This window comes from Anabrus simplex, chromosome 5 (assembly GCF_040414725.1).
Source record: "Anabrus simplex isolate iqAnaSimp1 chromosome 5, ASM4041472v1, whole genome shotgun sequence".
Taxonomy (NCBI): Eukaryota; Metazoa; Arthropoda; class Insecta; order Orthoptera; family Tettigoniidae; genus Anabrus; species Anabrus simplex.
In genome coordinates this window covers 449643710-449776127 of record NC_090269.1, presented here as the reverse complement: position 1 = coordinate 449776127, position 132418 = coordinate 449643710, and the positions used below count along the sequence as shown (strand labels likewise).

Sequence of the window (132418 nt, the reverse complement as noted above, 5' to 3'; positions counted from 1 at the left end):
ATATAGTAATATTTATGATGTGATTAACCCAAAGAAGATCTTTCCTTATATTAACTCCTAAGTACTTACAATGATCCCCGATAGGAACTTTCACACCATCAATGCAGGAATTAAAACTGAGAGGATTTTCCTAATCGTGAAATTGACAACCTGACTTTTAACCTTGTTTATCGTCATACCATTGCCTACCGTCCACCTCACAACTTTATCGAGGTCACAGTTGCTCACAATCACCAAACTTACTTATTACTCTGTACACAATAACAACACCTGCAAAAAGCCTTATCTCAAATTCCACTTCTTTGCTCGTATCATATATTTATACCAGGTGGCTCAAGAACGCCGTACTTTCTACTTACAAACCACTATCTCCCGGGTACAAGCTCACATTTGCGCGCCCCTAACCACACGGCCAGCTCGCCTGGTGCAATTAAATAGAAGTACGGCATGATTGTGCAATTAAAATAATTTAGTGTTTGAATACACACTAAGAAACTAACAGACACTAAACGAGACTGCCAGACCGAGGGATGCGCGAGGCAAGCGGGTGAATTATACCGGTAACTCAGTGTCTACGACCTTGTCAAAAAAATATGTACCTCTACTACGGTACCCTTCCTGACAGCACATGCAAAGTCTCCACTACTTGCCGTAGTGCTATACAAATCGGTTAGCCGCGACGAACGGCATTTTGTGCGTATTTCAACCAATAATTATGTTAATAATTAAAAAATAAAGGAAATAATTAGCAGATAAGACAACAAGGCTTGTACAAATAGCTTTTTTAAAATTCCCAGTTCCAGCTGGCTGGCTCAATTATTATTAATATTATTATTAAATATAAATTTGTAATTTTACAGCATTATCAGAGGTCATACATATCGTTCACTGGTTTATTAGCTTCCTCGGGAGATCAGTGGTGGTGTCCGACTCATGATCACGGGTTCGAATCAACCAACAAAAGAGAACACTACACCTGAAAAATTGCATTTCAATTTATCAGATTTTTTTTTTCTAGGGGCTTTACGTCGCACCGACACAGATAGGTCTTATGGCGACGATTTTATCAGATCTACCTATAAAAATCAAACTATATTACTGTTATAAGAGCAGCCGTGTAATGTAGGATGTAGAAGTAACGCAAGTGAAATGTCAGCACTCTATGAGCCCTGTACTGTATTTATCCTCCCCCTTTATAAAACTTGCTATGTGTATTTTAATGGGTTTCCAAATCATTCTTACGTACTCTTGTGTTATTTCGCCCCCTTGAGGTGTGTCTTGTGAGGAACGAATGGCTGTTATTTAGCAGTGGCGGTTTGATACACGGAAGCCTAGTATACTTATTTCCTCCGGTCCCCGCACCAATCGAGCATACATTAGCAAGCCGTGAGAGGTGGGTCGAGGGGAGAAGTACGCAGGGCCTGGGCTGCGATATCTTTCTCCGATGCTTTGCTCCCAGAAATACGTGTGACGTTTTTTCGCATTGCATTGAAGTTTTGTAAATGGTACAACGTGTCAGATGCTTACATTATAATGTGCTTTAGATTTTCATTGTCTCATTTCATGTTTGGGCTTCACCGATAGCCTTGGTAGCCCTCACTATACGCCACTGATAAGAAAACAAAGATCCAATAATAGGGTACTGCCTTCAGGAATTCCCCTCTTAATTATTACAGGGTCAGATGAAGTTTCACCTACTCGAATTCTCTGAGTTCTGCTTTCTAGAAATACAGCCACCCATTCAGTCACTCTTTTGTCTAGTCCAATTGCACTCATTTTTGCCAGTAGTCTCCCATGATCCACCCTATCAAATGCCTTAGATAGGTAAATGTGGATACAGACCATTTGACCTCCTGAATCAAGTATATCTGCTATATATTCCTAGAAACATACAAGATGAGCTTCAGTGGAATTACTTTTCCTAAAACCGAACTGCCTTCTATCGAACAGCTAGTAATTTTCCTAACATGTCTAATGTAATTAGAAAGAATGCCTTCCCAAAGCTTACATACAATGCATGTCAAACGTACTGGCCCGTAATTTTCAGCTTTATGTCTATCACACTTTCCTTTGTACATTGGGGCTACTATAGCAATTCTCTACTCATTTGGCATAGCTCCTTCAAGCAAACAATAATCAAATCAGTACCGGTACAGTATTTCAGTTATGGTAATGTTTCGCAACACGTTTTCTTTAGTTTATCCCACGAAACTTTATCAGTTCCAGCTGCTTTTCTTTATCTTACTGTGAATATCATTGCTTTAATACTACTTTAGTGTTAGTCACCTCAATCTATGTAACCAACGATCTTTACATACTGCTGACTGAATACTTCTGCCTTTTCAAGATCTTCGCATACACACTCCCCTTCTTGACTATTGATTCCTGGAATGCCCCTCTTGAAATCTGTTTCTGCCTTAAAATACCTATATATTCCGTACCCTTCCATTTAACACTAAAATTTGTATGACCGCCAGTTATGCTTACCATCATTTTTCATTGCTTCATTGCTAGATTCGCTTTCCCATTAAGTTCCTTCAATTTCTCCTTACTTCTACAGCCATTTCTAACTCTATTTCTTTCCATTCTGCACCTCTTTCTTAATCTCTTCATTTCTCTGTTACAATATGGTGGGTCTTTACCATTCCTTATCAACTTTTAAGGTACAAATCTGTTTTCACATTCCTCAACAATTGCCTTAAACAAGTCCCAGAATCTGTTTATATTTTTATTTACCGTTTTCCACCGATCATAGTTAATTTCAAAAGTTCATCATTGCCCTTTTATAACCCATATGGTACTGCATAATAGACCGAGTTTTAATACCGTTTTTTCTATCACATTTATTTTTAACTACAACAAAAACAGCTTCGTGATCACTAATACCATCTCTTACTTCGGTTTCTCTATAGAGCTCATCTGGTTTTACCAGGACCACATCCGGATTATTCTTCCCTCTAGATGGTTCCATCACTTTCTGATTCAGGTGCACTTAGCATATTAAATTCTTTGCCATTTGTTGATCATGCTTCCTGTCGTTTGCATTTCCTTCCCAATTGACGTTTGGTAAATTGAGATCACCCGTTAGTATCACGTTCCTGTATATATCGTTTCATAGATAGCCGATTATCTTATCAAGTAATTCTGAATCAGCATCAGCGCTACCCTTTCCCTGTCAGTACACTCCAAAGACACCATGTTGCCTACTATCTTTAGAGATGAGTCTTATACCTAGAATTTCATGTTTGTCATCTTTAACTTTTTCGTAGTTTACAAATTATTCTTTCACCAGAATGAATACTCCCCTCCTACCATTCCTATCCTATCTCCACGATACACATTCCAGTTCCGTGAGAATATTTCTGACTGGGTGACTGCCCTAAATGCAGATCAGTATTGATTGATGGATTGATGCCATGTTCAGGTAAGGGGGATCAGTCACAGTTTTCTTACAGAAGAAACGCAGCCCATACAGTTTTGTCTGTGCCAGTGCACAGAGAATCTCGTTAAGGCACCACAATTGCATGAGAGTTTCCAGAGAATTACACCGTCATATTGTGATAATTATTTCGTCCCAATGAATGGAAAGTTGCTTTTCACCAAAGATGACATTCCTGGAAAATTTTTCATCCTCCAATGCTTCTTGCATTCCGGCTGTGGAAGTAATGAAAAATTAAAGGAACTTACTAGGAAATTGAATTTATCAAAAAAGGCAGATAAGGATAACGTGATGGCAAGCTTAATTGACAGTCATGCAAATTTTAGTGAAAAATGGAAGGGTATGTATAGGTATTTTAAGGCAGAAACAGGTTCCAAGAAGGACATTCCAGGAATAACTACAGTAATGAACTAGGAGAGTGTGTATGTGAGGATCTTCAAAAGGCAGAAGTATTCAGTCAGCAGTATGTATAGATTGTCGGTTACAAGGAAAATGTCCAGATAGAGGAGGTGACTAGTGCTAAAGAAGTATTACAATTTACGTATGATAACAATGATATTTACAATAAGATACAAAAGTTGAAAACTAGAAAAGTGGATGGAATTGATAAGATTTCTGGGGATATACTAAAAATAATGGCCTGGGATATGGTACCATATCTGAAGTACTTATTTGATTATTGTTTGCTTGAAGGAGCTATACCAAATGAATGGAGAGTTGCTATAGTAGCCCCTGTATATAAAGGAAAGGGTGATAGACATAAAGCTCAAAATTACAGGCCAAAATTTGACATGCGTTGCATGTATGGGAAAGCATTCGTTCTGATTACATTAGACATGTTTGCGAACTTCATAACTGGTTCGATAGAAGGCAATTCGGTTTTAGGAAGGGCTATTCCAGTGAAGCTCAACTTGTAGTATTCCAGCAAGATATAGCAGATATTTTGGACTCTGGAGGTCAAATGGACTGTATCGCGATTGACCTGTCTAAAGCATTTGATAGGGTGGATCATGGGAGACTACGAGAAAAACATTTGTGCAATTGGACTAGACAAAAGGGTGACTGAATGGGTTGCTATATTTCTAGAAAACATATCTCAGAGATTTAGAGTGGGCGAAGCTTTATCTGACCCTGTAATAATTAAGAGGGGAATTCCTCAAGGAAGCATTATTGGACCTCTATTTTTTATATATAAATGATATGAGTAAAGATGTGGAATCAGCGGTAAGTTTTTTTGAGAGTAATAAACAAGTTACAAGATGGTGAGCAACTGCAAAGTGCCCTCGATAATGTTGTGAGATGGACAGCAGGCAATGGTATGATGATAAACGGGGTTAAAAGTCGGGTTGTGAGATTGACAAAGAGGAAAAGTCCTCTGAGTTTTCATTCTTGCGTTGTTAGGGTGAAAGTTCCTTTTGGGAATCATTATAAGTATCTGGGTGTAAATATAAGGAAAGATCTTCACCGGGGTAATCATATAAATGGGATTGTAAATAAAGGATACAGATCTCTGCACATTGTTATGAGAGTGTTTAGGGGTTGTAGTAAGGATGTAAAGGAGACCTTCCACGCACCGAGCGCGCTGTTGTACATCACGTCACTCGCCCGAATACCACGTGACGAATACGGCAGCTCCTATTGGTAGAAACATCTCCCAATTGCTATTGGGCGATTTGAGTTCGAGAAACTACCGTCTTGATTTTGCTTTGTATGCATTTATCAGTTATCTTCGTTTTCGTGTTTGAAGAGGAAAGCAACCTTATTGTCCTTGCCGCACCCCTTTACATGTCAAATGTATTTAAACTTCATATTTCCTGTACAAGTCACTTAGGGGCAGCAAAGGTAATTTCTATACAAAACTAGTAATTTTAACTTTCAAGAGTTGGCTAACCTGCATCTTTCTCGACATCAGTAATAAATAAACAACAGCGCTGTTCCCTCCCAGCAGTGGATAATCACTGTGACGAGGACGTCCTTGACGTGTGTAAGACGTAGGCTATGGCAGCGAACAGTGGGGGTGACCCCTCGAGCAAGATAGGTGTGCGGATAAAGAACTTGGTGATCAGGTTCCGAAGGCTGAGCCACAAGAATTGTACCCTAGTACACATTATGGCCCATTTATTATTTTTGTGGAGTCAACAACATCCCAAAATATTGGTCATATGCATCCCATGACATTGGTTAGAACTTTTTATGAACATAACATCCCGGGGATCAAATCTGTAGTACGAAAGGGTAGAAACACAGTGTAAATTGAATTTGTATATGCCGTACAAGCGTATTCATTCCTTAAACATCCTTTATTAGCTGAACTTAAACTCAGGGCATATATACCCAGCTCCAATGTATTGCGCGTGGGTATCATAAGGGGTGTAAAAAACTCTAACTGATGCTACTATACTAAAACATTTAAAGTCTACGGCAACTATAAAATCAGTTCAACGTCTGAATCGTAGGATTGTTAGCCAAGAGGGTAACCAGTATGTCTCAACGGGATCTACTAAAGTTGTCTTTAGGCCACAGAAACTTCCTCAGTATGTTTCACTGTATCAGGTACATTTACAAGTTGAACCCTATGTTTTTGCCCCTATCATTTGCAAAAAATGCCAAACATATGGACACGTGGATAAACATTGTAGAGCGACAAGTCCAAGGTATGGATGTTGCGCTCTACACCACATCACGACGAACTGTACAGAAACATTTCTTCAATGCGATAATTGTCAGGGAACCCATTTAACCGGGGCACCTGAATGCCCAGCACATCAGCAGCCAGTTCCTATTAAAAAGATCATGAGTACTGATAACGTACCGTTCAAGGACGCTGTGAAGAAAGTCCAGCCTGTTGAATACAATACTGATGCCAATTCCCAACATTTTCCCCCATTAACTAGGGAGGTGCCGACTCCTACACCGGAGATTCCATGAAAGAGAAAATTTACGCAAGTAATTTTGCAGTCACCTCGACCTGTACCCGCCCCGGGACATGATCGGGATGGTTACTATAATTTGGTTCGAGCTACACCTAGCATGGAGATAGGTACTTCACAAGTATCAACTTTTTCTAATAGTCCTAGCCAGGGGATCGAGAATGCAATAGACGTGGCTGCCTCCACTAGTAGCGCCTCCATGACGCAACCGATTTCTTCTTTTCAAAGGCAAAGAGACCATCTGCAAAGTGGCATTTACCAATCCACCAAACAACTGGTGCAATTATTGGGTGATAACCCAGCAATAGCTCATAATATTTATCAGTTAAGCGATAAGGTTTACAATTTTATACAGTTCTATGATCAGAATCACACAATGGAACTCTAGGAGTCTCATGAACAAACGTCATGAGCTCTTTGAACTGATTCAGGAAAGCATACCGCATTTTTAGCAATACAAGAAACCTGGTTTGACCCTTCGCATCGCATCGCGTATCCTAATTATAATGTTGTTCGTAACGACGGACCAGGATATGGAGGAGTTCACTCTTCCCTGACATATAGACTTCAGGCAATACCCTCTACGTATGTTATAGGAATATATTATAAGCACATTCTGCTTGTGAATATTTATTGTCCACCAGACGTTTCCATTACTGAAAGGCAATGTGATCAATTTTTCAGCAATTTGCCACAGAGACATATCTTTTTATTTTTTGGTGACTATAATATTCACCATACGGTGTGGGGAGGAAGTACGGACACACCTCAAGGTAAATATTTCCTCAATGCAGTTAACAAGCATTCTCTTGCAATTTTGAACGACGGTTCCCCTACACGTCTTACTGCGCCCTCCGCTCCTCCCAGCGCAGTGGATCTAACTCTATGTAAGCGAAGTATGTTGTTTATCACCACATGGCACACTTTAGTTGACACCTACTCAATTGATCATTTTCCTATTGTTATTTCATATGGAGTAGGACGACCTATTTGCTCACCTTCGCATTTACTTGCCGATAACGATGTCCGTTCGTTACGGAGATTTAAACCGCAGTTATATACCGCATACTTTGAGGATAATTTACAACGAATACCTGACAACCGTTTCACGTATCAATCGTTACTTCAGATTATACAAGAGTATATTAATTTTCATCATACCATAATAGCAACCCCCCTCCAATTTATAGGCGCCCTCCGAAAGTTAAATGGTGGGACGAGGAATGCCATTTACTGATACAAACTCGTAAGCGTTTGTTCCACCAATATAGGCAACACTCCACACCTAACAATTATTTCCGGCTCAAACATCATATAGCACACACTCGAAAAGTTTTGCACAAAAACTTCGTTTAGCTTGGTGAGAGTTTATATCTTCCCTTACTCGTCAAGTTTCTATCACAACTTTGTGGAATGCTATCTGGGCGATTACAAGAGTTACGCAACATTCCCCTTCCATGACAATACCACGCCAGGTGTTAACAGATTTTCTTGCCCGTGAGACTCCAGATTATGTAGTACCTCAGTATATCCACTCACAAGACACGCACGATACACGTTTTTCCGTGTTATTACAGCCGTGCGACCACCAGGAATTAGAACCGGTTTTCTAATCTTGTTCGACTTCCTCTTCCGGTCCTGATAATGTATCGTACCAGATCCTTAAATTATTACCACTTAGAGCTAAGAAAGTATTATTAGGAATGTATAATGACATCTTTCAAAATTTTATTACGCCACCTACGCGGAATTAATTTGTCTTATTCCTATTCTTAAAAATAGGCAATTACCCTCTGAACTGAACAATTACCGCGGTATAGTGTTAGATTTGTGTATTCGCAAAGTCTTTTTAAAGATTTTACTTAGGAGGGTTATATGGGCATTGGAGTATTATAGTCTAACGCCGCAATATCAACATGCCTTTTTTAAGGGACGTAGCTCATATGATGCGTTTAATATGTTCGTTATCGACTTGTTACTAGCGCGTCATAGGAAACACAGCATGACTGCGGTGTTTCTAGATATCCAAAGGGCCTACGACTCGGTACCACTGTATATCCTATGGGATAAACTTGCATCTTTTAAAATAACTGTGGGGATTATTATCATTCTTAGACAACTACTTACATATCGAGCATTGTACCTTAAAACAGCACAATATGCAATACAACCGCGTCAGGTGAGTACAGGATTGCCTCAGGGAGATATACTGAGCGGCATTCTTTTTGCTATACTTATGAAGGATTTCGAAACAGTCATTCTCCGTTATGCTCGTATACAGGCGTTCGCAGATGATTTTTGATTCATTATACGCACGAGAATGTACAGGTTTGTAGACAGCATATCATATATACGCTTAGAGAGACCATAACATGGTTGGATGCTCATGGACTTCAGCTTTCTATCGCTAAATGTCGAGCGATAATCTTCACACACCATCGTACCTATGACCGCTCATCGATTTCTTTTGATGCTTACGAAATCCCCATAGTTAGTCAACATAAATATCTAGGATTATTTATAGATCATAAGCTTACATGGAAGCAGCATTTTCTCTACTTACGCTCGAAAAGTAATCAGTATTTACAGATAATCAATCCAAGGTACAGTACTGCAAAGTGTAACTTTAATGCCCTATTCATTACCGTATTCTTTTCTCCTTTATAGGCCACAGATAATCTGGCCTACCCGCAGTAGCTATAATGCTGTCATTCGTGCACAGGAGCCAGATCATTTGCCTGCTAAAAGGTTGAAACTTTCTGGTATCTCTCCAAGCATAGATATATATACAGATGGGGCTAAGAGTTCCACTGGAGTTGGAGCCGCTTTCTGTATACCTTCAATAAATGTTTCGATCTTTACCGCGGAATTGTTCGCTATCCAACAAGCTTTACTCTTTGTTCAGCGGCATGGCTATAAGCGAGTTACGATATATACGGATGCGCCGAGTGCTTTGCAGTCTCTGATCTCCTGTGCTCTATCTTATAACTGGTGTGTATATAACGTGAAAAGTCTTCTCTATGTGCTTGATAAATCCGGTATTTATATAATATTAGTCTGGTTGCCCGGACATATGGGGTATTTTGGGTAATGACCAAACAAGCTTCTCGCCTCCCTGTACCGACCGTTCCTTCGTCCGATTATGCAGTGTAATTAGACAATCTGCGTGTAATGAATGGCGACAGACTGCACAAGTCAAAGGTACTTTTATTATCAACTACAAACATCTATACCGGTAAAACCATGGTTTATGAGAGGATTATATACCAGAAGACATATTACTAACATCAATAGGTTGCGTTTTAATCATGCCCTTACTCCCCAATAAAAATTTCGGTTCCATTTGACGCAAGATCCAAACTGTTCGTGTGGTGCTCGTGATGGAGATAGGAATCATCTACTTCTTCAGTGTCCTCTATATGTCAATCCGCGTAGGAAGCTTATCAGTAGTCTCATGCGACTCAAGCAGGTGTTTCCAACCAGTGTTTCTTGTTTGCTATGTAATCCTTCTGCTGAGATCATTCAAGTTCTAAATACGGTTTTGGATGATGCAAATATTGCGTTATAAGTCTCTATGTGGTGCATGGTGGATCGTATTCAGATACTATTGATTCCATTGAGGTGGTTCATCATATTTTTGGAGTGCTCAGTGATAGTGATTTAGTGGAATATAGTGGTGTGCGTCCCTTCAAAATGACGACTTGTTATGGACTAAAGTGTTCGCTTGCGTTAGTGTTATTCAGCACGTAAAGGATTTTAGAATGGGTGAAATTACCACGGTAAATGCCCACAACTCATCACCAACAACAAATAAACAACAGTGTTGATCGCAATAGTTATTCTTAAAAGATAAGTAGTAAATATTTCCGTAGATATGCCGAGGACTAGGACATTTGGTGCTGGCAGGCGCAACTTCTACGGAAATGGATTTAAATCTAAGAAGCAAGAAACACAAATCAATACCAGAAATGGTTCTGGTGAGAGTGAGGTTAAGGTGCAAACAAGTGCTTCAAAAAATAAACTGAAATATTTGGAAGATTCATGCAGCAGTAACTTTAGCGAAGAAAAGATTCCAAACATTAAGTCTGTGTTGTGTTGTGTTGTGTGCAGTTTACTATATAAATGTTTAAAGTGTAAATATTGTGGTAGCGAAAGTAGTACTGAACTGCTTGAAGATGTAAGTGGTGGAAAGGGTTTAGCCTCAAAACTTATCATTATGTGCAGTGTCTGTGGTCATGAGGAATCTGTATATACCTCAGAGGTAAATAACAAGAGGTTTTATATTGTGAACACATGACTAGCCTATGGTATGCGGTGTGTAGGTACCAACGAATTAGCTGATCATGCCTTGGTGTTCACGGTTAGACGTCTCCTCAGAAAATGGAAGCAACCTGTTGCTTACTTTTTCTGCAGAGGCACTGTACCCACTGAGAAACTCAAAGATTTGATAAAGGATGTCATTCCTGCTTTGCAGCTGGGTTGGAAATTGTGGCAACTGTGTGCGACCAGGGTCCCCCAAACAGCAAGGCAATACAAGAAATGTGCAATAAGAATTGAACTGACCGCCCTGGTCCGTTCTTCGTAGTGGGAGGGAATGAGATTTTTACAATCTTTGATGCACCCCATCTGAAGACGACTAGAAATAACCTGTTTCGACATGGAGTGTTTTATGAACCTGGGAAGAAAGCGGAATGGAAACATTTAGTCACATTGTTTGAATATGACTCGCAGATGACATTCTGCCTTTTTCACAGCCTCACAGAAGACCACATTTAGCCTACAGGTTATAGGGCCATGCGAGTGAAATTGGCAGCCCAGGTATTGTGTCCTGCAGTGGCAGCTACTGTTGACTTTTGGCTGGTCAATCCAGAAACAGTGGAAAGAATGGCGGTGAACATCACACATTTCTTGAAGAAGATGCCAAATAAATTTGGAGTTTGCGGTGTCATGGACCAGCTCTTTGACAGCTTTAATGTCAACACAGAATTCCCTGAAAATGGCAAAATGTTGCGATGCTGCCTTTCTAAGGATTCGGCACATTGGAAATTGGGGGGGGGGGGGATGATTAAAAAGATATCAAGTTGGGACATTGGAACTTCAAGTAACAAAGTTAGGCAAGGTTTGGTGAATGATATTCGTACTGTTTAAATGGTGTGGAGAAAGCTTTTACGGGATAAGAGTGTTCAGAAACTTTGATTTCGGAATCTGAACCAGGATCCCCTTGAAAATCTTTTTGGCGTCATTCAACAGCATGGATGTCAGAACACCAACCTTACCTGGTGGCAATTTGTACCAGCATTAAAGGCCAGCATCGTCAACAATCTTCTCACTTCCAGTGATGATCTCCTGTGTGATTTTTCCCTGTTTCTGTCTGGGCCTAGAACGCAGTCTTCAGCAATGGGGTATTCACTGCAGGACATAGAGTGTTTTTCCGCTGAGGTAGACTCAGCGTACAAACATTGTGCTGGACCATCACAAGTTTCAAGCCAGGGGTGATTCTTAAAAGCGGGCGAGAATCAGCCGCTTATGTTGCTGGCTATCTTGCATGGAAAATTCTCCGTAAATATCAGTGCACAGCCTGTAAATCTATGTTGACCTCTTCTTCCCATCTTCCTGAACATCGTTTCATCAAGCCGAAGGAAAATGGCCCGGAAGATCCAAAGCTGGTGCTGCCTTCTCCCAACTTCACAACCCATGTTTCTGTTGCATCAGAAATGTCGTTGTTGAAGCTTGAGGGAATGGCACATGGAACTTGTCTTCTGCAGAAGGTGAAAGCATACATCTCGAGGTGGGATGTGTTGAACATTGCACCAGTGTGTTTACCACTTAGAACTTAGTTCCTCGCAGCCGCACTGATAGTGAGTCAACTCTCCACAGAGATTCCGTCCATCTTGCAAGAAGATGAGGAGGATACAGCATTTATAATGTAAGGAGGGAATGTTAAGTTATCTACAATAGAAATCATTCTAACAACTCTTTGTTATTGAAAACTCTGGTACCGGGCGAGTCGGCGGTATGATTAGGGGCATGCAGCTGTGAGCTTGCATCCGGGAGATAGTGGGTTCAAATCCCACTGTCGGCAGTCCTGAAGATGGCTTTCTGTTGTTTCCGTTTTTCACACCAGGCAAATGCTGGGGCTGTACCTTAATTAAGACCACGGCCGCTTCCTTCCAATTCCTAAGTGTTTCCTGTCCCATCATCACCATACGACCTATCTATGTCAGCGCGACGTAAAGAGAATAGCAGAGAAGAAAAAGAAAACTGTACATAAATCATGTCATTGTTTTCCGTGCTTGTAGGTTGTGGTCCGGGAGAATGTATCGGGAGCAACACATTCTCCACAACCACAGCCTACAAGCCTGGAAAACACTGACAAGATTTGTAACGCTGACCATGAATTCTCAGTTGCTAAGTGGTAAATAAAGTTAAGAAGTTATAGCACAGAAAGTTGATTTACAGTAATTTTCTTTTGCTGGGTGGTTGAAGAAACCATACTCTTATGTCCATTCTGCCCTTATGGAACTTTTCACAGTCTCATCATTGTGTTGGAAAATGAAATTCATTAGTGAAATGGATTGAACTTTTAATGAGTCATCGTTCTTCTGTGCTGACAGTGATCTATGACCCTTAGAAAGAAATCTTTCATTCCTAAGTGGATGTTGTTCTTTGTAAAGATTTGTTATTATGAAGAACTATTGAGGTAATTTCTTATTCTCTTCAGCGTGTGGACTGTAATTGTTGTTTCGTTAATTGGTATAACGTGCTCAGAGTTCTCCCTAGGACCTTTCTAATGGGTGCACCGCACTGCCGTTTTTAGAGACCGCCTGACTAATATAACCTAGATTTAAGCTAATTATATAATGTTATTAATAGCTACACATTTGAGTCATTGGGTGCTCCACATTTTCCTATAAATACTGTAAAATTGTCAATTTAAATGATAAATCATTACCATAATTGCATCAGTTACATCGGAGATCAAATGTTTAGCTTGACCACTATGTAGTCGCGAGCAGGGGTCTGGATTAGCGTGGAATCGCATGCGAGCCCTCTATTCCGCATGACATCACAAACCTGTATGGCAGTCCACATGTCCACAGCAACCGAGTGTTAGGCCTAAGTCCACTGTTACATGATTTGGAAGGAGCAATAGTACACTAGAAGTTCAAAGTACTCTGTTATATCTTGTTTGTGATAATAACATTCAAATAGTTCAATTGTGTAGTTAATGTTTATCTGTCTTATTGTTTTGTTAACGCCCTGAGGGGAACGAATTGAAATTTATTTTCATATTGAAATTTTACGTAGCATTCCCCGCCTGGGTACTCATTCTGGCCACCCGGCTGACAAACATTGCTGGGGAGAACACTGGTGCTAATGTTATTAATGTTCATTTTGCATTCAAATTAAACAATTTCAATTTGTGAATGCTTATGATTGTTTATCAATATATTTAATTTTGTATTACAAAAGACCCAGCAAGTAGGCTGTGCAGTGGGGTCATGTATCTATGAAACTGCACTTTGGCAGTGGTGGGTTCGAACCCCACTGTCCGCTATCTTGAAGATGGTTTCCCTTTTTCACAACATGCAGACAGATACTAAGGCCATACCTTAAGGCCACAGTTACTTCCTTCTGAGGCCCATTCCAGCGTTGCATTGAATCGGTGCTATATGAGTCTCATAGGCAAAAAGTGAGACATCATTATGAAGCCCAGAACATCATTATAATTGTTCATAAAGGTGGAAAACAAGTATGTTCAGTTCATGTTCAGTGTTGTAATTCAAAATATGCCATACATCTGCATGTTTCAGACTCCCATTTGTCTTAATTGCATTCCTAATGACTTTTATAAATTCCTGCTGTACAGTTGTTGTATAATCAAACACTTTATTTAAACTTTATGGGACATGTGTTATTATCATTAATATTAGTATTACTATTAATATTATTATAGGGAGTTGAGTACAGCATGAAGCATATCTGCTCAATAGGAAGTAAAAAACTGTAATGTGGAGTTATTTTTAAAAGCAATGAATCTTTCAAACATGTGGTTTACTGTACTCATAGACTGTTCCTTTACATGAATTCATCATTTCTGTATAATTATATGATAATAATAAAATACTGAAGTGGAAGTGTCATGTGATATTGCGTGGATGATTTTTGTAAAGAAGTCATTGTTTTGGTTAAGCATCCATTTCTACCAAGGGAGGTTTCACTGAAAATGTTGTATTTTGGACAAAATTTCTCATCAGAACACAGGAAGTATGTTACGCTCTCTCCTATTTGCAATTTGTATGCACATCCTCCTCTACAGAAGTATGTACTGATATGTATTCAATGTCCAAGTAACTAAATTAATATTTCTGAATTTTGTGATGTTGGTAACCCATTCATTGGATGTGATGGTAACAGTTGTATAACCTTTCCTTATCATAGTTGTCCCCCTGTGGGTAGGGTCAGTAGAATAACAGCCACGGTATTCTCTGCCTGCTCTGAGAGGTGACTAAAAGGGGTCCAATGGGGGTGCAGATCAATGAATACAAGGGATGCATACAATTTTGTAGCTTGACATTGTTTATCATGTAAATGCAGATGATTGATTGAATGATATGTTGTGTTTTGGTGCAGCATGTAGGAACAGAGTACGTGTTATCGTATCTTGGTTTCTTCAAACACTACTCTGCCAGCGATCTGCCATTCTCTACTAAATGCAAAAGAAGTACAAATCTCAATATTCCTCAGTGTGTGGCCCTAGGTGCCTCATTTGACAGACGGAAAGATGTATCATATAGTAAGTTCCTTGAGAAAATACAAATGGTGTTACCGTAAACTTTTGACATGTCAGTGCAACGTTAGGCTGCAATAAGAGAGAAAAATATTATGTTGTAACTTGTCAGTTCCAGTCTTTCTTTCATAAATGAATGATTTTGTATTTGTGTTGTATTGAATTGTTTTCTGGCTGATGAATATTAATTGATGATTAACACTACTGAATGTAATATCACAAAATTATGATATTCTATGATCACTAAAACATGTGCAAATATCTACTCAATTTTTATACCTGTAACAGTGTGGATAGTAGGTACAATATAGCTCCATAAATCAAAAGATCATGTTTAATTTCGATTTGAGTTTCTTTTAATCATTTTGGATCCTGTGTGTGGCTATCTTTCTTACATTTTATATACTGTATTGAAACATATCATATCGCCCTAGGGACTTTTATTTGCATATTGCGCAACACTGTGGAGGCGTTATATTTGAAAGACTTTGTTTGCGAGATGGCAAGCTAACGGTTTACTGCAGTTAAGAAATGTGTAATTCTTGTGTATTATTCAGCTTCCAGTAATTAAAAGCAATTTTCATCGTGTTAGCGTGTTGTAGGAATAAAAATAGTATAATCATGTAGTATTGTAGTGTGGTAGTAGCCTATATTAAATAACTTACTGTCGTATGATCTTTGTGAACTAACCTAGACAATAGTTCTTTCCCTTCATTTTTATTTTGCACAGAATAAGTTATCTTATTTTTCGTTTTCCTTTCATTATTTAGTAAAAAATGACTAAGCAGTGCTAGTTTAGGAACTGTGGGTGTGGCCAGGCATTTAGGAGTATGAAGGAGAAGTTGGAGAGCTTGAGGGAGATAATTAGGATTCTCTCAGAGGACAGGAAGGAAATTAGGCCTCCAAACAATGTACAGGATACAGTAGGTGTAATAGAGGTATTGGAAGGAAAGGGGGGAATTGTAGAAGACAGATGGTCTAATGTTTTAAGGGAAAGGAGATTGCAGGCTAAGGGCTCCATTCAGAATCAAAATTCAGGACAGGTGTCGGTGAGAAATCGGTACGAGTCACTGCAAGTAGAACAACCGAGGGAAAATGAGGAACAGGGAACTGTTGCCGAGAAGTTTGGAAGCAGGAGAAAGGGAAGAGGTAGGAAAGGGAAATGCGGAGTAGTGGATAGGAAAATACAGGTGGAACAGGGTCATGGGATGGAGGAAAGGGAGGAGGAAGTAGCTTCTGCAACTGTTAGAAAAGATAGGACTGACCAGGAGGGGAGGGCATCAAATGAGGTGGGTAGGGTTGAGGCTCTGGTCATGGGGGACTCTATCGTTAGAAATGTCGGGAAAGTGTGTGGAGGAAAGTGTACCAGAGTAGAGTGTTATCCAGGAATTAGGTTAAGGCAGATGTTGAGGAAAGTAGAAGAGAGGGAAGAGGGACAGGAGAAGGTGGTAGTGTTTCACGTTGGTACTAACAACGTAAGGTAAGCTGATATAAGTACCAACATAGTTGGAGATGTGTGGGATCTGGTAAATGCAGCACGGATGAAATTTAAGAAAGCGGAGATTGTTATCAGTGGAATTCTGTGCAGGAGGGATACTGACTGGAGGGCGATTGGGGATTTAAATGAGACTATGGAGTGGGTATGTGGGAAACTGGGAGTGAAATTTCTAGATCCTAATGGGTGGGTAGGAGATAGGGATCTACGCTCAGATGGTCTTCACTTAAACCGCAGTGGTACATATAAGTTAGGAAATTTGTTTAGAAGGGTTATAGGGAGGTACGTTCAGGGAAACACGGTGGCCTAGGGAGCGGTGTTAAAGGAACAGGGAACTGGAAATCAAGTAGGGATGACATAAAACTGTTAGTGCTCAACTGTAGAAGTATTGTAAAGAAAGGAATAGAATTAAGTAATTTAATAGATATATACTTACCAGATATTGTAATAGGAGTTGAATCATGGCTGAGAAATGATATAATGGGTGCAGAAATTTTCTCACGGCACTGGAGTGTGTATCGTAGAGATAGAATAGGAATGGCAGGAGGGGGAGTATCCATTCTCGTGAAAGAAGAATTTGCAAGCTACGAAAAAGTTAAAGACAAGACACATGTAATTCTAGGTGTAAGGCTCATTTCTGAAGATAATAGGCAACTTGATGTCTTTGGAGTGTACAGACCAGGTAAGGGTAGCGCAGATGCTGATTCAGAATTATTTAATAAGATAATTAGCTATGTGGGAAACGATAAGGAAAGGAACGTGATTGTAGCGAGTGATCTCAATTTACCAAATGTCAATTGGGAAGGTAATGCGAACGATAGGAAGCATGACCAACAAATGGCAAATAAGTTAATATGGGAAGGGCACCTGATTCAGAAAGTGATGGAACCAACCAGGGGGAAAAATATCCTGGATGTGGTGCTGGTAAAACCAGATGAGCTCTATAGAGAAACCGAAGTAATAGATGGTATTAGTGATCACGAAGCGGTTTTTGTCGTAGTTAAAAATAAATGTGAAAGAAAGGAAGAGATTAAAATTAGGACTGTTAGGCAGTACCACATGGCTGATAAAACAGGCATGAGGGAGGTTTTAATAAGTAACTATGATCGGTGGAAAATGGTAAATAAAAATGTAAACAGACTCTGGGATGGGTTTAAAGCAATTGTTGAGGAATGTGAAAAAAGGTTTGTACCTTTGAAGGTGTTAAGGAATGGTAAATACCAACTATATTATAACAGGGAAGTAAAGAGACTAAGAAGGAGGTGCAGGTTGGAAAGGAACAGAGTTAGAAATGGCTGTGAATGTAAGGAGAAATTGAAGGAACTTACTAGGAATTGAATCTAGCAAAGAAGTCAGCTAAGGATAACATGATGGCAAGCATAATTGGTGGCAATACTAATTTTAATGAAAAATGGAAGAGTATGTATAGGTACTTTAAGGCAGAAACAGGTTCCAAGAAGGACATTCCAGGAATCATAAATGAGCAAGGGGAGTGTGTATGCGAGGATCTTCAAAACGCAGAAGTATTCAGTCAGCAGTATGTAAAGATTGTTGGTTACAAGGATAATGTCGAGATAGAGGAAGAGACTAAGGATAAAGAAGTATTAAAATGTACCTATGACAGCAGTGACATTTACAGTAAGATACAAAAGTTGAAAACTAGAATAGCAGCTGGAATTGAAAAGGTTTCAGGGGATATACTAAAGACAATGGCTTGGGATATAGTACCATATCTGAAGTACTTGTTTGATTATTGTTTGCATGAAGGAACTTTAGCAAATGAATGGAGAGTTGCTACAGTAGCCCCTGTATATAAAGGAAAGGGTGATAGACATAAAGCTGAAAATTACAGGCCAGTCAGTTTGACATGCATTGTATGTAAGCTTTGGGAAAGCAATCTTTCTGATTATATTAGACATGTTTGCAAAATTAAAAACTGGTTTGATAGAAGGTAGTTTGAGTTTAGGAAAGGTTATTCCACTGAAGCCCAACTTGTAGGATTCCAGCAAGATATAGCAGATATCCTGGATTCAGGAGGTTAATTGGACTGTATCGCGATTGATCTGTCTAAGGCATTTGATAGGGTACATCATGGGAGACTAATGGCAAAAATGAGTGCAATTGGACTTGACAAAAGAGTGACTGAATGGGTGGCTCTGTTTCTAGAAAACAGAACTCAGAGAATTAGAGTAGGTGAAGCTTTATCTGTCCCTGTAAATATTAAGAGAGGAATTCCTCAAGGCAGTATTATTGGACCTTTATGTTTTCTTATATATATCAATGATATGTGTAAAGAAGTGGAATCAGAGATAAGGCTTTTCGCAGATGATGTTATTCTCTACAGAGTGATAAATAAGTTGCAAGGTAGTGAGCAACTGCAAAATGACCTCGATAATGTTGTGAGATGGACGGTAGGCAATGGTATGATGATGAACGGGGATAAATGTCAGGCTGTGAGTTTCGTAAATAGGAAAAGTCCTCTTTTTAATTACTGCGTTGATGGGGTGAAAGGTCACTTTGGGGATCATTGTAAATACCTAGGTATTAATATAAGAAAAGATCTTCATTGGAGTAATCACATAAATATGATTGTAAATAAAGGGTACAGATCTCTGCACATGGTTATGAGAGTATTTAGGGGTTGTAGTAAGGATGTAAAGGAGAGAACTTATTTGTCTCTGGTGAGACCCCAACTAGAGTATGGTTCCAGTGTATGGGACCCTTACTAGGATTACTTGATTCAGGAACTTGAAAAAATCAAAAGAAAAGCAGCTCGATTTGTTCTGGGCGATTTCCGACAAAAGAGTAGCATTACAAAAATGTTGCAAAGTTTGGGCTGGGAAGACTTGGGAGAAAGGAGACGAGCTGCTCGACTAAGTGGTATGTTCCGAGCTGTCAGTGGAGAGATGGTGTGGGAGAACATCAGTAGACGAATAAGTTTGGATGGTGTCTTTAAAAGTAGGAAAGATCACAATATGAAGATAAAGTTGGAATTCAAGAGGTCAAATTGGGACAAATATTCGTTTATGGGAAGGGTAGTTAGGGAATGGAATAACTTACCAAGGGAGATGTTCAATAAATTTCCAATTTCTTTGAAATCATTTAGGAAAAGGCTAGGAGAACAACAGTTGGAAATCTGCCTCCTGGGTGACTGCCCTAAATGCAGATCAGGATTGATTGATTGATTGATTGATTGATTGATTGATTGATTGATTGATTGATTGATTGATTGATTGATTGATTGATTGATTGATTGATTGATTGATTGATTGATTGATTGATTGATTGATTGATTGATTGATTGATTGATTGATTGATTGATTGATTGATTGATTGATTGATTGATTGATTGATTGATTGATTGATTGATTGATTGATTGATTGATTGATTGATTGATTGATTGATTGATTGATTGATTGATTGATTGATTGATTGATTGATTGATTGATTGATTGATTGATTGATTGATTGATTGATTGATTGATTGATTGATTGATTGATTGATTGATTGATTGATTGATTGATTGATTGATTGATTGATTGATTGATTGATTGATTGATTGATTGATTGATTGATTGATTGATTGATTGATTGATTGATTGATTGATTGATTGATTGATTGATTGATTGATTGATTGATTGATTGATTGATTGATTGATTGATTGAAGAACAACAACTCGTGCAATAGCTGCTTGTGCTGTGCTTCACAATATTGGCATAACTTATGAAAATGATGTGTGCAATAATTTTGACATTCCAGACAAGTTGTACCTGTTATGGCCTCAGAAGACAGACCCAGAGGGCAAGCAATCAAGAGCTGCATTTATACAACGCCATTTTAATTAAATGATTATATTACATGCATAACATTTTCTGGTAAAATAAAAGAAAAATTGAATTACAGTTATACATAGCAGTAGCAGAAAGTAAAGTAAAAGTAAAAAATAGAGAAAGCTGGGAAAATGTTGTATCCATATTGGAAACAGACTTAACAGGATCGCAACCACTAACATGAAAGGAAGATGAAGATGGTGATGATTAACATTTTATTCAGACAATTTCTTTTTTCAAAATTGCTACTCCTAGTTAATGTTTTTCTTTCATTTGCTCCATTTCAAGAGCCGTCTTTTGGCAAGCCATGTCAGCTGCCTTCATTTTTAAAGCATGCAGTTCTTTTTCTTTGTCTTTATCATTAGGTCACATCTTGCGAGTCCCTTTTCTGACTTCCTTGCAACAGCAGATTTTCTTTCATCTCTGTTGGCTTTAGATGTTGCCTTATCATGATCTCCTACAAAGAAGGAAATGTGATCATTGTCATAAATATTTAAATTATTGACATAAAATCAGTAGTGGAATTTAAAATCATCTTACTAAAAGGTGCAGAATTCTCAATTTCCTCCTCTACGTGCTCCTTTAATTCTTCACCATTCCTTCCCATACTGCCATTGCTCAGCAGAGCGTAAGGTTCATTATTGCCTTTATTAGCAACCAATGACAGTGTGTCACTGTCAATGGTATCTATAATTTGAACGTCTACTGAGTCGATGGCATCCATTATTGGATCATCATTTGAGCTGGATCCTGGAAATGGGCCCTCACCAGTAGACATCCTCTACCTCTTTTCCTGGACCAGTTCTTGTTTTCATTTTATTTTCATGTTTTCCCAGCATTTTATAACTTGCTCTGCTGTCCTCTGGAAGAAAGGCAATTCAAGATTTATGAAGCATTCATTAAACCTCTCACCTCAAACTGGTACTTGAGTTCACATAATATGAGTACCAGTATTTAATTCAGTACATACATAAGTCAATTGAAAATTACTAGTTGAGAGATTTTGTAAATTTAGTTTGTTGTTCTACCTACAAGGCACAGTTTTACTGGATTGTTGCTCTGACACCAGCTTAATTTCCTCTGAGTAGGGCCTACATGCAAATATTGAGACTAATATCATTGTTGTTCATTCTCAGTTAAAGGCATTTTTCACTTTCATTTTGCAGTCTGTGAACAAGAAATGAAATTGTCTTTCTGCTAAATTCTCTGACAACAGATTAAAATAGAAAATTTTACTACACGTAGTAATGTATGGTCACACGACACTTGGCATCAGAACAGTTAAGATGAAACACCACTCAGGGTGACTTAAATACTTTACTAGGTACTGTTTTGAATTATAATGTAACATCTTGTCTGATTCTTTGTATAACTTTGTAAGTGTATACAATGTAGCAGGCCTATATTTAAGTTTATTAGTGGAATTAGAATATTATTTATTTTTATATTAGAATAAAGTTGCCATGCAGCATGTTGATTATGCAGTTTCTTTAATGACTTACAGTCTAATTCATTGTTTAAATACTGGTGGGCCCAATTATATCAGTTCTCTACATTAGGAACCTTTTACTGATAATTTCTGAAAATAAGCATGATAATTTGTAGTAGTATTTTAATTGTTTTCTGATGTATTCATTTCTACTACAATATTTGACTAGCCTCGTTTTGAATGTGTAGGCCTAAACTAGAAAGAGCTCACAACTCTAAACCTTCTCATGCAATTCTGTAATTACTCTTAACATTCCAATAAATTTACAATTTGCTTGGTGTAAACCTATGGAAATAGGTGATTGAGAGGATAACACAGTGAATATTTCAGGCTGTGTCATTGTGGAACTTTCTGCCTTGGTTAATCTTATAGATAAAAGCATGTTGTGCAAATATTAATGGAAGTAGGCCTATGCCAAAGGAAGGAAGGCTGTGGCATCAATTTTTGTGATATTTGTGAAATCAATATGACCGGGAGTACTTAAAACTTGACGAATACTAGGCTTTATAACACTAATATCAGGTTAGCTTATGCTATGAGGTGTATCGGTGCGCTTATCAACTTGCTGCTGCCACCTAGGTTCGATATGTACCAGTACAATGTTTGATTACAGAGTTTGATGAAATGACTAAAAAATTGCTGTTTAGGAAACAGTCTAGTTAAATTAAGGAAATACATGTGCACTAAATAGTGTTCTGACTGCCATATCATTAGAAAATGGGACGCTATACATGTTGAGTGCCTGACAATGTACTGCCATTATTACATCTCTGTTAATGATTACAGGTATACCCGAAATTTTCCAAGTATCAATGGAGTGGATGGTGAGAATATTTCACAGGTCATAAAAAAGTGCAAGTAAAGTACAATGAGTCCGGGCAAGAACGACCTAAGGCCTAATAGCTCATCGCCTAATCGTCCCTTCGATGTAACAATATTGCTGTAGAAGGGATTTCTAGAGATTATGACACTGAACAGACTTCTCTGATGACCTTTTTAGAACTGTGACCTGATTTATTATCCCCAGTCTTGAGTTCATCATTCACGACTGGAGTGTGTGCTTATCGCGAGTTTCACAACATTTTATTATCGTACGCATCTGTAATACAGGCACAATTCATGATTTCCGTCCAAACTGCTGAGACCAGGGTTCCATTCGATCTTTTTCTTACATTTTTTCTGCTAAAATATCTATAACGAATTACCGGCCCCCCACTGTTAGAGGAAGACGATTTACGGGTCATGATAAACAACATGTTGGAATTTAGTGCGGAGAATTGTGATATTATGAAGTAAGTTCTGCCGAAGGGGAATTCGTAAGTGACAGGAATTTACATGGAAAAAGTACTGCAAGCTCGAATATACAGGGTTTGGGCGTAGCTGATGCGAATGTTCAGCAGTCGCAAAAGAGACAACACGTGTTCGATTCCAGTTCAAGTAGCGATCATGACAGTGACAGTTGTGACGATAATACTGATTACAATCCAACCAGTGCAAGTTCTTCGTCAACTTATACTGTAAACGGACAAAGAAACTCCCGCTTTGATCCAAATTTCCATCGTGATGTAAGGAGAGTGTTTTTAGGGAAAACAAAACAGAGCGAAATATTTCAATAACTTTTTTATGACGAGACATGCCAGAACATAGCTGAACAGACAAAAGATGCCGAGCAGGAAGTCGCACATAAATCCCAGTTTAGTAAGACAAAAGGAAGGAATCGAGATCAAGACCGTGTCAGAACAAATAAGGACGAAATAAAGCTTCTTATGGCCGCAGGAGATTGTACAGAAACCTAAATTAGGACACTATTTCTCTCAATCGCTTGTTCACTACGGCTATTTTCTATAAGCTGATGACACAGAAGATATTTTTTCCTCGCCAGATTGAGTGGCCTGGCCGGCCTCCTGACCCCAACTTAGCAGGTTCGATTCTGGCTCAGACCGGTGGTATTTGAAGGTGCTCAAATACGTCGGCCTCTTGTCAGTAGATTTCCTGGCATGCAAAAGAACTGCGGGACTAAATTCTGGCACCTCAATGTCTCCGAAAATTGTAAAAGTAGTTTGTGGGACGTGAAGCCATTATTATTATTATTATTATTATTATTATTATTATTATTATTATTATTATTATTATTATTATTATTATTATTATTATTATTATATAATTCGCTGGGGCCATCAAGGACCACGTTAAGTCTTGTTGCATTTGACACTGAACTTGGCCTTCTTTAGAGCCCAAATTTCCCTCATTCTTTGTGAATGGGCCTGCTTACGCTCCTCTGTCCAAGGAGCACCGTGTCTTCTCTTCGGTTGCTCGTCTCGGTTTAGTCCGTTCGTCAATATTTTCTTGCGGAAGAGATCTCTGTTAAGGGCGTCTTCAGCTGAGATATGTAGCATTTGCAGGTCTTCTTTGGTATTTCTAAACCAGGGAATTGTTGTTTTGGGGTTTGAATCAAAAAAGTGAAAGATTTCTTTAGTTAACTTTCTTCCGTCCATTCTTTTCAGATGACCGTAAAATCGTTCCCGTCTTTTTCTGATTGTGTCGGTAATTTTCTCTGTTTTGCTGTAGACTTCCTTGTTGGATCTCTTTTGATGGACTCCATTTCTGTTCTTTGATCCCAAGATTCCTCTCACAATTTTGCGTTCTCTTTTCTCCAGTTCTTCAAGGAGTCCTTTGTTTGCATTTAAAGACAGGGTTTCGGCTGCATATAGAACTACTGGCTTCGGAACTGTTTCATAGTGACGTATCTTGGTGTTTTGGGAAAGGCATTTTTTGTTGTAGATTGTGCGGGATGTTTGGTAGGCTATTTCCAGTTTGCGTACTCGCTCCTGAAGTGCTTCTTTGTCCAGTCCATTTCTCATGATGATCTCACCCAGGTATTTGAATTTGTCTACTCGGGTGATGTCCCCGTATTTGGTATGGAGTTTCGGTGGAGCCTCTTTGATGTTAGTCATTACTTCTGTTTTCTCAAACGATATCTGCAAACCAGTTTGTTCGACAATTTCCTTTAAAATTTCAACTTGAGCTCTAGCAGTTTCTATGTCCTTCGAGAGAACAGCAATATCATCGGCAAATGCTAAGCAGTCTGTTGCGATCCCCTTAGATTTGGTTCCTATTCTCAATGGACTGTAGTTGGTTTCCTGTAATCTCACCCGCCAGGTTCTGATGATCTTTTCAAGAACACAGTTGAAGAGTATCGGGGATAGCCCATCACCTTGTCGGACTCCTGTTTTGATGTCAAAGGAATGCGAGAGACATCCGTGGAACTTCACCTTGGATTTTGTATCGGTCAGGGTGGCTCTAATTAATGCCAGCAGTTTCAAATCAACTCCAAATTCATTTAAGATGTTTAGAAGGACTTCCCGGTCAATGGAGTCGTACGCTTTCTTAAAGTCCACAAAGACAGACACGGTACTGCTTGGACCTTAGTGTAAAATATCTGATGATCGTTTTGAGATTTTATATCTGTTCAGCTGTTGAGCGACCTTTTCTGAACCCTCCTTGGTATTCACCTATTTGATGTTCGACTTGTGCTTCCAAACGCTCCAGGATGGCAAGTGATAGAATTTTGTAAGTCACGGGTAGCAAAGATATTCCTCTGTAGTTGTTGATGTCCTTCATGCTGCCTTTTTTGTGTAATGGATGGATCAAAGCTATTTTCCAATCTTCGGGTAGGGTCTCATTGTTCCAAATTTCTTCTATTTGCTTTTGCAAGATATCAAGTGATTCCTCTGGGGCATATTTCCATAGTTCTCCTACTACTGAGTCTTCCCCCGGCGCTTTGTTATTTTTGAGACGGGCAATGTGGCGCTTTATTTCAACTCTGTCGGGTGGTCTGGAATCTGGGTACCTGAGTAAGGGTTCCTTGGTTTCAATGGGGCTTTGCAGTTTAGAGCAATTAAGTAAATTCTTGAAGTAGTCTGCCAGAATGCTGCAATTTTCTTCATTTGATGTCGCCAGTGTGCCGTCTTTTCGCTCAAAGCATAGAGATGGTGGTTTATAGCCAGTGAGTTTGCGTTTGAAGGTTCTGTAGTACTCTCTGCTTTCATTCTTCCTAAAGTTTTGTTCTATCTTTTCAATGAGAGGTTTTTCGTATTTACGTTTCTCAGTTCTGAACACCCTAGCTGCTTGGGCACGTTGGGTTTTGTAGGTTTCCCAATCATTTTCTGATTTCGTAGAGTAGTACTGTTTCCACGCATTGAGTCTTTCTTGGAGGACTGATTCGCAGGTACCATTCCACCAGGCATGCTTTTTGCTTCTCTTGATTTCTGCAACGTCTTTGGCGGCCTCAACAAGGAGACTTTTGGCCCTGTTAAAGTCACAGTCACAGTCATTTGGTCTAGCCTTCTCCTGCAACTCCTCGACCCTTTGCCGAAGTTTATCATTGTCGAAGCGTGTGATCTGTTTGGTTGTCTTCCTTGTGTTTGCGGGAATTGGTTTGAATTTGATAAGAGACATATAATGAGCTGAGGCCACATTGATGCCTTTCTTTACCTTGACATTCATAATCTCAGGGCTGTTTCTCCTGGAGATTGCAACATGATCAATTTGGAACTCTCCGAGAGCTTGGACGGGAGAACGCCAAGCCATTAGCTTTCTGGGTAGATGGCGAAAGTGGGTCGACATGACCTGCAGGTTGTGATTTTCGCAAATGGACACCAGTCTTTTGCCGTTAGGATTGGTTCTTTTGTGAGCAGGGTAATTTCCTATAACTTTCTTGTACTTCTGTTCACGACCTTGTTGGGCATTGAAGTCACCCAAAAGAAGCTTGACATGGTGTTTGGGGATTTTGTTTAATTTTTCATTCAGTAGGTCCCAGAAATTATTAACTTCGTCTGGATCAGACTTGTTCTTATCGTTTGTAGGAGCATGTGCGTTAACTAGGGCGTAGGTTTTGTTCGCGCATTCAATCGTGAGTATAGAAAATCTGTCATTCACAGGTTCGAAATTTGCAACGGATTTAAGGATCTTGGTTCTAACAGCAAACGCTGTTCCAAGCATCACAGCTCCATTAAGGATTCCTCTTTGCGCTTTGCTCTTGAAAAATCGGTAGCCTTCGGATTCAAAAATCTCTTCATCTGGGTACCTTGTTTCCTGTAGGGCCATTATGGATATCTGATTTTCGTGAAGAGCTTTGGTGAGGGTTTTCAGCTTGCCAGTTTGTGTAAGTGAATTTATGTTGAAAGTTGCTAGAAAGGTTTTAGATTTTGGCCTGAGTTTTTGACTCTTCGGGGTACACCGAGACGCTCCGACTCGTCTCTTGCATGATGTCGAGTCTCCCCCATAATCCGAACGAGACTCGTACGCCGTGGCGTTCACGACGAGGGATTTATCCGAAGATTTACCCCCTGGGGTGTGTTTCTTGAAATGTTGTGCCATCATGCTTTTTGACTTATTTTTGCTTTGGAGGGGTACCCATCCTTTTACAACTAGGGTTGTTATCTCTAGAGGTTGCCTCAAGATGTTTTCTGGCTTCTGGTCATTTACCAGTCTTCGCCGTAACCCTGGCAAGGGACCAGCTTTTTTCACGGTGGTATTTTATTTCCCTACTACCCTCTGACTCATCTGGCGGCAGAGCCAGCGAGCTTCCCCAATTCCAATGGGACGCGCCCGATGGAGGTAACCGGTAAATCCCCACACAGGTATTATTATTATTATTATTAGATTTTCCTCCACAGCTTTTTACATATCTCTGACCACGAGGTAAATAATGCACAACTTCCTCCCAAAATATACGAGATTAATCCAATGTTTGACCACCTATTAACAACATTTTCGGAAGCTTATACCCCTGATGGCAAAATGTCAATTGATGAGAACCTCGTGCTATGGAAAGGGTGGCTGGGGTGGAAAGTTTACATACCAAGAAAACGACCGCGTTTCGGAATGGAATTATATAAATTATGCGAAGGCGAGACAGGTTATACGGCATGACCTGCTTCCCGTGTGTATCATAATGAACAGCTGTGAAATAGATAACACTGTGAAGACTGTAAATATTACCTTATTATAGTGTAAAATAGTCGGTGTGTGTCACTTACGAGTTCTAGGAGGCTATATAAACTTGATCCCCCAAAAGCGCTACCAACATAACAGAAAATTTCGTGAGTATTGTAATTTATTCCATTGTAAATCTTTTAAGTACATGTAAACTTTGTAAATCTACAATTTACATATACAGAAACATTTATTTAGAGGCAGAGATTGATAGTAAACTGCCTAAAATATTCACGTAAAAATTACTGTATAAACAAAAACCAGAGCTTTGCTGTTAGGAAGAAGCAATCTCGATATCACAGTGTGAAAGCACTTAGTATGTTTTAGCACAAAGTATTGAAAAATTAAAATAATCGAATTTTTCAACAATTAAATACATTATATTCAAGTAAATATTTCTCTTTTGGCCCTTCAATAGTTCATTTTAGTCTAAGATTGTTTTAATCAAGTAATTAAATATTTTCCTCAGTCAGGGAAATCGCTCCCCACCTGAGAGTGAGCTAGTGTGAACCGAGCTCCCCGCTTAAGGGGTTATGTCCTCTCAAAACTGTAATCACCACCACCACCACCTTCAATATGCTTCGTGTTTTTAAGATTCATTTTCAGTTAAGTTGATGCCAAATGCAGACGAATATTAGAGTTTGTAATGAGGAGATTATTATTATTATTATTATTATTATTATTATTATTATTATTATTATTATTATTATTATTATTATTATTATTATTATTATTATTATTTCAGCGCAGAGTCCTTATCATTTTATTTCAAACTGCGATTAGCGAACATTTAAATTTGTCATTAGCGTACGGGAATTCGTAGAGCGAGTGATCCGAAGAGCAGTGCGAAATGAACGGTGCACGCGAGGAAATAGTGAAGGAAGGCGGACTACACAGCCCGGCCAGTGCGGTGGGCCCAGAGCCAGTAAGCGTCCGCAACGCTGCACGGGCTGAGTTGCCGGAGTCCGTGGGTTTGCGAGTGCTGCGCGGGGGGCCTCACTGCAGGACTGTGGTTTACACTAACACTAGTCACTTACCACTAATACTAATAGCAACAAACAAGAAAATTTAAGCCTAACGCAACTTTATAAACAAATCTGCGAGTTTTGTTGAAATAGAATTTTGGGTTATTTTCTTCATTTAGGGTACTTATGAAGAGCTACACATTTAGTATCCTGGCCTTTATCACACTTACAGTTCGCGACCTCTTCCTCTGTTGTGGGAGAGCTACATGCAACGCACCTTTTTCCTAATTTACCTGATAAAATTTTTGCGCCACACACAGGAATATTGGTGATATTTTTTGTCTATTCTCAAACCATTCAGCTCTCAGAGATTCAATTATACTGGAGTAGAACTGGAGCCCAGTCATTTTCTTTCTGTTACGATTTTCTATATGCAACAAATAAGCATTTAGGAACATTCTCGAGCTGATAGTGAATACAACTTTTTCCCAAAATTTCAAAGTTCTACGTCCATCTAAATAAAAATACACCATCGTGTCGTTTGTATCAATACCCACCCCCAAATAACGATCATAGTCTAAGATCACATTAGGTTTCCTATGTATCTAAATCTTGGAAACCATGAAACTGACATGCATCATTTGGATGCATATCTTTTAGAATACAATTCAAGTCTCAAATTTTTTTTGCACTTCCGAATTCCAAAATCCCCTTACGAATGCTGTTTTAAAATCGCCATATTCATGGAAACTTGAAACCACAAATTAGGGTTTGAATCCAAATGTTTTTCTATTACTCACTGCTTTTTACCTTCGGGGATTTTATTCTCCTTGAAATAATATTCCATCTCTCTTAAAATCACTTCGGAAATATACTTGTTGAATTATGTAAGTGTTTTGGGCTGTCGTCATAGGTCTTAATAATAGTGATTATGGCTGAGCTTCCATTACTATTCCTCATCGTCTCTTCACCACTAGTCTGGTCAATTTGGGCTGTCATCGTAGGTGTTGTCTCCCTTTCATTTATGTGCAATTCCATTGCCCTTTGCCCTCATTATAACTAGACATCACAGACTTAGGTATTTGTGTTTCGTTTCGTATCTCCTGCATCTCTTTCTGGATTTGCCTAATTCCTTCCTCTGTTCTATTTATCCTCTCGTTTGCCTCTTCCTTATTCCGTTCAATATTATCCTTCATAATACCTAACTTGTCTCCGATATGAACTCGGGCTACTATAAAATTCCTTTCCATTCCTTGATTCGCCATCTCAATGCCCTCATTCATCTTATTTACTCTTTGTTGACACATTCCCCATTTTTCTTGTGAATCAATGTTCAAAGTCTCTATATTTTCAGCTAACTTCTTAATTTCATCTGCTTTTAAATGTTGGATAAAGCATCCATTCTCTGAATTATTCGCTAAGCCTATTCACTTCATGTAATTATCTATTTTTACTTTCCATAATTTCGAACCTTTCTACTCTCAAATTTAGTATATCATTCTTGATTATAAATATGTTTGATAAAAAGGTTCCAAATTCTGTTTTCATGACTTAATTCTGTCTCTCTTCCATATTTCTAATCTCTTCCATTTGTTCTTGCTGTCCTTCTATATTTCTGATCAATTTTTCCATGTCTTCATGCTCGATTTCACCCTGTCTTCCACTCATTTCTTCCATCTGATTTTGTTGTTCTTCTCTCATGTCCTTGATAATTTCTTGTTGTTTTTCTTCCTGTTTTCTGTTTGTTTCTTCCTGTTTCCAGCTCATCTCTTGTATCATTTCTTGTTGTTTCCCCATCATTTCTCTCAAAATTTCCAACATTCTATTTCTTTCTTCCTTCGCTTTCCCTATTTCTTCTTGGTTATTTCTTATCGCTTCCTCAGTTTTCTGTAATTTCTCCTCCTGTTCCTTCTGATAATATTCAAATTTTACTTCTTTTTGGCTCAAAGTAGACATCTTGATACACGTTGTGGTTGTCTATTGTTTAAAAAATTCTCTAATATTCCCATACTTACTTTTATACCCTTATTTTTCAACTTACTAAGTACAAGCCGTTTATCTTTCAATAGCTGTTTCGGTTGTCCGGAATCACCTCACTTATTATTATAATACTCATCTGAAGTATTTCATATTGTGCGATTTCATTTCTAAATGATCATTAAAATTTCACATCATTATTTTTCACAAACTTTATCCTATAATTTCTTAATATCTAAATTTCATATATACATATTTCTGGCAAACACATTCTTCAAAGGTTATAGCTATTATTATAGCAACAAAAAAATTTCTCAGCCCCTCTTTCTTTATTGCTACATGTCAAGTTTATTTCTTATACCTGTCTCTTTCTCTTACTTCTTTTACGCCGGGTTTCACAATTTATCTATTTTTATATATACTGGTTCTATCTTTCTCTTCTTTACCAAACTTTAACGTTTATCTCCAATTCTTCTTTTATCTTCCTCTTGCTTACATGTTAATCATAAATTCTTCTTTGGTTTGCATTGCCGCCATTCTCTTTTGCCTTCTATTTCTTGTCTTCACGTTGGGCATATATTCTTCCTTAATTTCTCTTGCTTGCCATCTCTCTTGCTGTCTCTATCTTGCATTCTCTTTCTTTCCCTTTCTTGCCTTTACATTGGGTATCAATTTTTCTTTTTCCCTTTGCATCTTATTTTCAAGTATCACGTTGAGGCATCGATTTTTTGTACACTTCTCGGCCCTTGCTGTCTTCCATTCGAGCTTCGCGTTGGAGCACCAATTTTTATTTACGCCTGTCCTGATTCCTGGGCTAGTCGCCAAGAAATCCAGACTAGCAGACTCAGGGTTGATTGCCTTTCGAAGATTCCATTTTTAACGTGGATTCATGAAAGATACTATAGATTTCTATCTTACGGATAAGTCATCCACCGCAGGCACTAATGGACGTCTCCATCATACCAATTATCAATTATATCGAGAGATAATTCATAATCTGTTTTGAATTAAGAAATAAGTATCTGTACATATAATGCTTAAACTAGAGTATGAATATAAATACCTACCAATATATCGTTATCACAACTATTTATTGAAATTCTGAGATAATTGAGGAAAAGGAAATATAGCTAAAAGAAAATTATCATCTCATTTAGAAATTAATTAACTAAGTTCCATTGTAGTGCTTAGGTTCCTTGATTGAATTGTCATGATAGCTACGTACATCAAGAAAAAATAAAATAAGTAGGTAAAACTCAAATTATTGAAATTAAATCACACAACATCTTCACATCATTAATTATCTATACAAGAGAAAACGTTCGTAAACTTCACTCAAAGTTTCTTAAATTATTTACAAATCGTCTCGGGAAATATTATATCTCAGCATCGTTTTTACTCTTCTTACAATCTTTTATCTATTTATTTATTTAGTTATCTAGGGTGAGCTTTAGATCTTATTTATTCTGGGATTATACTTTAGGATGCATCAGGAAAAAGGATAAGTACCAAGTCAATCATAATATGCGCTAATATTTGCAATAATATCTAACATCACTTGTTAGCTCAAATATCTCACTCATCTTACATATTCATTTAATGACGTAAATGTGTCTGAGGAAACATACTGTTAGATAACTAATTGAATTCCAACACATAATCTAATGTCATTTACTAAACTGGATGTAGAATATTATTCATGAAGACTCTATCATTTATTTTCCCTACTAGAATCATATATGAAGGAACTATACTGTTTGTGCGTGGAATTCGGAGTATGCTATATACTTCTTCAAGGAGTACTCAACATTACGGTAGAGGTGTAAGTTAATTTTTAATCAATATCCTATTCAACTTTCCCTACGATGAATTATTCCAATGATTTACTAGTGTCATAATTTATTATAGGCTTCACCATTTGTCTTCATTCATGTGGGATATGGAATACCTGTCAACGATTACACATCGTGTTATCAAGTATATCACTGATCCTGGATTGCGTCTATACTTTCCCCTTTACCTTCACAATGAATCATTCCCTTCTTTACCGATGAAACGATACATATCACATTTATTTATCCTTCCTCATATTCATTTAATATTCCAACATCACTTTCTTCATATATTATTATTATCATATCGATTCTTTCTCTGCCAAATAATTTTTAACTATACGATAATTTGACGTTTGCAATCTTCTAACCATCATTCATACACTTGATTAATCCATTTTTTCTCAATTGATGTCATAGCCATTTTATATTATTCCCATATCTCTATATAATTCTGTTCTGATATTATGTGGCACTGTTTGATATTCATACTACAAGTTATTAACCATCACTCACTGGTAATCTCAATTATTCTATGACGTTACCATATACGAGAATCCGTATACGTGAATTACATGACTGTATTGCACAAATAATCTTGTATGGCAAATGCATGGTGCCCGTAATGTTTCCATGTTGGCAATATGTGTGTAGAGATCGGGCCAGCTAGGAAGACATCCGGTGAGGGGAAGTGTGCGAGCGAGAACGCTGACTTCCCCTTGTCGCTCGGTGTTGTGGCGACGTACAGTTGACACGAAATATTTGTTATAACTGACATGTAACACTCCGCAAATTTTTAGTTAGTGGAATTTTCTTCCAGCTCTAAATTACAGACATACGTAGCCGAAAAAAAGAATTATTTACAAGTGTTACAGATGATAAACAGATTTAAGGAGTTAGAACATAATTTAACCTTTTATTATAGTAGCTGTGTATCAATATGCGTACTCATTATTTTGAATTATAATTTAATGTAAAATTAACTTTACGACGATATAGATGCACAGTGTAGAATATGCTTTGCTATAACAGTAGGCTTCATAACTGAGCCACATCTTGTAAAATAAGTCAATAATAATAATATTAATAATAATAACAATAATAATAATGAAGCCGGGCTGAGTGGCTCAGACGGTTAAGGCGCTGGCCTTCTAACCCCAACTTGAAAGGTTCGACCCTGGCTCAGATCGGTGGTATTTAAAGGTGCTCAAATACGACAGCCCCGTGTCGGTAGATTTACTGGCACGTAAAAGAACTCCTGCGGGACTAAATTCCGGCACCTCGGCGTCTCCGAAGACCTTAAAGAGTAGTTAGTGGGACGTAAAGCAAATAACATTATTATTATTATTATTATTATTAATAATGAAAAATGAAATGCCGTATGGCTTTTAGTGTCGGGAGTGTTCAAGGACAAGTTCGGTTCGCCAGATGCAGGTCTTTTGATTTGACTCCCGTAGGCGACCTGCGCGTCGTGATGAGGATGGAATGATGATGAAGACGACACATACACCCAGCCCCAATGCCAGCCAAATTAACCAATTAAGGTTAAAACTCCCGACCCTGGCGGGAAACGAACCCGGGACTCCATTGACCAAAGGCCAGCACGCTAACCATTTAGCCATGAAGCCGGTCAATAACAATAATAAGACAATATGCATCAAGAATGAAACACACTAGAAGAAAAATAAAAACTCTCAGATACTATGCGAAATAGGAGGATCATTTTTTTACGGTCATCTTCTCCTCAGAATGAACTCTAATAGATTACGCGAACAAATCTTTGACTTCTTCCGTTACCGCAAAACAAAACCGAACTGGTTCAAAGAAACTGAAAAAGACCTGGTAGAATTAAAAATTACAGAAAATACACTACTCGGTCGAACAGCTTAAGTAATAACTAAAGAAGAAAATATAAGGTTCCAAGACAAATCTACATTAAAAGCTAAGTCTATTATATCGGAAGATGAGCGGAAACGAAGGTCAGAAATAATGAAGAAATATTGGGCACTAAGAAAAGAACAACACACAGAGAAACATACTCCAAAGAGGGGGAAACGAAATAATGATAATATTAATAATAATAATATTAATAATAATATTAATAATATTAATAATAATAATATTAATAATATTAATAATAATAATAATTTTTGTTATAAGGCGAGAAAGAAGCAGGGTTAGACTACATGATCGTTGTCCCTAGCTCCTTAATGCCAAGATTTTCTTGCCCTGTTGTAAAATAAGAAATGTGACTTCATGATATGACATATATAACGATATAATGGTTCTCAGGTACAGAAACAAAATATAATTCATGAAAAGAAACACCGTAAAGGGTCTACATATGCTGAGTAAAAGGCAACAACGTACGTATAACTTAAATGACACTTGAAATACTAAATAAAATAATGACAATATTGACAAAATGAGCACATACTTGTTTTAAATGTCCTCTGGAGCTCTTCAGTTTCGCTGAGTTCTCCGTGGTCCTCACCGGATGACGTGTCGTCGGCTCCCAGCTGGATCACAACGGACTCGATAATGTCTTCAAGAGGTTCCTCATCCCTCACGAAATCTTTCTCCACCTTCTTTGTGTGTTCACATTTATGCTTCCAGTCTTCGGTGGATATTGACGTGAATTTCTGTCTAGCGAGTTTTTCTACGTCGTCAATAGTGAAGGTGGCGTTGTGAGAAGCTACCCAGTTCTTCACTTTTGCCCACATTATTTCAGTACTGTTTAAATCAGGGTGATATGGGGGCAGTCGAAGGACCGAGTGTCCGTACTGTTCCATGAGTTCATCTAGGACGTAGGTTTTATGTGCCGGCGTGTGCAATTTGATAAGCTCATAAAGCTCGTGTTTGTACATCGTCTCACGGCGTGGATGTTCCTATTCACTAGCCAGGAGGTCGTCACTTTACGTGAGCTGGACGTTGGAGCAAGATCTGCTTCCTTGGTGTGATATGACGCGTTGTCAATCACGAGAACACTGCGAGCTGGAACATTAGGTGTAAGCATATCTTTTACCCACTTAAAAATTGTCACTATTCCTGTCATCGTGGTAGTCGCCACTCTTGCTGCCAGACTTCCAGATTAGCAGACAGTTCTCGGTGAAACCCATTTCACCGCCAGCATGTACAACTATAAGTCTTCTTCCTTTTGACATGGGCGCTGATATACCGGATATTGAATTATCAGACCAGCCTTTGCTGGATGCATGGGACGTATGTACATACACAGGTTTCATCCGTGTAGACTATAGGCCTATCCTCCGCCCGATACTGGGCAATTTTTTTCAAATAACCAAATCTTTTGTATTTTATGTCATGCTTTTCCATTAGGATGCGCTTATTAGTGTTTTTTTTTTTCAACGATATCCTAGTGATCGAAGGATTCGCTTGACACTGGTATTGGATCCTTCTCTAACTTTGCACGAATTTTTGAAACTGTAGGAAAACATTTTTCAACTAAATAAAAATTGTTAACAATACGACGTACGGCACCTTCGGTTTTCCTAATTCTATCGCTTTTCGCTCTTAATCCGTACCACAGAACTTTCTGACAGTCCAACAGCTGCTGCTACTCTTTCCTGCACTTTCTTACAATCTATCACGAACTGTTCTCCAACTCCCTCCCTTTCCATAAAGTCTATAACGTTCGAGATTGCTGCACGAGTCTGACTCTACGATGCAGGCTACTTTTAACGCCTTCCATACTGTCACAGATAGGCCTAACGTACACCACCACTAATCATAGTTACTCCACAATGATAAATTACAAAGCAGCGCGCGTCAGCTGCGTGTACACTGAACTGTCCTTGTAGCAGCAGGGGATGCGCTACGCTGGATCGTCCAAAGAGCGCATTCCCGGCCAGACGTCTTCCTAGCTGGCCCGATCTCTAGTGTACCCTAACGCCATTTATCCATGGACAGTGGAAGTAGGCTCTGCTCTCCAGAGCGTGCTACGCTGCGCGCGGCTTGGTCTGCCATTAGAACTCAGTGTGAAAGGTCGCTGGCAGCGATGATCCTACAGTGATAGTTTAATATCCCTTTTAGGGATCAAATATGGTCTTGATTGATTGATTTATTTATTTATGAAAACCTAAAATGTAAGATTGTGCACAGTATAAATTTTGTTCTGTGACTGTGTTTGCGGGCTGATAGGTCAGTGTGGATATTATGCTATCGTTTTGGTTTTCACTTCTGTAAGTACTTTGTACCTTATTTAATTATTTGTTTGCGGGCTCATATTTATGTTCATTTCTGTGTTTGGTGAATTTTGCTGTGCACATTATTGTGAGACTGGATGTATGTTCTCGCTTATTCGTAATTTGGACGTCATGTTGGAACCGTTCAAATGATATGCGATTGCTTGTCCGGATACCTTATGGTTGCTGTGGTCCTTTCTCATTTTATTTTACCCTCTGATATATTTTACTCTGCTCATTTTACATGTGTTTTCATTGACGCCGGTGTTATTGCTAGTTATTTTATTCCTGCTCGTTACTTGTAAATCTTACCTGTGTTCGTGTTAAATTTTCTTGGTCATTTTGTTCTCATTTGCCTTCTTTCCGTAAGTTTGGTCTTATATTGAACTATGCACCTCGTAATCACTAGTGTCATAGATTGTTTACTTATTATTATTATTATTATTATTATTAATATTCATTTGTTAACCAAGTTAGTTTATCCTTAAAGCTTATAGTTAACATGAACTCATTTCAAGTTGTAATATTTTAAGGTAATTTTTCGAGAAATCATTCATTTAACACAATGTTTGGTAGAATTTTACGCAATTATTCGTGGAGAATTTTATAACGTTGGGTATCTTTGCATACATTGTCGTGTTATCTTATCTTGCCTCAAGCTAGTCCGTAACTGGGCCATTTTTGCTTATCTTATCTCTTCCTGGATCTTACGTAACAGTGTGATTATTATGACCTTATCCGGTGCGTTGAGTCTGCTCCTGTGTGCCGTCGCTAAATGAGTACTGTATATTGTTCGCTCCTACGTGAGAATGTGTGACTGTTTCGTATCGTACCGACTATGAATTTTGATCTTCGTGTTTGAATTACTGGTTGGAGTTTAATCCTGTTATGTTAACATTGTTCTTTTTGGAGTCTGCTTATGTGTTAGGTATTTCTTTCCTCGAGGTATTCTTCAATTAATTTTAATTTGGTGTGATGTGTTACGGAACGTGTTTACTGTCTGCATTCGAAGTAAAATTCCTCCACTAGGAAATGTCCTAAGAAACACATTTTTTTACATAGGTGCTAGGGTAATACAAATTTTAAGTTAGCTTAAGTAGCTCCTTACAGTACGTAGTTGTTCGGTAAAATTAATATATTTATTTCAAAGATATTATTTTTTAAACTTCTTACATTATGGTTCTGTAGAGTTAAAAATAATATTTATTTGGAAAATCTACATTTATTCAGATTTCATCGTTTTCATTTTTGTTAAAACAAAAAACGAGTTTGTTATGTAAATTAAGATTTTGTTTCTTCATATTTTAAAACATCCACTTTTACCTGATTAAATAGCAAAAGGATTTTATATTACTCAGTTGACTATTGCTAACGTTTCCAAATTTCATTTCATGTAAATTTTATTCTGATAATTATAGAGCTCTTTTTTAAAAAATAAACAAGTTGTTATAATTTTTGGAATCCCCGTAGATCCTAGTCCTTTTATTTTGGGTAATGGACCCATCAGCACAAAATTCGTACTTCCACGAGTGTGCTTGGTAAGTCATTTTCTGTAATGCTGTGTTGTATTATTTTGTAGTTTCCTTGTTGTGTTACGTCGCCTATGGCGTTTACTAGTCGAACGCCATTTCTTTTCAGGTGTAGCGTCGCGTTGCAATTCGACCGACATGGATTTCATAATTCATATATAATAACCTCTTCACACGTTCGAATGTCACTGCAATGACACTTATGTACTGTTCACTTCACATTTCCTAGTCAATGGTTGGTTATGTTATTCAGATGACTACCTATTATCCCTATAATCTGACAAAAGTATAACGTTACTTCGTAAGAACCTACATATCTGAGCTAATTTGAAGATCACAACGTTTAACCGTCTATTCATCATCCAATATTAACGATTATATTATAATTTGCAAGATTTATCTGATATAATGCGCTAAGAAATAAGACTTAACTTTTTCCGTAAGCTCCACCGGGGTTGAATTGAATGCTCCAGGACATCTATGGTTCGGGCTCGGCAATTTCATCCTCTCTCTGGTCATCGGTATGCTCTGGGATAGGTAAGGTTCCTCTGTCGTCACTTCAGCTCCGCCTCCTCCGTACATCTCGACATCGTCTTCATAGCACGTCATGAGAGCCACGTCTTTCGCAAATATAACAGAAATAAACATATATGAAGTTAGTTGCGTCATAATAAGGATTTCATAGCCTTATAACATTCTAGCTTCAATGGGATTTCTGACGTTATTAGTCTTCATATCATTTGTAGACTGCCAAAATGTCTACCCTTGTCTCATATGTCTGTATTAAAGTTGTTATATTATGGGTTAGCTATTCCTCCGTATCCTTGAGATTTTCTTTCTTATAACCGTGTCAATGGTTACCCCTTGCCGTCTTATTAATGCCATGTACGCAGTTCTTTCTAATATTCTTCTTGTGTCGCTGATTTATTTACGGTTTCTGTAATTATGCGTTCTTCAATACGTATATACATTCTGTCGATCTTCTTCCTCAAATTTATATCTTTTCTAAGTCTTGAAATATTGTATGCATTAGATATCTCCAGTTCAATACGACCTTTTCTCAAGCTTGCTCTTTCAATGTTCAATAGTAGTGTTTTAACAATTCTGAATTTTTCTTTGTCTCAGTCACTGCCACCTTGATCTTTTCCACTTCGCACTCGTAATTTATTGTATCTCATTGATATGGATGATCTTGGCAATTGCGTCCATTTTTGGTCCATTAATTTATCATTTTATAACAGTGAAACGGCACATTTACCATTATTGCGATGATGTATTCTCTGAGACTTTCAAAGAACATTTATCTCACCTAGGGGAATCTTTAAAAGCCTTCGTAAATCAGATTTGACGGTCACAAGTGTAAACCATCTCATAGTGTTTCACCTTATTGTGACGTTACCGACGTACATTTGCTCATAATCCCGTACCCACGTAGTTAGGACCTGTCATGTTGACAACTGTTCAAATTCCGCGCCCTCAACGTCGTTAAGGTGGCAACATTGAGGTTTGGGTCTGAATAGATGGCAGCAATGAGATTAGCGACGTTCTCTTGTCCAGAAAAGTGAGGTTAGGGTCCGTCAAGATGACCTTTGGCCGGGGTCAATGACCTCGGGTGCTGACTCAGCAGAAGAAATGCTGAAGCCATGGTTCAGTACCACCACTGTTCTACTACTAGTTTTAGGTGTAATAATGACCATCTGCATATTTTTGAACTTTTGTGTCTGTTTGTTTTTCTGAGCTCTTATAACTTGAAAACTACTGGATATATTTCTACCAAACTTCATATTTAGAATCCACCCGTCCTTGGGTAGGTTTCGGGACCAATATTATTTCTGAATACCTAAATTTACTGGGGGATTATTCGAAACCGAAACCATGATTTTGCATTCCCTCAAAATAGGCACATCCAAAATTAAGGGATACTTACCATCCTTAATGGAAATCTATTTCTAAAACTTTTTTCTCCTGTGTATCATTTCGATAGGATTAATAAAGGAGATATCATGAACGGTCGGTTTTTCAGGCTAGTCCAGTGGACATAGCCCGAAAGTTGTCGTACGTGGAGCTGGTTCTAATGACGGTGCAGACCCTTCGTTTCGGGGTATTTCTTGGCTAAACTATAAGTCCTATAACTAAACGGACGGTAAAATCTCAGTTGAATTTGGAGTGATCTACAAATTTGGTCCTGCGAATTTTTGTCGTACCTCTCTCCCTTATAAGTTCAATATGGCTGTATTTCTCAACTGAACGAAAATCTTGTGTTTTTGCACGTATATTTCATTCTTTGACACACTTATAAGAAAGAGTGAGTCATCAAATTTGCTACGCACATTAATACGACCAATGGCCATACGAGAACCGAATTTCATGATTCTAGCTTACATATAAGTATGCAAAATATCTTACGTCACCCTTATATTTTGCTGTGTTTCTCGATTGTAAGTGAATTTTGCACTTTTTACACGCATAATTCAAAGACTGTGCAGACCTTCGTTTCGGGATGATGGGTGGCTAAACGGTAAGTCGTATTAAAAAACAGCACAATCGCTGCTATATTTGGAGAGATCTTCAATTTTAGTCTTATAATTTATTGTCGTGGCTCGATTGTTGATACGTTAGACAGCTCTGCATTTCTCGACAATAATTAAATCTTTCGAACTCAATTGTGACTTGCATTAGAAGAAAGGACTGTCCTTATAATGAAAACTCTCCGTCTCTATTGTGAATGACGGTTGCCAAGTGAGCCTGGCACTTTATCAGAAACTCACCAACCCGATTGTGATTGGTAGTAGGAAACGTGGTCTGACATTATCCTCAACATTTCCCCAATGCCTACCTTACATCGGAGAGAACGTATGGCGTCCTCCCTGATTTGTTTCTAGGATTACACTAAGAGACTGCCTTTACAGTAATTGACGGATAAATCCGTTTACAATACAGAATACCGTAGCGAAGCAAGTATACATTTGCTAGTTTCTAATATATTTAGACCTGTGGAGTTCAGCATGGTAGCAGAGAAAGGAAGAGACACTACGAACCCTGTTTTAAGTACTTTGAAGAAAAGTATCACATACCCGCGAGTTGCTGGGAAGTGATTCGGTTATTCTTCGGTGCGCGAGGATCTGTCACAAAATGTTCAATGAATTTTTTCCTTCGTTTTGCTATTCCCGTTTCGTATCTAAAACATATTTGTTTAGATGTTTTACGAGATCCTTTGGGAATGGTAAGTCATCATTTGTACGGTATGTGTAAAGAAAAATAATGTTTTCCTGGTCGGAGATAGCTGTAGGGCTACAACAGGGGAAATTAAAAAAGCTAATTTTATTCTAAGATAAATACTGTGAAAATAGATAATAATTTGATGCTATTACCGTACGGTACCCCTTGTTCTAGGGCAGCTATCCCTTGTGGATTCTCTGTCTCAATTTCAGTTTAAAGGATCTCAGTCTTGGAATACCGAAGTTGGCCAGCCTGCGGTAGTTGTTGAGTGGTTCCCAAAGTTTAAAATACCGCCCCTTCAGCTCGAAGTCGTTGGCTTTGAAATCTAAAGTGGGGGTCTACTCAACGAAATACACAACTAACTGCCCAATTCAAACTTGAAGCCTCTCTCCAGCTACTCACTGAAATATTTAATACAATTATGCCTCAGTGTTACAACTAAAATATTTAGGCATATCGTGATATGGCTCAGTACAAATTGTCTATGTAATGATCACAGGTTTAGACAATGCAGGACCACCGGGAGTAGTGTTTGTGGCGAATAGCGCAACTCTTTGTTACATCACAGTCATCACATGTGGACAATACAAGCAGTTCATACGATACATTTAAAGAAACGCATAGCATGCCATGTGTATTATAGGAAAAAAATAAGTTGAAGGACAAGGACAACACGAGCAATCAACAATCATCCCGGATTCTTCTCGACATTGGTTTGCAATCTAATTTCGACAAAGAAGGCCTAATTAGAAAGTTAGGCTCAACTCGCCATCAGACAAGGAGTCAAATATCAGTAAAGTGTATTAACAATGTAACATCAACAGTCACGCATACCCTTCAGCTGGAATGACGCGCCATACACAAGAGTTACTAAACTAAAACGACGAGTTTTTCTAACACAAGTTATCATATGCCTACTTACACTGATATTTCTAATACCGACCTAGATAGCTTCAGTCGCTTAAATGCGTCCAGTATCCAACATTCGGGAGATAGTGGGTTTGAATCCCACTGTCGGCAGCCCTGAAGATTGTATTCGTTTTTTCCCATTTTCACACCAGGCAAATACTGTGGCTGTACCTTAATTAAGGCCACGGCCGCTTCCATTCCACTCCTAACCCTTTCCTGTGCCATCGTCGCCATAAGACCTATCTGTGTCGGTGCGAAGTAAAGCAACTTTTAAAAGAGGAAAAATATATTTCTTCATGGTGTAAGACTTGTTGATGAAGATGTTTTAACAACCATGCTGATGTCGGCCTATTAATTGAGACAGAAGAATTATTTGACATTATATTGGAAGGAAAGATGGAATGTGACAGATTGCCAGTCGTCCAGAACCCAATGTTAGGCTACATACAGTACTTGCTGGGAAAAGCCGTCAGTCATATGTCCTCGGTAGCAAACTTACAGACTGACATATTACATCAGTTTTATTAGCAAACCGGGCTGTAGAAGGTATTTCAAGTAGAATATTTACTTCAGAAGATAAAGCATATGAAACTCACTTTCTACAAAACAAGAAGTCTAGAGAAAGGACGATACGAAGGGAGACTACCACAGAAATAGAGTCGTCAATCATTAGGAACATATTTTAGTAAAGTAAAATCCAAGTTTATGAGAATGGAACGAAAATTAAATCGCAAGATCTATAATAGGGGAAGGTATCAGGAGTTTCTGCAACAATATGAAGAGTTGGGTCATATGCTGGTAGTGGACAAAATGGAAGAAGTATTTTCTTATTACACATGACCACCATTTTACATGCCACAAAGTGGAGTCATACGGAAGACAAGGTGAGCAACAAACTGTCTCTGAACGCTACAAGTTTCATTGAATGATTTCTTACTGGTTAGAAGAGAATGATTCAAATATTTCGTACGCACAGAATTGCATTTACGGCTAACAATAAGAAAATTTGAGTAAATCATGAAAAGAATAATGTCCAGAAGGGACCCAAGCAAACCCGTCCAAGAGTACTTATAGAATATCGTGAGATATGTAACAGCATCAGCGATGTTCTTAGCTACAAGGTGCCTAAGAAAATTGACTGATGATGAATTGATGAAATACACTGAAGCCACGACAGCCATAAATCAATTTATGCTGATGACATAATTTCTGGAACGAATGGCTTAAATGAAGTATAGGTCAATAAAAGATTTAATAGAAAACATGAGGAGAGTGGATTTCATCAGAGGAAGTGGAGAGCTAATCAACACACATTATTAAAAATATCCTGTCAGATGTAGGGACAAACGTCCCATTGAATTTCAACAAAAAGACAACAAAAATGCTGGGGATGATAAATTTTATTTGCTATCCAGCGTAAACTAGCCAACATTGTAACCAAGGGGAGAGAATTGAGGTTTTTTGCTTCTATATATGAACTAATAGGGCATTAGTCTCATAATTGTCACTTCTAAAAGATTTATACAATAAATTTGGTCAGGAGGAAAACACTGGGCTGTACCTCTAATACAGGTTTTAATGACTTCTTGGTCAAACCCTCATGAACATTTAACTCATATAAGCGAAATCAGAGCCGATCACTAGTAGGGAATGTAGTGACAAACTTGTGATGTACGGATCTTCAGATACCAGTTAATCGGCATTCCGTCACCTTATTCCTTCAAACGGTGGGCACTGAAGGAAATGGAAAAGTCAAACTACTAAGCTAAATAACAATAGCTGCTTCCATGGAGAAACTATCACTACCAAGGCACCTTGTGGTTCTATCTTGCTTCAAACATGCATCGGAATGTACAACGGGCACTTTCAGACATGAGATTTTGTACTAACTCAAGCGTAAGATTATCTGTGCTTGGTTCTTCAACTATGTAAGGGAAGACATTTGTATGTCCAGGGTGACAAGACATGTCTCTAATGTTGAATCTTCTGATAAAACTTCCCATCACACACACTACAATGGATATGACTTTGTAGAGAATGCTGAAGGTCGCATTGCATTGATAACAATTGTCTAGCACTTCCCCTGAGTGAACATGTATATGTTGCTACTACATCCAAGCAAATGTTTTTTGATACACATCGCAACAAAATGGTCTTTCACTACATTGATTTATTGATTTATTTTTTAATTTATTTATTAGATAGAGCCTATGGTGTGCCATTTTACACTAATAATAATAATAATAAGTTCAAACAATTATAAAAGATAACAAAGGTATAAACAACAATAAATTAACAATTTTAACAGTACCAATGTAACAACAATGACAATGGTAACTGGCAAGTTTAGGTAACAGAAATTAGGAAGAATAAAGTTCAAGGGTTGGAGGAACGGAAGAAAGTGGAAACCTGGAGAGGATTTCAAAGGAATCTTTTAATTTTTTGTCTGAAGGATGTGAAAGTTGTGAATATGTCCATATCCGGTAGTGAGTTCCCATGGGTAGGGAGACAGTGAAAGATAGAGCATTGTTGTAAGGTTAGTGAAGTATGCCAGAAGAATATTATATTTGATGTAGACGCTGATTATTTTGTGAAGTTAACATAAATCAGAGAACTGTAAACGGCTTCTCAGGTCAAGTATACCCAGATAGTTCATAATGTCAGAATCACGAGTCTTAACAATGAAAGAGAAAAATTTAAAAAACACTATTGAGATATGTTTGTGATTGCAGATGAGGACCATGTAGGGGAACAAAATTCAATAATGGGGAGAACATACGAGACAAAGTATAATTTTAAGGCGTTAATATCATAAATTTCAGTGAACCTGTAAAGAATGCCTATGGTATGCATTGCACAGGATTTTACAGAATGAATATGAGCAGAGAAGGTTAGTTTGCCGTCTTTTATAACACCTAGGTCTGATACCTGAGAAGTCGATTGCAATGTATTTCTGTGGATGGTATATGCAGTGTTCGTACCTTGCTTTAGCAATGAAAGTGAGATTGTATTGCACTTCTCAACATTGGCAGATAGATTCCATTTCTTAAACCAGTCACCACGCGAATTGAGAACTGTCTGTAATTCATCACAGTCATCAAGCATAGACACTTCTCTTAGGATTTTCAGGTCGTTGGCGTATAAGAGGAGGGAACACTGACTATTTGGGGTGCAAAGAATTATGCCATTGGTATAGAGAACAAAGAGTAGGGGTCGCAGAATACTGCCCTGAGATACACCTGATATCACAGGTAACCATGATGAGGCAGATTCAGGGAGTACCATTCTTTGTTTTCTGCTGGAGAGGAAATTAGTTATCAATGACAAGACGGGGCCATGGATATTAAATCTGGCAGCAAGCTTATTAAGAAGTCTATGATCCACTGAGTTGAATGCCTTGGCAAGATCTATATAGATTACGTCTAACTGAGATTTATTTTCTATTGTTGAAATGAGGTGGTGATTGAGAACAGTGAGGTTAATGAGGCTTGAGTTTTCGGGAGTGAATCCGTGTTGTTCTTCAGATAGGTACAGTTGTGTGAAAAAGAGGACTAATATTCTTTCAAGGACAGACGATAATATTGGAACGATAGATATTGGGCGGTATGATGAGATACCATGTTTGTTGCCAGATTTGAAAATAGGTGTGATATCAGCATGTTTCCAGCTGTTCGGGAATGTACCAGTAGCCATACACAGGTTTATATTGTAGATAACGGTGCACAAAGAGATGGGGAAGTATTCCTGAGGAATATCATTGGTCCCAGTGGAGCAGTTTGTTGAGAAACTATTGAGAACATTTTGAACTTCGTTAGGGGTCACTGTTATATGTGACAGTGAGCAACTGCAAACACCGTTGATCTGTGGTAGTTCTGTGATAGATGCAGGAGGGGTAAAGATGGAGTGAAAGTACTAACTGAATTTTTGAGACCTTAATTCAGTTGGGTCATCATCACTATGTGGTTTAAGGTTCAGTGGTATCTGGGGTGACTTTCTATGTGATGAAATGAGGGTCTAAAATTTGTAGGGTTGTTTTTAAGGTTTTCCGTTATAGAAGTTATGTGCCGGTTGTAGTCATTTTTAAAATGCGATTTTGAAATTTTCCTAAAGTGCTTAAAAGTATTATACGTGTGTGAAGTGGGGATAAACTTCCAGAGTGACTACGCACGGCGATTGCTTTTTAGCAGCAATTTAGTTTCTGCACTCAGCCAGGGGGGAAATGTGTGTGTTCTGTGTTTGGATAAAGGTTCATGCTGTTAAATAGTGGTAAATATTAAATTCTCAAACAGAAAAACCGCACTGTTGATTTCACGTTCAGTTGATAACCAGCACCAAGGGAAGGATGACAAGTCCTGGTTCACGACTAGCCAGTCCATTTTACTACACAGAGGAAATGTTTGCCTTGCAATGGATGGGAAATCTTCATGTCGATAAGCAGGTAGACTGAGGGTAGCTTCGATTGAGTCATGATAAGCGCTAAGAATTTTCTGCCAACAGATACACTAACACTGGTTACTGTAGAGAAGACGAGGTCCAACATTGCCAGATTTTCAGTGGGTTTTAAGCAGAAGTGATGCAGATGAGGAAAGTTTATGAAATTAGGCAAAATAAATGAGTCTACAGGGTCGGTTACTGTTCCAGTAGTTGTAGACTGCCAGAATATTTGTGAATTTAAATCACCGACTAGCACAATATCGTTGGATTTATTCAGAGGCAAAACCGCTGAATTAAAGCAATCTTTTAACTCTGTGATATCATCAGATGGTGGACGGTAGAAGCAGCCAAGTAACAAGTTTTTTACTTCTGGAGATCGTAATTTCAACCCAGGTTTTCTCACATTCGGTTTTTAGGTTGGGTCTGTGACGGGCTTTAAGTTTATTACTTACAGCAAACGTTACACCACCTCCATGCGTACCGGTAACTCCGTTTTAACGGAAAACTGAACAGTTATACGAGAATTTAAGTTCACTGTGCGAGACAAAATCAGGTAACCAATATTCAGTGAAACATAAGATATCAAACTCGCTAAATTCAGGTACACTGCATACACAGTAAGTTCATTTGTTTCTAAGACGCTCGGTATTCTGATCATAAACATTAAGCGGTCCTGCATTTAAAATGCACGTCGCCAGAAGAAAGTAAGGTAACGAACACAGCACGTGAGGAAGCATAGCAACCTTTCCTCCTTTCAATGGAAGAGAGAGAGGTATGGCGAAGCACGGGGAGATCAGAGACAAACAAAGCAGAGAAAATGTAATACTGCTCAGAAAAGCACCATTGTAGTATTTAATCACACGACACTTCACTTGCTTCAGGGATGGTTGTAGATACGAAAGCACAGTACAACACACTTCTATACACAAGAAAGACAAAGGAAAGAAAGTAATATTTCGGGGGTACAAAAATACGAATGTGCCCAGTTACCATCTGTGTGCTAACATATGCCCCTTGAGGTGACTTCTTGTATAGAACACACTTTCACATATATTAGAGGAAAACTGGTTTTTTTTCGGAATGTGATAATAAGTGTCTATTTAAGCTACGCTGAGTGATATATGCATTACCGCATAATGTACAACGGAACGACCGTTCTTTAGAGTGAGATAACATGTGATTTTTAAGATAATCCTTGTTGAAGAACCTCTCGTCACACATATTACAGGCAAACGGTCTGTCACCAGAATGAGACAAGGAGTGTCTATGCAAATTACCTTTTGTAGTATATGCATTATTGCAAAACCTACAGCGGAATGACCGTTCTTTAGTGTGACATAACATGTGATTTTTAAGATAATACTTGTTGAAGAACCTCTCATCACACACATTACAGGCGAAGGGTCTCTCTCCAGAGTGAGACAAGGAGTGTCTATGTAAATTACTTTTAGTACTGTATGCATTTCTGCATAATGTACATTGGAATGGGCGTTCTCCTGAATGAGACAAGAGGTGCCCCTTAAGGCTATAATTCGTGACAAACGTCTTGTCGCACATAGTACAGGAGAATGGCCGTTTTTCATTATGAATTAGTATATGGCGTTTTAAGATTCTTCTCGTTTTGAATGACTTGCAGCAACTATCACATGAATAAACGGAACCCTTTATTAATTCTGCAACATTCTTGACACTGGAAAAAAAAAAAAAACCTCATTAACGTTTCTGGGAACAAAAGATACAAACAATATAAGACAGGTTTTCAATTGACCCATGTTTTTAAGGTACATTTGTGATAATACTGCATTACTTTGAACAGAAAATGTTAAAATGGTAAGAAATAATAAATTGAGCATTTCAAGCTAGATCATCTGGAAAACTTGCAGGTTGTCGTGGAGGTAAAGAGTACGCGATGAGAGAGATACCCAATTTAGAAATAATATACGTTCACACCCTGGGTAAAATAAACAAAATGCAGGATAAGCATTGTTCCTAAACATGCGAAAAAAACATGTGAGCAGTTTTAGTAAAGGCATGTTCATAAAGTTATTGTATTTCTAAATGAAATACAGGAAGTATATAATATTTCTGGAACGGTCCCTCTGGTAACTATCATTCAGCCAATTACTGTCTTCAATTCAAGAGGTTACGTCACTAAAAAATCGACATGGCCTAGCAGATGTAATACTTGGCTGCATCTGCATCCTCGGGTTGGATATTAATTGTTCGAACCTCAGACCAGGGACAATGATTTATCCATGAGGAGAAGTTGGCTAACATGCAACAGCAATCACTTGACTGCAGTCAAGGCAAGGCAAGGAATGCAATCTTCATAGGTGCTGCATTCCTTTACCTACAAGATGTTGTCAAAGGCTATTTGTACTCTGGTTCTTTACGTGACCAAAGGGGAGTGAAAGTTAGGTGGATTAATGTTCCTTATTCATGTTACAAGAAACAAATAAGGAATTAGAAACAATTATTTGTGTTGTAAAAATCCGAGGACAGTGGCAGGAGGGTATGTGAAATCAGGTATAAAGCTATATGTAAAAACTGGCTTTGATGGTGCAGTGAAATCCAGCAAATGGAGGAGGATAATGCACATGGCCGTGAAAGGTAAGAGAAAGGCGACAATTGTTGGAGTCAGTCTTGATTAGAGGCCTGCAAATAAACAAAACAACAATGCAAACTAGCAGTATACAGATGTCTGTGAAGATGCTTTCTTAATTCACAGAGGCTGAATGCAGATAGGTACCTAGGTTTAAAAAAGAATGTAATTTTATTTTGATCTGATGAATCTGAGGTACAAGAAGATTCTGAATCAACAAATGAAGAACATTTTCTCTATTTTCGAAAATGAAAATGATCATCCAAATTTTGTCCCATTGGAGTTTCTGGACATGCCACAAGACTATCACATGGAACTGCTCAAATTCAATCCTTCCTTGAGTAAAAATTATATATCTAATCAACCTCATCTTTCAATTTTTCCAAATGACAGCTGTACTACGGCTTTCATCTGATACAGATTTGTTATAATCTGTTTTGTCATGGAATGTGCTACCCTCGGGAATAAGCACTGAAACATGCCACCGTAGATTTGTAGAAGGCAATTAAGCCCTGCCTTCCTGAAGCATTGGAGACGATCAGAAATAATGAAGGAGAATGAGACAGAAATGGTATTGAGTATAATATATTTATTGAAGGCTAAACACAGAGAATAATCGACAGTGTTATACATTACAGATGTAACATTTGGCTGTTGCAGAGGTCAGTCACCACCTAATAATGGAAGGGTTTCATAAGAGGAAGGGTAGGAAGACTACTCAAAAGGCCTCTGTAAGATCACTTTACTGGGAGCAACAAATATTGTGGGAAATACCATGACATTGTATTCATGTTATGTGAAAATGCAAGATTAGAAATTATCTACTATTATTGCTGTAACCTGTGGATTATTTTGAAACCTTCCACAGCAGAAAGCTTCAAAGTAGCGGAGTAAATATATTCTATGTGTAAATGTAGTTAAAAATCTTACATTTCAGGTCGTACTGTTCAATTATTATACTAAATGGTGTATGGCGTTTAGCGCCGGGAGTGTCTGAGGACAAGTTTGGCTCGCCAGATGCAGGTCTTTTGATCTGACTCCCGTAGGGGACTTGCGCGTCGTGATTAGGATGAAATTATGATGAAGGCGACACATACACCAAGCCCCCGTGCCAGCGAAATAAACCAATTATAGTTACAATTTTCGACCCTGTAGGATATCGAACCCGGGACCGCTGTGACCATGGAGCCGGGCATTCAATAACTGAAGCAATATTTTATTTAAGTTTCTGATTAAGGAACTTAAACTGATATGCATTTTCTGTTTATTCGTTTGAAATTAACTGCAGCAAAATAAAGAGTGAACCTACAAATATGTAAATGTAACATATTTCATATTTGCTTTTTGCACTAAAATAATATGTTCTAATTTTAGAATTCCTTATGTTTAGCTTCACCTGTGAGTGGGGGACGTAGAATAGCTCCCAGGGCATCTGCTGTCTGTCATAAGAGGCAAATAAAAGAGTCCGCAGAGGCACTTAACTTGCGAACATTGGTTGGCGACCATGGCGTACTTAGCTGAATCCTGGTATTGCTTCCACTTACTTGAGCCAGGCGAACCACTTTCATTTCTCTTGATCAATTCTTGTTCTCTTCCGACCTCGATGGTATTAGGGAGTTTCACACCCTTTTTGAGTAATTGAATTGTTGAAAGAATAAATGGTCACGTTTGTTGCTGTTCATCTTCATACACTCGGTTATTCATTAACACATGCGGTGCTGTGTAATGTTAATTTTAAAGTTCAGGAAGACGTGAAAATTATTCACACTTCCAAGTTTGGTTCACGATTCTTTGTTACTACAACAGAATAGAACACAACAACTAAGCACAAGTATAAAATTTTGTAAGTCTTTTACGCAGAGACCTAGTAAATTATGGACGCATGAAAAACGAACTAATATTCACATACATGTAAATGATTTTATGGCTTTACTTGACGAGTCAATGTATCTTAATTACATGATTCTATTGTAATAATAATACAAGTAGCTCATGTCTGTCAATAGAAGTTTAACAAATCTATGACGGACGTAACAAAAAACTTCATAACCTCAAACGCAATCATAACTGACAGACATGGCAAATATCACATGACATCGTTAAATAACATTTGTGACAACACAACACCGATAAAACGAATTGGGGAAGACTCCAGGAAACCCTGGAATAGCTTGTGAAATTAGATGACGCTGTTCGTGATATTTCATCGGACGATGAATTCAACACAGGTATTGCAACATCATGTGAGGAGAAGATTGATGATGATGATGCTTCTTGTTTTAAGGGGCCTAACAGCGAAGGCCATCGGCCCCTGAGGAGAAGATTGAGAATGCTAGAAATTCGATGCATCACACGATGTTACGAACAGACGAAGGACTAGCATCTTCAGTATCAGATGTTCACATAGAGCCACCTGCCACAATACCAATAACACTCACTCATTCTATTAAACTATCTACTATAAAAGTGGAGACATTTTCCGGTGATGGTGAAACTTGATCGCGATTTTGGGAACAGTTTTAGTCATCTGTTGACCTGAATCCTGCAGTATCAGTCAATAATAAGCACGTATTTTGGCGGGTTACTTTGAAGGTGAAGCCAAACGATTCGTTGATGTGATCGCCCTCATCGCAGACAATTATAATGAAACAGAAATCATCCTTCAGTCTAAATATGGACACAAAACCACGTCACACAAGCAGATTTAGACTTTATTGAAAATCTGCAACTATTCGGTTTGTAAATGCTGAAACTTTAAACGAAATGTACGTTGAATGCAACTGTCAAGTACGAGCTCTTCGAGCCCTAAGGGAAGATACTGACAGCTATCGTCGTATTCTTGCACCGAAAATTCTGCGGACATTCTCTGAAATCTTCTGCCGACAGAACATACTGCAGAAGGTAATATCACTAAGCTGATGGAATTCTTGAACAATAAAATCGAAGGAGCTACTACAACAAAGAAGATTTGAGGCGACTCTTTCTCCTTAATTTCCTTCCAGAAACATTGGCTGTTACTTAGATTCAAATTACTTCAGTACACTTCAGTATTTTATGTCAATCAAGCACTCCTACAGTCTTCTTTGGACCTTACAGAGAGATATCTGATTAGATTTCTTTGGTATCACATGGCAGAGGATAAATATGGCACATGCCACACCACTGAGGATATTGTCAGCTACTGTCCTACCAGTGTACACTTCGACCTTTCTTGTATACCATTCTTTTCATTTGTAACAATCTGAGAACTAGCCACAATAAACCACCATTTATTCCCTTCAGCAGCTGCACTTGTCGATAAGCATATAGGCTATACATGGATGACTTGATTTGTTAAGTTTCAGATGAAATTGAATCCTGCACAATTTACAAAGAGCTGGTGGCTATTATTATCCAACTTTGTCTTTCAAAATAAGTTATGTGTAATATATTGTATGTACATTATAAGACATGGTTTGGAAGAATAGCAGGTATTATAGCCTGGGTTATGCCACGTAAACAAAGGCATAATGATAATAATTATTATTAATCCAATTCACTGCAATGCATTTGGAAGTTGAATAACCTAAAACACAGTCTGCATGGTTGCTAGGTAACATCGTCTCACGCATTTTGTATCCCCAACTTCAGATGACCACCGCAGCCATGACATGTTTAGGTAAAAATTTCAATAAGTCCTCTGATACACAGGAAGACACTGACAACATTAACCACTTGTGCTGCAATTTATAAAAATCTCTTTTCATCTCCAGTAATTAGACTTTTAATGCATTATTTTTCTTTTGCATAATAAATGAATGGAAGTTTTTATTTCAAGTATGTTCTGATCATAAACAGCCAAATTCATTGATGAACTCAAGTAGTACATAATAATAATAATAATGTTATTTGTTTTACGTCCCACTAACTACTCTTTTACGGTTTTCGGAGACGCCGAGGTGCCGGAATTTAGTCCCGCAGGAGTTCTTTTACGTGCCAGTAAATCTACTGACACGAGGCTGACGTATTTGAGCACCTTCAAATACCACCGGACTGAGCCAGGATCGAACCTGCCAAGTTGGGGTCAGAAGGCCAGCGCCTTAACCGTCTGAGCCACTCAGCCCGGCAAGTAGTACATCAACATCAACTGCTTCTTTATTTTATTAAAGTGATAATGAATGAACAAGTATTATTACCACTCCTTCTGAAGAAGGTCACTCCAGATGAAGGATTGCTTTTTCCACTGAAACACAAAATAACCAGGAAGAAGGTACGGAAAGAAGAAAGAATGTTAACAATTTATAGAACCCAGCAGATGTTGTGGAGAGAGCCCACCATGAATTTCAGGCATCCCTCATGGAAGAGGTATGTGGAACTATTTTTCTGAAAATGGTCTATGAAGACTGGCAAGTTACTGTATTCGTGGAACCATATTCAAAGAAGTATAGAACATCTTACCATAGTGAATTCAACAGGAAAGCAGAGATCTATACACCTTGATATTTGATGCCTGGGAAAGAAAACACAAGTGATGTGGTGCTATGTAGAGGAAAATCCTGCATCTTATGCCTGTTACTTCATATGCATATCTGCATACAAATGTAAACATTTTACTGCAAATAATTAGATTTTGATAGCTGTTTTGGAAAAGACTAAAACTTAATGTTTCAAATTGATAAAAATGGAATTCATTGATTTTTATGATTATTTCAAATCATTATCATAATTTGCATTTCCTCTTGTTCAGCTCCTCCCACGTTGGGGTGTTGACAATTCTCCATCACTCCCCTTCAGTCTCCTCCTTCTTATACTGGTCCTCCCATTTTGCTGTAGGTCTCCCTCTTGCCCTCTTTCCTTCCATCTTAGCATCCATTACTTGTTTAGTATCCTTCCCTTATCCATCCTCATAATGTGTCCAAACTATCAATTTTCTCTTCTCTATCCTGACTGCAATATTTCTTATTCTATCTCTCCTTGTTTCCCTACCATACTCCTCAGGGAATTCATTTCACTTGCTTAAATTTCACTCTCACTTTCTGCTGTCAAAATCCAAGTCTCTGATGCATAACTGAATATAGGCGTATAGTACATCTTGCACACTGTCTCTTTTTCATAGGAAATTTTCTGCTCTATGCCAAGCTCCTTACATTCTGGTAGAACAAATTTCCTGCTTGTACCCTTCTATTGCCTTCTTCTCTTTCTCCTCTTGTCACCACCACTGCTTTGCTCCTCTCCACAAATCATACCTCTCTACATTGTCATTTAAAGCCTCTAGTTGGTCTTGCACTTCCATACAGTTGACTCATCTGCAAACAACAATTACTGAGCAAGTGGCCATGCAATTCTGAGCTTGTATTCAGGAGATAGTGAGTTCAAACCCCACTGTTGGCAGCCCTGAAGATGGTATTCCATGGTTTCCATTTTAACACCAGGCCAATGCTGGGGCTGCCTTAACTGAGATCACAGCCATGTTCCTCCTACTCCTAACCCTTTCCTACACCATATTCGCCACAGGACCTATCTATGTCAGTGCACATAAAGCAAACTGCAAAAAAAGCTATATTTTCATATACCCTCCATATTGTGCCTTTGATTCCTTCAGCATTTCACCCATAACCATTATAAACATAAGTGGAGACAATACACTTGCCTGTCTTAGTCCAGTTTTAATCGAGTCTTCCCACTGGACTCCGCACACAACTGAAACAATTCTTATACATTGCTTCCATTAGTTTCACATCCTATTTTTCTGAGGGCTTCCCACACCTTTTCTCTTTTAACACTATTGTATGCCTTCTCTAGATCAAGCAATACCATCACCAGATCAATTTCATCATTAATCTCATGGTAAATACAGGGTCTACCATTGACCTGCCCTGTCAAAACCCTTTTTGCTCTTCTTCTAAATTTCTTTCCACCCCTCCTCTCATCCTTCCTGCTATTATTTTCTCCAATATTTTGGCTACTTGTGACAACAGTATAATTCCTTGATAATTGTCACACACCTTCCCAAAATCTTTCTTAAATCTAGAATTGTTACACCTTTACACCAATTATCAGGAACTTTTTTTCCTCCATATACACCGTAGAAACATATATAAAAAATCTAGACCAATAAATCCTCCTGCCTTTACCATTTCCAGAGATATTTCATCCATCCCTGCTGCTTTTCCTGTTTTCATCTGTTTAACAGCTATTTCCACCTCTGCCATTGCAATATCAATCTCCATTTTAGGATCATCCTCATTTACCACTATACTTCCTTCTGCATCATTTCTCACATTCAAGAGTTCATCAAAATAGTCTTTTGACCTATTATTCAACTCCACTGGGTCTGTTATTATATTTTCAGTCTCTTTCTCCACTTGTTTTGGGTAGATTTTTCTTTTCTCTATTTTTTAATCAATACAGCATCCTTTCCCACCACACGAATCCTTTTCAAACACTCATGTGAATATCTCCCAACAATTCTTACTTTCCCCATTTACCACTTTTCACACTTACTTTTAATTTCCAGTTGTTTAATCTTACATCCTTCTTTCCTATCTCTATTCCATTCTTGCCACAGTTTCTTTCTTGTTTAACAACATTCTTGACCCTTTCATTCCACCAAGGTGTCTTCTTTTCCTTCACTCTCACTGAAGTTCTGCACAGCTTACAAACATGTTTATGACTTTGGTCCATTCATCTTCCACATTTTGTATTTCTGATACAGGGATGTAAGTCTGTGTTAATTCCTCCTGAAATTTCTCCTGAGTTCTTATATCTTTTAATTTCCATAATTTTATTTTCTTCTGTCTTATTTCTCATAATCTCATAATTTGACCTATTTTCAATTTTGCTGCCAATACTCGGTAGTCTTCATCAAATGCCTCACCTGGTAGTGCTATTACAGCCAATGACAGTTTCTGATTTATTTTCTCAACTTGAAAAATAATGGGCTTTTCTCCTATTACCCCAGCCATATCTAGTGACTGTTTCACTATTCTTCTTTCTAAATCATGTGTTAGCCACATTCAATCCATTTCTCTCACAAAAATCAATCAACTTATTCACTGTTTCATTCTCCATATCCAAATGGACCAATAACTTCTTCTTTACCAATTCTATCATTTCCAACCTGTGCATTGTGGTCTCCCATGACTATCTCTTCCATATCGGTGATTATTTACTCAAGTGTCTCTAAGAATTCCTCCATATTTTCCTCCCTGTTTCCAGTTTGGGGTGCATAAACTTGGATGAAATTGTTAACTACTTCATTCATCCTCAGTTGCACTCTGATTATTCTACAGCTATTGTAGTCTTCCCTATCCACATTTTCAACTGGAATTTTGTTAACACTCACTACCACTCCATTCCTTGCCTCACCTCCTTCACTCCAATACAGGGTGTACCCTGTACTCATCCTGTTCACCTACTTTTCCCTCCAATTGTTCTCACTCAGTCCTATCATTGCCACACCCTTCTTCTCCACAACATCAATCAGATCTTCTGATTTTCCTGTCAGCATCATAACACTTATTACTCCCACATTCATAATATTAATTCCTAGTTGCCTACTAATCACAGCTCCCCCAGCACAAGAACTGCACGTCACTTTCCTGAAGCTGATAATTACCACCACTCACTTTAGGCTATTGTTATGATGGGGTCGCCATTCCCAAGACATTTTAAAGCTACTGCCAACGATTATTCAGGCCGCCCCTTACATGGGGAACAGATGCACTTGCAGCCGCCCCTAACATGGGAAACAAAACGCCGCTGATGAATAGTGTACACATAGTATTCCCTGAGGGGAGTACTGGGCTGCTTCTTCCACAATCTGCACAGTTCTGAGGTCAATCTTCTCCACTGTAGTCACTCTCATTGGGCGGCAGTACTGCAAAAATGTGCACACAGCTGCCCTCGTAAAGCCACCAACCGAACCTCTTGCATATGTAGGTCTTCACTCGCACACTGAGCTGGGACACTTACCTGATGCTGCACACCGAGGTAGTGTGCTCTGAGACTCACGTAGGCAGGAGCAACACTCCTCGGACAGGGCAGCTTCCGATGATGGTCCCTAACTTTTCAAGTACAGTACGATTGCTTAATTTTACAGTTTTGATCCCTTGGATTAACTTCCTAACGAATGGCCCACAAAACAGAGCCTATACAATTATTTTTATTTATTTGAATAATTGCTTTCATTAGCTAATGATCTAACCACTCACCTAACTTTCCTACTTGTGAACGCTACTTTCTGAACAGCATAAATTCTAAAATTGTTTGTGTGCCTAGCCTACCATATGCATGAGGTTTGTTTGGCTGGTGGCTTTACGGGGGCAGCTGCGTACATTTTTGCAGTACTGCCACCCAATGACAGTGAAACAATTGACAATCAGCAGTTAATTGGGCTCAGTCTGGACAACAATTACTTCAGATATACATACGTACTGTGACATATCATATATGCCCCATAATTAATTTATTCAATATTGCACAACACTGTGCATTCATCAGATTGGAAAGTTTTGTATGAGCAGCGGTTTGCCAACGGACTTCAGTCCGGACCGCGCATAGATAGAGGGGAGGCAGTGGCAAGCTTCCAAACTGTGGGTATTTTAAGAATTTGAACGAGGCTGCAAGGTGTGTTGCAGCATCGCCTGTTGCTAAGTGTTTGAAATAGACCTATCACAAGTGTGTAGGCATGGCCGACTGTGACAGAAATCCCCAAGACAAGCGAGGCAGCGATACCAACTTCATACACCACAGAGCTGACCCTACCATCAACCAACGGGTGAAATCTCTCATTAAGCCTATGCTTCATGGTTTTAATATGTCCACTGAGTTGGGGATGAATTTAGAGACGCCTCTGTGTTAACATTTTTGCTACTGATCATTACAATTTTGAACTGACTTTCAACGGCTGCCTGCTTTGTTCTCAAATGGCAGTTGAGACACCAAGCCTTAGTTCCCTAGGGAACCGCCTGGTTTGAATGAGACAACCGCAAATATAAAACCATAAAACATTCTCAGTCATGAGGCCGTGTTCACGCCAGCTGTGACGGCGAAAGTCCTTGTCTCGAATACCTTCAGTGAGTATATTACCATTTAGCTGAGACAGTGCAAAATGAACAGTGACTTAATCTTGAGAACTATGTTAATAACGCACTAACATGGAGCAGTTTAATTCTGTGATTCACGGGAGTGAAAAGTACGTAATTTTGTGGCAGTTACCTCTGCCCACATTTGGAAGACGGGAATGCCAAGTGTTGTAGGCATGGCTTCGTTCGCATCAGTAAAACAGTACGCATTGTTGTAGGCATACAATTAACTTTTGCAGACCGAACGTGTATTTATGTATGCCTAAACTGTTATCGGATCATGAACCGCGGTCGTGTACGTTGCAAACAGAAAGTGATGGTATCTTTCCCGCCAAATAGTAACAGTAAACAAAGTCCTATGTCTGTATGATTTAATACAAAGTTTTATTTTAATTGTGCTTTTATTTAGGGAACGTGTGTACATAAAAACAAAGAGATACGGTATCTTCATTACAGGAGTGCTATTGAAATTAATCAAGATGGCAACGTCAAGATGTAATAAAGAGTATAGTGTCAACCTCCTATGTTCTGATATGGAGGAGTAAATCTACAGGCGCAGCAGTAATGTGCCGGGCTGAGTGGCTCAGACGGTTAAGGCGCTCGCCTTCTAACCCCAACTTGGCAGGTTCGATCCTGGCTCAGTACGGTGGTATTTGAAGGTGCTCAAATACGACAGCCTTGTGTCGGTAGATTTATTGACACGTAAAAGAACTCCTGCGGGACTAAATTCTGGCACCTCGCGGCATCACCGAAGACCATAAGAAAGTAGTTAGTGGGACGGAAAGCAAATAACATTATTTATTAGCAGTTATGTGACTGGTGTGGAAGCAGTATCGACAAGATGAGTACTATGCCTTGAATTTTACTGCATGTTCTTAGATAGAAGGAATCAGCTTAGTTCCAAGCATTGTAAAAATAATTGGAACACTAAATGTCAGCCCTGTCAAGCTGAGACTTTTTTATTTCATTTCAGTTAAAGGTAAATCCAGGGATGCATGTTGAGCCCTTTGTTTGTTGTGCTTGAGATGATTTGGGAAGAGGGATATGGATAGTTTGTCAGGAGAGTGTTTCTTTGCTTTATTTACAGAGTATTCCATAATGTAATTATGGCATTAGCTTCACCATGTTTGAGGCTATGCACCGTAAATTTCGTGGGGGAGAATGTATGCAAGTCAGAGTAAGCTGCTTTATCTACGTATGTAGCACGTTTTCAGGAGTTCTTGACCACCAATGGCTTGGAAGCCACCGTTTTAAATGAGTGTCTTTTATTTATGCAAAAAGAACCAGCGACCCGGTAGAAGAGCGGGGAATCATAAAGAGAGCCATACACCGCCTATAATGAGAGCCAGGAACAGGAGTTGAGGCCTGTAGAAATTCAAGGGGAATAAATAAGTTATAGCTGCATTTTGGGAAATGGGCTAGAATATGCCAGGCTATGCAGAGTGGAAGTTGAGAGTCAAACTCTTATCCTGCGAGTTCGTGATGGTCCAAGCGATGTCTTGTTTAATAGGGGATTGCGCCCCACCTTTCCATGAGATATAGAGGCCTAGTTTTCAGCTGTGACAGAACACATTGTGTGTGAGAAAAAGACGTAATATTTTGAATAAAGTAGCGGCAGAAAACAAAGAGTGGTACTCCCTGAATCTGCCTCATCATGGTTATCTGTGTTATCAGGAATATCTCAGGGCAGTATTCTGGGACCCCTACTCTTTGTTCTCTATATCGATGACATAATTTTTTGCACCCGAAATAGTCAGTGTTCTCTCCTCTTGTACGCCGACGACCTCAAAATCCTAAGAGAAGTGTCTACGCCTGATGACTGTGACGAATTATAGACTGTTCTCAATTCATGTGGTGACTGGTTTAAGAAATGGAATCTTTCTCCCAATTTTAAGAAGTGCAATACAATCTCCTTTTCATTGCTAAAGCAAGGAATGAACACTGCATATACAATCCACGGAAATACAATGCAATCGGCTTCTCAAGTAAGAGACCTAGGTGTTATAATAGACTGTAAACTAACCTTCTCTGCTCACATTCACTCCATAAAATCCCGTGCTATGCGTACTCTAGGCATTCTTTACAGGTTTACTGAAATTAATGATATTAACGCCTTAAAATTATACTTTGTCTCGTATGTTCTCCCCATTATTGACTTTTGTTCCCCTATTTGGTTCTCATCTGCTATCACAAACATATCTCAACTAAATAGTATTTTTAACTTTTTCACTTTCATTGTTAAGACTCGTAATCCTGTTTTTAAGAACAAAACTAAATCTGACATTATGAACTACCTGGGTATACTTGACCTGAGAAGCCGTTTACAGTTCTCTGATCTATGTTACCTGCACAAAATAATCAATGGCTGCACCAAATGTAATTCTCTTCCAGCGTACTTCCCTATACACGTTCCTCCCTGCCCTACACGCAACCGGCGCACCCATCATGTGTCCCATCCGCGCCTAACCTTACAACAACGCTCTATCTTCCACCGTCTCCCTACTCTTGGTAATTCACTACCCGATATCGATATATTCACACCTTTCACATCCTTCAAACAAAAAATTAAAAGATTCCATTGAAGTCCTCTCCAGGTTTTCACTTTCTTCCGTCCCACCAACCCTTGACCTTTCTTCTTCCTAATTTCTGAAACCGACACTTGCCAGTTACCGTTGTCATTGTTGTTACATTGTTACTGTTAAAATGGTTAATTATTGTTGCTACTTAATATTGTTGTTTATACCTTTGTTATCTTTTATACTTATTTAAACATATTATTATTATTATTATTATTATTATTATTATTATTATTATTATTATTATTAGCGCATTCTCCCAATAATGGAAGACGTTAAGCAAACAACTCAATCACGCTTTCTTTGGGTTCTTCTTGTTCTTCCAATAGGCTTTCATTCTCTCTGAGAAGGCTTGTTTACGTTCTTCCGACCATTTCGGTCTGCACTGTTTTTGCTTTGGTTGCTCTGATGTAACTTCCCACTTGTTGACTTTGTGTCTGAAGGTGTCTCTTTCTAAAATGTCTGTTGCACATATGTTTGCGTTTTTGAGGTCCTTTCGAAGTTCGTCCAGCCCAGGTGTTGAATTCTTAAGTGAGCTAACATAATTTAATATTCTTTTTGACAGTCGATTTTCTGGTAATCTTGTGAGGTGTCCAAAGAATTTCATTCGTCTTTTCTTAATGTCAATTTCAATGTTTGAAACTTTTCCTGTTGTTTTGATTGATTGTAGCCTGTAACCATCTTGGGTATATCTTGCTCCTAGGATTTTCCTGATGATCTTCCTCTCTTATTATTATTATTATTATTATTATTATTATTATTATTATTAGTGTAAAATGGCCCTCCATAGGCTGTATCTAATAATTAAAAAAAAAAAAAAAAAACATGAAAGACAGAACAGGACGCAGCTTTCTACTGTGTAGCAAGAGGTTTGCCCTTGAAGATAAGCTCTAAATGAATAGCTCCCTACTGCTCGCTGCATACTCTTTCCCGGACGTAGAGATTCTGACGTTTACAGCTGGCTGACAAAGAAGAGCACCTTAAGAGCTGATGCCAGAGGGGTGTTACCTACTGGCCTATTCCGTTAACTGGGCCATGCAACTGAGAGGCCTTATTAGGTGGAAGTGCATATTTTTGTGTTTATTTTTCAGATGCCCTGATTTTTTTCTCTTGTGTGATTTCTATATATTTGTGTAATGTGTGTTATTTGTCATACTTGTCGTTGTCCATTTTTGGTGTCAACGTTGGTTAAGCCCGATGCTAATTTTAAGGGAAGCCAGTCTCAATGCAACAGATCAGTCTGTCAGTAGCTTCAGTGTAAATATAAGATTAGGGAACCTGGATTGATTGTGATGTGTTTAAATTCTTATAATTATTTGTTTAAATTATGGATTGAAACTAGCGTGATTTTCTTTTATCGAGGAACATGATATGGACATTTTCGCTAATGCAACCCCGTTGGGGTAACCAGCATAGTATTTTATCGGCATCAATACAATGCAAGATGTAAATTTCATTCCCAGATTTCATGTAAATTTCATTTGTATCTGATTGTTCGTAAAGTTTTGATCGGTATTTGATCCGACCAGTGTATTGTCTTTTCTTTGTATTTATAAGTGCGCTGCAGATGTTCTGTAAATCTATGGACTTTGGGGTCCAATTATCTCATTTTCAGTTATATTTGCATTTTTGTTTGAATTAATATCATGCGTTTTGGATAAATAAATCCATTTTACCCCTTTATGTTTTATCTTATTCACAACAAATGCAACTGTTTCCCATTCACATATACCTCTGCTATTTACTTCTACGGGAGGTATTCTTTAGTTTTGCCGCCCTGTTTGAACGTTCCGCAAGCTCACCGAAGCTAGCCTGGCATGTTCAAATTAGATCGATGGGTATGGCTCAGTACTTCAATATATTAATGAAGAGAAAAAGAAGTGACTTGCATGCACTTTGGCAGTACTAGAATGCATTTGTAGTATTTTGACAAAAATATATGTAGGGGATGATAACTAAGAGCTATCTATACAGATATTAACAAAGCAATGAATCAAGATATTCAACATATAGAGGGCAAATTCATTATGGCAAAGCTATCGATACGGTACATGGTACGCTGGATAGTTGGTACCAATAGTAATTCAGAGAAAACTGCCTATCCTTTGGAGAAAATAGTTGCTGATGGCATTTGTGTAAAATATCATACTCAATGATGCCATGAAACTGTGGGAATTAACACTTTTTTCTTTCCTCCAGGTATTAGCAACAATTGCATTTTGGAAATGTATTAACCTACTTCAGACATTTTTGAAAACTTATCTATTTATGAAACTTTCTTCCTGCCCATACACTTATTGAATATCAAGTGGATACTTGATTTTTGCACCAGATAGGAAAAAATATTCCATTTTTTGCTTTAAATATCCGTAGTTCTATACTTCTTGAACATTCTTCATTTATATATGTATACTGTAAGTACAGTACTAGATGGGATATTTTGTACAGAACTTCCATTGCACTTATCATGATGTAAACAATTTCTTTAAATAATCAATACAATGCCAGTAACAGTCTACATTAGTTACAGAAAGAAGAAAGAAAGTGAAAAATCCAAAAATTATGATGAATGGTTACTTTATAGGCCTGGAGGACCATATTCTATATTTGGGGATTATGCTTGACAATATTTTGCTATTTGTTTTATGTAGCACTGACATAGATAAGTCTCATGGCGATGATGGGGTAGGAAAGGCCTAGGAATGGGAAGGATGCAGCCGTGGCCTTAATTAAGGTACAGCCCCAGCATTTGCCTGATGTGAAAATGGGGAAACCATGGAAAACCATCTTCAGGGCTGCTGACAGTGGAGTTCGAACCCAATGTCTCCCGGATGCAAGTTCACAGCTGTGTGTCCCTAATCGCACAACCAACTCGCCCAGTATGCTTGACAATCGTATGACTTTTAGAGTCACAAAAGTAATTTTATATAAGGAAATCCACCTTTTCCATACATACAACACTGTTGTACATAAATTATACTACAACATTTTTATTATTATGAAGGTACAGGTTTTGACATGTTTTCAATGTCATCATCAGCCTTTTGTAAAACCAAGCAAAAAAATAAATTCACATATAGCAACAAAGTACGCACACTGGTAAAATTTGTGTAATAACACACATTTAAAATAGTTTATATAAGATATATGAGGATTGCTACGCATTGGCGGCGTAATAGTCTTATATTGTCTTGATACATAAGTTGAGGCATTTTCTGCAAAGCTGAGCTTTGGTACGATAAAGCTTAATGACAGGTATCTTATTCATAGTAAAATGCAGCACTGAGGAATAATCTGAGTGCGTTGGTGGCACAGTCTTCTTACCTTAAAATGGTACTATGCACGTCAAGCGGAATGTGAAGCCTAGATAAAAAGGGAGGGCTGATTTTAATATAGTGCTCAATAAAGGGCAAGTCATATGAAGCAAAGGTACACATAGAATTACGCTGAATGGTAAATCATCCTACCAAAATATATATCTCGATAATGAGTCTCCCCATCCAACACATGAACAGCTGCAGATCAGAGCCACAAACAATAAAAATCACATAAATGGCAAAATGTACAGAAATCAAAGAACAGGCGTTCTGACAACTCCCACTCACACCTACGATGGACAACTTTGAGCAATCACTTCCTCTCCAACGTAGGTTCCTGAAATAGATTACATGACACAAAACTGATCACCTGGTGGACCTTACGTCAAGCATAGATCTGCAGGGTTTCCTGAAATAAATTAAATGGCACAAAATTCAAGAAAAAAAAGACAAAACAACAGAGTTGGTTTGACCTTCATCAGGTAACTCAATGTTGGTCTCTGGGAAAAGATTACACGACATGCATTATCCTCACAATGGTCATATCATAAAAGACAAGTGAAAACTAAATGGCGCACCATAAAAGTCTCGTCTACATCATCAACCGCAGTGACAAGGACAAATACGAAATAAAGCAACAAATTACAAAACTCTCCTCCGCCTACTGAATGACTCAAAATTGGAGATTCAGTCTGCCAAAATGCAGCAAATACAAAAATATCCAGGGTCAAACTGTAACTCATGCTGCTCACAAGTCTACCCAAGGATGTTACTCAAACGTGAAAGTGCAGGACTTAAAGAATGAAGAAATTGTCCCTCTAACCCATCAACATCAAATATATCACAAGTTGCCAGATATGATACAAATACAAACTATGTAGTCTTACTACTACGTTCATGATTCATGGCTGAAAATCTGAAAACTACTCAAATATCTTACATGTTCAACTCAACAAAATTGCAATAATAATAATAATAATAATAATAATAATAATAATAATAATAATAATAATAATAATAATAATAATAAGCTTAGAGGAATCTGATTCTAATATGTGGAACTTGAAATACAAAACTGCGACTGAAGAAATTGTGAAGCAATCCCAAATTCACAACAATAATGAAAACGAGCTACAGGCCCCTCAAAGTACACTCATGTTTACATTCAAATACCCATGAAGATGATGCTAACAAAGCTCATGAATCCAAGCTCTACCAACATGCACATTCTCATCTATACTTCATGCAATAAATCGGAAAACGTGACGGCATGTTCTTGCACACTTTGAAATCCCATTATCTAATGAATCTAATATTTCCTCACATTAATTTAAAGCCCTCTTACATTTTCATTTAAGCTTGAGATGTTCACTGCATCTCAAACCATTGAAAAGAAAATTATGAAATATGGCTAAAATCAAGGATCTGACTTATTAAAAAAAAAAACATTAACCACTCAGCTATAAAATTAAGATAAAGGAAAAAGAAATGCAAGCTGTGACCTCATATAATCCGTCCACATGTACTTTACAGTAATTCACATTTAAATATACAAGTTTCCTTACACTTTAAGGAGACAGGACATAGTCTTCGCAACCAATAACTAAACCTACCATAATTAAACAATGACTCTTAACCTATCCCCATTGCCACACAGAAACACAAGCAAAAGTACATTATGACAATGCAAATCTAATAACCATCGTTAGTCGATTTCGCCACCTGCCTTCAGTCAGCCAGCTCGCAATCCCATCTTCACTGTGATGTCTTCAAGCTGAAACTCGTGTAGTCGGTGGGTCTCAATCCTCATACTTAAATCACGTTCCCCAAGTCTTCCTGCATCCGTTGGTTTGGAACCTGACTACAACATTCTGTTCAGCCACAGTCAATGCAACCTTCCAGTTACTATTTACAACAGTCAGACGTAGTTTCCCGTGACAGTGAAAACAAGTTTTCATTCAGCCACACTCTCTGCTTATCTAACCCAATAACTGCGTCAATTTTCCTTCTCACTCCGCACTTCACTCATAGTATGTCACAGCTATACACCTTGTAACAGTACATGATCCTGGACTTGGAACAGTGTCTATCAGGCTATCATGTGTTGATCCTAAAAAAATCTACTTTACTCCACCCAGGTGTAAACTTGAAATAAGAAGGCAACTGGGCATTAAATGTTCATATCGAAATGCTCTCTCCGTTTAAATTTTGCAGACACTACAATATCAAATTTATCAAGTTCATTTCCACCCAGACATGTTAGTGCGTACAGATCAAGTTCTTGTCTCTTCGTTGTTCATACAGGCCCCCATGCCTACAAATATTCTTAGCTCGCTCCAAAATTATGAAGAACTAAATAAAGTCTGAGCATACTGAGCTAGTGTTAGCATGTCCCAATACACGATCAAGACTTATAATACCTGACTTCTCTAATGTCGCACACGTGGTAAGTAGACATTTATCGTCGACTTGACTCCTGCCAAATAGAAAAGCTAACGCATGCGCTGGGCACTTTAATTAATTTGCCTCCACTGTCATTATCCTATGCTCGTTCAGGGAACATCTCTCATTTTAACCAATGTATTGCCAATATCGGATGCTTTTCATTGGTTCAAATCATCATGTCACCTTTGCTTGCTTTAAACTCATGTCGTAAGACATTCCGGTCTTGTGCCGGGCTTTCAAAATGTGATCCATCGGTCTATCCCATTGTCTCCTGTCATTTCCTTGTTCTCAAGCAAGCACATGAAGGTCGTACATGCATCATGTACCGAACCCTTTTTCTTAAAGATCGGACCAGCTAGGAAGACATCTGGGAGCGCATGCGCACTTTGGACTGTCTCGCGTAGCGTATCCTCTCCTAACAGAGCTCCTGCTACAAGGACAGTTCAGTGCATAAGTTTACACTCAGCTGTCGCGCTCTGCTTTCTAATTTCCCGTTGAATAGTAACTGTGGTTAGTGGTGGTGCACGTTAGGCCCGTGACAGTATGGAAGGCGTTAAAAGTAGCGTGAATCGTACGGTGCTAAAGAGTCAGACTCGTGCAGCAATCTTGAACGTTATAAACCTTATGGAAAGGGAGGTAATGGAAGAAAAGTTTGTGATAGATTGTAAAAAAAAGTGCAGGAAAGAGTAGCAGCAGCTGTTGGAGTGTCAGAAAGTTCTGTGGCACGGATTAACAGCGAAAAACGAAAGAATTAGGAAAACCTATGGATAGTCTGTTTGAAACACCAAACAAAAACAGAATTGCTGAATTGGACGACTTTGACAAAGGTGCCGTACGTCGTATTGTTAGCAATTTTTATTTAGATGAAAAATGTTTACCTACAGTTCCAAAAATTCGTGCAAATTTAGGTAAAGACTTAAAGTTCAAAGGATCCAATACTAGTGTCAAGCGAATTCTTCGATCAGAAAAAACTAACACTAACAAGCGCATCCTAATGGAAAAAACATGACATAATATACAAAGGGTTTGTTTATTAAAAAAATGCCCAGTGTCGGGCGGAGGGTCGTTGTACATGCTGGCGGTGAAATGGTTTTCATCGAGAACTGTCTGCTAATCTGGAAGTCTGGCAGCAAGAGTGGCAACTACCACGATGACATGAATAGTGACTTTTTTTTTTTTTTAAAGAGAATGAAAGGTATGAAAGATAACTTCCACCTTGCAGTGTTCTCGTGATTGACTACGCGTCATATCACAACAAGGAAGTAGATCGTGCTCCAACGTCCAGCTCACGTAAAGTGACGACCTCCTGGCTAGTGAATAGGAACATCCACGCCGTGAGACGATGTACAAACACAAGCTTTATGAGCTTATCAAATTGCACAAGCCGGCACACAAAACCTACGTCCTAGATGAACAGTACGGACACTCGGTAATTCGACTGCCCCCATATCACCCTGAATTAAACAGTACTGAAATAATGTGGGCAAAAGTGAAGAACTGGGTAGCTTCTCACAACGTCACCTTCACTATTGATGACGTAGAGAAACTCACTAGACAGAAATTCGCGTCAATATCCGCCGAAGACTGGAACATAAGGGATGGCGAACATTTTGAAGACATTATGGAGTCCATTGCGATCCAGCTGGGAGCCGACGACATGTCATCCGGTGAGGACGACAGAAATGATGACGGAGGACGCTTCTAGAGCAATTTAAGTTATCTTCGTATACATACGTTGTTACTCAGCACGTGTAGACCCTTAATGGTGTTTCCTTTTATGAATTATATTTTGTTTCTGTACCTGAGAACAATTATATAATTATATATGTCATATCGTAAGTCAAGCCAATGGCTGTAGCCGTGTTGAAACACCGGATCCCGCGAGATCTCCGAATTTAAGCAACATTGGGTGTGGTCAGGAGTTGGATGGGTTGCCACGCGCTGTTGGTGGGGGGTAAGGGAATGGAGGAGCGGAAAGGAACTGGCCACCCTACCGCATGTAAACTCCGGCTCAGGAACATCTCTGCGGAGGTTCGGACCTGCCTTCGGGCAAAATAACCCTTACCCTATATCGTAAGTCAAGAAAGCAACAAAATATTGGCATTAAGGAGCTGGGGGCAAACGATCATATAGTCTAACACTGCTTTCTCACCTTAAAGCAAAAGTAATTATTATTATTATTATTATTATTATTATTATTATTATTATTATTATTATTATCCTTTCTTAATCTTCTTACCCTCCAGGGTCGTTTTTCCCTCGGACTCAGCGAGGGATCCCACCTCTACCGCCTCAAGGGTAGTGTCCTGGAGCGTGATATATTGGGTCGGGGGATACAATTGGGGAGAATGACCAGTACCTCGCCCAGGCGGCCTCACCTGCTATGCTGAACAGGGGCCTTAGTTGGGGATGGGAAAATTGGAAGGGATAGACAAGGAAGTGGGAAGGAAGCAGCCGTGCCCTTAAGTTAGGTACCATCCTGGCATTTGCCTGGAGGAGAAGTGGGAAACCACGGAAAACCACTTCCAGGATGCCTGAGGTGGAAATCGAACCCACCTCTACTCATTTGACCTCCCGAGGCTGAGTGTACCCCGTTCCAGCCCTCGTACCACTTTTCAAATTTCGTGGCAGAGCTGGGAATCGAACCCGTGCCTCCGGGGGTAGCAGCTAATCACGCTAACCACTACACCACAGAGGCGGACATTATTATTATTATTATTATTATTATTATTATTATTATTTCGTTTCACCCTCTTTGGGGTATGTTGAATCAGTTCTTTCTCTGTGTGTTGTTCTTTTCTTAGTGCCCAGTATTTCTTCATTCTTTCTGATCTTCGTTTCATCTCGTCCTCTGAGATAATAGATTTGGCTTTTAATGTAGATTTGTTTCCGAACGTTTTTTCTTCTTTAGTTATTACTTTAGCTATTCGACCGAAAAGTGAATTTTCTGTAATTTTGTATTCTACCATGTCTTTTTCAGTTTCTTTAAACCAGTTCAGTTTTGTTTTGGGTTACGGGAGAAGTCAAGATTTGTTCGGTTAATCATAGAGTTCATTCTGAGGAGAAGATGACCGTAAAAGTTTATCCTCCTTCTTCGCATAGTTTCTGAGAGTTTTTCAATTATCTTGTAGATTATTATTATTATTATTATTATTATTATTATTATTATTATTATTATCGAGTTATATTACATGACGTGGCTCAGATTATCAAGCCTGGTGTTAGAGCAAACCATATTCTACACTGTACATCTACAGCGTCGTAAAGTTAATTTTACATCAGATTATAATTTAAAAATAAGGGCTTTCGCAAATTGATACACGGAAACGATTTTGACAGCTACTGTAATAAGAGGTTAAATTACGTTGTAACTCCTTCAATCTATCTGTCATCTGTAGCACTTCTAAATGCATTGATTTAGGCTTGGTATTGAAACATATCACGGTGCCCCAGGGACTTTTATTTGCATATTGCGCAACACTGTGGAGGCGTTAAATTTGACTTTGTTTGCGAGGTGGCAAGCAAACGGCTTTGTGCTGGGCCGCGCCCTGGAAGAGCGGCCGGAAGCAGGTTTGAATCGGCCTGTGGTTTGAAAGTTTGAACGAGGCTGTGGGAGTGTCGCGGCGTCACCTAACGTGCGGCGAGTTTGAAAAGAGCCAATCGCGAGCTGTGAAAGCGAGTCATAGAGAATTGCGCGGGGTTGCTAACTTTGATCATCACAGTGCCGACCGATTACAAATAAGGGTGAAATCTGATAAATAACCCGTGCTCCACGGTTTCGATACGCCTGATGAGTAGTAAATGAATTTAGACTTCTTTATCTGTTCATTCATCGGCTATCTTCTACATATATATTTGTGTGGATAGGTTATAACGGTTGTGGGCTTTGTCCTGAGAAAGCGGTTGAAACCTCGCGCCATAGCCAACAGGGCCACCCCCTCTTTTCGGAACAACGCGGGGGGGGGGGGGGTCCATAAAACCAACAGTGGCTTGGGGAAGCGGGCTGTCTTTCGTGAGGTGTCCGTGGTACAGAAGGTAGTCTCCCCGCCAGTCGAGATCGCCATTTTCTTTGTCCGATATCAAAGTGCTACAGTGACGTTATTTCTTCATGATTGCTATATGAATATTATACACATAGAAGCGTGCCCAGATTACAGTAAAACGTATCACCCTGGTGTGAGTTACATTTAATAAATACGGGAGTTACAAGTCCGTATATGTGTATTTACCGCTACGCGTGTGACGCTTCGCTCTTACATCAAGTGCGGTAGGAACCACGTATGTGTGAACGCGGTAAATAAAAGGGACGATAGCTGTGCATACCGGGAAGATTGTCGTGAACTAATTAGCTGTATTACACGCCAACGTTTCGGGTCGGTTTCGCGATCGCGGAGAAAACGTGTTCGATCGTATCGTAATTGCTCTTGCATACGGACGGATCCGGGGCGCATTCCATGATACTTCGATCCTGATCAAAGAATTAATCGATATCCAATTATGTGTGCTAAGCAATATCTCCTTAAATAGTGTGCGCGTATGCAATTGAGCAAGTGAAGTGTTAACCTGTTTTCCATTCATTGTAGGAGTGTTATCTGCAAGGACAATCATGGAAGCTACATGTGTAATTCATATCTTTTGTAACGCCATCAAAGAGGATATGATGGCCGGGTAATCTCCTGACGCTGCAGTTGTGCAGATGGTGTGATTGCTGAAGACAACAAAGCTAAGTGGATATGTCAGATTTTTAAGCATGTGGGTAACATTTGAGGTCAATTCAGTTTCATCCAGTTTTTAGGGAAATATTAACGGTCAATGTCAATTTGCTAACGATGAGTAATTATATTGTCAATAAATCAGTGGGAGATCCAGGGCAGCATGTATGCTAGTGCCCTTATTTGTTGCAGTGATTCATGGTTAGTTTAGTTATGGGAAAAAGGGTTGTAAATAGGTAAAGTTAGGAGTGTGGGTGCATGCATTGTTTTTAATCCTTTCAGAGCATTCCTAGGTGTGTGTGTTAAGTGTTAGGAATGTGGATAGTTTCATCATTAACGAGGCCAGGCCGCCTTCTCTTTGTGGAATAATTATCAGTAAAGACCAGTGTAGGCCTCTTATATTTTATCTGTGCGCGATTTCAGATATATGTTCGCTGCCACAGGAACGCCACGACGTCTTCGTTGGGTAGTTAGGTTCTTCTAATGAGCAGAGACGACAGTAGATCGGGGTGGAGATTATTGCGAGGGTTGAGAGGCTGAGATCGCCTGATATATGACGCGGAAGTCAGATATGGGTTTGAATGCCTGTAAACATGGCAAGGAAGGGATGTTAGCAGGGCAAGCTGCTTTAAACAAGGATGGGCTTGGATATGCCCGCAGAGTAAAGAGACAGAGTCGAGTATCGAACTCCCGAGCCGCTGAGACGGAAGGCCATGTGTGACGTCTTCCTTGAGAGCGATTTTTGCGGCATATGTATTGAAAGGTGAAGAAGAGATGTTTCTGTTGTCATAGAAGATTTTATAATCGGGAGAAATAATTAGTTTACATAATAAGGCAGCAGTATTTAAGAGAGAAACCTTCTTTTGTTGTGTGAGCAAGTCTGGCTGGGATAGCCGTGAAGGAAGCAATTACCTGCACCCCGTTTGCCTGGAGTCCTTTGCGAGGCAGTATGAATCACTTTCCAGCTGGGTTCCGCTCCCATGAAAAGTGAAACTTTCCACTATTCCAAGGGGAATGTCCTGATCGCCCTGGCGCACAGGGGCGTGCCACTAATGACCTGGTGATGAGGAAGTGCTCTGAGTGCATGTACATATTTTCTTTATATTGTAATTATGCTGTTATTTTACAGGAGCTGTGTTTGTATACTTATGTACCTTGTATCGAAGTGCCTTGTCGTATCTGTTGTCAGTGTGTTGTGTCTTGACGAATTAATCTTTGTCTCTTAAATTTAGCCCGGAGCTAATTTTCTCTGGTGGTATGCAGCTTCAGGCTGGTTGTTTGCGACAGATCGGATCTGTCAGTAGAATCTGTGTAGTATATAAGTTAGGATCCCTGGATTTTCCCTTATCAGGATTAATGATTTTGTATATGTAAATAGGTGTATTTTGGAATGAAACTGACGTGACTTTCTCTTGTCGAAGCATAGCTTGTGGACGGTCGTAATCGAAATTCCCCTCGGGGAAATCGGCATATTTACTTGGCGGTGTTGCCTATAATTAACGATGTAGAACAGGCCAAGATTTAATATTTTGTTTGTATAATTTATTTGCTCGGTATTTGGACCGACATATTTCAGTAATGTAATATGTAGTTGTTCTTAATGTGCACGGCACATTATGCTTTTATTATGACAGTTTGCGTCATGTTTATTGTATTTTGTGGAATTTCGATAGAATGAATATTAATTATGTGCTCTAGTGAATAAATCCATTTTACCCCTTTATCTGTCTCTTATTCACAACAAATGCAACTGTTTCCCATTCATATACACCATTGGTGATTATTTTTATAGAACTTAGATTTAATTCTCGCCCTAGACCGAACGAAACCACGAAGCTCTAACCGACTGAGTCTGGCATTGTGATATTGATGGATGGGAACGGTTCATTTATGGCGCCTTGAGTGGGGGCGATTGTTATTTGGGCGGCGTCAGGTTCATTTATGGCGCCTTGAGTGGTGGCGATTGTTGTTTGGGCGGCGTCAGGTTCATTTCTGGCGCGATGCAACGTTCAGCGATTGTTATTTTGGCAGTTGTCATATGTGCAGCGCCCGGTTCATTTTTTTTGTTTGTGATGCGCGACTTTGTAGGCCTTGTGTAGGAGTATATAGTTCGGAATTTTGGGAGTGACCAGAGTGGTACCCAATATTTAAGTTAGGTAGATAATTCCGAACAGGCGCATTATAGATGACGAAGCCTGAGATTCTTGCTCGATACTCAGACGGAGTCATGGGAACTGGCAACCTAGCGTATTAGACAATTGGGTCTACAGTCCGGTATTCGATTATACTTATGTTAGTATACGGATACGAGAGGGCGAGGTTTCCGTGGAAATTGTATATTTAGTGAAAGTCTGTAATTCCTAAATATATAGGTATACGTTGGGTATATATCGGCATTAAATTGAATTTTTATATTAATGTTAGGATGTGAATAAGAGCATGATGGCCGATGGTAGAGGTATGTCAAATAATTCAGTGATTCCATTGGGAATTCGAGAACTAGGAAAAGATTTCTCACTTGGGGTAAGTAGAAATTAACTTCAATAAGGGCTCAAGGCCATGGTCGAGGAGCATGTGATTGTTCTGACGTTTCACCAAAAACTATATTTGGCATTATCAAAGGTCTGAATGACTTTACTAGCTGCAAAGCTCACGGTGGAATGGAATGGTGTTGCAGTTCCACCTCGTTATATACTGCAGGCTACAGTGCGCCGTTTGCCTAGTGGTCCGCCATGTTGGAGAGGCGGTCGCCAACTGGCTCTCCTTTGGCCAATGATTGAAGTATTAAGGAGCCCAATGTACATCGACCTGCCTTAGCGGAGACAGGCAGCTGATCACCCATTGCTTTTACTGGTCTGCAGCGGCCATCGTGCCCTTCAGTATATAAGACTTCCAGGACTGCAAGCAATGCTTTGTTTACCCATTCAGATTTCTCCTTACGGTTGAAGTTGTTGGTTTGCTTGAGGATTTCAACAGCTTCCTTTTGTAGCCAGGCTGATAAGATACAGTAGTACTGTCAACTACTAGAGGTCAGCTAGCGTCTTAATCACTCTGTATTTTTGTTGCGGGATTTGGTTGAACGTCTTTTGGAGATAGCGGTCTGTGTGAGTCAGTTTGAGGTACACACTGTGTTCTGAGCATAAAGTGACAATCTTCAGTACCAGAACATCGAGGAAAGGGAGTTATCCTTCATTTTCTGTCTCCATAGTGAACTGAATACTGGTGTTAAAACTATTCTGATGCTGTAGAAACAGCTGTAGTTCCTATCCATGGCTCCAGATCACAAACAAGTCATCTACAACATATAGTCTACATAGCAGATCACATATATGTCATCTATATAGCAAATCCGCTCCTTACGTTTCAGTGGTGCGGGCTCGGGTGCTGTTTGTTCAAACTTTTCCATAAAGAAATTTGCAATCACCATACTCAGAGTACTGCCCATGGCCTCACCACTGATCTGTTCAGAGAAAATATCATTCCACAGTAAGTAGCTTGTGGTGAAGCAGTGGTTGAATAACTTGATGAAATCCTCGGGAAAAATCTGAGCGATGTGATTCAGGGTCTCATTTGCAGGTATTTGAGTGAAAAGTGAGACCACATCGAAACTGACAAGCAAGTCTTCAGCTTCTAACTGGAAGTTCTTCAGCTTTTCTCCACGTGGTCTGAATCTCAAATGTATAACTGTGTGCCAAAGGTGTAAGTTTGTAGTAAGGTGGCCAGATATTTAACAATGTTGTAGTTCTGTGATCCAATAGCATTCACGATGGGCCATAGATGTACATTGTCCTTGTGAATATAGGTTAAGTCATATAATCTCAGAGGTAGACCTTCACGTTTGGAGATTTCCCTCTTCACATTTTGCGGCAATGATGAGGCCTTTGCGTTTCGAAGAATCTGATTTGTTGGATCCTTTGTTAGTCTGCGTTATGTCCATGGGTCCAGAAATCTGACATCTTTGCAGTGTAATCATTAGTAGCGATGATGACAGTGGCATTCCCTTTACCCGCAGGAAGAATGAGTACACTCCCATCCATGTTCAGAGTTTTAAAGGCCTTCCTCTCTCGAAACGTGAGGTTGCTATCTGTTGTCGGTGTCTTTTTCATTATCCTGGAGGCTTTGTGAAAGATTTCTTCTGCCTGGTCAGATGGTAAATTGTGAATAGCAGTTTTGATATTCACAGATATCTCCTCTACGGGAATTCGGGGAGGGGTAACTGCAAAGTTCCTCCTTTAGCCATCAGATAGTTTTCCAGATCTAACAGGCAATGGTTGGTCAGGTTTGCAATAGTCCGTGAGGGATCCTAGGCAGGTGTAATATGAAGCGTGGGATGAATCCCCTGATATTGCTCAAAATCGTTCTTCTGCCGGTTGATCAACTCATCATATGTCAAAGTCATGGAACAGTGGGTGATACTATCTGCTTTCTTCCCCGTCTTGTGGTGAGAGTGTGGCAGTCAGAAGATAATGCAGCTGCAGAAGCGCTTGGTGGAAGGCAGTGAGCTCCTTGCGTGTGGAGCATATACATTCCCACAGCAGTGAGCTTGAAGCTGATGAGCTCATGGTTGTTATACCATTGCATTTCTCTCTCGGAAGTTTACGAAAGGAAAGAAATAAAATTTTCAAATTTATTAAAGTCAAAGTTGCTCTAAGTTATTCCCTGTCCAGCCCAGGTACTTCCTATTCCCCTGTAAGCCATGGAATTTCTGCACCAATAATAATAATAATAATAATAATAATAATAATAATAATAATAATAATAATAATTGTACCGGGAGGTACACCTCTACGCCGCACAGTTAAATTTTGCGCCTAAAAGAACTCCTCTACTGGAGGAACCGTGAACTTGAAACTAGACCTACTTAAACCTTTACTCACAAGATGTCACCACCAAAATCTGATATAACTTTTGTTATTGTGAAGTTTCCTGTACTGTGTGAATTTCTACTTGTTTTGTTTGCCCTTCATCAAGAAGTTTGGACATTCTTCCATAGATGTCACTGCTGAAAAACGATGATTATGCACCCTGGCGCAAAGTGAATGAACTTTTGATGTAAAGAAGTTTTGTATCCATAAGTTGTTCCTTTTTACTAATTGATGCTCATTTATTTTTGGGTTGGCAATATTTATCTTTTCTTTCCACCAGTTTTGAATCTAGCCAATCCCAAATTTCTGTAATTAATTTTCAACCTATCACAGCCTTCTTCTTCGATTTTGAGTGTAACCTTTAAATCAACTGATAAATTGAGAGGGTGTGGCTGGTTCACTCATGAATGGTCTCGAACCTTCTCCGAGGGTTTATAAACTGCGAATTTTCACGTCTCTTGGCCAAATGATCGTCATCTAACCTAGTGTGTGTGTGTGTCAAGCAGGAGGCGCCTCTTTCATCAGGCAGCAGTACACCGACAAGGAAAAGGCTGCATAACATCTTTATTTCTTTCTAGCTCCGCAGTTTAACCTGAGGGAAAGGTCCGAATCTTTAACTATGTAACCTAGTTTTCCTACAGATGTCACTTCTGCCGGCTAATGTAAAAACTTCAAAAAATCTTCAACGTAAATCAGGGATAGAGAGTGATGTACCCTCTCAAGCTCCCCTTCATTTTGATTTGAGGTGACTATGTTTTGTAACTGGTTTTCTTCCCTTCTGTAATGTCTTAATTTATTCTTACACAAGTCACCTCCATAGTTTGGGAATAGCCCTGTTTCATCGGCCTAGTGCCCCTTAGGTTTTAAGTGTTCATATCTAGGAGTGCAAGCATTCACCTCCTTTCATTTTGTGTTCGGGCCATTCATTTAACTGTTATTTCTTTTTACACGAAGGCTCTATAGGTTGGGTATGAGATACCCCTGTTTCAATTTGTAAGTTGGGCCATGGAAGGCCAAAAGGTGTAAGATATTTTTAGTGTTGCCTTGAGTAGGCTTGAAAACTGAGAGCCTGTTAGCTCTGTTCCAAAGTAAGATTACTGTATGCCTCTTGAAGGCTAGATGTTGTATCTTGGAAGCAAGTGCTCCATGAATTTAGGGGATTTCTGCCCTTTGAACAATTTATGCTCCTCTGGAAAATTTGAGCTGGAAGCTCAAAATTTGTAAAATTAGGGGATTGTAGCCCAAGTGTGTTAAAGTTCTGAAATCTTGGATTTTGCTAAGTCTTGTACCGGAAATGTCATTGTTATCTTACTAAGTGAAAAGTTGTTAAGTTTCTTGTTTTTTTGAAAATATAACCTTCAGTTTAAGTTTTAAAATTCTTTTCTTGACATTGTAGTTAGACCCATTCATCCCAGCACCTTCTTTCACCTCTTCTGCTCCACGGGTAACTCAGTAATAATAATAATAATAATAATAATAATAATAATAATAATAATAATCTATGGTCTCAGATACATTGTGCAGGCACCTTAATTTGATGCCTGCTTGCCAATTTTGATATTCTATTTTTCCTTAAACCTACCAGATTTCAGAGTAAACTGAACCTCTTGTGGATGTCAAAGCTGAGTTTTAATGAATGTTGTCACGTACACAACAAGTGCGTTACCAGAGATCTTTAACATCATACAACACGGTTCATTAAATGGACTTTATCTGTCCGCAATAATCAGTCTACCTGTGCCGTGTTTGAACCCATGATGTTGAAATCCAGAGGCAGACACTCTACTACTTGTCCATACGGAGATCTAGTGAGCAGGTAAATATAAATTCCATTTTGTGAAGAGTTAAGAGTGTAAAAACTAATTAAGATTCACTGTACTTACTTGTCTTCATCTTCTTCCTCCTCTTCTTCTCCTTCTTCGGAGCATGGGTTCATTTCATCGTTCACATCTGCCAAATGCTATAAGAAATATGGAAAGTAAATTAAGAAAATTAGAGTGACGAGGTAACAGGAAAAAGATATAAAACTAAAGACGTCAAAAATGTATACCTGCAGAATAAAAATATAATAATTTACTATCCCAATGTAAAAACATGAAATATGAAAATGAACAAACAAATGTCATGTCATAATAATATGAAGAGACAGGAAGAAGAAAGGGAGCTCATAGGATTAACATAATGCGAGGACAGCACTAGAAGATGGAGCAAGAAAAGAAGAGAAACTTCAAAGGACGTGGACAATCTCCACAGCCCTTGGTTTCTCTTTCCACAATGTCCTGTCATTGTGCTCATCCTATTATGTGTCCTAAAATTATTCGTGTTCTACCAGATGAATGTGATCGTCAAGCAGACAAACACTGGATCTCATCGTGAAGAATGTCGATGATCTGCCTACAATGTTGAAGTTCAATAGAGAATTTGTAGACTTGATCACTGATGACATTCGTATTCTCGTTCCTGTTCTTTTTACATCTCTCCTTTATATTGCTCCCTCCTGCAGTGCTGTCTTCTCATTATTTCTATCCTGTTATGAGTTCCTTTCAAGTTTCTGTTTAAACCAATTGTCAAGGAATGTAACAACAGGGTGGTAATAAAAGGTAAAGACCTACTATATAGCAACAAAGATGTTGAGAGACTAAGAAACAGGTGCAAGTTAGAAAGAAATGATTTGAAATTGTTGTGGATGTAAGGAGAACATGGAGGAACTTACTCAGAATTGGTATAGTGAAGAAGTTGACTAAGGACAATGTGATGGCAAGCACAATTGGCAGTCATACAAATTTTAGTAAAAAATGGATGGGTATGGAAACAGGTTACAAGAAAGACATTCCAAGAATAATGAATGAGCAAAGGGAGTGTATATTTGAGGATTTACAGAAGGCTGAAGTATTCAGTCAGCAGTATGTAAAGATTGTTGGTTACAAGAATAATGTTCAGGTAGAGGTGACTAATGTTAATGAAGAATTGAAATTTAAGTATGACAACTAAGATATTTAAAATAAGATACAAAATTTGAAAACTAGAAAAGCAACTGGAATTTATCAGATTAGTGGAGACATAGTAAAGGCAATGGGTTTGCATATAGTGCCATATTTGAAGTACTTATTTGATTACTATTTGCATGAAGGAGCTAAACCAAATAAATGGAGAGTTCCTACAGTAGGCCCTGTGTATAAACAAAAAGGTGATGAATATAACTTTTCCACACTGGTCAACTGCTATAGCAGTCGGGAGGGAGCTGTGCCGTGTACCCGGAGGACACTTGTAGGAGTCCGGGTGGACCCGTTCCTCCTACCCGGTTCACTGCTGTACAAGTTGCGTGTCTTCCTGCTGCTTTCCGTTTTGGTACAATAGACTGCTGGGGAGGTTCACACTTAGAGGTCTCTTGTGGCTATTGTGGGAGTCTATAGTTACCGATGTGGTCAAAAGATGACAGGAGTAACCAGTTTGAAGACAAAAGGAATGTGTCCGCTATGCTAGGCCTACTCATTTCGCGGCTCAAGTGCCAGTGCTTACTGACTCCACCTTCAATTGCACTGAAATTTTAATAATTGAGTTTAATGACTTTACGTCCCATTAACTATCTTCATGGTTCTTGGAGACACCAAACTGCCAGTATTTAGTCCTGCAGGTGTTCTTTTACATGCCGGTAAATCTATCGATGCAAGGCTGACCTGTTTCAGCACCTTCATATACCACTGGACTGATCCAGCACTGAAACGGCCAAGTTGAGGTCAGAAGGCTAGTGCCTGAGCCGTCTGAGCCACTCAGCCTGGCACAATGAAATTTTCAAAATGTCTCATCTTCCCTTGAGTCTGACAGCTGGATCTCATCTTTCCAATGAGTGCAGTATGTTCAGAACTCTAATGTCTGCAAAGCGCAGAAGAGGAAGCAGAAGAAAATGTGTTGTAACAAATGCAGAGGAACTTCTAAAAAAACTGTTGGGTTATGACATGCAAATTAATGTAGATAAAAATTATAATATGTAATTAACAAAACTGATACAAAGATAATTGAAGACAACATTTAAAATAAAAACAAAACAAGTTTTAAAATAATTGTTTAATGTTGTATGCAAACTTATATAGGTAAACAAATTGTAATTTTAAGTTTAGTATTTATGTAATTAATAAAAGTGAACTAAAGGGAATTAAAGATAAAATTTTACAATAACAAACAAAACAAGCTTTTACTCCAAAGCTGCAGGGATCTAGAAGGATGATGGGAAATTCTGAATAAATAAAAAGTGCCATAAATATGATCACATGCAGTAAACTGAGTGAGCCAGCTCCAGACGTGAGCAAGACAAGTATCCCTACAGCGGGCTCAGTGAGTCACTCGCTGCTCGTGTCCAGATGGTCACACTACCTCACTCACTACACCAGAGTGAAAGGGTTAATGTTGATAATTACATACCAGTGAACTTGACATGTGTTGTATGTAAGCTTGGGGAAAGCATTCTTTTTGATTATATGAGATATGTTTGCAAAATTATTATCTGGTTTGATGGAAGGCAGTTTGGTTTTATGAAAATTCATTCCACTCATTCTCAATTTGTAGTATTTCAGCAGGATATAGCAGATACTTTAGATTCAGGAGGTCAGATGGACTGTATCGTAGATAGGGTAGATCATGGGAGGCTGCAGACAAATATCAGTGCAAATGGAATAGACAAAATAGTGACTGACTGGGTGGCTACATTTCTAGAAAACAGAACTCAAAGAATTATCCAATGTTGTAATCGCTAACAAGGAAACCCCTCCAAGTGTAAGTCTCCTACCTGAGATTTGGTACGATGAGTTCAGTAGGAATGCTTTATTCAGTCATATCAAAATTAGATGCCCAAGCATATATTTAGCTGCCATTTTGATGTGTCAAAGTTTACTCATTTAAGCACCGTGTAGACAGGAGTAAGTGGCGGGAAACAGGTAGAAGCGAGGAAGTAATGTGTGTGCGAGAGAGAAACAATCAGTACGTGATCTTGATTGATAAATTTCATTTTTGTTCCATATCATAAACGAAAGAAAAGTTCCACCTAATGAATACTATACGTGACTCTTGAACGGGCTGACCGACCTGAAGCACAAAGTAATCCTCTCCACACTACTATACTGTCTACTGGCACAGCCTCAGAAAGGGGAATCCCAGTGTTTGATATACAAGCAAATGGATGCACCATGTTAAAAATGAGGAAGTAACCCAGAAAAAGAGCAGTCGTCTGTGCTTAGAAAATTATATTATCCAAGGAAGCTTATTAACATGTGAGCATAGTGAGATTATAGGCAAGTTACAACTGATTTTGATTGTAATTAAATGAAGTTTTGAGTTTCTACAATATATTTGTATGTCTCTAATATCCTCGCCTATCACCATTTCATACTTCAATATCACATCTAAGTGTACTTTGACACAAAACAATCTTTATACAAAGTACATCTCTGGGATGAAAATATTTACATTCATGAAACACCTTCAATATTAATAAATCATCCAGCATAATGGAATATAGTTCTAAAAGGAACAGATTCATCCACACCAGTCACTAGTGATTACTGCAACATATGGCCTCCACAATATATATTAACCATGACCGATTTGGTAACTCGCTCTGCCTAGCGCAGTGTTGACCTAGTGTTGACTGAGTGTTCTCGACTAGTTCAAGGCAACACATGGTCCTGCATGGAGCTTTAACCTACAAGTATTGGTATTTAAAACATACGAAATGAACTCAATTTATTATATATCAAAATTAACACAACAGAAGAGATGTCATTTTAAAATGAAGTTGTTCAGTTTGAGGTTATAGAATCCTATCTGGGAAATGGAGTGTTTCAGTATCTCTTTAATCAATTCAAGGTTCTAACACTTAGGGTATTAAAAGATATTAGATATGAAAAACCTACAAGCTGTTTTCCTGTCAGTGACTAGGTCAAGGATGGAATGAAGCCCCATCTTGCAGGCAGGCAGGATAGAAATCGTGCCGGCTGCCAAAAATTGTCGCACTCCTCTGGGGCAATGATTAATGACTGAAAGATGAAATGAAATGATAGTAGAGAGTGTAGCTGGAATGAAACATGACATGGAAAACCGGAGTACCCCGAAAAAGATCTGTCCTGCCTCCACTTGGTCTAGCACAAATCTCACATTAAGTGATTTAAAAGATATCAGATATGCTTAGTTGCAATGTCAAGAGTACTATAATGAACGGCAATATCATAGTAATGTATGTCAATATTAAATAGTCATGTCATACATAATTAATGTATTAAAGTATGGTAAAACAAAAATAATTAAAATAAGGAGACTGGATATATGGGTCACATTGTGAGCAATGATTAAAAGTACCATCTGCTACAAGTAATACATCTATGAAAAATTCAAGACAGAAGATGAACATCTTGGCTCAACCATTTGAAGAAATGCATTGGTATGTTGACCTCGGAGCTTTCCCCCACTACACATGACAAAAGGAAAACAGCCATATTTGTAGTGAAAACCTGGATGGAAGAAGAAGTGATGAAAGCAGCAGTAACATGCCACATATTGGAGAGGCTAACTGCCGTACAGTACCTAGCGTAAGATTTTTGAACTATTTGAAGAAATATAGCTATTCTACCATCGTCCACTTCTCTCATTCTTACCAGACATTTTGACAACTGCTGTGGTAGTCATCGTCTGAGTACTCCGTTCTGCATCCTGCTGGCGACTGCCAGTAGACTGTCACTGCTTTCATTACTTCTACCCCTGCCTGGTCCCTTCCAGGTTTTCACTACAAACATGGCTATCTTCCTTTCATGGTGTGTAGCATGGGAGAGCTCCAAGGTGGACTTACCAATGCATTTCTTAAAATCATTAAGCAGGAGACAGGAGGTACTCAGACGACGCCAGAGAAGATAACCACTGCAGCAGTAGTCAAAATGTCTGGCAGGAATGAGAGGAGTGGACAACTGCAGAATATCCCAGAAGATTTCGATTATATTGACTCTAGCTTGAAAGCCTTCATACTTTTATTCCTTGAAGAAAATATGCAATTAAGGTTTTGAAAGATTGGCAATTTCATAAAAAATACCATCTCTCCAAAGACCTCCAATTTGTTTGTTTTAAAGTGAGGGGTCGCTCACTGAAATCTGCTCAGCAGTTTTCTCACAATCATTATCACAAAACAGATTATCAAATTATTAGATTACCTCAAATGTGTTCACCTGTGTTTGTTCTGGCTCTGCCAACTCTGATTTGGTTTCTTCTTTCATATGTATTATTTCTGATGCACGTTCATGTTTGTCCTGAAGAAGAGTTAACATATTAGGCACATTCAGAAATCTAGTCACCAACAAATAAGCACAATTATTCATAATTCCGAGCAAATAAGTCAGTTTCAAAGGAACATTATTGCTTTTGAGAAAATTTCTTCAGGGGATCCTTTAAAACATGTCAACACAGGGAACTTCAGGAGAGGGAAAGTGTCCCAATTTTGATGCTCAGGGATATATTTGTATTGTGGAGCAATTATATCAAATTCTATAAAAAAACATTGAAACATAAAGAAACTGATAGTTATTCTATTCAACCTAAACAAAACAATTCAGAAAAGTAAAGAACATTTTTTTCATATAGAGTACCAGCAAATACAGCTCAGCACAAGATATGTAACTTCCATATCTCCTGTTGTCTGTTAAGCTCTCAGCCAGAAGGAATGGATGATTATCAACAGATCTACCATCACCAGCCATAAAGGGGTAGCTTCAATAAGGAAACATAATAAGGAAATGAGGAGTGAGGTAGTTTTTGGTTACTTTCCTCTCCTAGCCATGACAGAAACCATGGCACAGCACCAGTAATGCACCTTAGGCTTCAGAATCAAGGACAATCCATATGAATTTCATACAAATTGGAAAACAAACTTTACTCGCTTCAATACTTCCATTCAACATGTTCAGATGTCCTTAACGGTATGCTGCATGATTTCATTCTATTCCGAATGAGCAACTGACAAACACCACAAGCTATGTACTATGATGCAAACATTCATATGATTCAGTACTAAATTATTTCAAACCACTAGTCTAAGAGTGTTAAACCTCACCCAACGTTTCAGCAGAACTGTGAATGAATTTCTAATTTGACGATGTACAGCAATCATAATTGCCAATTTAATTTTTTTTTTGTATATATGAACTTCACTTTAACAATCATTCATTGTATGTTTTTATGTCAAAATTTAAAAATTAAAAGCATTTCGCTAAAGATAACCTCTTGGGAAGGTCAAAACGAGGCCCAATTTAATATAGCTCTTATATTAATGATGCATTGAAAAGGTGGAACCATTTTTAGTTTTTCAGATTTCTAATTTTATTATTTCATTACACATATTTTCAGATGAACCCCAGCTTCAGGATGTATTTATGTCAATACTAAAACATAAGCCTGCCTTTAAAATTACTACATACCGAGCTCGATAGCTGCAGTCGCTTAAGTGCGACCAGTATCCAGTATTCGGGAGATAGTAGGTTCGACCCCCACTGTCGGCAGCCCTGAATATGGTTTTGCGTGGTTTCCCATTTTCACACCAGGCAAATGCTGGGGCTGTACCTTAATCAAGGCCACGGCCGCTTCCTTCCCACTCCTAGCCCTTTCCTGTTCCATCGTCGCCATAAGACCTATCCGTGTCGGTGCGACGTAAAGCAAGTAGTAGTAGTAGTAGTAGTAGTAGTAGTAGTAATAGTAGTAGTAACTATCTATAAAGTAATTGGAAATTCCGAAAGGACTATTAATATATCTTATGAATAAAAGTTACACTTTTCAGGTTTTTATGTCCTTCAAATGGAACCGAAACAGGTACTGTAGTAATTCCGTACAAACCATATTGAGTGCACCTATGGGTCTGTGTACTCTTGAGAAAGCTAGATACAACTATCCGAAATGGATCACCAGCAATGTCATATGCTGTCGCTCTGTAGGAACACTGTGGAGAGGCTTTTGGCATGCAATTTAGTGATTAGAAACTCTATACCACCATCTCCCCTACCCTGCCAGCTTCAAGAATAAGCAACATGTTCAGTGTAAATGTACAACTGTACAGGTCAAACTGACGTCATCGGGCAGAACCGCGAGCCGCTGATTTAGAATCAAACAACTGCAGGGAATAAATGGCCCATTTAATGGGAGCAATCCTTATGTCAATTTGTGCATAAACAATGAAACTAATACACCAACAGGTACAAATAACAAGCACACAGTGATTTCATAATGAAAATAAAATATTACTTTTGAAAGTTACAAACCAAATTGGCAATCTGAACATCAAAGCATAAATTCTGAACCCCCATGCATGGTACTGTACAAAAGCTAATGTTTGCCCAATGACTGTTATCCACAAAGTTATGTAGAGTTTAAAATTTGCTCACATTGACTTATGAATGTAAATTTCTATCCTTGTTGGGTGTATTTCTGAACAGAGAATCTCATACACAACATAACTGAACCATAGCAGTACATTTAGGATACTTACATCATGAGTGACCATTTTTTTATAATTACCACATGTATACCATATGTTCACGCTGTCCTAATCACTAGGCATTCAAGTTAGTTCACAATAAATAATACCATATCAATAACATTACAGGTGTAAACATAAAAAGTCAGTTAATTAGTTTTTATATACTTCATTTACAGACCTGAAAATTGTTCTTCTCTCTGTAGTTACCATTGATCTATCATTAATAAAATTGTACTGAGTAACCAAATAGAATCCCTACAACAATATTTTTTCATACTCCTTTGTATTAGCTTGATGAAAATTTCAAAGATTTTGGACAACTGTCAACAGCACAGCTTTAACACTAGCACTAGTGTGTGGGATGAGAATAGGGAAATTAAAGAAACAAGGAATGTATATGATTATAGATACTTTGCACAGTTATATGATGATTTCAACAAATGAACAAATTTCTCACTTTTATTCTTTGGTATAAATGCCACCAACAATATCGAAAACTGTAGATGCACATCTTTCTGTCAAAAGGAATTCACTGCAGTTGTGGTTCCAGTAGGAGATTGTCTAGTCCAGAACTTGTGAAATACAGTGTATTTATGAATCTAAAATATATGAAAATAATATTAAGTACTGAAAAGGAAGTGCGTTTTGAATAGTGAACTACAGAAGGAATATGCGCAACTAAAAGATACATCTAACATGTAACATTTGCCGTGGAGGCAATGGGATATAACACAACACGGTAAAAGTGAAGAACAGAAGAGAATGGTGTGTGGAAGTATATCAAGCACCACACTGAAAAATGGTTCATCAAAATTGAAGTTTTGGTCTTAAAGATATGAAATTCGCAGCTGCTGAAGACATATTTGCGGTCCATCACAACTGATCCAATATACTCCTAAACGAACATTTACATGGACCTGCAGTAAAGTTGAAGTAAGAGTTTTAATTACATTTGCTGCTCCCAAACTAAAAACTGACATAAAAAAAAGACAATTCCTATCAATAAAAGTATATGATCAAAAATCATAAGTAGGAAAAATCATTCTCATTTTCCTAATCACCAGGATGAAACATTTTTTTCCATTGCCCTTCAGGTACTTTGAATATGCTGAGGGGATTCAAGTTAAAACCTTTATCTTGAGAAACTTCAAGAACCACAGCTGCATTTTTTAGTATGACTGGAAAGTCTTAACTCAGAAGTTACCTACCACAACAGTCTAAGCTTCACATAACTAAATCATGACTTTGTATTATTGTACATTTAGTATGTAAGTAATTCATCTTTATTTGTGGTGAATTAGGGCTCAAGGCCCTCTCTTACACTTAACCACAGCATTTAAAATAGTTAGGCCTAACATACGTATAATTTTTTAAATACAACAAATCTTTTTTAATAATATAGTACTAATAGCAAATATGCAGATAGTAATAGAAGAAATAATTATAGAATGTACAACATGACAATATAAATTAACATGATAATAATTTTAAAACTAACAGTACTAATAATAAAAGAAGAAAACACAGTATAAACCTGTAACTAGCAAATACATTTCTACTTGCTATGAAAATAAGGTCAATCACACACTCATTCACACTACACACATCGGAAAAGTCAGCTAGAAGTATTCAGCAAGCGATTTCGGCAATCAATCTTAAATTACCTACAAGAACGTAAATCCTTTATGGTAGCAGGGAGGGTACTTCACAGCCTAGCGGCAGTGACTACAAAGGAGCAGTTGTAAGTCCTAGAGTGACTCTGAGAGGAGCCAGATCGTGTATCGTGGTTATGATAGGAGGAGAGGTAATTAACATTTGATGAGGGATAATTTGGTAGACCTGAGTTTAGAACTCCATGCAGAAGGGACAACATGTGGAGACTGCAATGTTCATGAACACGAAGCCATGACAACTCCCTATAATAAGATGAAACGTGAGAATCATATCGCAGCTTAAATATAAATCAAATACAGGTCTTTAAACTCCATTTGAGCATCTTGTCACTGTCTTGAGATATGGTTAGTAGTCTAGAATTGGTAAAATTAGGGATTTTACCAGCTGTATATTAAGATGTTTTGGATAGGTAGCATAGTAACATCTGAGAGGACAAAAGGATTTCTGCACTTTACTGCATGTATTTGTCACTTGTTCAGTCCAATTTAGAGTCTCAGTCATTATAAAACATAAGTTTCTTACTGATGATTTTTTTTTTTGCTAGGGGCTTTACGTCGCACCAACACAGATAGGTCTTATGGCGACGATGGGATAGGAAAGGCCTAGGAGTTGGAAGGAAGCGGCCGTGGCCTTAATTAAGGTACAGCCCCAGCATTTGCCTGGTGTGAAAATGGGAAACCACGGAAAACCATCTTCAGGGCTGCCGATAGTAAGATTCGAACCTACTATCTCCCGGATGCAAGCTCACAGCCACGCGCCTCTACGCGCACGACCAACTCGCCCGGTCTTACTGATGTACAATAGGTGACAGTATTATTTAAAATAACTGAGATACATGCGACTTTTTAACAAGCTAAGGTTTATTTTCGAACCAAATATATTAGTCTTATTTTGTTAGGATTTATTAACACGCTGTTATATTCGGCATAGCCATTCAGTCATCATACGTCAAAATTTACTCTGTCAATGGCTACATCTATGTCTCGTAGATATGAGTAATAGTAAATCTGAAGATCATCTGCATAGATATGGTACTTGCTATATTTCAATGCGTCACCTATGTCATTCAAACTAACAACAAATAAAAGTGGGCCCAAAACGGACCCCTGTGGGACACTTATTGACTTGTTATACCATCCTGAGTATATTGTTCCGACTGATACTCGATGCCAACGGTCAGTAAGGTAGGAGCTCATTTAAGTTGATACTACGGAGTGTCATCACTAGTAACCTAGGGCTAACTGTGTCAATAGAGCTGCTTAGGTCTAGTAGTATTAGTACAGTAACATATCGTTGGTCTATTGCATGTCTGATATCGTCCGTAACTCGCAGTAGTGCCGTCACGGTACTATGTCCTTTTTAAAGCCAGAAAGAAAAGCATCAAGGAGGGAATTCTGGGTCAGGTATACAGTGATTTGTGGATGAATCAGACATTCAAGTGCTTTTGCAAGGGGTGGTAGGATGGACACAGGGCGGCAATCTGATGGAGAATCCAAGGTAGTGTTTTTCAGGATTAATCTTATTAGTGCGTCTTTTCAAACGTTAGGGAATACTCCATTGGTCAGGCAGTAGCTGAATATGTGAGTCACTATTGCCAGTGCAGCCCCGGTGATGTTTTAAATCAATTTTATCGAGATACCCTCATTACCTGTCGCATCGGATGTGATAGAGTACAGCACACGTTTAACATCATTTGCGCTAACGGTGTGGAAAGAGAACGGCACGCTGAGTTTGTTAGATTAGCTGGTAATTGAATCGGTCCGACTTTACAATCATTTAACGTATCCAGATATATGGTGGGAATGTGCTCTTCTACAGCATTGCCTATGCCCAAAGCTTCTTCCATGTTTGGTTTAAATTATTATTTTACCGGGCAGGTTGGCCATGCGTGTAGAGGCGCGCGGCTGTGAGCTTGCATCCGGGAGATAGTAGGTTCGAATCCCACTATCGGCAGCCCTGAAGATGGTTTTCCGTGGTTTCCCATTTTCACACCAGGCAAATGCTGGGGCTGTACCTTAATTAAGGCCACGGCCGCTTCCTTCCAACTCCTAGGCCTTTCCTATCCCATCGTCGCCATAAGACCTATCTGTGTCGGTGCGACGTAAAGCCCCTAGCAAAAAAAAAAAAAAATTATTTCTGCTAACTGTTGAAAGTAGTGGCATTTAGTCTTTCTAATTAGCTGTTTAACTTTGCTTCTCAGTTTCCTGTATTGCTCAAAATCATCTTTGTCATGTGTTCGTCTGAATTGTTTGTACCAACGGTCATGGCTGGCCATAGCAGATCTTATCTCGGTCATCAGCCAGGGGGAAGGGGGCGGGTAAATCTTACTGTACCTGCCTCTCCGGAGCATGATTGTCGTACAAGTTCAGTATGTCATCCCACGGTAAGTTATATGCGTCATTGCGTAGGTCATCTATTTCAATATGTTTTATGCCTCCTAAAATAATGTAGCTTGCTTAATACTTCGGTCCACGGATAGAGTAACATAAGTACAATGATTCGTGAGTTGAAATCCCAGTAGCTGGGATCTGTCCGTGCTTAATGACTTTCTGGGATTGATTTGCAATTATAAGGTCAATTAAAGTGTGAGTGGAGTGATCAGGGTAGTAGATGTGGTTCGTAGCGTTATGTGGTAGGATTTCCATGCTCAGAGCATGGAATATGTGACACAACTTATCCGATTGACTAGCTTGTTTTAACAAGTCAGTATTAAAATCACCCATGACTATGACATCTTCGTAGCTGCTTCAAAGTCCTCCACCATTTGTCTAATATTAGGTGGCTTATGTATAATTCCTATTACTATTTTCTTATTACAGTCGAGTTCAACAAACATATACTCAGGACGCAGGGGAAGGCTTGGGTCTGAGGTGCAGATGATCTTGCATTTTAAATCATTCCTGTAGTAAGAGGCTATTCCACCACTTCGTCTGTCAGTACGGTCATGTCGTAAGAGCGAGTATCCTAAAACATATCAGATGTAAGGCTTTTCAGGCGTTTGCTCTATTAACCAGCATTTCGTCTTAGGTCTGACACTAGACTCGTCAGAGTGGGATGTGTCAGACCCTACCCACTGACGCTGGGGTGTATGAAGGTGAACTTATCAGAAGCCTTATATAAGGCACAGTCTGATAACTGCATACGGGAGATAAATCTCCACAATGGAATTATTGCCCGCCTAGCAATTCCGAATGGAAAATTCTAAATTCCCATGGAGGGAATTAGATATTTTTCACCAATAGAGCATGTCAAAAACATATCAGATGTAAGGCTTTTCAGGCGTTTGCTCTATTAACCAGCATTTCGTCTTAGGTCTGACACTAGACTCGTCAGAGTGGGATGTCGAGATTTACAGCACAAGACAGCAAATCTCCACGTAACCAGCTTTCTGATATGCCAATACAATGCACATTATTATTTTCGAAAATAGCCTATAGTTCTTCTAGGTGAGCTGCAATGGAGAGTGAATTTAGGTGACAACAGGAAAGAGCTCTCGGGTGATTTATCAGCTGTCGCCTCAGGGTATGGGAGGGGTAAGGGTTGACTTAAGAGGGGAGGCGAGGAATGTGGGTCGTTGACATAAGGCAGAGATTCATCTACCACCATATCAAGAAAGTTAATAATAGGTACATGGAATAAGATGAGTTAACCTGAGAACAGCACTGAATACAACCACTATTACACACACACACACACACACACACACAAACGTAAACTACTGAAAACACTCGTAATAAAATGGAACAGTTCACTTGTTCATCCTACACAGCTAAGGCATTTAATTGCGCAATCATGCATATTTGAGTCTTTGTGTTATCTTTTAAAACACGTTCTTCCGTCCTGAGTCCAACAGTTTCTTGGTCCCCAAAAGTCCCTGGCACGATTTAATATAGTTTTCCTCACACTTGTGAGGGATTCTAGAAGAAGTCCACTCCCTTCAGCACATGTTGGCGCGCCACACACGATCTCGATCGTGATAGCACAGGAATTTGATTATAATCAGGCGATTTCCTAGCGGAACCACTTGTGCAGATGTCCGATTTCGGCGCCCCAGCCGGTGACAGCGGTCAAAGTCACTCGTTGAGAGCTCAGTAGAAAATGTACTTTTGATAATGTCTAGAGACTTACTATAGATGTCTTCAGACGGTTCTTCCGGGACGCCGTGTAGCAGTAGGCAATTGCGGCGACTGTACTGCTCTGCCTCATCTAATGCCTCACCCTATTTCTGAATTTTGTTCTCAATCGTGCTTAGTTGTTTTTCAGGTCACCAACTGCTGTTGTTACTTGTGACTTGAATGCCTGGAAATAGCCGTCCAGCGTTTGAAGCACAGTCGGAGGGTTGGCCGCACTTACAGCGGAGTCCAAGCGAGCTTAAAAGTCCTTCATCGCCTCTTCAAATTCACTTATTTTCCTAGTTGCTCCTTTCAGAGCCATAACGGGAGTGTAAAACTGAAGATTCTCACACAACTATGCACAGATCAAACTCTTTCTGCACCTTACTATGTGAATCAGGTAAGATGTTCACGGAGTGCACATAGCACACTAGTTCCCAGTTTGAAATTTGAGTAATGATTACTATTGACGTTGTTTTCAAAAAAATTTGTCTGCATTTTCAGAAATGAACCATTGAAGTAACACTCCTGCTAATAAAGGGATTCACTATTTTATTCCAACATGATTTCATATTCGGGTTTAGGAAAGGTTATTCCATTGAAGTCCAACTTTAAGGATTCCAGCAAGTTATACTTTAGATATGCTGGATTCAGGATGTCAAATGGATTGTATTGCCATTACCTGTCTAAGGCTCTTGATACTGTAGATCATGGGAGACTACTAAAAAAAATTAGTGCAATTGGACTAGACAAAAGAGTGACTGAATGGGTGGCTGTATTTCTAGGAAATACATATATACATCATACGTCATCATACTAAATGTCACACAATCCTCTATCTGTAACAAGTGCTGTGGCCTCATTTAGTTCTATACCTCTTATATTTAAATCATTAGAAACTGAGTCTAACCATCGTCATCTTGGTCTCTCCCTACCTACTTCTCTTACCCTCCATAACTGAGTCCATTATGCTCCTAGGTAACCTATCCTCCTCCATTTGCCTGACATGACCCCACCACCGAAGCCAGTTTATGCATACAGCTTCATCCATCGAGTTCATTCCTAACTTGGCCTTTATCTCATTCCAAGTACCCTCCTGCCATTGTCCCCACCTGTTTGTACCAGCAATCATTCTTGCTACTTTCATGCCTGTCACTTCTATCTTATGAATAAGATATCCTGAGTCCACCCAGCTTTTGCTCCCGTAAAGCAAAGTTGGTCTGAAAACAGACCGACGAAAAGATAATTTGGTGCAGGAGCTGACTTCCTTCTTACAGAATACCGTTGATCGCAACCGCGAACTCACTGCATTAGCTTTACTGCACCTTGATTCAATCTCACTTAACTATGCTACCATCCTGGGAGAACACACAGCATAAATACTTGAATTTATCTACCTGTTGCAGCTTTGTATCACCAATCTGACATTCAAATCTCTCGGATTTCTTACCTACTGACATCAATTTAGTCTTCGAAAGGCTAATTTTATGCTATACTCATTGCACCTATTTTCAAGTTCCAAGGTATTAGACTGCAGGTTTTCGCAACAATCAGCCATTAAGACCAAGTCGTCAGCATAGGCCAGATTGCTTACTACATTTCAACCTAAGTGAATCCCTCCCTGCCATTTTATACCTTTCAGCAGATGATCCATGTAAACTACGAACAAGAAGGTGAAAGATTACAGCCTTGTCTAACCCCTGCACGTACCCTGAACCAAGAACTCATTCTACCATCAATTCTCACTGCAGCACAATTGTCAATATAAATGCCTTTGATTGATTTGAATAATCTACCCTTAATTCAATAGTCCCCCAGTGTGGTGAACATCTTTTCCCTTGGTGCCCTGTCATATGCTTTCTTTAGATCTATGAAACATAACATCTATTCCTCTCATAGCATTTTTCAGTTACCTGGCGCATACTAAAAATCTGATACGGACAGCCTCACTGTGGTCTGAAACCACACTGGTTTTCGTCCAACTTCCTCTCAACGACTGATCGCACTCTCCCTTCCAAGATGCCAGTGAATACCTCGCCTGGTATACTAATCAATGAGATACCTCGATAGTTGTTGCAATCCTTCATGTTCCCTTGCTTATATTTAGGTGTGATTACTGCTTTTGTGCTATCTAAAGGTACCAGCACTCCACACTAATCTTATTATTCTATGAAGCCATTTCATCCCTGCCTTCCCACAATACTTCACCATTTCAGATTTAATTTCATCTATTCCTGCTGCTTTATGACAATGAAGTTTATTTACCATTTTTTCCACTTCCTCAAGCGTAATTTCACCAACATCAATTTCCTCCTCTCCATAGCTCCGTTGTTCGCGAAACCACCAGGAAGATTTCCTTTTACGTCCAGAAGATTTTCAAAATATTCCCTCCACCTCTCCAGTGATTCTCTGGGATCTATTATGAGATCACCTGAATTACCCAAAACCGTGTTCATTTCATTTTTTCCTCCCTTCCTAAGATTCTTTATTACTGTCCAGAAAGGTTTACCTGCTGCTTGACCTAGCCTTTCCAGGTTATTACCAAAATCTTACGATGACTTATTTTTAGATTCAGCAACTATTTTTTTCATCTACGTACAATTCCCTGTCTGCATCAGTCCGTGTTTGGAGCCATTTCTGATAAGGCTTCTCTTTACATTTACAAGCTACTCACACATCTTCATTTCACCAAGATGTTCACTTTTACCCATCTTTACATACAGTTGTTTCCAGGCATATCAGAGCTGTTTCTTCTACAGCACTGTATGCCACCCATTTTATTCTATATCCTGAACCTGCTTACTGTCCACTATTCGGAACTTTCTACAAATTATATCCATGTACTTCTGCCTAATTTCTTCATCCTGGAGATTTCCACCCTTATTCGTTTGCAGACAGATTTCACTTTCTCTACCCTAAGCCTAGAGATACTTCGTTCACTACAGATCAGATAGTGGTCTGTTTTATCGAAAAATCTGTGATAAACCCATACATTCCTAACAGATTTCCTGAATTCGAAGTTGGTTACGATATAGTCTACTATGGATCTCGTACCCCTAGCCTCCCATGTGTAATGATGAATAGCTTTATGCTTAAAGAATGTATTCAGAACTGCTAAATACATACTAGCACAAAAGTCCAGCAAACACTTCCTATTCCCATTATTATCCTTATCTTCCCTACATTTACCATCACTCTTTCGTATCCTTTAGTTCTAGTTCCAACTCACGCATTGAAAGTGCCCACGAGCACTAATCTATCATTGCTGTTAACCCTGACCAGGATGTCACTCAATGCTTCATAAAACTTGTCAACTTCATCCTCATCTGCATCCTCACATGGTGAATACACGGAGACAATTCTCGTCATAATCCCTCCAACTGCCAAATCTACCCACATCATTCGCTCGTTTACGTGGCTAACAGAAACCATGTTGCATGCAATATTATTCCTGATGAACAGCCCTACCCCAGACTCTGCCCTTCCCTTTTTAACACCCATCAAGTACACTTCACAATCTCCTAGCTCTTCCTCTTTATCTCTCCTTACCCGAATATCACTTACTCCTAGCACATCCAGATGCATCCTCATTTCTGACTCAGCCAGTTCTACTTTCTTTCATCCGTAAGCCCCATTGATACTGATAGCTCCCCATCGAATTCCACAAGTTGTTTCCAAGGAGTCCCTCGCCTGTCAATTGGCAGTGGGACTTCGTTACTCCCATAGGTCCGAGGCTTGCTTAAAATGTTCTGAGCTCAATTTATTCATGAAGCGGGATGCTACCCTATTTACACATAGTCCAAGTGAGGATCTCTCCTATAACAGGTTAGGGACCACCGGTGGAATGTATAGCCACAGCCGCCTGAGCACAAGAAAGGCCATGACTCAGAATATGTCAGAGATGCCCACTCCCATTCTGTAGCAACTGGTATCCTGACTCTCAGGACCACTTACTAGGCCACTCAGCTGTTGCACATGGTTCATGAACTAGGACGTGATTACAGTAATCCACACCATGAAAATAGAAAACAGATCTAGGAAAATTAGAGTAGGCCAAGCTTTATCGGAACCTGCAATGATTAACAGGGAATTTTTCAAGGCAGTATTATTGGACTTATTATTGCGATTGTAAATACGGATACAAATCTCTGCGCATGGTTATGAGAGTGTTAAGGGGTTGTTTCCTTATATATATGTAAACAATATGAGTTAAGAAGTGGAATCAGAGACAAGGAAATTTGCAGATTATGTTATTGTGTATAGAGTAATAAATAAGTTACAGGATTGTTAGCAACTGCAAAATGACCTTGATAATATTGTGAGATAGACAGTATGCTCCCAGCGGGGACACATTGTTAGCCTTTCTCCCCAACATTTTAGGTCTGGGTGAATCGCCTTTGAAATATGTATCTCTTTGGAATTTTTCCAACTTACTTTTAATTTCATTTCCTGTGCGACTTATATCGCTTACTGTTCCATCTCTCTGTGGAGTAACTTCAAATATTTATATATGATGTAAGTCACGATTATTTCCTGTTATCTATTGGTCCACCTCGGACCAGCCTGACAGTGAGCCTCATGTTTGGCTTGCTCGCTGTCCTACCCGCCCCTGCTGTAGCTTGCCTTGTAGCATGAACTTAGTCCATTGTCAAGCACCATGATGGATACAAGCGTTGCGCGTGGGCTCCCTGAAAGGGCACCTTTCTTTCAGATATGCCTGGATGACATGCAATTGAAATGGGCTAAGGCCCTGAAGTGTTTTATTTTCCTTTATAATTTATTATTATTTTCTTTTCGGAGTGGACATCTGGTTTTTTTCCCTGCTTAAATTGTGTGCTACAAGAAAGTAAGTAAATTGCATCTCAAACTGACACCATACGTTAGTTTTCTTCTCATGGATGAAAAGTAAATCAACTACGATTTTCCTTTTACCATGGAGATGGATGGCATAGTCTCAAAACCTTAATTTGACTAATGAAAATGTTTCTGTTCTACAATCAGCATTTCTAAAAGACCTTCGTTTCAAAAGAACTTCACTACTTGAAATGTTTCGGCCTAATGACTACACTGTTTAACCGATTTATTGTGGGAGTAAAACTTCTCCGGGAAATGTTTAAGGGTCTAAAAGATTTTTCTGTTTCAATTGGAGTTCAAGAAGTTAGGAGTGATGTAGTTTAAAAAAGGTATAGACATCTTCAGGAGCTATGAGATCGCGAGATTACCTCCGTGGATCGGAATCTAGTTCTGTTTTAATTCTATTTTTTCCGAGTTCCTTTTCCTTTGGTATATTCTTCCTGTTGCTTCGGTAACGGTGATTCTTGCTGACATTTCCTTGGCAACCGTTGCCGATGGGAACAAAGGTTTTGGATTATTAATGATGTTTGGTGGATGTCCTTGACGATGGGTTGATTTTGTGACGTGGGTGGCATTAAGTGTGAAGCTACCGGCTCTTTAACTATCTCCTTAATTGATTCGTGATTTAATTGTGGGTGTTTCCCTTGGTGGATTGTGTTGCCCGGTACTTTATGCCTTCGGGTTTTCTGTGTGCATGCTCTGTTTTGTTTTGGGCTGCTTGCTCTGAGTAAATATGATTGTACTCTAAATTGTGCTATCTCATTCTCCATTTCTATGTGTGTTGAATTTATGGGGTTGTTTGTTGCCCGTTTGTGTTAATTTATTTGGAAAGCACCTTTGGTTTAGGTGTATGCCTTCTGTCCATGTTTTAATTTTTGGTTGCATTTTCCGTGATCTGGTTCAGCGGTGAATCTCACGGTCTCACTTTAATACCCTTTCACATCATGTACCAATTTTTAAAAAATTAATAATATACAAGTTAAACCCTGCAAGTTCAAGGTAATTACTCGAGTCTCTCTGACGAGCAATAAAAATCAGTCCATGGACATTTTTTGAAATTATTACTATACTGTATTTGATCTGGCTTCAATTTTTAAGTTATTTTCTTAGTTTAGAGGGCGACCATCGTTTCAAGGTATCCTTTGTTTTCAACTAAGTTTAATTTAGTTAATCAATTTATTAACTGTTATTTAATTTCAAATTTTATTTTGTTAACCAATTACCACTTAGGTAATTAATCTGACGACTTTGTGTAGATGCACCTTTTAATTTTTATCTCATGGTTTACTTAACTATCATATGTAATCTATGTTTGCAGTAAATAAATAATTTATTCTCTTTAAAGCAACTAACAGAGTTTTTCTTTCATGTTTTCCGCTATTTAATACTGTAAAAGTCTTTAGGTTATGATCTAAGTTGCCTCTGATTTTAGGCCGTTATTGAACTTTGGTGAGTATTTGCTGTTCCATTTTAAAGTTTCTCATGGTTTCTTGCTATCTGTTGTTTTGGTTTACTTGTACCAGTAATAGCCGGTATGACTGGTATAGTTTCTAAAATAAGAAAAGTCCTCTCAGTTTTAATTACAGTACTGATGGGGTGCATGCTCATTATAGAAATTGTAAGTACCGAAGTGTTAATATAAGGAAACGTCTTCACTGGGGTTCTCACATAAATGGGATTGTAAATAAGGATACAAATCTCTGCACATGGTTATGAGGGCGTTAAGGGGTTGTAGTAAGGATGTAAAGGGGAGAGCCCATAAGTCTCTGGTAGGACCCCAACTAGAGTATAGTTCCAGTGTATGGGACCCTCACCAGAATTACTTGATTCAAGAACTTGAACAAATCCAAAGAAAAGCAGCTCAATTTGTTCTGGGTAATTTCCGACAAGAGAGTAGCATTACAAAAATATTTCATGGTTTGGGCTGGGAAGACTTGGGAGAAAGGATGTGCGCTGCTCGACTAAGTGGTACATTCTGAGCTGTCAGTGAAGAGATGGCGTGGAAGGACATTTGTAGATGAATAAATCTGAATGGTGTATTTAAAAATAGGAAACATCACAACATGAAGATAAAGTTAGAATTTTCGATGACAAGTTGGGACAAATATTTATTTATAAGAAGGGGAGTTAGGGACAGGAATAACTTACCAAGGGAGATCTTCAATAAATTTTGAATTTCTTTGAAATCATTTAATAAAAGTCTAGGAAATCAACAGATAGGTAATTTCTGCCACCTGGGCGACTGCCCTAAATGCAGATCAGTATTGACTGATTTGATTGATTGATGTCACATATTTCATTCCATATCAGATGTTTCAGGCTTCCAATTTGTTAGTCAGAGACCAGATAATAACAAGGTCATCAGACTACTCAGAGACTTGCAGTGATATATACAGTAAATGAGAAGTCAAATAAACAAAAACAAAAGAAAAAATACAAAAAGCAAAAAATCGGGTCCAAGATGGAGAGGAAAGTTTAAAACACAGACGGAGTGGTAGACAAAACAGGGAAAAATAATTTGAAGAGATAATGAGTTGTGGAAAAGAAAATAGAAGACAGAAAGACTTAAGTAAAGATTTCACATATATAATGAATATCTGAAATGAGTGTACTACATGGAATTCAGCAGGGAATGAAATTGGAAACAGAAACAAAACAGGGACAGTGAAAGACAGAGAAGGGAAATGTTTACTCAGACTTTTAATTAGTAGCAGCCAACAATCAGAGTGTCAGTGTCTGCCTATAACCCAGGTATTTATTACAATTTGCTTTACACCATGTTTTATGGGACAGTAAATGGATAGGAGTTGGAGGGAATCAATCATGACATTGATTAACATAATTTGGCACCATTTGCCTGGTGTGAAAATGGAAATCCATGGAATAACTTCTTCAGAACTGCCAACAGTGTGGTTCGAACCCACTGTCTCCCAAATTCCAGCCGAGGGCAACATTACAGCATAGCCCCTCACTCGGTCGCACATATTTCTTTAAAAAAAATTAATTCAAATTCTTGTTCTGATGTTGACATCCTTCACCTAAACAAGTCAAATTCAATGATTAAGTAAATAACTACAATGTTCAGCTCCCAAACACTTAATAGGCATCATAATACACCTGTGAAAAGGAGAAAGCCAGTAGGATATCCACAAAAACAGAGATATGTACTGGATGTTTGCAGCTATCCGATATATGTATAATGCAAATTAACTCTTTCCCGCAGGATGCATAGTAAAGCATACTAGAGTCGCACATTGTCTCCCGTGGGTTGCGTAGTAAAGCGTACTCATCTTTCAAACCGACTTCCTCTGTCATCTGTCTGCTAAATATATAACTTTTTGGAACCAATGAATTCCCTATGCTTCCTACATACAAGTGGCATGCACGGAACCCTAAATAAAGTGTTCTTTTATATGTTTTCTTAGATAAAACAGACAGCTGACTGAATGTAAACATATGGCTTCTCATAACCAGTTGAATGCAGATGATATTTGTTACAAATTAGATCAATATGTTGACAAATGCAATGGTAGTGAGTTTGAAGTTGTAGGTATGATAATAAAAATGGTATGGGAAGCAGTTGGGACATGATATGAATCTGAGGGAAATCGAAATACTGTACAGGACATGCAATGTTGATTCAGGTACCGCCTCGCTTTTGAAATATCAGGCCTACTTGTAAAAAAAAATATCAGTTTTAATTCTCCAGTTGATTCTGTATCGGACTATGAGCCTCTACTTAATTACATAATATTCCAACTAATGTCAATTTATCCTATCCCATTCAGTGAAAAATTGTTTATAATTTGTATATTTGAGAGAAAGTATGATTTGCTATCTAAATATCTTCATCTGACGGATCCCGAAAATGAAATAAATTGGGAGATTCAGGGTGAATTCCTTCGTTCTCTGCATTACCAAAAAAATAAGAGCCCCATCAGGTCCAGCAATTCAGACTGACTTCAAGAACAAGAAATTTATTATTATGCCCCATATTAGATGCTACTTTATATATCATTCTGAACAGGGGGGTTCCTGCGTATAGTTACAGTAGGTGATCTCATTGTATCATTTTAGAATAACTATAGCGTATTTTTGATTGTTACAAAATTTGAAAGCGATATCTTAAATGGTTTTTACAGAATAAATTATTTAGTGAAGGTACTCCATAACTATACCTGACAAGCAAATTATTACTCTAGGTTTTGCCAGACAGTGAGTCAAAGATAGTCCGTGGGAAAGGGTTAAGGGTTAAGGACCTGAACATTGTAGATATTTTGTTCATTACTGAATTTGATCTCAACATCAGAACAAGAATTTAAATAAATATGTAGAAACCTCGGAAGTAAACAAACAGCACAAACACAGCACTCTGAGGTAGTTCAACAATCTGTTATTTATCAAAACCTGCAATATATGCATTTCATGTTTATTATTATATAATCAACAACTCACATTCAACAATTAATAATGCACATGGAAAAGCACAATATTTCAAATCCTATGTCATTTGTCAGTATGGTGGAGCTTTGGTATTATGACCCTACCAATGATCATCTCTGTACAATACCAAAAGGAGCAAGGGCCGTTTTATTGTAGACACTAATTGTATGCACGTGCCGGCAAGCCTCGGGAACAGCCGTGCTCAGTTGCAGCTCTGTTGATAACCTGTACGGTTCTGTTCTGTGCTTGCTCAAATGTTCAAGATTATCGACTCGCCTGCCCCGTGTCAAACTTTGAGAAAGATATGCAGAGAGATATAAAATGAAAGACGCGACATGCTGACAGAGGGAATTGTCCTTTTGCATGATAGTGCAAGGTCTCATACTGCAGCTCAGACCTGAGATTTTTTAGAGACTTTTGGCTGGGAAGATTTAGACCACACATCCTACAGCCCTGACCTTGTTATGCCACCTCAAACATCACCTCGGCAACAACCACTACAATCGGAGCAGGCAGCAAGTTTCTATGAAGATGGTATCCAAAACTTAATTGTAAGGTATGATAACTGGCAGCTATGTTGAAAAATAGAGTAAAACCTGTAGAATCTGCAAACAAATGTGGTGTTCTAAAATTGTCTTTCATTGTGTAGTTATTTTCAAATGGCCCTTACTTAAAAAAATGCCTTTTATCTGTGAAAGAGAGATACTGGTGTATGCTGGACGTTGGCTGCTGTCCTACAAAAAAAAAATGATGGCAATTAAAGGTTAAGAACTGAACACTACGGTTATGTACCATGATCATATGTCACTATTTTAAATAATAGTTTCTAGGCACTATCAAAGCCTGTGTTTACTAGAACTATTCCAGGATAAAAGAACTATCATTACTAATGTGCTCTGCTCATCAGTCCATGCACTTCCTACCCACTTCTTCTCTAGCTGACAACTGTTCCTCTGTTTATCATACCAACATCAGGCTTTCCTCTAACACCCTTAAACTGCAGACTTGTCTCCCAGACTAACACCTGAAATCTTGCAGGACTTGTCATGCGTTTAATAGGAAAACAATAAAATCGTAATTATAGGATACCTTGCATTGCTATAGATTTCATGGAACATCAATACAGCTGTTGCGGTATTTATGAACAGGAAGCTCGGGTCAGGTGATACTAGTGTAGTTACATGATGGAAACAGAAGAGGTCAATGATTTTGCCATTCTCTGGTTTTCAGACACAATGTGGCATTTCATATCAATGGATTCAGATATGTGCCATGTAAATTCCTCACCCTAACAGTGAATAAGAATGGGAATCCCCATGAATAATATATTTGTTCAGTCACAAAAGTGAAGGTGGACACATATTCAATACCCAGATGTATACATGTCCATAACAGAAAGTGTTCTTGTATTGCTACCTGGAAAAGTAAATCTCAGATCACTGGATTGGATGCAGCTGGTGACATTACTGATTGTAGGAACATTGGCATGACTTGTTATCCCAACTCCTCAATTCAGGACTTTGCTGCAAGCCATTGGCTGCTCACGTGGAAGAGTATAAATAATCATTATCCCCTCCCATAACATTGGTTTGAATGACTCCTGATGTTCTGTGTATGTTTTCCAGGATAGTCAACAAAACTCAACAAAATGGTTCAGAACTTGGTGAATGTATCCCTCCCCTTGGAGCTAGCTTCCACTTCCCAGTACAAACTTTCCATATCATGAAGTAAAAACATTATTACATGTTATTGAAATCAACAGAAAAGACAAAAATAAATTGAGAAGCAGCATAGAAATTTTACAATAAATACTAAAAGTGTGAATGAATCAAACAAAAATATTCATATATCACCACACTGGCCCATAACACAGTGACTGTTGGAAAAACCATTATCAAAATTCATCATCAAACCTAGTCAATGAGGTGAAAAAAGAGCAAAAATCAATCATTAGCAAACTCCTCATACACATGCCAAAATTATCCCTAACCAGTGAGCAGTAAATCTGATCAATACTGCAATCGTGAATTTGATCATCTCGTCTCACTATTTTAGGCCAGCAGGGCCCAACCACTCACTATCGGCAATTTTTTCACAAAAACTGTAACATAAATGTCACTATCAACTTAACCGAATGAAGAAGACGAAGTTCATGGCACTGAGATATCAAACCAGCTCTCAGTTTTGATAAAAATATCCCAACTTACTGGGATGCCAAACTGGACACTCTCCATCTGCATCACAGAACCAGCTCATTAATTTCCCTTCAACCTATCCCCATCATTATCAGCCGCAGGGGTCATTAAGAGCCAATACCACCTCTGGTCATGTCAAGACTACAGTTATGTTTATTTGCCCTGCAGTTAGAGTATTAAAGATTTTCTTTTCTTCTTTACAATTAGCTTTATATTACTTCAACACAGATAGGGCTTATGGTGACGATAGTGAGGAAAAGGGCTAGGAGTGGGAAGGAATAGACCGTGGCATTAACTAAGGTTCAGCCTCATTACTTGCTTGGTGTGGAAATGGGAAATCATCTTCCGGACTGCTGACTGTATGGTTTGAACCCACTATCTATGACTTATACTGGGCAGCCACTTGCTCACGCCACTAAGTGAAAAGAGAGTGGAAGGGGAAATGACATGCATTGTTCCAATCTCAACAATTAGCCACTAATTCCAACATAAATGAATGACATACAAGCTGACAGTAATATGCTACATTGAGCAATAGCCCTATTAGTCCACCAACTACACCTCCAGAAGTACCTTTTAAAATATGGAGAGTTTATGTTTCTTATTATGTAAAAAATATCTGTACCGGTTGGTACACCCCGACCCCGCAAATTTAAATTTTGCGCCAGTTGAAACTTCTCTACAGGAGAAAGCCTGAACTTCAATAAACTGTATTAACTCAACGGTTTCTCGGAAGATGTCACTACTGTAAATTTGGTAATTTTGAAGTGTTCTGAACTGTCTATTTTGATTTGTGTTTGTTTGCTCCGTATCAAGAAGTTTGAACATTCTCTAACAGATGTCGCTACCCAAAACTTTGGTAACTCTCTGGTGCAATGGAATGAACTTTCTTGAAGAAATATTGTATTTCTAAGTTTTATTTTTACTAAATTTTGTTCTGTGGTTTGTGGGTTGGCAATATAAATCCTTTCTTCCCGCCCATTTTGAATGGAACCAATCATGAATTTACATAATTAATTTTCCACCAATACGGTGTTTCTTCCTCGTCTTGTGTATAATTTTTTGCTGTTGGCCAATAAAAGTTTGTGGGCGGGTTGTTATCATTCATGAAAGGTCTCGAATGTTCCACGAGGGTATATAAACTGCTGATTTTCTTGTCTCGGTGCCACTTCAGTAACATCTCTCTTAGTGTGTGAATATGTAGCAGGGGGCGGGAAGCACCTCTTTCTTCAAGCAGCAGTTCATCTACAAGGTAATGGCCTGTTAACATCTTCATTTCTTGCTAGCTCAGCAGTTTAACTCTCGGGGAGGGTTCGAAACCTTTAGTATGTAACCTACCTTTTTAAAATGTAAATTATTTTCTGTCTACCTGTAAATTACCAATCTGTAAAGCAGGGATAGAGAGTGCTTCACCCTCTCGAACTCCCCTTCATTTTTGAAAAAAGAGGTGATTACGTTTTCATAACCGTTCTTCTCTTCTTTAATATAGTATGTTTTCTCACATGTGTTACCTCCCTAGATTGGGATTAGCCCCTGTATTATCGGCCTAGCGCCACATAGGTTTTTTGACACAAACGTTGTGTTGGAGTGCAAGTTATCGCCTCCATTCTATTTTGCACTATGGGCCAGTAACTTAACCTGATGTTTGTTTTCCTCATGTAAAGGCCCTGTAGGTTGGGTATCTAATACCCCTATTTCTTGGTGTGCCTTGAGGGCAGACTGAAATGAAGTTTGTTGTAGCCTTTGATAGGCTTGGAAAATTGAGAGTGGGTCTGCTCTTTTTCTTAACATTGTAATTAGGAGCAAGTGCTCCTCGTACTTAGGGGTTTTCTGCCCTTTAGCAATTGTGGTGGTGAGCTGAGAGCTCAGAAATTAATCTTGGGGCTCGAAGCCCAAATCTTGTAACGAATTGTAATTTCTTAACTTGTTTTCCTGCTACTTGGTACCTGTTACTCTCTTGTTGTTATTTGAAAAGAAAATATAACCTTTGTTAAAGTTTTAAATTAACTTTAATTTTGTAGTTGAGACCTATTCCAGCCCGCACCTTCTTTCACCTCTAACTACCACGGATAACTCCGTAACAATATCATTCCAGGATAATATTTTAAAATGTGATGAATCATTTAGAGAAACCCTGAATGTTGACAAACTAAAAGAACAGTACATTATATGATTTCACTTCCAGTGATAGCAAAAATTTCTTTAATACAGAGTTGGTGAGCATCAATTATATTCTAAGGACTATAAAATAATCAGGAATGATACTTACAAATGATGTACTTGGTGTTCCTTCCAGCCAGACTGTTTCCTTCTTGATGTATACTTTCTCATCCATTTCACACAGGAACTGTAGTATTTAAAAAGCTGGAGTAATTAATTACTTCCACTAACTTTCTACTGAAAGAAGAAACAGAAAATATATAATTATTGAAGTATTATTATAGTTGTCATTAATTTATGCAATGACAAAGCAAACCAGTCCGTAGCATTCTGAGACTGTCAATTTCTTTGCAAAAGTACACAATCTCTAGTCTTGCAAGAAATGCAGATCAGAGGAATATGGCCCTTATTATCACATATGCACTGAATGGGATTAAACTAAGGGTAGCTTGGTAAGGGAAACATTGAACTGACAATCCCGCTGCATTATCAGTGGCCCCACCAGGTCTTTATTGGTACAGATCTCCATGTCACACTATCCTGTGCTACCCTCCTGGTTTGTAGACTGGCTTGTCCAGATCTCCACAACACACTAATCTGTACTACCCTCCAGGTTTGTAGACTGGTTTGTCCAGATCTCCATGTCACACTGTCCTGTGCTACCCTCCAGGTTTGTAAACTGGTTTGTCCAGATCTCCATGTCACACTATCCTGTACTACCCTCCAGTTTTGTAGACTGGTTTGTCCAGATCTCCATGTCACACTATCCTGTACTACCCTCCAGTTTTGTAGACTGGTTTGTCCAGATCTCCATGTCACACTATCCTGTACTACCCTCCAGTTTTGTAGACTGGTTTGTCCAGATCTCCACAACACACTATTCTGTACTACCCTCCAGTTTTGTAGACTGGTTTGTCCAGATCTCCATGTCACACTATCCTGTGCTACCCTCCAGGTTTGTAAACTGGTTTGTCCAGATCTCCATGTCACACTATTCTGTACTTTCCTCCAGGTTTGTAGATGGGTTTGCCCAAGTGTCCATGACACACTATGCCGTACTAACATCAGGTGCAAAGATTGGTTTATACAGATCATCAAATCAGAGTAGACTGTGCTAAGCTCATCCATTTTCAGGTTGCTACATCAAAATTCTACTTTAATCTGCACCATTGCCCTACCAAATTCCTACCTCACACACTTCCCCTTCAAGTCACCTGGAATGAGTTCTGGATTCCTCAATATGCATCCCCTAAATTTCTTTTTGAGATCGACTTTTGTCAATCTTTTAAAGAATAGTTATCATAGCACTATAATTGAACAGTAAAACTAAGAAGGTAAAATAATTTTCAAATTAATTTTTTCACATGTAATTTTTCAACCTAGCATTATACTAGCAATTTAATGAAAATAAAAATTAATTTGCAAAAAATTCTAGCCATAATATCAATGCATCATAAAACAGTCACATTTTTTCTGAAAAACTTCTCCCACTTTTCAGCCAACATAGTTATTGCGGGTGATCACTTCAGCACCCGTCATCAGCAAACATGTACTGGAGACTCTACAAAATCCCGTGAGTTTTCGCAGTGTCTCAACAACTTGCATCCGCCAGAATGGGGTCCTACCGCCCCATGCGTCAGTTGTCATTGACACCAAAACACCAACACCTGCGTCTGAAGTGGTGGCTTACCCAGGAGGCATGGCCAGGGGACGACTGGCATTGCATCATTTTCAGTGATGAGTCCGCTTCTTTATAATGTCCAATGACCATCATGTGTGGGTTTGGCGGCGCGGAGGGCAAATCTTGCCCATATTGTGGAAAGATACACAGGCCTAATCCCTGGCATCATAGTGTGGGGAGCCATAGAATACGCATTCAGGTCACCTCTGATAGTGCTTCGGCAGACTTTAACGGCACAGCAATACGTCACGCTCTACCCCTTAAGGCAGAGCACCCTGGGGTAGAGTTCCAACACACAGAACATGTATCTATGGACTGCCTAGAGCATGTTGAGGCCCTCCCGTGGCCAGCAAGATCCCCGAACCTCTCCATAATTGAGCACGTGTGGGATGACATTGGAACCAACCTGCGGGATCTGAGGGACTGCTGCAACAGCTGTGGACAAACTTGCTTCAGGAGAGGATCCAAAGGCTGTTCGACACCATTCCGAACCACATAAGGGCATGTATTGCGGCCAGAGGAGAGGGGGGTGTGGGTGCCACACCCTACTGACCTAGCACAAACATTCCACCTGTAACTGCCAATGGCTGAGTCCCTTTCATCTCAAACTGTAATCAGTTCAATAACGGCACATGGTCTTACAGCATATGTAGTTTCATTCACTTTCAACCAATCCTTCTGGGTGCTTAACTTATTTTGTCAGGCAGTGTATGTCAGTTTATCAGGTTATGGATGCTTGTTACAGACATGGGCTATTTACTAATAAGTGTAACTTTGAGATGCTATTTCTTTTCTTTGTATGTTATCGCCAGTTACATAATTTAGAACATTGTTTTATGTTGATGGTTTGCCGAATAAAATAATCGGTTATGTAATTGTGGAACTGAATTCTTGTCTATCCAATTTATTTCATTTCCCAACGTATGGTACTGTGGATAGGATTTTATAAGTGATGTATTTTTATTATGAACACAGTAAGGAATTTATTACAGGACTGTTATAGACACCAATCTAGCCTTCATGTTGACTGAACTGGAGAAGAAGTCCCACGGTATTATCTGAAGATCATTCAGTTCAGCAAGCGCCGCAGGGAACGAAGTTTTAGTGGATGTAGGAGAAAATCTGGATCATGAGCAAATACGTACGTATACAGATGTGCTTCAATTACGCTTCCAAGAGTTTCAAGTACACAATTATTTATGACCAAATGCTACATGATGACACCTTGTCCAAGAAAGAGCTTGATTTGGAAATGGATAAAGTGGAAGAATATGTCATCAAGTATTTTAGGATAAAATGTAATGTCAGTAAGATAGATGATGATGAAGTTAGGTCTACGCGTTCAAATCAAATGTTTGGAACTTCATCACCCACAAATGCTTCCAGTTGCACTTACAGACTCCATCAGATGGAACTTAAGGCATTCAATGGGGAATTAAAGCACCAGTTATCATTTCAGTCACAGTTTAAGGAGACAGATAGTCACTCTAATATGGATCCCAGAGATAATTTGCAATATCTTTCCATGGCCACAGTTCATTACTCTGTTGCTAGCAAAGATATTGAGAATTACCCTGGAACAGCTGAGATGTACCTATATGTGATAAAGGCACTCAAAGACTGATTTCAAAGGGAAGACTTGGTAACTGAATTCTATATTAGGGAGCATTTGAAAATCATCTTGCAGAATACAATCTCTGCCAGAAAGATGTCTCTGTCTTTTCTGTATGATAAGTTGCAGTGCCACCTTAGAAATCTTCACATGATGGGTGTAACATTAGAAAAGTATGGCCCCATACTTCTGCCTTTAGTATCGTCATGTCTACCAGACGACCTTTTGAAGGTATGGGAAAGAAGTAGCACTCCCTCACGGAGAGCAGATAACCCTGAGTCGTCCTCAAAGGATGTCTTGGAAAATCTTTTTCATTTCTTCAGAGCAGAAGTTCTAGCAGAAGAGAAAGTGACTCTTGCTGTGTCTGGGTTTGGTTTCTCAGTTTCTTGAAATAATGTTGATGGGAAGAAAACAGCCTGTACGTACTAGAGAATATATCTCTACAGCTGCTGGGTTACAGCATCTTCTCTTCCTCCTACGCACGGCTCAGAGAATGTCTGTGGTTGAGAGATGTCACATTCTGGCTTGTTTTTGTTGTCTTAGACAAGAGTATCAGGCAAAGTGTATAGTTTGTGGCAAGTCTCATTGTGTCACTATTTGTGATACTCTACCTCAGGTGTTGGATAGTTCAAAGGAGGGAAAGACAAAAATTCAAAATAGTTCTCCAGGGTCTAAAAAACAACATGATGAAGCACTTGCAAGTGTGTCAAACAGCTGTAATGCGCAGATGCAGACACTTGTGGTCAATGTAAGAAGTTGCAGCAATGATCATCCTACTAGGGCACTGATAGACACTGCTTCTCAGCATTCATATGTTCTGTCCAGCACAGCAGCAGAAGTGGGATACCAACCAAATGCCGAATAAAATAACTGGTTGTGTGATTGTGAAATTGAACTTGTCTACTGAATTTATTTCATTTCCCAACACAGTTCATTCAAAATTTAAAAGAAGGAAAACACTACTCCATAGAATTTTGTCTTGCTACCAAAGTTATTTAATAATAACCATTACACACAAACAATTCTTGCAATTTTACTAATATGTACTCTAAAATGCCGGCCTGCAGTGTAGAGGTAGCGTGCCTGCCTCTTACGTGGAGACCCCGGTCTAGAAAGCCATGAATAACAGCTGAGAGGATTTCAATCAATCAATCAATCAATCAATCAATCAATCAATCAATCAATCAATCAATCAATCAATCAATCACTACTGATCTGCATTTAGGGCAGTCGCCCAGGTGGCAGATTTCCCATCTGTTGTATAACTAGCCTTTACTTAAATGATTGCAAAGATATTGGAAATTTATTGAACATCACTCTTGGTAAATTATTCCATTCCCTAACTCCCCTTTCTATAAATGAATATTTGCCCCAATCTATCCTCTTGAATTCCAACTTTATCTTCATATTGTGATATTTCCTACTTTTAAAGACATCACAAAACTTACTCATCTACTGATGTCAATCAATGCCATCTCTCCACTGACAGCTCGGAACATACCACTTAACTGGAATAATAACAGTAAGTTATTTATTAAATAGACCACCTAATCAATACAAAGTCTAGTCTTGGATAATTTACATAGATTAGTTAACTAATAGTGGTACATGTTTCGTCTTGTATGAAGGCATCATCAGCCATTGTCTTAACCTTAGATTGAAAATAAGCATCTAATTAACATGTAATAATGAAATGAATTTTAAAGATCTTGAAGAGATTTGAAGTAAAATAACATTAAAAATAACAATGATGGTTTTAAAATATACAATGTGATGAGTTACAATGGTGGAAGTATTAACAAAATTAACATTAAAAGGCTGCTATAATAAATACAATGGATAAAAACAACAGACTGTTATATAACAAGTAGTAAGATTGCTATAAAAATATTCAAAATAAAGGAGAATAAAAGTCGAAGGTTGGCTGAGAGATCCGAAGTTAATCATAATCTTGAAGATAAAAGACTTAAGTTAGAGGCATATGGTGAAGTTGTAGAACACATTGAAAATATGAAGTTGTAGAATAGAAGTTGAAGAACAGTTTTAAATTGGATCTCTATGGACCATCTCAAATTTGAAGCAATGCTCAAATGTTGCAAAAATGCGAGTTTGTTGATATTTTAGTTGAAAAGGCACTCCTAAAAGAATAGGGTAAAATGCAAAAATGACTGATATTAGTGTCGAATGCATAGTTTCTGGGGTAGCTGAGATGAAGAGTGACACTCTGGATCCCGTTTAAGTCAAAGTTCATTCCCAATTGGATGGAGGTTAGAAGGGGTAAAAAAAGAATGTCGAAAATGACCAAGATTATCGATGTATATGCGCATCTTGCAACACATCCCTCAACCAAGCATGGTACACATGACATATGACATATAGTGAAATACAGTGTAAAATAAAAGGAAATAACCAATATTAATGAGAATCCACAGTTTCCAGGGTCACTGAGATGAATACTGGCAATCCCCTTGTTGTTTAAGTCAAGTTCAGTCCCCATCAGCATGGGGGCTGAGAAGGGGTGAAAGAGAAAAGATCCAAAATCACCTAGATTACGGATGTATGTAGTTCCAGAATAGCTCTCAATTAATCATGACTTACTATCTGAAAAATTGATGTGGAGGGTAACACACACTAAGCACCACCAGGGGAGGGGAGTAATATAAGCATAATCAAAAGTGACTGACATAAAAGTCAAATTTAGTTTTCAAGTCGAACTATGATACTCTGGATGCCAGATACATCATATTTCAGCCACATTAGTATGGAGGTTAAGAAGGGGTGAAAATGTAAGAATAACTGAAATTATGGATGTATGTGGGTATGTTCTGGTATACCTTTCAACCAATTTTGGTTACTATGGAGGTGAGGAATTCCTACCCCCACTAGGGGAGGGAATGACATGTAAAAATTATGAAAAAAACCAACATTAATATCAAAAGTATTGTTTAGGTGTCACCAAGAAAAATTGTGATGGTCTAGATACCGTTTAAGCCCATGTTCAGCCTCCATTGGGACAGGGGCTGAGATGGGGTGAAAAGTAAATAGTCTACAATAACTGCGATTATTGCTGAATAGACAGCTTTTGGGGTCGCAAGGCTGATCGGTGACAGTCTTAATGACAGCTGGAACCATGGCACCATATCTATAGTGCATTGGGTAAATACATACATAATATTTTTCGAAAGCATCAAATATTTCCTGGTCAATTAAGACTTCTACAGGAACAAAGTTTTACTCAAAAAGTTCAATCATCAAGTTACTTGAAATCAAACACATAAATAACTCTAAAACTACATAATAGATGGTAAAATACCAATTATCGTCTCAATAAGGAATTCTACAAAAATTCACTTTGCAAATAATTAACAGACAATAAAATTCTTAAAGGCAAACATTCAAAAACTATCTGTGCAAAGCTGAATAATACAGCTAGTTATCCATAAAAATAATGAATTTTAATTCTGGCAATTACAATGTTCTCAGTGTAATGCGACACATAATGAAGAAAAAAGAAGATGTTTTATAGCACCCTATCAGGGACATATTACAGCAGAAAAATATAGTAAGATACTCACTGATGAATACCAGCACTTTCACAACCACAGATCAGGAACTAATGATTTTATACACCTCAACCATAATTTAATTGAAATTATTGAAAATATTAATATTCTGCAAGAGGAAATCTCCAAAATAACTTCTCAGAAAAGTAAATGAAATGTCGTATGGCTTTTAGTCCCGGGATATCCCAGGACGGGTTCGGCTCGCCAGGTGCAGGTCTTTCTATCTGACTCCCGTAGGCGACCTGCACGTCGTGATGAGGATGAAATGATGATGAAGACAACACATACACCCAGCCCCCGTGCCATTGGAATTAACCAATTAAGGTTAAAATCCCCGACCCGGCCGGGAATCGAACCCGGGACCCTCTGAACCGAAGGCCAGTACGCTGACCATTCAGCCAACGAGTCGGACTCAGAAAAGTAAACATAATAAAACAATCAATGACAACATGAACTGCCCCCCACTACAGGTCTTTCCCACCGCAGTGTTACCGTTACCAACCCTGCAACTACTGCTCCTTAACAGCTGCTGGTCAGTCACCTGCAATATGAATATAATACCATTACATGCTCTCCATTCTAAATGGACCAGAAGTAAAGTGAGTAACCACAGTAGTCTCAATACTCACTACAGTAAGATTTCTTTCTCTTTCTTCAATACTCCTCAAGAAATATTTGCCAGTTAAACTGGTGAACTGTATACCCATACAGTGGTCAAACAATACCGGAGAGTTTACGTTGCTAAGATAATAACAACAACAACAAACCCCATTCAGAATTAAACAAAACACCAATATTAAGTAGGAACAAACACCTTCTAAGAAGAGATTTTAATAAAATTAATTTTAAATGTCATCATATTACATCCTCATTTTAAAGTGAAATACCATTAGTATATACAAGAACTGCACATTCAAATGTAGAACAAGGGAAACAACAGTGAAATATATGCACAGTGTTTCAAAGATTTTACATGATTTTAGAGTGTATTCTTCTCATGTGTTTGCTATATATTTTGGAGTAAATAGTTTCTACAAGCTGAAGATGACTGCAATGAGGGATAAAATCATGTACCATTAATATAAATTAGGCTAATTGAAAAAATGTAATGTTTTAGGATAATACAATATCTTGTACTGAAAATATTGTACTGTTCTCTTCTCAATTATTGGCTTGAGTTTTTACTTCAATACAGACATTAAAAATGAAGTTCATGACATGCATCTTGCATATCTTGAAATGATAAATTCAAAAAAAATTAGTCTACCAGAAACATCTGGCTCTCCATGTCATACAACGTAGGCATTCGGGAAGCCTAAATAGTCCATGCACATGGAAGCTGACCTTCTAAAAGACGGTCAACCAACTGTCATGTCATCCAAAATAAAATGCCCAGAGTGAATAAAATGCATCAACTGGCTAAAACTGTTGTGGTGAAATGATAGCATACACAAAACCTACAAAATAACATTGTGATATCAGGAAATTGGACACAAACTTTGATGTTATTACAGAATACATTACCATAAAAATATAAGATTTCAAAATGAAAACATCATAACTGATACTTTTGTAGCCAACCATATGAAATATAAAACTCATCAATGTGCAATTATTTTTGGACATGTAATATGTTTTCAGAACCTGTATTTTATATGCTTACTAGCTCCATTGAATAATTGGAACCAATTTGAGTAAATGCTCACTTCTAAAGAACTTCTACAGTGCAAAACTGTCTACTAAAATAAAGACTGTAAATTTTGTCTTATTAACCAACAAAATATATATATATATATATATATATATTAATAAAGCAGCAGCTTCATGCTTTGTTACATATAGTACAAGTGATAATTATATCAATGTGCTAGATGACAACACTGTGGCTCCAGTAGAATGCTCCGTTAGTTCAAGGATTAAAGGGGAGTAACACAACAAACTGTGATATTGTTAACAGTAAGTGGGCTAAAGTCAAATACTGCAGTGAATGCAAAGACTATTGCATTTGAACATTCCAGCTTAATGAATAAGGGTGTCCTGTTTAAATAGGCCTAACACAGAAAGGTCAACAGCATATCAATGTAATGTTCAAAATATGCACTTTTTTATTTATTTATTGATTAGATTGTTCAGGTTCAGCACAATTTGTTGTCAAACCAAAAATGAACTTTTATATTCCATACTAAAATTTTCATTCCCTATTGTCCACTCTCAGGGGAAAATTACAATTTAACTAAGAACACATTTCATAACTACCAAAATATGAAAAAGACATTTCTAGGGCGTTCAACACCGTTCATAATATTTAAAATGGCACATGGTCAAAAATTAAAATAAAATTGCTTTCCCTGTACTTGGTAGGTCAAAAAATTGAATAAAATTGCTTTCTCTGCACTTGTAACTTGTAAATATTATGTCTAAAAGAAATGCCATTGACTGAAGGCATTTAAGTAAGTTTTATTCACTTCGTGTGTTTCATACCAAAAAAAAAAAAAAAAATCATCTGAGATAGAAACAGCGTTTAACAGTAGGTGTAAATTTAGATCTAGTGTTGACATGAGAATTATATTTTGAAAACATGTGCTGTAGAGTAGAGTTCTTTAGACCTCATCACTTGAAAAGTGCTGTTTCCAAGGCCTTTGATGAGTAGGCCTACTTAAAACTATATTGCTTCAAGGTGCTGTGTTACTGCCTAGTGTTTTTGTAAATAGTTGGTATATCAAAAGTTCTCACAATGGCTAACACTACTACAAAAACTTACTGTAAACCTCTCTTTAGAAAACTCTGCAATCATGGACAAAGAATATTCTATATTTCAGTATAAATTCTTACTTTTATAAAGAATAAGTGGTTTTTTTAAATTAGCTTAACATCACACCATCACATAAAGATCTTATAGAGAAGACGGGATAGAAAAGGTACAGCCCCAGCAGCTGCGTGGTGTGAAAATGGCAAAACATGGAGAAACACTTTCTGTGCTACCGACAATGGGGTTCGAACCCACTATCTCCCAAATGCAAGCTGACAGCTGCGCGACCCTAAGTGCACAGCCAACTCACTCGGTAAGAATAAGTATTACTAATTTAACCTACTGGAATGACATACATTCTTAAAAATACTAGGCCTACATGTACTGTATGTGCCAGTTAAATTTACCCAGGTATACACTGCTAAAAGTCTCATACCATCCATCATAGGAGTAACATCATTCAATTAAAATAAAGTATAAACTCCAAAATCTATTGTTAACTCAAATTAGGAAGTACCTTTGCAAATAGCTGATTAGTCCACGGAATTCTATCCACGAGTGCTTGAAAGCCGACTGGCTTGACGAGAGGTTCAGTTAATTGTAATAATATGTACTGAAGCACGTTGCAATGCACACGACAGTCTTGTAAAATGATTATTTCTTATGTGGCTCATATGTTAATGATAACTGTTATTGCAGAGTAATTTGTTCAAATGTTCTTGTTTTCCACTATGTTATGGGTGAAAACTATTGCATGCAATGGTCAAATGCTAAATATATCACTTACTTAATATGTAAACAAATATTGGCAGCTTCAGCTTCTTATTTCTTGAGTGACATTTACAAAGGATCCAATGTTGATTTCCAATATAATAATAGGTTTACAACTCTATTTCTAAAAAGGTACGATATTGAACTCCTTATTGAAATATAGAAGATTGAATAATGCAGCTGAAAAGATCTCTACCTTAATCATTAGTGGTTCAGAAACCACAATTGCTAAAAGAAGGGAGAAGAAATAACGTAAATAATGGAATAGAACTGCAAAAATGATGCGATATGTCCCAATAACCGCAATGCACGTCAGTACTGAATAACAAACCTGACACTTCGAAAGTGAACTCTGTAATACTGCAATTTAAATTTTCACGAAAAAGATATTTGGAATTGTAATATTTTTTTCTTTTTTCTGCAAAACGACGTATGTTCCTAACTTTAAGAGAAATAATTTTAACTTTCCATGAAAATAGGAGGAACAACAGATGCATCTCTATTCTCATTTTTTTCTTTCTTTTTTTTTTCTTTTTCAGCTAGACTCGAGTAAAAACCTAGGCACTGTACTTGTAAATCACGTTTCAACTGATTTGCAACATTATTGCACGTACGAATTTACTTTGCTTTTATCGCAAATTTGAAACTTCCAGACATTACCTTTGCTTGCTTGCTTGCTTGCCGATGCTTATGGGCTGTGTCTACGACATTTCACCCAGTCAATACTCGCTTACTCATGTAAACACACTAGTATAAATGAAAAATGTCAGTTCAATAATTGATGCTTGCGCTGGCAAGTAGAACAACACAGAACACTGCACTTCACTATATCACATAACAAACCCTGTTTGCTTAGAGTAGCCTGTTGTCATACGGAAAACTTCCAATCTTGCAAGCACACTGCGTCTAAAGCTTCACCCACACGAAAAATCCAAAATAGCACTCGCAAGTAATACACTAATGATATGAGTAATCACTCAAATGGAACCTTGAAAAGCATGAGTAATTCTCACCCTACATTACAGACAGAATTATAACACGATATTGGCTTCATCTAGAAACAAATTTAACACTCGAATAATCTCGACTGTAGGATTACAGAGCAAACAAGAAACACTGGTAGGAAAAACCTGCTTGAGTCGCTTGAGGTTATTCAGAAGTTTTTTACGGGGGTTAGCATATAAAGAACATTCAAAGAAAATGTGGTTGGAGTCGCCATTACGGATATCTGTACCACACAAACAGTTTATATCCTGCGTTAAATGGAAACGGGATCGATATTGTGGTGTAAGGGCATGATTAAACCGTAACCGAATGATGTTAATAATATGTCGTCTAGTATAAGATCCTCGTATAAACCAAGGTTTAACTAAAAGTGTTGGTTGTAAATGATAATAGAAGTTACCTTTGACTTGTGCGGTCTGTCGAAAGAAATTCTGCCAGTCTTGATGCCCCTCCTGTCGGATAACAACTACATAATCAGAAGCTGGAACAATATTGTTAGTATTCGGAACAGGAAGACGAGAAACTTGTTTTGAAAAACAATCTGCTTTTTCATTACCGTCGATACCCACATGACCTGGTACCCATACTAAAGTTATGGAAATACCGACGTTGTCCAGCATATAAAGGAAACTCTTGACATTGTAAATATACCAATTATAGGATAACTCATACGAAACCAAAGATTGTAATGCACTCAGCGAATCCGTATAGATTGTAGCTCGCGTATATCCCTGTCGCTGAACAAAAAGTAAAGCTTGCTGTATGGCGAATAGCTCCGCCGTAAAAATCGAACATTCACGAGGCAAACCATATTGTTCTTTAACCTTTAGAGAAGGTATATAATAAGCGGAACCAACTCCATTAATGTTCTTTGCCCCATCTGTAAAAATGTTTATGCTTCGTGGAATATGAGAAAATTTCACTCTTTTAACAGGACATATCTCGGTCTCCTGCAGACAAGGAACATTAGTAGAGCCATTACGCATAGGCCAAATTATTTGAGGCTTAAAATAAGAAACAGGATAGAGTAAGGTATAGGGTAGTAAAGTAACACTGTGTATTAAGGTACACTGTTTCGACTTCAATGTATTAAACGCATGAAACAGTACAGGCAATCTGCGTAAACCCTGGCGCCGAACGGAATAATACTCGGAGAGTAACTGTAACTTCTGAATTAAAGGATGACTTGTTAAAGAAAACTTTTTAAGTAAATATTTCGTCGCAAGTATTTTTCTACGTACTTGTAAGGGAGCTTCGCAGGCTTCAACTAAAAGGACATTGGTAGGTGTGGACTTTAAAGCTCCAATACAGGAGCGTATTTCTTTATATTGACAAGTGTTAAGAATATTCAAGTTAGTAGAAGATGCTACGTCAAAAATATGTGATCCGTAGTCCAATATCGTCCAAATAGTGGTTTTGTACAAAGATAGCACCACAACGGGATCTGCCCCCCATTGCCTACGGGTTACGGCCTGTATGACCTGAATATACCGTTCACTCTTCGAACGCAAATATAAAAAATGATGTTTCCATGTAAGTTTTTGATCGATAAATAACCCAAGATATTTATGGTGACTAACCACTGGTATTTCATACTGATCAAAAGCAAGTGGCGATCGGTCATAGGTTCGGTGATGTGTAAATATCATTGCTCGACATTTCGCTATGGAAAGATTTAACCCATGGGCCTCTAACCATGTTCTAGCTTCATGAAGCGTGAAACTAATATGTTGTCTACAGAGCTGTAAATCTTCATGTGTACAATAAAGCAAAAAATCATCAGCATACGCCTGTAGTCGAGCATGACGCAAAATGACCGTTTCAAAATCTTTCATAAAAAGAGCGAAAAGAATACCACTCAGAATATCGCCCTGTGGCAATCCATTACTTACCTGCTGGGGCTGGAGTGTACAAGGTGTCGATTTAAATCGGAGTGTTCGATAAGTCAGAAGTTGTCTGAGAATGCTAATAAATCCCTCAGGAATCTTAAGAGTTGCAAGTTTTTCCCATAATATGTTCAAAGGTACGGAATCATAAGCCCGTTGAATATCAAGAAAAACCGCTATGGTACTATGTTTTCTATGACGAGCTAATAGTAAATCGATAACAAAACTATTAAATGCATCAGATGTACTGCGTCTCTTAAAAAAGGCATATTGATATCGAGGCGTCAAGTTATAGTATTCTAATACCCATAGGATTCTTCGAAGTAAGATCTTTAGAAAGACTTTACGAATGCACGAACCGAGGACTACACCGCGATAATTACTTACCTCAGTGGGTAACTGCTTATTTTTAAGAATGGGAATTAGGAAAAATTCATTCCAACTAACCGGTGTACTGTGATTGCGAAAAATCTCATTATACCTATTTAGTAATGCCTTCTTTGGTCTAATAGGTAATAATTGGAGCATTTGATAGGATACATTATCTGGACCTGGGGAAGAATTTGAGCATGATTGGAGTACTGCCTCTAATTCCTGATAGTCGCAGGGTTGTAGCAATACGGAAAAACGTGCGTCTAGTGGGTCTTGGGAATGAACATACTGTGGCACTACAAAATCTGGCGTCTCTCTAACAAGAAAATCTGATAATACTTGACTTGGGATGGTCTTGGCAGGGGAGTGCTGCGTAACTCTTGTGATTGCCCTGATGGCATTCCACAAGTCTGCAATTGGAACCTGACGCGTGAAGGACGATATAAACTCCCTCCAAGCGACACGACGTTTTTGATGGAAAATTCGGCGGGTTTGTGCCATGTGTCGTTTGAGCCGGAAGTAATTTTCAGGTGTTGCGTGCTGCCTATATTGTCGAAACAGTACTTTACGAGTTTGAATCAGCAAATGACATTCGTCATCCCACCACTTAACATGTACAGGTTTCCTAGAAGATAAAGGGGGGACATTACCTTTGACTGATAAACGACGTGCTTCCAAGGTTGTAAAAAGGAAAGTATATATAGTACTTAAATAATGCAGCTCTTCGTCTTCTTAGTATTCTACCTCTTCTTGACGTTATGTTGGGGCATCGCCCTCTACTATGAACACGGCGTAGTTACCAGTTCAGGCGCTTGGAGCGCTGAGAAGCTGGCATTAGTCTGCTTGACGAGCCACGCTCAGTAATCATTGCTAAGAGTGCTGCTGTAATTTGAGCCTGTATTTACCATATTTGGTTATTTCTTTGGCCGTGAACCGTTTTAGTGTTTATATGTATATTATATTGTTTACTGCTGTGTGCCTTAATGTATGATGAAAAGCAGATCTGGAAGTGGGATTTCGTTTCATGAATTTCCTCTCAACGGGCTACGTCATAAATGGCTAAATGTTATTTCAAGAAACATTTCTCGCCGAATTTCAATTCAAGATCATCCTAACGATATGTTTGCCACGCCGAATAAATCTACACTTTCATGCTACGTAGGAGATATGAACTGCGTGACTGGAATAACACTCTTAATAAGGAGCGCATCTTAGCAGAAAGTCAGTGCCTAAGTGAAGCAGAGAGGTTGTGATTGTTGGTAGTCCATCGAACAGCAGACATTATATGACAAGAAATTCGGCATCTTCTTTCAACAGAAAGACGCTTCATTCCATGTTGAGCGAATAAAAACTACTGAAGATGACCGTCATCCAAAGGAAAGTATAAATCGAATTACCCTAGTCAATAACATTTTCTGTTTTATAATTTCTGCTGTGACTACAAAATAAAGGTTACAGCAGCATTTTTCTTCTTTAAGAGGCTTTTAGGTACAGAGCTACATAGTTTAACACTCAAAGCAATAAAGGAAATCGAAGCTTGCTGTTTTTTCGTATTGCGCATTGTGAGTGACAATCATAAGACTAATGTTAGCAGGATGAGAAGAATGTCTTCTTCAAAACACATTAAACCGAAGATCTGTCATCCTGTTGGTAGTGAAATGCCTCTTCTTGCTTTCGACAAATGGCACATTCTGAAAAGTAAGAAATTCTTTACTCAAAAAATCTATGTTTGATAGTTCCCAGGATATAAATGGTGATTTTATCAAGGAACTGTATCAGATGCAATCAAATGAAACTGCGAAATGGGTTCATTTTTCTTACATGAAAAAACATCGAGCCGTCTAAGTTTAAGAAATGAATGTGCTGTGCGCGAATGATATTTTCGCGACTGAAGTAATAACAGCCCTATGATATTTAAAAGACCATTCCTACACAGATATGCACGATTTTTTTAAATGCAGGTACCACTGTCAAATACAAGTTATCGATAAAAAAAGATTCGACGTACGTGTCAGTAGCACAAATGTAGCAACATTGCAGCCGGACAAGATGCTTGATTCTTATGACAAGACCAAGGTGTTCAACAGTGCTAATGGATTGATTTATAAAAGACATCAAAACAGCAGGCTGCATTACCCATCTGATTTGCCACTATGGATTTTGAAAGTTATTCACGATTTTGTATTGAAAGCACAACCATTTGTACATAAAAATCCTGTTGCATCTATGAGTGACCATTTAGTGTCTTTGTTGCGTGATTTTCCTCACTTAAGTTGTCCTGAAATCGGACATTCATAGTTGAGTGAAGTTACTTGCGAGTGTGGTATTCCTGTATTCTTAAATAACGTAGCCACATAAATAATAGAGATCTTTGAAAGATTTGAACGCAAAAACGCGAAACACCTAAACAGAAAAGTGTGTGAAATTATTTAAATTCTACAGTATTTACTACCGACAGTTACCATTATTTTGTACGGTTTTTCCGCTGCGGTGGGATACGTTCTTCACTGAATTTCTTTATTAAGGTGTAAGGTGTGATTCAAATATAATTATTGACTGATTGGCTTTATATTTGAACAGAAATATACAAAACACTTAACGTGTGCTGTAATGAACGATCGTGTTTTAATGCCAGCGAAACAGCGCTCGGTGGTAAAAATGGGAACTAGGCCCATATCGCTCATATAGCTGTATTGGGAAGGCGTATTAGCGCAGTCATAGCAGAGGGCGATGGATGGGTGGAGGGGATGTTGGGTTCTATGAATATCGCCCATTCTCTTGCCTGTGAGTTATTAAATGAATAGCGCCCAATGTGAAAAAGCAATTTTTGTACCTTCTATGTAAAATATGAAATATTTACAACAACCAATAGTGCCAAATAAAATAAAAACCGCACACACAGTTATAGTTCTTGAAGTTATTCACACGTAGCCTATGCAACTGAACACAATATTTACAGTGGAAATAAGAAGGATAGTATAGCGATACGTAAGGAACAGATTATCATTACAACTGAAAATTTGAATCATCAATAAACTTATTTAATATATCTATTAAGTAGGAGTGAGTGCTGATAGTAAACATACGACACTTGTAGGTAGCGGAATAGACATATTCACCGGACGAGTCATGAACTGACGACGAGGAGAACGAAATTCCGGACACTCAAACAAAATGTGGTTACTGTCTTCTGAGGAGTGTCCGCACACACATGAAGGGAGGTTGGAAAGATGGGAGCGGTACTTAAACTGCGATGTAAGCGCATGTTTGAAACGTAGACGGATTATATTCCTGATATGCCGACGAGTACCAGGGTCCATGAGGAATTGTAGGCTGGATTTGATTTCAAAAATTACCTTTCGTACGAGTAGAACGCTGCCATTCATCATGCCGCGAAAGATTGGCGCCGTCTTGGGTTACAGGGAGGAAGTGGTACCGTATAGTAAGTTGATTACAACAGAATCAGCTCGTTCATTGCCATGCATGACCGAGAATCCACACTACTGTTTTGTACCGGTACACTCCAGATTGTTCAAGTTGATACAACAAGTACCTTACGTTATACAGACACCAATTGTAGGAAGTCCTGTGAGAGGTTAAAGCTTGTAGTACACTTTTTGCGCCCGTGTATATAGTTACTCTCTTATAAGAATTGTGCTTGCTGTGAAAAGGAGCCCTTCTAATCTCGAATAATTCCGCAGGAAATATGGAGAAATTGTTTGGTAAATGGAACGTTTCAATGGTATTGAAATTGTAAATAAAGAACGCCCCTCCGACACCTTGCCCGGACTTGGATCCGTCAATATAAATGCTTACATCAGTATCAGAGAAAGAAATTTTTACTCTTTTTGACTCAGATGGGCGACAAGAAGTATGTTGTCCTGTTGGCAAAAAGTTCGCTACTTTTCAGTAGGCTATTATAAGGGAAGCAATACGTAAAATCTTAGCGCTCTTTGTCCTCGACATTTTATAAGTCTGATATAGGGGAGTATCGAAAGGTTAACACTCTTTTCATAAAATAATAGTTTCAAATGCATTTTGCACACACAATCATGTATTTTCATGGGATCTTATGGCAGTACTACATAACGGTAAACAATAAATGTAATTACTTGGCTCTGCTTGAGAGTAAGCTGCTCATATCATAAAAGCTGCATTCTTTCCATCTTGCCCGCTTGCAGGGGGCAAAATGGAAAGCTTAGGAGGGCAAAATGGAAAGTTTCAGAATACATATTTTTCCTAAAGTTAAAATTGATAAAATGCTTCTATTCTGAAATGTTCTATTTCTTGACACCAAACAAGCTTCTGTTTCTAAGTATTACGGCAAAAGTCGCAAATATAAAAGCTCTTCTTGCTGGTAGAGTCACTGCATTGTTCATGAGTCCACTGTGCACAGAAGTTGCACTGAACCCACTTTTCATTCTGCGCACTATCAGCATAGGATTCATTACAAATGAGGCATAAATCGCTTTCTTCAGCAACAGGATGATCTACAGGTGGCTTCGGAAGTACGATTGTATGTTCCTAGACACTCGTGCACATCTTTTCTTCCAGCCAAATGTTGAAGCATTAGACCTAAGGTCAGGCAGTAAACACCTCTTGGTGGACTTCTTCTGTTTCTGAACAAGCTGCGCCTTGAATGGAGAACTAGTCAGTATTTCGTCGCTTGTTTCCTACCTGCTTCTTAGCCTGGGGGAGAGGTAAAATTTCTTGTGGGGAGACAGTAAAAGCAGCTGTTAAAATTCCCTCCCTGGATGGAGAACTGGCAGGAGTTCGTTCGCCTCGCGGGAGGATGATGTTTATGGTACTCGTGTACAACTTGCAATTTTGGGATTAATGGTGACTGTGCCACAGCAAATTTCTTTAGAATGTACTTACAAGCAAGAGGTCTTCTTCGTATCCACAGTGGGTATTCGCCCGCTTCGACTAATAAAGCCTTCCTGCGATAAGTTTTTAGTGCTCCTATACAGACCCTTAACGCTTTATATTGAGTGGTATTTAAATGTTCAAGGTGCAGCACAATGATCCAGTGTTGAACGCACTATAGCACGGTAAAGCGACAATGCCGATAATGGATCTCTCCCGCAGCTCCTACGCGTAACTGTCCGAAGGATTATGATGTACCCGTTCGTTTTTTGCCGAATCGAAGTGATATGCTGTTTCGAAGTAATATTATGATCGAGTATTATACCAATATATGTACCACAGTACTACTTGAGCAAGCGGACAGTGTGGACGTGTGGTAAGGCGAGTGGAGTATCGTGCTGGCAGAGCAGGCGGACAAGAGACAACAGGGGAAGATTGGCGAAGGTATACTGGCAGCGATGGTGATAACTGTGCTATTAATCATAGGAGGAGTGGAGATGAATCCACGCCCTGACGTGAGCTGGGAAGGCTGGGATAGAATCAGAGGGCTGATAGGAGATGCCGTAAAAGAGATGCACTGGTAAAGGAATTGAGTAATGAACAAGCCAAGGGTTTTGAAGATATGAAGATTTGATTGAAGGATCAGTGGGGAGTTACGGAAAAAAGAATAGGGGAGAATGAGAGAGCAACGGGAGTGCTAAAAGAGCAGGTAAAAATCTGGAGAAGGAAGTTGCGTCCCTGAAGAATGAGCTCGGACTTGTTAATCAAGAAAAGACGAAGAAATGTATATATATCTATGGATTACAGGAAGAGAGAAATGAGGAAAAAGTGAAGCTTATATATAAGGTGGTAGACCTCGTCCAAAATAAGCTAAAAATTAACTTCACTGAAATAGATATGGACGATGTAGAAAGAGTGGGAAAAGTGAAAGGCAGGAGACCAGTAAACTGAAGCTGATATCAACCATAATGCCGTATATAGTGATAAAAACGGTAGGAATTTACAAGGTGAAAAGATCTGGATACACAGAGACTTGGGAAAAGAAGGGGTCGAGAATAGGAAAATCTTACGAAAGCATTTAGGCCGAGCTAGACATCAAGGCCTTAAAGCATTTATTAAGGACCATAGGCTGGTGGTAACGAACGATAACTGGTGGCGTGTTTGGTCCGTAGAAAACTGAAAGGTATGGAGGAAGAGATGAAACGGGAAGAGGAGCGATCGAAGCGGCCCAAAGACAGACAGGAGGACTCAAAAGAGGAGGGAGGAAACGTGGCAACGATGGTTGAAGCGACGAGACAAGTAAACAGTGCAGTGCAAGGTAATGTGAGTGGAAGGTCAATTGTGCTGGTTCAAGAAGTGTTATCGGATAGTGTTCCGAAAGGAAAAGAGGATTCATTGATTACCGAACTGGGGGGTGACAAGAAAGAGAGATACCTTATGACCAAGGGGAGGAGCAGGAGCTTGAAAGATCTGTGGGGGAAAAGGAATAAGGGTTTAGAAGACAAAGGGAAGAAGGATGACTATAAAGTGTCCAAGAATGACGGAAGGGAGGTAGAAGCTGAGAATGAGAGGGTGGCAAGGAGTAAGAATAAGGACGGTGGTTCGGAGGGTACGGAAGAAAGCCGTAACTAGACTGGAAGATAGGCTTTGTTAACACTGAAGGTGTATTGAGTAAAATAGGCAATATAAAAGTGAAAAATTTAATAGAAAGCTTTGATATTGTGGCGCTCTTAGAAACACGACTAGAAATAGGCAGGGAGATAACTTGGGGAGGATTTACGGTGAGGCACAAGTCAAGGAAGAGATTGAGCAAAATGGGACGTGTGCCAGGAGGAATAGTCGTGCTAGTTAAAGAAGAATTGAACGAACGTATAGAGTATATTGAGAGTGGCATTGAAGGTGTGATATGGATAAGATTTAAGATGGGGAGAGAGGCAGGGAGAGAGAAACATGTATATTTGGCTTTTGCCTACTGTCACCCCAAGGAATCTCCATATGCAAATGATAACTTAATTGAGGAACATTGAGGAATTGTTATTAGAGGGAGGTACTAGGAGGACGAAATATTGCTACTTGGAGACTGGAATGCCAGAATAGGCGAGCGAAGCCCGAGGTATAGTAAGGAAGCAGGGTTGATAATAGGATCAGGAAGAAGTAGTAACGATAAGGCAATTAATAACTACGGTAGAAAACTTTAAGAATTGTGGGAATTTCTGCATTTTGAAAGGGTATTGCGAGGGGAACAGAGAAGGAAAAATGACATATTACTGAACAAGAGGGGAGCATTATAGATTTAGTAATGAGTTCAGAAGACTTCCTGGATAGCATCAAAAGCATAATGGTGGAAGATTGGAACGAATCGAACCACGCCCCGGTATGGGTGAGTTTGGTAAAAAGAGAGGAAGATAGGAATAATACGTTAGAGGGAGCGAGTGGTTACATTACATATATATGGAGAGAGAATTCAAAAGGAGAGCTGGATGCATTTATGGATAAGGAGATTCAGTTAATTAGAATTGGCTGGGAAAGGGCGTTGATGGAAAACAACATGAACAGAGCGCTCGAGCTGTTGGAATACCCTGTAAGGAGAATGACACGCGTAGTTGACCATAACAGGGGATGGCTGATATGATAGGAAATGTGAGGTTTGTAGAAGAGCAGCGCTAGGAGCACTAAAAGAGTACAGAGCAAAAGGAAGGAATAAAGACCGTGGAGCATTTTGTAGATTGAGGAAAGAGTATAAAAGGAAAATTGCGAAGAAGGAGAAGAAAAAGGAGTGGTTGAAGGAGCAATCAGAGTTGATAAATAAGGAATGCAGTGTGAATCCGACTGGAAAAAATTTGGAAGAGAATAAATATGATCAATAAAGGAGGGAGGGGTCCGAAGGAAATGAATATTGACTATGCAAAATGGGTGACATATTTTAGCGAGCTATTAGGAGGAAGGGACGATTGGGAGTATAAGGAAAGAAAGCAGGTCGTGTGGTCCCACGTGGAAGTAAGCATCCACGAACTAGATTGGGATATCACGATAGAAGAAGTTAAGGGGGTGATTGCGAATATGAAGATAAAATCAGTGATATTAGTAATGTATGCTACGGTCAGATGGTAGAAGGAATTGTAAATCTATTCAATAGGATTTTCAACGGAGCAATGGTACCGAAGGAATGGGAGCATGGGATAATATGCCCAATATACAGAAAGAAAGGAATTAGAAATTTATCCAATAACTACAGAGGTATAACCCTGTTAGACTCATTGAGCAAAGTTTACACAGGTGTCTTAGCCAATAGACTAAGAGATTGGGCCGAAAACAACGGCATAACCACTAAATACCAGGGAGATCTCAGGAGGGGGAAGCAAACGATAGATAATATCGTGATTTTGAAAATGCTAGCGGAGAAATACACTGTACGGGAAAAGGAAAGCTTATTTCTAGCTGCAGTAGATTTTGAGAAAGCGTTTGACACGGTGAGCAAAAAGGCGTTAACAGAAAAACTAGGGAGGCTGGGAATCTCTAGGAAAATTATACGTGCGATAGAAGCGCTGTATCAAAGAGTATATAGTAGTGTCAAACTAGAGAACAATTTAAAAAGCAAACCGATAGAATGCAGGGCAGGGCCTCAAACAAGGGTGTAAATTATCGCCCATATTATTTATACGATTTATAAATTATATATTGGATGAGGCTAGGTGGGCTGTACGGGCAGTGGGTAACATGGAGATCCCAGGACTGATGTTCTGTTAACGACGCTGACTAGGGGTGGACTGAAGAAAAGTCTGGGTAAACTAGTAGATTATACAGATAAGTGGTCGCTGTAAATTAACTATAATAAAACAAAGGTGAAGATTGTAAGTAGAAGAGGGAGGATACAAAAGTAAGGGAATGGTGGATACAAGGGCCAAGAATAGGGGAAGTAGATATATTCGAATATTTAGGAATGATACTGAACAGAAGAGGAGGTTGGGACTACCACATAAAGAGATGCAAGCTTAGGGGGATTGCAACCCTTGCAGGAATAAAAATTCTAGTCACCAAACACCGGTTTTGAGGGATTTTTCGATGATGCAGATCACTATCTAGGCCTCTAGGATAGAGAAAGTGACATCTGTCTGCAAACTAATAATAATGGTAGAAAATCTCCATAGGCGTACGTGGATACGATTAGTGAGCAGTTCCGAACAGTGGACTCTAAGCAGGGTTAGGATATAGAAAGAGAATGGGTGGTATATAGCTATGCAGTAGTTGAAACAGCAAGGGAATGCCTAGGATCAACTGTGTGTAAAGATAGGAAAAAGCTAACATCATGGTGGAATGATGAAGTGAGAGCAGCTTTTAAAACGAAAAAAGAAAGCTACTCATAAATGGCTCCAAACAAGGGCTGTTGCAGACAGAATTGTACGTATATGAAAGAAAGAGAGCGAAACAAGTGGTTGTTGAATCCAAGAAGAAGTTGTGGGAAGATCTTTGTGATAACCTGGAAAGGCTACGTCAAGCAGCAAGAAAACCTTTCTGGACAGTAATGAAGAAACTTAGGAAGTGAGGGAAAAAGGAAATAAGAGTGTTTTGGGTAATTCAGGTGATGAACCCAAAATAGATCCCAGGGATTCACTGGAGGGGTGGAGGGATTATTTGGAATATATTCTCTATGTAAAAGGAAATATTCATGGTGGTGTCGCGAACAACTGACCTCATGGGGAGAAGGAAAATGATGTTGGTGACATTACGCTTGAGGAATCGGAAAGGATGCTAAATAAACCCATTTGTCATAAGGCAGCAAATATATATGAAATTAGACGTGAAATGGTGAAGTGTTGTGGGAAGGCAGGGATGAAATGGCTTCATGGAGTAATACGATTAGCATGGAGTTTTAGTAAGGTGCCTAAAGATTGGACAAAATTGGAAACTGCACCTATCTATAAGCAAGGGAACAGGAAGGATTGCAACAACTATCGAGTTATCTCATTGATTAGTATACCAGGCAAAGTATTCACTGGCACCATGGAAAGGAGGGTTCTATCAATCGTTGAGAGGATGTTGGATGAAGACCACAGAGGGGTGTCAGGATCAGATTTTCATTCTGCGCCAGACAACTGAAAAATGCTACGGGAGGAATTGACAATTACATTTATGTTTCGTAGCTCTAGAGAAAGCATATGACTGGGTCCCGAGGGAAAAAATTTTCGCCATACTAGGGGACTTTGGGATTAAGGGTAGATTATTAAAATCAATCAAAGGCATTTATATTGGCAACTGGGCAGCAGTGAGAATTGGTGGTAGAACGAATTCTTGATTCAGAGTGCTTACAAGTGTTAGACAAGGCTGTAATCTTTCACCTTTGTTGTTCGTAGTTTATATTGATCATCTGCTAAAGGTATAAAGTGGTAGTGAGGGATTCATTTAGGAGGGAAAGTAGTAAGCAGTCTGGCCTATGCTGACGACTTGGTCTTAATGGCAGATTGTGCCGAAAGCCTGCAGTCTAATATCTTGGAACTTGAAAATAGGTGCAATGAGTGTGATATGAAAATTACACTTTCGAAGACTAAATTGATGTCCCAAGGTAAGAAATTTAAAAAAAAAAGAATTTTAGATTGGTGAGACAGAGGTGGGACAGGTAGATAATTTCAAGCGTTTGGGATGTGTGTTCTCCCAGTAAATGAGATTGAATCCAGGAACGGTAAAACGATCAACGGTATTCTATAAGAAAGAAGTCAGATCCCGGACGAAACTATTTTAAGATCGTTCTTTGCTTTACGGGAGTGTAAGCTGGGTGGACTTACGACACATTATGCGAAAGTTAGAAGTATCGGACATGAATGTAGCGTGAATTATTGCTGGTACAAACAGGTGGGAACAATGGCAAGATGGTACCGCACTCGAAATGAGGGGATAAGGGCTAAGTTGGGAATGAACTCAATGGATGAAGCTGTACCCATAAACCGGCTTGGGTGGTGGGGTCATATGATGCGAATGGAGGAGGATGGGTTACCTAGAAGGACACTGGTCTGTGTTATGGACGGTAAGACAAGTAGAGGGAGACTAAGACGACGATGGTTAGACTCAGTTTGTAACGATTTAAAATAAATAAATAACAAAATGAGGCCTCAGCACTAGTTGCAAATTAAAAGATTGCGGCGACGTTTAGTAAATTTACAGATGCTCGTAGACTGAGCGCTGAAAGGCATACTGTCTATAATGATGATGTATATCGGTTGATCATCGTGATTCACGAAAAGAACATTCTTATCTTATGTACTGTGATATTAACATCTTCATTGTCACAGCCTTTACCATATAAAGATTTTGTTTGACTATCGAAAACAGAAGTTGAATATTTTTATATTTATTTTGCTGCTAAATATCCCAATCGCGGTTTCAATTTAGAAGTTTATTACGCTTATCCTTCTTAACTACATAATGCACATTCTAACTTTCCTTTTTGCGTTGGAAAAATACATCAAAACATCTCAAAGTTTCGGCTACACTATTTTCTAAAGGGTGATATGTTATTCACATTCATTGTCTTGCTCTTAATATAAAATACCGTGTACAATTAGAGTGCATTCATCTTGTTATTGCATTTACGCAGCAAGGGTGGCTTAAGCCATACACTGATTTATATACAGAGCATCTTCGATGTGCTACCACAACTTCTGGAAGTACAGTTTCCAAACTTGTGACTAACTGAATCTATGGAAAATGTTCGGGAACATCGCGATATTCATTTAGTTAATCATTGAGTCGGTCGATACGTTGCACGCAGTTACGCAATTTCATCTCAAAACATAATTTAATTTTCCGTGGTTTCCCATTTTCACTCCAGGCAAATGCTGGGCCTGTACCTTAATTAAAGCCACGGCCGCTTCCTTCCCACTCCTAGCCCTTTCCTGTCCCACCGTCGCCGTAAGACCTATCTGTGTCAATGCGACGTAAAGCAACTTGCGAAAAGAAATTTAAAAACTACAATGTCATTTATTGTGATCTTATTACAGTTGAAATGAGAAAACGGAGTTTGTATATTTTGCGAATTCTCATTGTAGATTACTTAGAACTAATAATGTATGATTTTCATTATGGTTTTGCAAAGAAGCCGTTTAACGATCCTTCACTTTTGTTCATGGACACAGATAATTTTATTTACCATGCTCGGAATACAATCGTGTACGATGTAATTCGTAACCATTTTCAATACTTTGACACGTCTTCTCTTCCATCAAGCAATGAACTCGGCATTAAGCCTCTTAATAGAAAGTAGAAGGTCTTATGAAAGATGAATGTAGCATGAATATCATGACGGAGTTTGTGGGTTTATCAACTCAAATGTATATGAGACTATGAATTCTCATTCAATGTGAAAGGTAAAGACTGTGCGTTCCAATGTAGTTAGACATTCACAAGTTCAACACTGTCGTGATGTTCCAGGCACTAAAAGTGCTGCTCCTTGCAGGCAATTAAGAATACTTTCACGTGAACATCAATTCCTTACTATTGAGCATAACAAATATTCTTTAAAATCACGTTCTACGAAGTACGCCCAGAAAGTAAGTTCCGTTTGGTAATAAAACTAAATTGTGTACAGATACAGAAAAATTATTTATTCCACAAAATTCTACAACTCTTAAACTACTTTTCTTCATTCATTCATTCATTCATAGGTTGTTCTGCCATCCGGCAGGTCCAGTCATGGCTGTAACCTCTAAATGTCTCGATCTTGTGCCCTTTTCTTCACTGCTGCATAATCTTCCTTTCTTTTTCTAATGCTGTCTAATAACTGGTATCGTGTCCTTCCCCTTCCTCGTTTTCCTTTTATCATCCCTTCAATTGCTATTCGTAGTAAAGTGTTGTGTCTTAGATTATGCCCTATCCAATTTTTCTTCCTATTTTGGATTACGGTCATCATGCTCCTCTCTTCTCCCACTCTCTTCAGAACTTCCTCATTTGATATTTTATCTTCCCACTTTACTCCTTCAATTCTACGCCAAATCCACATCTCAAATGCCTCTGTTCTTCTCTGTTCTTCCTTCCTTAATGTCCATGTTTCAGCGCCATATAAAGCTATACTCCATATGTAACACCTTGCAAGTCTCTTCCTCATATCTTTCTCTAGCGGGCCACAAAGCAGTTTTTTTCTTCTTGTTGAAGCTTTCCTTGGCTAAGGCAATTCGAGCTTTTATGTCTGTTATAGAGTGAAGGTCTTCAGTCACAATACTTCCAAGATACTTAAACTTATTCCACTGTTCAATAATTTCTCCCCCTATCTTGATTGTTGCTTTTTCACCTTTACCTCCAAGTATCATGAATTTGGTTTTCTTTTTGTTTATGCTCATTCCATACTCTTCACACTTA

General features: G+C 38.6%; 1 protein-coding gene across 1 annotated transcript; it reads right to left on the bottom strand.

The window, feature by feature from the left end:
- Positions 1-35549: 35549 nt before the first annotated feature.
- LOC136874636 (zinc finger protein 740-like) lies at positions 35550-116202 on the bottom strand. The gene is made up of 6 exons (XM_068227899.1): positions 116140-116202; positions 105677-105801; positions 83818-83913; positions 78511-78587; positions 48524-48735; positions 35550-35743 (listed from the first exon to the last, which is right to left on the bottom strand). The coding sequence occupies exons 2-6, from the start codon at positions 105740-105742 to the stop codon at positions 35550-35552; spliced, it is 645 nt and encodes a 214-aa protein (XP_068084000.1). The 5' UTR covers positions 105743-105801; positions 116140-116202.
- Positions 116203-132418: the final 16216 nt, after the last annotated feature.

What these genes read in the sequence shown, in the direction of transcription:
- LOC136874636 (XM_068227899.1), bottom strand. Translation starts at nt 105,742, where the DNA reads ATGGATGAGAAAGTATACATCAAGAAGGAAACAGTCTGGCTGGAAGGA. An exon ending in GAACACCAAGTACATCATTT is followed by an intron (nt 83,914 to 105,676) that starts GTAAGTATCATT and finishes ACTCTTCTTCAG; the next exon opens with GACAAACATGAACGTGCATC. An exon ending in CACAGGTGAACACATTTGAG is followed by an intron (nt 78,588 to 83,817) that starts GTAATCTAATAA and finishes TATTTCTTATAG; the next exon opens with CATTTGGCAGATGTGAACGA.